General features: G+C 38.4%; 13 protein-coding genes and 2 long non-coding RNA genes across 22 annotated transcripts; 8 read left to right on the top strand and 7 right to left on the bottom strand.

Annotated features, from left to right (window-relative positions):
• The first annotated feature begins 13,186 nt into the window (after positions 1-13,186).
• LOC112184446 (transcription factor MYB106) lies at positions 13,187-15,639 on the top strand. The gene is made up of 3 exons (XM_024322708.2): positions 13,187-13,525; positions 13,608-13,737; positions 14,472-15,639. Exons 1-3 carry the CDS (start codon positions 13,393-13,395, stop codon positions 15,334-15,336), a joined length of 1,128 nt encoding a protein of 375 aa, XP_024178476.1. The 5' UTR covers positions 13,187-13,392; the 3' UTR covers positions 15,337-15,639.
• Positions 15,640-24,900: 9,261 nt separating this feature from the next.
• LOC112184813 lies at positions 24,901-26,942 on the bottom strand. The gene is made up of 2 exons (XR_002930097.2): positions 26,690-26,942; positions 24,901-25,418 (listed from the first exon to the last, which is right to left on the bottom strand). It is a non-coding gene; the product is annotated as an uncharacterized LOC112184813 (long non-coding RNA).
• A 15,166-nt stretch (positions 26,943-42,108) lies between these two features.
• On the top strand, positions 42,109-45,950 carry LOC112187617 (cystathionine gamma-synthase 1, chloroplastic). The gene is made up of 11 exons (XM_024326492.2): positions 42,109-42,760; positions 42,904-43,007; positions 43,169-43,242; positions 43,354-43,522; positions 43,656-43,715; positions 43,807-44,010; positions 44,112-44,198; positions 44,445-44,552; positions 44,771-44,866; positions 44,951-45,069; positions 45,524-45,950. Exons 1-11 carry the CDS (start codon positions 42,235-42,237, stop codon positions 45,645-45,647), a joined length of 1,671 nt encoding a protein of 556 aa, XP_024182260.1. The 5' UTR covers positions 42,109-42,234; the 3' UTR covers positions 45,648-45,950.
• A 4,985-nt stretch (positions 45,951-50,935) lies between these two features.
• Positions 50,936-52,318, bottom strand: LOC121051353. Its single transcript, XM_040513628.1, has 3 exons — positions 52,312-52,318; positions 51,564-52,043; positions 50,936-51,449 (listed from the first exon to the last, which is right to left on the bottom strand). Exons 2-3 carry the CDS (start codon positions 52,040-52,042, stop codon positions 50,936-50,938), a joined length of 993 nt encoding a protein of 330 aa, XP_040369562.1. The 5' UTR covers position 52,043; positions 52,312-52,318.
• Positions 52,319-53,774: 1,456 nt separating this feature from the next.
• Positions 53,775-56,063, top strand: LOC112186597 (SPX domain-containing protein 4). Its single transcript, XM_024325063.2, has 3 exons — positions 53,775-54,257; positions 55,022-55,187; positions 55,327-56,063. Exons 1-3 carry the CDS (start codon positions 53,961-53,963, stop codon positions 55,806-55,808), a joined length of 945 nt encoding a protein of 314 aa, XP_024180831.1. The 5' UTR covers positions 53,775-53,960; the 3' UTR covers positions 55,809-56,063.
• A 720-nt stretch (positions 56,064-56,783) lies between these two features.
• Positions 56,784-57,769, top strand: LOC112186598 (putative F-box/LRR-repeat protein 23). Its single transcript, XM_024325064.2, has one exon. The coding sequence runs from the start codon at positions 56,843-56,845 to the stop codon at positions 57,767-57,769; it is 927 nt and encodes a 308-aa protein (XP_024180832.1). The 5' UTR covers positions 56,784-56,842.
• Positions 57,770-57,842: 73 nt separating this feature from the next.
• Positions 57,843-61,866, bottom strand: LOC112186596 (phosphate transporter PHO1 homolog 9). 2 transcript variants are annotated; one of them, XM_024325061.2, is made up of 13 exons: positions 61,124-61,864; positions 60,664-60,979; positions 60,523-60,571; positions 60,358-60,429; positions 60,123-60,252; positions 59,850-59,970; positions 59,483-59,741; positions 59,301-59,405; positions 59,164-59,208; positions 58,910-59,059; positions 58,521-58,799; positions 58,297-58,436; positions 57,843-58,181 (listed from the first exon to the last, which is right to left on the bottom strand). In XM_024325061.2, exons 1-13 carry the CDS (start codon positions 61,650-61,652, stop codon positions 58,082-58,084), a joined length of 2,295 nt encoding a protein of 764 aa, XP_024180829.1. In that variant the 5' UTR covers positions 61,653-61,864; the 3' UTR covers positions 57,843-58,081. The 2 variants fall into 2 exon arrangements, with proteins under 2 accessions (XP_024180829.1, XP_024180828.1); XM_024325060.2 differs by having other exon boundaries at positions 60,123-60,429; positions 61,124-61,866.
• A 359-nt stretch (positions 61,867-62,225) lies between these two features.
• LOC112190372 (12-oxophytodienoate reductase 2) lies at positions 62,226-65,981 on the bottom strand. Of its 3 annotated transcripts, none has more exons than XM_040513764.1 (6): positions 65,693-65,981; positions 64,375-64,598; positions 64,149-64,279; positions 63,862-63,919; positions 63,531-63,709; positions 62,226-62,959 (listed from the first exon to the last, which is right to left on the bottom strand). In XM_040513764.1, exons 3-6 carry the CDS (start codon positions 64,267-64,269, stop codon positions 62,367-62,369), a joined length of 951 nt encoding a protein of 316 aa, XP_040369698.1. In that variant the 5' UTR covers positions 64,270-64,279; positions 64,375-64,598; positions 65,693-65,981; the 3' UTR covers positions 62,226-62,366. The 3 variants fall into 3 exon arrangements, with proteins under 3 accessions (XP_040369698.1, XP_040369697.1, XP_024185576.1); XM_040513763.1 differs by having other exon boundaries at positions 64,375-64,515; positions 65,693-65,977; XM_024329808.2 differs by lacking the exon at positions 63,862-63,919 and having other exon boundaries at positions 63,531-63,707; positions 64,375-64,515; positions 65,693-65,969.
• Positions 65,982-72,054: 6,073 nt separating this feature from the next.
• LOC112186050 lies at positions 72,055-77,282 on the bottom strand. Of its 5 annotated transcripts, XR_005805296.1 has the most exons (9): positions 77,131-77,281; positions 76,375-76,519; positions 76,151-76,224; positions 75,228-75,351; positions 74,543-74,625; positions 73,892-73,941; positions 73,672-73,757; positions 73,357-73,488; positions 72,055-72,251 (listed from the first exon to the last, which is right to left on the bottom strand). It is a non-coding gene; the product is annotated as an uncharacterized LOC112186050 (long non-coding RNA). The 5 variants fall into 5 exon arrangements; XR_002930607.2 differs by having other exon boundaries at positions 75,228-76,224; positions 77,131-77,282; XR_005805295.1 differs by having other exon boundaries at positions 76,151-76,519.
• Positions 77,283-77,825: 543 nt separating this feature from the next.
• LOC112189064 (transmembrane emp24 domain-containing protein p24delta9) lies at positions 77,826-80,102 on the top strand. Its single transcript, XM_024328333.2, has 4 exons — positions 77,826-78,220; positions 78,523-78,732; positions 79,123-79,199; positions 79,674-80,102. The coding sequence occupies exons 1-4, from the start codon at positions 77,834-77,836 to the stop codon at positions 79,816-79,818; spliced, it is 819 nt and encodes a 272-aa protein (XP_024184101.2). The 5' UTR covers positions 77,826-77,833; the 3' UTR covers positions 79,819-80,102.
• A 424-nt stretch (positions 80,103-80,526) lies between these two features.
• On the top strand, positions 80,527-82,633 carry LOC112186369 (pentatricopeptide repeat-containing protein At1g74630). The gene has a single exon (XM_024324755.2). It carries the CDS (start codon positions 80,604-80,606, stop codon positions 82,065-82,067), a length of 1,464 nt encoding a protein of 487 aa, XP_024180523.1. The 5' UTR covers positions 80,527-80,603; the 3' UTR covers positions 82,068-82,633.
• Positions 82,634-82,702: 69 nt separating this feature from the next.
• LOC112186370 (uncharacterized protein At5g39570) lies at positions 82,703-85,164 on the bottom strand. The gene is made up of 2 exons (XM_024324756.2): positions 83,863-85,164; positions 82,703-83,093 (listed from the first exon to the last, which is right to left on the bottom strand). Exons 1-2 carry the CDS (start codon positions 85,090-85,092, stop codon positions 83,013-83,015), a joined length of 1,311 nt encoding a protein of 436 aa, XP_024180524.1. The 5' UTR covers positions 85,093-85,164; the 3' UTR covers positions 82,703-83,012.
• A 4,191-nt stretch (positions 85,165-89,355) lies between these two features.
• Positions 89,356-90,247, bottom strand: LOC112186371 (uncharacterized protein At5g39570). Its single transcript, XM_024324757.2, has 2 exons — positions 89,727-90,247; positions 89,356-89,624 (listed from the first exon to the last, which is right to left on the bottom strand). The coding sequence occupies exons 1-2, from the start codon at positions 90,141-90,143 to the stop codon at positions 89,565-89,567; spliced, it is 477 nt and encodes a 158-aa protein (XP_024180525.1). The 5' UTR covers positions 90,144-90,247; the 3' UTR covers positions 89,356-89,564.
• Positions 90,248-90,765: 518 nt separating this feature from the next.
• Positions 90,766-94,054, top strand: LOC112189718 (pectinesterase 31). Its single transcript, XM_024329067.2, has 6 exons — positions 90,766-91,186; positions 91,268-91,372; positions 91,901-91,978; positions 92,326-92,513; positions 92,946-93,119; positions 93,636-94,054. Exons 1-6 carry the CDS (start codon positions 90,944-90,946, stop codon positions 93,796-93,798), a joined length of 951 nt encoding a protein of 316 aa, XP_024184835.1. The 5' UTR covers positions 90,766-90,943; the 3' UTR covers positions 93,799-94,054.
• A 6,211-nt stretch (positions 94,055-100,265) lies between these two features.
• On the top strand, positions 100,266-101,545 carry LOC112189595. Its single transcript, XM_040515542.1, has 4 exons — positions 100,266-100,483; positions 100,557-100,643; positions 100,786-100,935; positions 101,025-101,545. Exons 1-4 carry the CDS (start codon positions 100,286-100,288, stop codon positions 101,271-101,273), a joined length of 684 nt encoding a protein of 227 aa, XP_040371476.1. The 5' UTR covers positions 100,266-100,285; the 3' UTR covers positions 101,274-101,545.
• Positions 101,546-104,371: the final 2,826 nt, after the last annotated feature.

Below are 104,371 nucleotides of genomic sequence, written 5' to 3'. Positions count from 1 at the left end.
CATCAATGCAGAGACGGGGAAGGTAGAGAGAGTCTTCTAAATCAATATCACATCTATGATCTCTTTACCACAGAATTACATTAAGGATTTAATGCGAAGTGCTTCCGAGTTGTAGTCAAGAACTGACTTAAAATATGCCATCTCACTTCTAGGTCAGGAAGTAGGGAGTCACGGACGTAGCCAAATCTTTCTTCGAGTGAGACCTACAGCCTTCTGGGGTCTTCTTCATTCATACACTCGTACTGGAGCGAATCATCCATATGACGAGTCATTAGGATGATGGCTTTCGCCTTATTTGCCTATAAGGTTGCTCTATTTGCTTCCAAAGCTTGAACTTGCTCAACAGTTAGCTTATCTTGGCTAGGCTCAAGAATTGTATCTAGGATTCCATTAGCCTTGAGATGCTGGCGGACATCACGAACCCACCTGTGATATCCAAAGCCAATTGTTCCCAATGGAGCAAAGTCCAATTTATTCAAGTTACTCATCTTGAAAGAGAACAAGAAATTAGGGCTAATTTCGGAGCGAAAAAGGCTACCACGAAAACAAATAAAATTTCTGAGCGTATTCGCTTCCTAGAAATTCGATTCCAAGAGGGGTTGGATTAGATCGAAACAATGATGTAAATGGTGAGAAATTCTAGTGTAGCGGTGGGTATGTCATACTCACATTTACAAAAGTGAGAACGAATTTTGTTGTCAAAGTTGTAATTTGAGTCCTACTTTGTGTAATCTTAGTTCTAATAATGGTAATTACACCTCTTACGACATTTTACAAGTTTTTGAACAAATTCGTTGTCAATGTTGTAATCTTAGTTCTAATAATGATAATTACACCTCTTACAACATTTTTACAAGCTTTTGAACAAATTCGTTGTCAATGTTGTAATTTTTGTTTAACTATATGTAAATAGTGTAAATGAATATGGTAACTTTTGTTTTCAATGTTGTAATTTTGGTTCAAATACTTGTAAATGTTTGTTCAAATAGTTGTAAATGAGGGTATCTCATACCCACCAGTACACTAGCTTGTCTCGTAAGTGGTCGATCATAAATTCTCTACAAACTCTAAGTTTGGATATCTCAACAAGCTTCAAGCTTGGAGTGAGCACGAACCCCCACAGTTTGGCTTTTGGTCTCCCCTATGAATAAGAAAAGGGGGGGGGGATAGAAGAAGGAAAGTTGCAAGTCCCCGAGAAAAAGAAGAGAAAGGAATGAATGAAAAACTTCAAAAACGGAAACTTTAATCTAAAAAAATTACCTCTTAGGATTTCAGAACGTATTTTGTCCTTGTCGTAGGATTGGAGACTAGTTTCAGTCCTAGTGCAAGCAAGCAGACTTGTAGGATTGCAGCGTGGTAGCGGGTGTCGCTGAATCTCGAGGTCGCAGGGTCGCGAAGTCTCTAGGTCTCGGGGTAGCGAAGTCACGGAGTCGCGAGGTCTCTTTATCGCGGGATCACGGGCGAGCGAGCTTGAGAGCAGGCAAGCGTCGCCGGAGCTGCAGGGGCAGTGAGGCCGCTGTGGGGATGTTGCGGGGCCGCTGCGGGGATGTTGCAGAGCTGCTGCGGTGATGTTGTAGGGGGTAGACGCTAGAGTGGGCCAGCTGTGTGCGGTGGTTGCGGAGGCAGCAAGCGAGAGTAGGGCTGCGGGGCAACAGATGTACGGCACGCACGAGGGGAGCAGCGAGCGCAGGGGCGAGTAGAAGCTGCGGAGGCAGCGAGCACAGGGCTTGCGGCATATTAAGTGAGAAGAGTTTTAGGGTTTTGGATTTTAGGGCTAGGGTTAAGGCTCGTGCTGATAACGTGCTTAAGGAAAACTGAATTAGGAGAAAATTGAGTCGTACTTTCATTGATAATAGGGGACTCTTTATATAGAGGATTACAAGCATAGAGATAGAGTTGTACATGGAAACATAATCGTACATTGATTGGATATCTCCTAAAATTCTCGTAGAATATCTCTAATATAAATCTTATTTCAACTAGAGCAAGTAACCTCGAGTTTGGGCCAGACACATATTCTGGATTTACTTGAACAAAAATCTAATTATGTTAGCTCAATGGAATTATAAAATAAAATAAATCAGACTTGTGGGCCTTGAAATGCCCAGAAAATACACACGTACCAAATAATGAACACGAGTCGGAACAAGGCCTGCAAGCCCACATTCCCAGAGAGAGGGTCCGACGACTAACCTGCAGGCTGCAGGCTACATCAAATTAATGATTGACAAATTGTTATTGGCTAATCAACTATTAATTCCTTTTTTTTTTGAAAGCGGCACGGGTCTCCGGTTAGGTTGGAGTTATAGCACCATTCCCTACATTATTACACTCATAATATTTTGAGAGTACCTCTTTGTAGACATGCACTCACGATGTTCTTATCATCAACTATTAATTCTTAACAAATTTCTTCATAGACCAGGCCCCAATCATATCAAATGCTAATAGGATTGCTCTATCTCAACAACCTTGTGCTAATGATCATTGATAATCAAATTACGCTATATATCCGGTGCTTTAATTATGTTGTTTTAAGGTATTTTCCAACAACAAAGCCATTAATTGTTTTTGAGAGAAATGTCAACAAAAGCCATTATAATTCAGGTGATCCTCGAAAGTTGCTTCTTTTTTCTATTTTTTCCAAGAGGACTTCTATTCAAACTTCTCATATTGGCACTTAGATCTCCTCCCATTTTTTAACATCTTAAAATCCTATTATACCCTATTCTTCAAATGAAAGAAAGAAAAAAAAAGGTAATAACAAAAATAAGGAGAGTGAAATTTACACTCTCCATTTTTACAATCCACATTTCATGTAAAATTTCAACCAGAAAAGAAAAGAAAGGTATATTGCAAATTAAGAGTGTGAATTTCATTATGCTAAAAATAATATAGTCATCTCCCGCTTCTATCTCTCTATGAGAACCATCATCTTTGGCATTTTTTCTGCTTGCCATTGTTGATTATCTAATTGCTCTAACATCAAATTTATTAGGGCTGGATCGGGTTGAAAACTGACCAACAAATCCTTCAACCGGCTACCGACCGACGTTGGTCGATTTTCCAAAATCTAAAACCGCAGCCGTACCGCCGCAATCTGTTACCGAGAAATCGGTATACTGAGATTTCGGCTTGCTTTGGTTGGAGTTTCGGTTTAACGATGTCAGCGAGAATTCAGAGAAAATAACCTGGTTTGAGTCAAATGCAAATGTGATGAAAGAGGTTATGTAGATCTGATGATACAGATGAATGAGATGATGGATAACTGGAGAAAATGGAAGAAGATGAATGAAAGACAAGAAAGATGAGGGCGATGAAAACACTTGATGGAAGAGGAGGAGGAAGAAAGGCCTAGTTGATGAAAGAGGAGGAAGAGAAAAGAACTGAAGAAATTAAAAAATGGTTCTCCGATGAGGATGAACTGATTAGTCGAAGAAGACGGCTAGAAAAGGAAGAGAGAGAGAGAGGAAGATAAAAAGTAGAAGAGGGTTCTGTGGTGTTTTGTTTTAATTCTACAGCCTAACATATAAATATAAAACTTTGCATATAATATATTGAGTGCTGCTTGCAATCCAGTGGTTGGGAGCAAGGTTCTGGTGTAAGGGGTAAGGGGTTCGAACCCTCCCTCTTACCAAGTTCAATATGTTTTTGCATATTATGCTGTATGTACGTATATAAGGTCGGTACGGTATACCGACGGTATGAAAAAAGTCATACCGTAGCCGAGCCGGAGGCTTTAATCGGTATGGCTTAGCCAAGTCGAATATTAGTAAGCCGACAAAGTCGGCCCATCTCTGTATGGCCCGGTTCGAAATCCGGCTGGTTCGGCCCACTCGGCCTAAAATGCCAGCCCTAAAATTTATATTTTTATATTGTTTATGATTAAATTGAGAAACCATCTTCTTCTTTTTTTGAATAAAGGGCTGATGCGGCTGCCTTCAAGCCTTGATTAATGAAACCGTCGAATACATGGGGGGACATTGAGCCTAAACCCCTGATTACAATAGGCACCTAGAGTACATTCTGAAATAATAACATAAGTCTCTACTAAACAATGGTATTCAAATACGCACCAACTAGCAAAGAACGCGCTCCAGACGGTTCTATTTGCTTCCCAGCGGTGACACAATGGAAAGATAACTCAAATACAGCGTAGCATAATTTCTTTTCTCACAGCTTTCCCATCATGTTGCCACTGGAAAATACATCAAGTGACACTTAGTTTCACTCTGCCACTAGGAGGAAGCGACAATTTGACCAAGCAAGAAACTCGCCTCCTACCTAGAGTAGACACGTTACTTAGAGAAACCATATTTATCTCTCCTGATTTTAATTAAGAAAATATTATGTGCACGTATAAATTTCTTGAACTTGTATATTCAAATGGGGAAGACTTGCAACTGGGTTTTGTTGAGCAATATAGACAAAAGAAAATCCCATCAAGAATTTAGAAATGTCACTATGAATAACAATCGATCTAATTTGTCTTTTTTTTTTTTTTCTCAATTCAGGAGTGCCTTTTAATTTCTCATAATAAATATTGCAGAAGCAAGAAGGTATTTGTTTTTGGGCAATGATCAAATATTATTTCAGTTTGATCAATTGCTGAGACAACTCACCTTGGATCTAGAAACTAGGCTTGATCAAGGTGTAAAATTTGTTCTTTGCCTTTTAATATGAAGAATGCCCATTTGTGTTTTGTTTTTCTTTTCTAGTACGTGCCTTAAATATGTGATTATTGTGCTCGAAGGTAATAAATGGTGAATGACGATGGACATGCGTTCACTTTGTATTCATTGTTTTTTTTTTTTTGAATAGAAATTTGATATTATTAGAAATCAATCAAAGCCATAAACACAGGAAAGACTCTAACAGAACTTACATAAGCAAATCCAGAAATAAGACCGGATAACCTATCTAAGTCACACCTAAACTCATTGGAATCTAAATGGTCGCTCGCTGAACAGCAAACCAACAAACTAAATAAGAATAATCTCGCTTACTAAGGCAAAATCAATCATCTAGTCTAATCTGCCAGCACTCAATTGTGGTATACATATCAACTAGAAACATCTTAGATAAGCATAAAGAAATCACTCCCACTTGAGAAGGCTTGAAGTTCAGAATGTCTTGAATTTGAGTGTCTTAAGTATGTACCTGCTATCTCCCCTTAGGGTTAGAGCTAGTGCTTGTCCCAGGCTCATCAATAGCTAACAACCTCAGCATCAGGTTGGTCTTCTTGCTCTTTGCTTTTTCTGATTCTCCTTCTTTCTGTGCATTTTTTCATTTTCCAACTGTTCCATATGGTAGATTATTCACACTGCCAATGGGGCGTCCTCTCTTCCTCTTAGTTTGTTCCTTGTTGCTTGAATGTCCCTCCAACAACCCCATATTCACTGCATCCAAATTTTTCTTTCCAATAGCAAGACTCAAATGTAATTTTTTTGGAGAGATTGTTACCTCATCAGTTTTCCTAGCTCGACGTTGTCCTGTAAGTGGGTTTTCATCGAGCCTTGGTTCATTGAGTTCCCTGATTTACACTTGTCTTCGGAGACGACGCATGGTTACCACCGATGAAGGGAGGAGAGTTTTCGGTATGCTACTTGGTATATGGGCCTTAAAAATCAAGGTTTGATTGTTAATCACAGTCTTGTTAGCATTAGGGTTTGGTTCTGCATGACCCCGTAGCACCGTCAGAGCAGTGGGTTGTGCCACCACCCCCACCGGTGCGTCACTGTCTTCAACCAGTTCCGGCCCTGAGCAAGGAAGGCCGACATGAGTGACTAGTCCATAAGTTCCGCAACGACCAAAAAGTTTGTCATACCTGAATTGCACCAAGATCTGGACTTCGTCTTCGACCAAGAAACGCCTACGAAAGAGTAGAGGCTTCTCATAATCAATCTTAACTCTGATACGCAGGACTCGAGTCCGGAAAGCAGGTAAGTCTTATTCTTTGAACTCGCCCAGCGTACTTCCAATCAGACGCATGATGCACTTACACCGAAACACCAGCGGTACTTCTTGCAGCGTCATCCAGTAGGATGATTTCTTCAGGGGCACGTCTGTTGTCGAACTGACGCCATCATATGGGCGCTAGGGCTATCGGAGCTCTATTGTATCCCTATGGTCCTCTTTTCCACACTCTATCCACATCAGATGGGTCCGAGAAGGTGAACAAGACCCTGTCATCTTCTCCGATCTCTTCGACACTCAGTCTGCCTTTGATCCACTAGGAAGACCAGAACATTCCCAGAAAAGATAGAAGCGAATATTCCCGCGTCGTGAGCAGTTTTCCAACTGTGAAGGCTGCGGGTTGTCTCAACCCTTTGGATGGACACGGGTCCACAGGTTTCTTCCCATCAGCCAAAGCTAAGGAGGAGGCCAAGCAGGCTGCCATTGCATCAATTGTTGCCATTGACGTAGGAGAGAAAGCAATGCAGTCAAACCCTAACCCTAGTTTGGAGAGAGAGAGTGGCGGCGACTAGTCTTTTTTGTATTCATTATTGTGGAAGTACTGTGGAGGATAAGAAGTATAAAGAGAAATAACTAAGGAGTTAAATTGAAAGTTTAATGACAAAAGTATTGTAGGAGGTTCAAATGCTAATATGATAGATACGGATAGAACCACCCTTAATGCACCAGAATCATCATTTTGTTTTGTGGATCTTCATTAATGTCTCTATTATACAAATATGTAGCTTAATAAATAATTCTATTATTGTAGCTTATTATTATCTATACTATTATTAAGAGAAAATGTTTTGTTAGCCAAAATCAAGAATTTTGACAAAAATGACCCTAAAAGATTAAAATCCTATAAAAATTTAATTAAATCACTAAGGCAATTAAGACAATTAGAAATTATATTTTTATTAATAAGAATAAACAAAATAAATCTCACAGCCCACTTTTCTCTCCCACTAATTTCTCTCTGCAATAACCATTTTCTTCCAGTATCTTTTCCTTTTTATTTTCTAAAGAAAAAAAAGCGAAATTTTAAATACACACCCCTAATCACTTAATACACATCCCTATTATTTTATCTTTCAAATTAGATTTTGTAAGTAGGTTAAATGACCAAAACAGACATCTATGCATTAGAAGAAGAAAAAATAGTCATATTTTCCTTATATTATTCTATTTATGTATAAATAGTTAGATAAACTCAACAAATTTCTATACATGGCCCCCTAATTTAATACAAGAATAAAGTTAGATACTATCTAGTTTAATTTTTCCTTAAATAAAAATGAGGTTAGAAACCATAATATTTAGAATTTCAAAATAATGGCATTAAATATTTTTAAAACATATCACTTTACTCCCATTTTTTAGTTAATTTCCTGTTTTGTTCTAAGAGTTATGATTAATCAATTTATTTTCTAATATAAAACATCAAAGGTGAAAAAACTTTGTAATTGTTAATTTATTTGGCCCTCTGATGACAACTTTTTAGTTCCACCACTATGGAGAAATTACTGGTATAGTTTTGGTTTAATGTTCAACGCATAATTTTATAGTTGATTAACATGGTGTTTGGTGGATGAGAGCTCAAATAACACAAAACCTATTTATATGCATCTATTTAAAAGGAACAATAATAAATCTTTATGGATTTCTCAATAACTAACACAAGTAATCAATATGGTCATTTACAAAACATTAATATACTAGAATCTACCAATCATATTAAATAGTAACCTTAATATAGTCCAAAAGTTGGATATTTCATGATTTTTGAGATTAAAGGTATTTTAGGTACTTTGGGTTGTGTATTTAGTAAAATATTTGAATGAGAAATTAAATTGGTGGTGTATTAAGTATGGAGTGTGTATTAAGTAATTAGGGATGTGTATTTAAAACTTCTCGAAAAAAAATTACTTATACATGCAGAACATGTGTGAAGGAAAATTAGTTATTATTATTATTATAAAAAAAAAGATAATGGTATAGTGATTTTTTTTTTATCGATTATCATATCTTTGCTGACGGCATGATCGAATTGGCCAATGCGTAGCTAGTACTTGTACCAGTTGGTTATAAAAATCAACACTCCATTTAATGATTGAAAGTGACATCTTTGATTAAATTGCATATAAGTGATCAGAGTACTCATAACAACACATAAAATGTGATTGGGTGAGGCTATTTCCACCCTACCAAATGCTTTGTTCACCCTACAATTAATTTTTCATATTAAATTTTCAATTTCATCCTCAAATAATTTTAAAAAGAAAAAAAGATATTACCATTGAAAATGTGAAATCGAAAAGAAAAAAGAAAAATAAAATTAGCTACTCCATGCCTTCTAGTTTCTTTTTACTCTTTTTTTTTTTTCTCTCTTCTCTATTTTCTCCCTTCATCAACTATTATGACATAGAATCAAACATGAGTCACATGAACTAGAACAAAATAATATTAACCAACAATGCTTTTCACTTGTTGCTATAGCTTGAAAATTTCGTCTAATTATTTGTTTGGCCGGATAGCGATGAAGGAGCTAAGATGATATATATATATTTTAATAGAAAGCTGTTATGTTAATTCATAATTAGGATGTCTGTTGGGTAAAGTTTTAATTAAAACAAAATTGATTTCTTATTTTTATTGTTTTTTGTTAATAATTGTTGTTAAGGACAATTTTGAGATTTTAAAGAAATTTTTTTGTTATAGGGTGAAAAAAATATTTAGTAGGGTGAAAATAGACGCATCCAATGTGATTTTGTATAATCAAAAATTTTACGGAAGTTATTAGTTGTATATGATACATTTCTTAAGTTGTTTATCATTTCACTCCGTTAGTGTTCTATTACATACTTTATTCAAGATTACAGTTAATTAACCTTGTAGAAATTTATTTCGTATGAAATACACAAGTTGGAACGGACCAAAGATTAACATGAACAAAGATCATATATGCATGAGACGTTTTTGAGGTCATACGTGCGTACCCTAGCTTGTTGGAATGGACCATACATGTGTAATTTAATTATCTTCATTCTCAGTCTCTTGTATTTCACTTACGAACACATATAGCAACCACGTGGAGTTGCATTACTTGAACAAGTGTAATGCTACTCATTTAAGAGGGTCTTTAAGAGCTTGTTGGACCATAGACGAGACTCTAGAGCTGGCAGTGATCAAGTAGAATTTAAGATGGTGTCCCCATTAACATTGGCCAATATCTTCATCATCTTCTTCCGATCCTTCTTGGTTTATAAATTGCAGTGTCCACTCCACACACGCAAATGTGTTTCAGAGAGTTTTCAATGGGGGACCCCGCGGCCTCTTAAATTTTTTTTTTTGATGACTCGGCTTCTTTTAATTTGTCTTTTCAAGCTTCGAAATCATTCAAGTTCACCCCACAAAGCGTAGAGCCCATCTTCATAAATACTGTTCTTCATGCGCTTCAAGCTTAGTTACCAAACTAACCGCTCTGAATTCCGGTGATACTGCGATGCTTTATGCAGCTGTAGCAGCAGCGGCTAGGTCACAATCACCTTCATCAAGTGCCTATCTTCCTCTTTCGGTAGGGAACCTTTTGGACCTGGTTCAGTAATGGCTACGCAGACCCACCACAAAGATTAATAAGCTTCTACCTATGCAAGCAAGCAATGCCATCTTTTTTCTGATGATATGATCTGTACGAAGAAATTTCTGTACTGCTGTGGATGATAATACTTTACAACGAACTGATATCGGATTAGTCAAAGACTTAATTAATTTGATTTATTATATGGTCCGTTACTCCGTTTCTGATTTTGAGCTATATATGATAACCAATATATGGATCTCTATAACTAATTAAGCTGCTGCTAGAGCTCTATGCAGCATGCATGAACAGCATCCATTTTATAGGTATTTTTTCTATCTGTGTATTATATGGGCTACCTAACTCTTCATTATTTAATTGGATAACTTTATAGTAGGCCTGCCTTATGTAAGAGTAAGGCAAATAGATCGAATTATGGATCAAGCAGTCACTTATTAAGTGGTTAAAACTTGTAAAAGTTGGAATCCATGCATCTAACCCTAACCCTAGTGGACGTTTTGTCAGTATGAATTTCTATTCTAAACATGCTTTGCTTTCACATAATTGTGCTGAATTGAGCTTTATACATGAAAAAAATTACATTAAGAATAGATTAAGAGACTCAAAGTATTATATTATGTTATACAAGGTTATGAATTTTCAATATAATGTTCAATTATCTAGGGCAACATATAGCCAAATCACTTTGACATGTTGATGTTGTCGCACCTAGCTCTCATGTATAACAATTCTTACGGTATTGACATACGGTGTTGTTCACCTCAAATGTTGTTATGTGTTTTAAATTTATTTGAAAAAGTAAACTCCGACCTTTAAAATAGTATTATAATTACAAATTTCGTATTTTGAGTGTGGGACAATCCAGTAGACGAGAGTTTTCTTCACACTGGAAATCAGTTAAACGGATCGAAAGGTATGTAAAGGTGTTGTTGAAGTAAAACATGTTGTTATTCCAAGGGCAATAGCCTATAATCTCACCCAACTTTGCAAACTTTCATGCTACAGGCTGCTGCGACTTAAATGAGTTTGACGGGTTTGAATACGATCGACATTAACTGAGACTTCTTACAGTCAATTATTTCTGCAGCCAATAACTTCGACGAGCAGATAGAAATCATAGAACAGTAAATTTGATGTTTCTGGAGAAGATGAAAAAGAGAAAAAGGGTCATTGATCCTTTGCTTGCTAATATGAAAGTCTTGCAGAGACGACCATATATTAATGATCGATGATGCATCACACTATCTATAGGTCACTAAATCAGATGTGGACCACTGGGGCATCTGTTTGTGCTTACATTAAATCTTTACCTCTTTTTGTGTTTGAAACCCTAAAGCAGATATTGGGGGAGATCCTTTTGAATCAGCAGAGTGTTAATTTTGCATAGGAATAATTACAACCTAGAGGCGGCCAATGATCTTGTTGTGGAAGTTATTGTGGCTCTATATATATGTAGCTAGCTAGCAAAAGTTACTCAGATCGATCATCTCGATCTGAATTCGACTTTTATTAATGAACTGTTGCAGGGATAGTGTATATTGATAGAATAATTTCCATATATTGACGCATATACTTTCTTGTACAATCTGGGTTTGGTCCAATGGGAATTTTCATTGTTCCTTACAAAGTTAAGAGTAATAAAATTTGCTCATCTTTTGAAAAACAAAAGAAGTGGAAAAAGATGAGCCTGTTAAATAGAAATATACAACTGTCATTAATTTGATATATGGTCCACAGCTCCACATAGATTTAATTCATACTAAGTCTGGTTATTTCGATGGCAGTGCTGATAATCTTTTGGACATATTATTAGGAACAAATTCTTCCTAACTCTTCATTTATTTCTTATCTTGTCTACCTTTTTATACGAAGAAAAATATTTTATACTAACAATACATTACATATTTATACAATGATTTTTTCTATTAGGACCTCCGTATTTGCTCATTTGATCTCTCATATCTTTACACCTCCTATTTGCTTTTTAAAAAGTAAAATTTGCTAAGTAAACCTCTTTCATATACCTAACTTAACCTTACTCATAAAAGAAAATTTTTGGGAGCATTAAAGATGAGTTAGTGCTCCCATAATTATTTATTTACCACAAAATAAACTTGACATTGTTAAAAAAGAAGAAGAGATAATTATTGAAAAAGATAGTGTAACTAAGTAACTAACTAACATAAATTTATAATGGGTTTTTCGAGCCTACTATTTCATGCTTAATTATGGATTTTCAAAGCCTAGTTTTTATGGTTTATGGTTGCATCCTGGAATTTAGATAGGTTGCAATATTAAATTTGTTCACGCTCTTCCTTTATTATTTATTTTTGTCTTATATGCCGCTTCACAAACTTATTTGATTAGTTTACTTGAGGACTCTCTATCCCCCATTTCTTGATCCTCAAGAGAAAGACCTTTGTATCATAGTTTTATTTTAATATAATTTGCCAAGTAATTTTGAATGCATTTTCTCTTTATTTTTTCTTTTTAAAAAGCTTTTATAAACAAAGAAAATAAGAAATATGAAATGAGAACTAAAACGGAAATAAATAATTAAAGTACTGTAAATGTGTTTCCATTATTATAAATCTTTGCAGAGAAAAAAATATTTTCCTTATTAGTTTGTTGTCTTTAACAGTCTTTTTGTATAAGAATACATATGTCATTGACTAATTAAAAATTGAGGGAGGTCTATTGAATAAATTAAGAGGTCCCAATAGAAACTTTCTTACACAAGCGGTATTCTATTCATTCAAATGTTTTTTCCCATATTAAGATAAAAATACAAAAAAGTTTTCTAGATTATTTTTTTGAAAAAAGGGTGGTGCGGCTGCCCTCAAGCCTTCATTAATGAAACTGTCGAATATAAGGGGGAGGGGACAATGAACCAAAACCCCTGATTACAATATGCACCTAGAGAATATCCTGAAATACTGTCATGAGTCTCTATTAAACAACTGTATTCAACTAAGCACCAACTAGCAAAGAGCGCTCTACTGACGCATCTATTTGCTTTGACATAAGTCACACAGCGGTGACACGACGGAAAGATAGCTTATTATTTCAAATAAAATTTATTAATTTTTCATATAAGCATGTCAAATAATTCAGTAGAATCAAATTGTCAAAGCAATTATGTGCCCAATATACCACCAAATAATTACCATTTCATGATCCATCGATAATTTTGAGAAACACCAAGAGAAATAAATGAGTGAAGAGAATGAATATTTAAGTTTGAATTGAAGAGGGGGTTCAATAATGTAGGGGGGTGGAGTACTGCTATTCCCTTCTTAAATGATGAGTCTACTGCACACTGAAACTGCAGGAAATGAGAGTTTTCATTTCTAAATTTCAAAGATAATAATAAATATGAGGAGAAAGAAAGAGGAAAAACAAAAAACAAAAAACAAATATCTTGGAAACGAGGAGGGGTGATCCTATATATGCAATTATTCTTGGTAATGTCTGCCAAGAAATCCAGTCCTCTGTCCTCGACCTTTACGGGAAAAGACCATGAAAACCATAGAGTTTACAGAGAGTAAGAAGTGAAAGGGTAACTAGGGCAAGAACCGAGGGTAGTTCTGTCATTAGGACTTGTACATATAGACCCTCTCTCTGCCCAGAAATTAATTTGTTTATCCCATTCATGTCGCTGACCTTTCTTTCTCATCCCTCTGCCCATTTCTTTGGTTTAATTTGCAAACCATAGACATCATGATGCCTTCTCTTTCAACCTTCATATAAAGATCCACGAGCACTACCTGCTTCCCTCACTTAATTCTCACTCTGCTAAGTATTGATTCGAGTAATTGAATCTATCCGAAGTCAAAATGGGTCGGTCACCGTGCTGTGACAAAGTCGGGTTAAAGAAAGGTCCGTGGACTCCAGAAGAAGACCAGAAGCTCTTGGCTTATATCGAAGAACATGGCCATGGAAGTTGGAGAGCCCTCCCAATCAAAGCTGGTGATTTTCAGCACTACTACTAGTACTTGTTCTTATTTTTTACTTTAGTTCTGAGTATAACTTTATTAATTTCATTGTATAGGGCTTCAGAGATGTGGAAAGAGCTGTAGACTGAGATGGACTAATTATCTGAGACCAGACATCAAGAGGGGAAAATTTAGTTTGCAAGAAGAGCAGACCATTATTCAACTCCATGCCCTCTTAGGCAACAGGTAAATCCAAACTAATAAATCTCTAGTACACTTCTGAGTATTAGATAATCTTGTTTCATAATGTAGATCAGGCTTATTTTCTTCTTACTGATCAGTCTTAGTTTTCTCTGCATCATCAAAATAGAGATGGAAGAAATTTGACGACATTAATTCTTTGATTATTCCTTCAGATGCAGAAGTTGTGTATTTTGACAAGTACTTCATCATCTAGCTACCTATCTATTTTCTTCATTTTCAAAATCACTTCATTGTTTTGATCTGGAGGACTGCAAATTAAATACCATATATGATTTTCATGTAGCTACTATACAACAGGAAGAGAGCTTTGAATGTGTAATGACTTCTCGCATTTACTTTTCAACCACCCACTATCTAACCCTTCACCTGTGTACATTTGCAAAATTTTCATTTTGACCTATGACTTGACTTATCATTATTTACTGTTTTTCCTGACACATCTCCGAGTTTATTTATTGTTCATCTTTAAAAGAAGCCCCGGATCTTCAAAATGTATCTCTTCAACCTTTGAATTATTATGATAATTGTTACTGAAATTCCTAAAAAATCTTAACACACTCTAGTCGTATGAAACATAAACATGACATTTCCGGATTGCGAATAACTTGTTCTTACTTAATATATTCTTGTAGAGATCGATGATATATGCAGCTCGGTGTTTCCATTAGTTTTGTGGTCTCCAATTACTAAGACGTTTCTTGTCTTGTATAATTTAGGTGGTCGGCGATAGCAACTCACTTGCCGAAGAGAACAGACAATGAGATAAAGAACTACTGGAACACACATCTCAAGAAGCGCTTAGCCAAAATGGGAATCGATCCGGTTACCCACAAGCCGAAAAACGACGCCCTGCTCTCCACTCACGACGGTCAGTCCAAGAACGCCGCCAATCTCAGCCACATGGCTCAGTGGGAAAGCGCCAGGCTTGAAGCCGAAGCCCGGCTCGTTAGGGAATCAAAGCTCCGGTCGCACAACTCCCTCATCAATCAGCTGACCTCAGCAGCTGCGGCCGCTGCGGCGGCTGCTGCTTCAACTTCATCCTCATCAGCTCATCAGTTGCTTTTCATGAAGGGTCAAAGTCTTGAGTCTCCAACATCTACACTCACCACTTACAACTCTGAGAATGTGGTACCTGGGATTATGCCGTCGTCTATGATTGAGTTTGTGGGTTGTTCCGGTGCTTCTTCAGGTGATCATCAAGATCAGACGGCTGCAATTAACGCCAAAGAAGAAGGGGACGTACAAGTACAAGATTGGAAACTAGGGTTTGGGAACGTGCCGTCATCATCAACCCACTTTGGCCTTCATGATAATGTCACATGGACAAGTAATAATGAACAAGTTCATCATGATCGGGGAATTGGCAGCGTTGATGAGGTGGCGGATCAAGAAGGGTTTACCAACCTCTTGCTTAATAACTCCGTTGATCGTGATCAGAGTATGTCGGATGGAGGCGGTGGTGATTCAGAAAACGGTGGTAGTGCCGGGAGTGACTATTATGAAGATAACAAGAATTACTGGAACAGTATTCTGAATTTGGTGAATTCTTCTCCCTCTCATGATGATTCTCCAATCTTCTAAGAAAACTGCAATTGTCTTTAATTAGTAGAAGTTTTAATTTTCATGGTATAGGATTAATGCGCGGTATTGCCAAAGCAGATTTTGGTTGCTTATGCAATGATTTTCATAACCAGAACGAGTACTACCAGACCAAAATTGTAATAAGATGCTTGACATGCATATATGCATATGCTTAATTTGGGATTATTGTGAAAGCAAATAATTACAGTTTTGGCTGTATTAAGCTCTCACAAGAAATGTTAATACTACTACTTAATCCACCTGTCAACTTTTATATACATAATGTAATGCCTTTGGAATCTATGTCAAATTGTTAAAGTTTAACCATTCTGCTTTTGCTTACTTGTATTGCGCAAATTAATACAAACCTAATTCAGAGAACCAAATAAAGGACTCGTTGATCTAATGGCAAGTACACTGAAAATAAATCAACATAACATTTTGATAGAGGATCCTCTGAACTTTAAAAATGTACCAAAAACGTACATAAAGATCTTTATGCAACATTGTTGTCAATTTGTCATTTCTATTCTTCCTATTCCATCTAACATTGCAGCAACACTGAAATTTAATGAATGCTAGGGCAATGGCTATTGAATTTATTTCAAATTACAAAGGATTAACTATTATCATTTTCATCACATGAATACATATAAAAGTTGTTCACAAGCAAACAGTAAACTTGAGAACTTCAATCAGTTGAAATATAAGAACCGTTTAAACAATGAAATTATATGATTCGAATTGTATGACAATTATGCGACCTCAGGAAAGTTTGCTCCATAACCAATTAATATCTCTCTATATGTGCGTGTATATCATTTAGAATTCATTACATGATCTATTATAGTGTCAATGACATGCTAATTAAGCTCTATAGTCCAAATGTATTGAATTGACTGCATATCTACCTAATTAACACGCGCGCGCGCGCGTACACACACACACACATATATATATATATATATATATATATATGTATATATATAATCTTATCCAGAGCGGAGCTCCGCTTTGAAATTAAAGTGTGAAGTTCGAGTTTTTGGTCATTTTTCGGTCGCATATCCACATCTCAATCGTTCAGTTTTTAGGTACCAGTGTATACATCATCTCTGCAAATTTTCAACCAAATTGATGATTGTTAAGATATCTAACTCGCTTAAACCAATGGACAGACTAAATCTATCAACCTGAACCTTACTAGCTTTAAGGCAGTTATCAATGCCTTAATGATCATCATTTTGGCTGAAAATTTGCAGATATGATCTATACAATAGTACCTAAAAACTGAACAATCGAGATGTGGATATGCCACCAAAAAGTGACCAAAAACTCGAACTTCACTCATTAATTTCAAAGCAGAGCTCCGCACTGGATAGGATCTGTACACACACACACACACACACACACACAGATGTTATCCAGAGCGGAGCTCCGCTTTGAAATTAACGTGTGAAATTCAAGTTTTCGGTCGCACATTCACATCTCGACCGTTCAAGTTTTAAGTATTACTGTATAGATCATCTCTATAAATTTTCAGCCAAATTGATGATCGTTAAGGCATTGATAACTGCTTTAAAGCTAGTACGGTTCAGGTTGACAGATTCAGTCCGTCCATTGGTTTAAGCGAGTTAGATACCTTAACGATAATCAATTTGGCTGAAAATTTGCATAGATGATCTATACAGTACTACCTAAAAATTGAACGGTCAAGATGTGGATATGCGACCAAAAAGTGACCGTAAACTCGAACTTCACACGTTAATTTCAAAGCGGAGCAACCCTCTGGATAGGATCTGTATATATATATAGGGCCCTTCTAGTGAGGGAACTCTTTTTTTTGGTCTTTTTCAGGGATAGGGCATTAGACCAACTTTTCGTTCATATTTTGACATCTCAACCGTTCAGTTTTTAGGTCCTAATGTGTAGATCGCTTTTCGTCCATATTTTGACATCCCAACTTTTCGTTATATATATATATATATACATATCCTATCCAGAGCGAGGCATCGCTTTGAAATTTCAGAGCGAGGTTAGGCTTTAGGGTCACTTTTCGGTCGCATATCCACATCTCAACCGTTCAGTTTCTAGGTACTAATGTATAGATCATCTCTGCAAAATTTCAGCCAAATTGATGGTCGTTAAGGCATTAATAACTGCCTTAAAGCTAGTACGGTTCAGGTTGGACAGATTCAGTTCGTCCATTGGTTTAAGCGAGTTAGATACCTTAAAGACCATCAATTTCGTTGAAATTTTGCAGAGATGATCTATACATTAATACCTAAAAACTGAACGGTTGAGATGTGGATATGCGACCGAAAAGTGACCCTAAACCCTAACCTCGCTCTGAAATTTCAAAGCGATGCCTCGCTCTGGATAGAATCTGTATATATATATATATATTTGCACCATCATTAAGTAGTATAGCCAGAGCAGGATTGTAGTTGAGATTGCGTGTGGGCATTAAAAGGACACTAATTCCTCTAGCAAGTATGCTGACGATCATTAATAGAAACAAGGTTCCTTAATTCTTAATTTCTTTCTATAATCGATCTCCCTTTCATGGTTGTCCTTTTCTCAAATCTATTTAGGTTTTCTTGAGGACGCTATCATGCTTAAGCTAGCTTAGTAGAAATGTTTTCATCATCATTAACCAAAGTGTATTAGATATTGCAGAATGAAATGCATGACTCGTCTTCTATCACCACAAAAGGCAATGTCCTTTTTTATTAAGAGTCTGTTTAGAGAAACTGAAATTAAGAGAGAATTGAGGCGTGTTTTCATTGATAATAGGGGTCTCTTTATATAGAGGATTACAAACATAGAATCAGAGTTGTACATGAAAAGGTAATCGTACAATAATTGGAAATCTACGAACTTGCACAAATAACCTAGAGTTTGGGCCAGACACATATTCTGGATTTACTTGAACAGAGTACTATATGTGTGTTTATATATATATATATATATATATTTCATGCTATATACAATTATATGATATCTCTTGTAGCACATTTAATCCTTCTATTGCAAATCCAATACTGAATAGTTAATCAGACAATTCTTAAGTAAAGTGAAAAAATATATTGTCGAGGCGAACAAGCATATTCATTGATCTAATAAGCAAACTTAAGAATAATTTTCACAAAAAATATAAAAAAAATGTGATAAACAAAATTAATCATCATGAAGGTGTAAAATTTAGATTAAACAAACTCGATCAATTACAAAAAGAAAAAACTATAGGGTTTTTTAGCAGAGAGAACGGCAACGGCGGACTAGTCTTTTTCACCGGATCTAGCAGCAATGAGATTGTTGGGATTGGTAAAGGTGGTGCAAGGTTGAGCGGCTTGGAGTAGTGCTTGTTGAGGCCATCGATTGGGTTGTAGAGGAGGCATCAACGCGAGGATGTTGAGTCGAACAAAGATGTGTGCAACTACAAAATATCAGTGGTCGCGGGATATGGAGGACTACAGTTGTGTCGGGGTCGCGAGGTAGGTCGGAGACCTGATTCGACTCGTCGGTGTTGCCTGGTTGGACGCTAGACTTGCGTGGCATCGAGAAGGCATCATGGTCGAAGAACGAAAATAGGTAGGATTCCCAACCAGATTCGTCTGGTTATGCTGCCTCACTGATTGAAGAGAGATGGTGTGATGGAAAGGCCGGCCACCGGAAGACCTGATACTAGCGGTGGAGACGATGGCCTAGCAGTGTGATTGGGTTTCTGTTTCCTTAACTCGGGTTTGGGCTTGGGCTCAATTCAAGTAAGTTGATTTCAAAGAAGAGCAAGAAGACCTACCTGTTGTTGAGGTTTTAGTTTTTTGCTATTAGCAAGGTTCTAAAAAACGCTAGGCGCTAGTAGGGTTGTAGCTCAGGGCCTAGCGCCTAAAGGCCTAGGTGGGAGCCTAGGAGGGGACTAAGCGGTTTTTTATTATTACTTTATTTTTTTAAATTTTATAATATATAAATATATATATATATATATATATATAAACAAGTGTATGTATTTTTCCTTTTAAAGGATTTTTTTCTTTTCTTTTAGTTTTAATTATCTCCCACTCTTTCATCAGAGTGTTATGATTGTAATTATATTAATTAGTTTAAGGGTATAATTGTCATTTCAATTAAGTGAGATTAGAAGAAGAATCGTGATCTCTCATCTCTCCCATTTTCCTCTCTGCAGTCTCAAGTACAGAACCTCTCTAGTCATCCTTCTTCTTTCTCTCGCCAAAATTGACCATCAAACACCTAAGATCTTTGTTGTCTTCACCAAGGAAAGCTCCAGTCATCGATCAATTGATAAGATCATACTTAAGATTTGAATTTTGGTTCCTAGCTTTCTCTCTTATCGGGCTCATCGCCGGAACCACCTCCATCCAATCAAGTCGCCGGCGCTGGGTTGTCAATTTTGAATCAAGGGCTTAGTCGAGGACTGGGTTTTAGTTCACAGAGTAGTCTCTAAATGCTTTGGAGTTTTGAATCTTCTTCTTCATCCTTTTGATACATGACCAGAATCAAAAGGAAAAAAAAAAATTCAGCGCCCAGCAGTGCCACCCAGCTCCCAACTAGTCCTCCTATCCTTCGCCTAACCCGCCTAGGCGGCCGCTTGGAGGCCCGACGCCCAGGCCAAAATCGGAACGAGATGTCAATGCCTAGCGCCTAGGCGGCCGCCTAGGCCGTTTTTTAGAACCTTGGCTATTAGACATTTGGATGCAAGTCTTTTTTAGTAGGGCTGGCAAATTGGACCGAAGCAACCGAACCAGCCGGAATTCGAACCGGCCCGAAAACTCAGCCTGCCGACCTTCCGCTCTGCTGAGCCATACCGATGGCTCATATTCGGCTCGGCTACGGTATGAGATATTGCATACCTTCGGGTATACCGTACCGACCTTATACACGTATACATACCAAATTATATACAAAATATATATAATTTTGTAAGAGGTAGGCTTCGAACCCCTCACCTCCTATACACCAACCCAAATCCCGACCACTTGAGTTGAAGCTGCTTTTAATATATTATGTACAAACTTTCTATTTATAGTTTCTTAAATGATAGATTAAACAAAACAAAGCTTCTTTCCTTATTTCTCTCTCTCTCTCTCTAGTCTCTTCTATCTTCTTCTCCTTCGACGTTCTTCTTCTTCTTCTTCACAGACCTGTGGCTTTGCTCAAGTTATGCTTCATCTCCTCTCTTTTTTTTCTTCCTCCCCCACAATCCGCATCAAATCAACATAAGATCATCATCAGATCAACATTAGATAATCATCAGATTCATCCTCATCTAATTAGTAATTACCATATCTTCCATTATCAAATCAACATCATCTTATTATCCTCATCTCCAACATCATGAATCTCCGATGGAGGAGGAAGAAAAAAAAGTCTCAAAATCATCATATTTCAGACATGAATCTCCGGCTGCAAACCCACTCAAAACCGAGCTATGCCAACCGAAATCTCAGCTTGCCGACAGTCGGTATACCGACTACGTCTGATCGGCGGCAGTTTGAAAATCTTGATATCGACAGAGGTCGGTTCGACAGTGGTTTGGGGAAAAATGGATCAGTTTAGTACCGAATCCAACCCTATTTTTTAGGTAGGGGTAATCTCTATAAGCTCTTCTAAGATGTTTCTAGTTGTTATTTGTACCACAATTGCGTGCCGGAAAATTAGACTAGATAAATGATTTTTCCTTATGGAGCAAGGTTGTTCTTGCTTAGTTAGGTTTACTTCATGCGAGTGTCCCATTAGACTTTAATGAGTTTAGTATTAGCTTAGATAAGTTCTCTGGTTTTACTATATTACTTGTATAAGTGCATGTTTTTTTTCTTTCGATTAATGTGTAAGTGTATGTTAGACTCTAGTATGTTTATGATCTAATAATATCAATTTCTATTAAAAAAAAAAGACCCGATCAATTACACTTTGGATATATTACGGTTTATTCTCATGAAGATTTGGAGGAGCCACGGTCACCTCATGCGCAAATTTGGCTTCTATTGCCCAACAGTGCACTGGAGCGATGATCCTAGCTTTGTCCTTGAAAATAAGGGCACGCATATATCAACAATGGTCCAACAAAATCTGGTCCATTTAATCATAGCCACTTAGTGTGTGTGAGAAACAAATCGCAAATTCATATATGGACCCCCATTTTGGTACTGATATTTGGTCTGCTTATATTAGTAATCTGATGAGAAAAGAAAATGGAAATCGGCTAATCAAACTAAACGGTACATGATTGATACGTCTTCAATGCGTATGGTTCTATTTTGGGGGGATGGGGGACAATCACAAGTGAGACGAGGCTTTGATTGAATGGATGCCCCTATCTATTTAATTAAGTCAGAGATCTATTTCAACATCTTTTTTTTTTTTAGGGAAGCGGAATTAGGTTCCATTATATTAGCAACGTCTCTCCGTCAAGCTAGAAGGATTCGAGAATCCTTCATAATACATCTCAAAGTACAATTCAGTCTGCATAAAGCAGAGCCATAGAAAAACTAACCAAAAACTAAAAAATGCATAAAGTAAATAGCCTACACATATCCAACCCTAAATTAGAGCAACCGACATGACAAGCGTTGACGCCTAAGACCCTCCTGGTGTACATCGTCACTCATCAGCTAGCGTACAGCTACAACCAAGGGCAAAATAGGATGAGAGCACTTATTCAAAACGAAAGTAAAAAACAAATTAGGCTCACCCCTAAAAGGCCCAAACTGAGCCAAACCCAAAAGGAAAATAGGGCAAGGACCAACCCAAGGCCTAGCCCACCAGACTGAAGCTCAGGGAAGCTGAGGCCTAAGGTCAATCCTGCACCCCACCATTCTGCCCTAAAGATTCAGCTGGAAGGACTAACTGGAGAGCAGCACAACCTCATCGCTCTGGCGGCCTCCCTCTGGCCTCCACCATCATTAAAGATAAGAGAGGACCTCCTGACCTTCGACTTGGAATCAACAAGTGACGCTTAGAGGCGTCTCTTTAGATCCTCTGCTAAACTCCTCCGAGAATGCAAGTGTTGCCCACCACGAAACACACCGCCTATCGAACCCGAAGTCTTAATCCAATACTTTCACTGCCATAGCCTTTAGCCGTCGCAATAGGAGCATGTCACCCCTAGGAACAAAAACACCACACCGTCACCGCAACCACAGTCGAAAGCCTCCTCAACTCGGAGCTGTACCGCCTCAAAATGGGTCGTCGAACAAAATCCCAGAGCACCCGACGAAGCCAACCAAGGATGCCTCCGTCTTCTTGCTGTCACCCTGGTTTGGATTTGGATACCACACGGTCGCCACTGCCAACGAAACCCTAGGTTTTGTACTCTCGAAGTCGCTCCGTATTGCTCGATCTATTTCAACATCTGCTTTTACTGTGAACTAAAGAAAATAAAGCTTCATATGAATGTGACAACAAGATAATTGTTTCATATTTCTTAAGCTTGAGTGCTTCACTAAATAAAGTACTAGTGTACATACATGTATGTTTTTAGGGTTTTGAAAGAAGATTTGAGCTTGTTCTGAAGAATACTCCATTCCTAATTTTGAGAAAACTTATTACGAAGAGGGGATACAGGACTTCCGATTTCATTAAAACCGGATCAATTGAAAATCATGCCGAGAAAAAGAAAATTCAGGACGAGAGAAAATAGCTAGTTTCACATATTCAACTTTTCAATTTACTCAGTTGAACAATTATACTAAAATTCAAACCTCATCAACAAGTTAGAAAGCACTCTCACCAGTAAATTACAATGTATATTGCTAAATTTTTTCAAATGAACCTTTGAGGTTGAGTCAAGAGTAAGCATTACAAACCACCACAGGTGGTCGAGTTGGTAAGAGCCTCCGGGTGTGAAACCCCCACACCCAAGTTCGAATCCTGCCGATGCTGATTGGAGTTAAATCTCAATCTATTCTTGGTGGATAGGGGGGAGGAAGCATTCTGACTGATCCCCCGGCACGGATTAGTCTCTGAGCCTAGAAAACCTTTGAGGAATCGTGTGATCTCGATAAAAAAAAAAAATTAATTTAAAAAAAAAGAAAAAAAAAAGTAAGCGGTACAAAGAATATGGAGAAGAGGGTGGCAAATTTTAAATGCCATGGCATGCACTTTATTTTTCAAAGCTAGTTTCCCCAACGTTGTACATGCATGTAAAACTTTCCCCAGAAGACCTTTCTCTTGCTCTTTTGTCGGTGGATCTTACATTTGTAAATGCACCTACGTACTGCCACCACATATGTCAACGACCTCACAAAGATTGTGGAACTAAAGTTTTGTTCTTGTTCATTCAATACATATATATATAGATCATCATGTGTGTTAAAAAGAAAAAGTGTCTATCACATATAGGTTATATAAAAAAGCATAGGTTAATTAGCTCGATCACGTTGTTCGTAATTTAAGCAATGTAATCAACACTAGCTATCACACTTATCGATCACATTGTCTCGTTTAGGCTAAGAGATATATTCAACAACGTTTAAAACTTCTCATCGATCACAACATATATCACATTTATCAGCGATGTACGTGATTTGAAAGGTTGGCATACGTAGCACACCAAGCTGTCATGTCATTTCAAAGAAAGCAAGAAACTGAGAGTTAGCTAGTCTCTCATTGATTGAGAAGGAGGATGGTGGAGAAGCCAGTCTGGTGTTCGAAACTTGAAGGCTAGCTGTGGGAGTTGTGGATGAAGCAATGGTGATCTAATATCCTCCACAACTTGGATGACAGAGACAGATCTTCTTCTACATCCTATTGCAGCTCGTCTTTTTTTTTCTTTTCTGTTTCTCTCTTTTTCTTCATGCTTGGTGCAAATAAAAATTGCACATGAACTCATTTATTTCAGTGGTATAATGGCACTTCACCTTCACATGGGTCTTTAATCGCCTCGACTGCAACCACACACCAGAGCATAATAAATATTAACGAAGAGCCCCTGTCGCCATTTTTGTCCATGTGGGATCGATGCGTGGTTTAGCATCAACTGTATAAACTGATGAAATAGTTCGCTGCAGCTGTCACTTCGTGTGCTACTACCCTATTCTCTACCTTCAAGTTCGACATAGTAAATACGGCTTTCCATGGCCATGAAATTTCAGTCTGGACGACTGGACTTGATAAATGATGATGGTGCCACAGAAGTCTCACTGCTGTACTTGAATAACTGATCTGGGGATGAAATAAATGGTACAAGAATAGAGTGAAACCAATAATTAATAATACTACTCATTAAGGCATAGAGCTGAGCTCATGCATCCTAGCTCATGGTAGAACGATACAGGGTATCGAATTTTCGGTCTAAAGTGAGATAAGTGAGAAGGGTCCAGCATTGACCTGCCTAATAAATAGAGTTCCCAATGAAGCAGGCAGTGTTCATAAATCATAACTAACTATACTGTTCTTCTGTGAAGGTAAGATTGGAGGAGGGGAAAGCAACACATCCTCAAGTTGGAGGCACAATGCTGAATTGCTAATAATGCAAATCCAAGGGGATGTTGAAAATATACCCAAGAGCCCAACTTGTTGCATATTTGAACTTTACCACACAACAGATTTCAAGTAGCAAATACAGCCCCTTCTATTTCTCATCCATCACTTCAAAAAATACGCAGTCAATTGGTAACAACTTAGAATGTTCAGGCCTCTTGACAATATGAATACTTTTTTTTTTTAATGAGAAACAGTTTAATTCGAAATACATAAAGATTTTCTGCAAGAACTCTAGATACATGGGATGATGGGAGTGACCAGTGAAATCATCCACTCTCTTGACCATAAAAGTAGTGCCTTGATTGAGCTTCCAAATGCAATAGCTCCTTACAGTCTTTGTTGATTGATATGATTTCTTCATTGTGAGAATTGGTCCTTAGCTTCTTGAATGCAATAGCTGCTTAAAGTCTTTCTATAAGAAACGTGCACAGCCAAATCAATATAGATGAGCTTTCCTTAACTGCAAACTTATAAACAACTGCCTCCTCATTTTGGGCCTTCAACTGCTCCTCCACTGCTTTTGCTCAATGTCAAAACCCAAGTCACTCAGATGTAGCAATTCATTGAGATTCCTTGCATTCCTGTGATCCAATTAGAAAAACATTTAATAGAGACTATGCAACCAGCTTTTATATCTATAATAAACAAAGTCAGCATAGCCATTGCCGCCATGATAAAGACTTGTTGACTATGCAATTCGCCAATTCACTTGGGCAATCCTTAAACTCACCCTCAACCTGAACCCCAACTATAATATGGAATATGCAAACCAATCAAATGCAGTTTTTTCTCTCTTCAATAACACAAACATTTGCCCGGCATACAATATTTAAGGTCTCAGTAGCAAAATGAAGTTTCAACTCAAAATCGCTAAACAACAAGAATTATTGGACCATGTAAGGGCATTACTGGCAGCAATATCATTAGAAGTTTAAGCTGCAAAGCGGATCCCAACATTTATTTCTGCTCATTGAAATTAGGCAACCAATCATTTTTTTGTCATAGAGCCTAGGTAAAAGAGCAATAATATGACCTAATTCTAGCGGCAGCAGTGAAGAACTTTCACTAACTACTGAGTTAGATTGCAAATGACAGCTACATCTACGATTTGGTACATTCCCAGGCCTCTCTAAGTTGAAAAACTCAAGCAAGTCAGTATCTTGTTCTACTGAAGTTAATGTGACTTCACAAGTTTAGAATTACTGAAACATGTGTGGGGATTTATGGCAACAGAAACATTAGAAGTTTAAGCTGCAAAGTGAATCCCAACATCAATTTCTGCAATTCAGACCAGGCAACCAATAGCTTGATGCTCATAGAGCCTTTGGTCTAATGCAATACAATATCAAACGTAATACCACTTCACAAAATCTGAGAACTACTTCACATCTATCTCATTGCTCCAAAACTAGGCCTCTTTATGATAAAAATAAACCCAACTAGACCCTATTTCTGTTCAAGTAGGATATTTTATACCGTCTTTTATTCGCTGGAATTACAATGTAAGGGTCTTACTGGCAGCAGAACACTAGAAAATTTTAAGCTGCAAAGCGGCTCCCAACATGTATTTTTGCACATTAATAAAAGGCAACCAATAATTCCCCAAGTCATGGAGCCTTGGTAATAGTGCAACAATCAAACCTAGTACTGGTTCATAGATCAACTCCCACATACTACTCAGTAAGATTGGAAATGGCCACTAGATTACGGTAAACAAATTGAACGACATACACCCTTAAAATTGCAGCGAAAACCATACAAAAATATTCAAACTGAAAGAAAAATCATCAGAAAATACCATCTATGAAACAGAAAGAAAGTTGTGATTAAAAAATAAATCACATCAGCTCACATTGGAAGAGTGCTTGGAGCAGGAGGGTTCCTTCCTGTTGCTGCCCAGGGACAGGGAGAGACTGAACAGGGTATGTTAAAGTACTCTGATTGCCTTGCAGACATCCATCCTATTTGCAAAAAGACCTAATCACAGGGGCATTCAAAGCAAAAGAATTCCAATGAGCTAGAAACCAGTGGGTACCCATTTGGCCATTTGTATACCTTGAAACCTCCATGTGCCAGATTCATTTGACAAGCCTGGAGGTTTCGGCTGCTCTAGAAAGCTTTAGGATGTTTTGTATATATATATATATAGAGGTTTCTAAATTAGGGCATTTCATAAAGAGATGGGCTATTGGTTCTTCCGGTCTGATTAAAAGTTGGGTGGACTGAGAACTATGGGCCCAATTTACTTTTCTTTTTTTTTTTAGTGCGTAGGCCCAAACCACTCGATTCTTGTCATGGGAGCTCATTTTTTTAAGTTACATACATGTTTTTTTTAATTTCTAAAGTTCTGTTCATGTTTTTAATCGCCTTTCAGAAGAATTCGTCGGGTTCTAAATTGAAAACAAGGGGAAGTCCCCCGGGGCCTCCTTCCAAACACAAAAGCATGATTTTGGAGTCACAGCCGCACCGAAGAGTCACCGCAAGAGCTGAGAAAATATGAAAAGAAAAAAGAAAAAGCAAATCCACAATGGGATCACAAAGACAGCAACCAAAAGGTTATCAATCTTGTGTTGCACGATTGGGTAAAACATCGACTGCACTAGTGGGTAGTCTCTTAAAGCAACTCTTCAAGGAGCGATATCGATGGTGGCGCAAGCATTGTTAACGTCATACTAGAAATATAAGATGTAAAATGCGGGGGTGCTCGGGATCATATTTGAACTATGGAGAGAATTAAATTGGGAGGAATGAGAGGTTTGGCCATTCAAGTGGCTCGGGGAAAAAGAAAAAAAAACAGAGGAAATCAAAGCAAACATAAGTGAAATGAAAACAAAGCAAGGGAAATGAGGCTTAAAGCCTTAGATTGGGGTCAGAATTTGGGCAAAAGCGCTCGTGCAGAGCAAAGGATTAGAACATCACCAACTCTTAAAAGAGAGAAAATCTACGACTTTAGGTTTGATTTAATTTGTGAAACCAAAGGCGGTAGAGTGTACTTTATTTGCTACATAATATATACATAAGTCCCTCATTGTAATCACAAAATAAGTTTGTTTTGTGATGTGTAGTGAACTGCATCCTCTTAGTCTCTTACTATAGTTTGGGTTTTAGTCTTCAAATAGTTCCGAGCCAAATTCGCGTTCAACTTTTATTTTTAACTTTGTTCACAAGTTCAGACATATTTCTCTTAACGACAATTCAAACATATATATATATATATATATATATATATTGACTTTGTCAATGGGAACCCAAAGGCTTCATAGGCCCAAGATAAACCCCTTCGGCGCATGTGAAATGTTCCAACTGTGCATTACAACACAGTGCCTGGTCACTTTGACAGCTTCGGTGTTCGAACCTAAGTTGGAGAGCACACCCAACTAAGCAAGAATCACTAGGCAACTTGTTGTGGTTACAATTCAAACATATTTCTTTTAACTAAACCGTTTTCGGAATTCCCCTCATCTCCTAGAAGTTCACAATTTAAACAAAACACCATGGCCCGACTAGAAAGATGGTCGTTTGTGCCTCTGAGGATTCACTTGTACTTTGATCGATTAGGAGACATAAAAGTTTAACACAATCCCATTGAGGTGATTATGGCCAACATCAACAGAAAATGTACATTTTCTAATGGCCTTATTCATCATACACCAAAGCAAAAGGAAAAATATCTCATAATTAACCATCATGATCATTATTCAATTTCATAGTGCACCAATATGATTATATTTCCAAGGCGTACTACCAACCAAATCAAAGTTTTGATAAATAAACCATCTATAGGCTAACAGAGACAAACCGACTGTGTTGGTCACGACGAGATAAGATTTCACTGTCCCCTTATAAATGGCGGACTCTCTCAAGTGGCAAATTTTATTGCACTTAGAATACAAAAGTAACAAACATATGTGCCTTCTCGAGTTGTCACGTAAACTTGTTGTTTAATTCTTAGACAAAAAGAAAATACACCTCTTTTGGTTCATTTGTGTGTATAATGTATAGTATTTTAAATTTTAAACCCTATTTGAACAATACAATGGAGGTCAAGGCGGTCCAATAAATATATTTTACATGATATAGTATATATATCAATAAAATTGTACTCGATTGCAATGATTTAGAAAATAAGTGGGAAAATGTCCATTTATTTAAATTTAAGTTACATTAACCCTACTTACCCAAGTATCTTATGAGATTTACCCACTTATCCAATAAATTACATATTTTTTGCCCTAATACCCAATTAAGTATTTTTAATTATTTTTTATTTATTTTTAGGACAATTTTGCCCTCTTCCTCTTTGTCACTTAGAGAGAAGTCATTGGAGACTTTGCCGGATTTATGTTAACAGTAGCCGGATTCCTGTTGCCGGTCACCGATCACCTGACTACTGTGATCTGAGGCCTGTGACCGGAATTTTGCATCCGGTTTTATTGCCCCCTAATAATACCCAATAAACTCTTTATTTCTCCAATATTTTTTTTATTGAGGGTTAATAATCATTGAAAATAGGGAAAGATAATGGAGCACTCATTATAAGATTGAAAATGTTACAATAATGCCCAACCCTTCTACTTAAATATAGCAACTTTGCCCATACGTTTATAATCTTTGAAGAATCAATTATTAATTCCTCAGAATTCGCACTGGAGATGTCACAATCTACTTCAACTTGATGACATTTTCATACAGAAACATCCTCTCTAAACACCACTTTCACTGACATTGGAAACCGAATAATGGAGATCACCATTGAGAGGATTAAGAACCTCAATCTGTAAGACAATGACAATACACAACAAAATAATCAACCAACATTCAGTCTGCAACTAACAAACACGTACCAAACACCACAACTTGCTTCTTCATCATCCAAAAGAACTACTCACCATGCCATTCTTTCTCGCAACACCTATTAACTGCAACAATGCAAATTGATAAAGAAAAGTGTCACACAATTTTTAAAATCTAGAATTCAAGTAAAAACACAACTAGTAATACCCTTTTGAAAATCTAATCACATAGAAATCAGACATGTACCGGGTCGAACTTCCGGTTTTCTATGGAGGCCGCAAGCACACATGAACCAATCACGCTAATCATGTCGTCCACGTTGACGTCTTTGTTCGGTGGCAACATAGCTCCCATCCTCTCAGGTCAGGATGAGGTAGATCTCGGGCTTGTGTTCGATTGGGAACAGAGCAGATCTAACGGAGAGGATCGGAGCACCACCATCGGCTGCTTCAAGTTCGCAGGTGAGGATGAAGATCCAACCTTAGATCTCTTCGGCTTCGCCTTTGTCGTCGTTGCGGTTTTGATTTCTCTACTTCTCGACAATAAGACATGCATCTTTCTCCACCAGCTTCAGCTTCTTTGTGGCTGAAGAAGAAGTCGGAGATCGCTTTAACTTACGCTTGGTGGCTATTGAAGAGATGATAATCGAAGTGATTTAGAGATGAGAGGCAGAAGGAGAGGGGGGAAATGAATTAGCGCAGGTCTGGTCGGTCTAGAGCGAAACAGTGCGCCACCACTCAGAGATGGAGGGCGACGGTGCGGCAAGGAGAAGTCTATCTCATCGCCAAGACGCCAACGTCACCGGAGTGGAAGCGCTTAGGAATTCGGGTCAGACTGTATGACTCCACCTGGAGGAGAGATCAGAGAGAGAGAGAAAGAGAAGAGTGAGGGAGAATTTGGGATTTGGATAGGGCAATAGAGAGAGAGAGAGATAGAGCTGCTTGAGTAGTTACGCTTTCTATTGTTGCGACCAGACTAGCGCCCTTCTTGCGCAAGGTTGTGAACTTTGCTACCACGCTTACGGCATGCTAAGCAGCATGTTTCCTACTTGAGAAGAACTTCTGCATTTGCTGGAAGTGAGCATTCATCTGCTGGGAGCTGGCACTCAACGATGTGGTCAACTGTTGGTTAGTGAGCGTTAGCGTCTTGTTGAGGATCTCTATATGCTTTTCCATGTTGGTCTTTGTGATAGCGAATGTCTCTTCCAGCGTAGCACCCTTTGGCACGGGGATGGGGACAAACTGTTGTGAAATTTTAATTAAAACTCGCAAGTGCACGAATCGTCGTTAGTATAGTGTGCAAGTACGAGGTCGTTCCAACTGAGGATTGATAATCAATTTAAATCCTAACCTAATTAATCTAAACACAAAAACACATAAAAAAAATCAAGAGAAAGAAGATATTGTTTTTGGATTTTAAAATAAAGAAATAATTTGAAAATTAAAGAAACAAACAAATAATGATAAAACCTAGGGTTTCAGAATCAACCACTAACAATCCTATTTACGTTTCGATGCAATTAATAGATCCTTTTGTTTCTTTCAATGACAATTCTCTTATCTAAGTCTAGGTACTACCCTTAGACCATAGTTTTCCTTTAGTGTATGATTCTCTCCAGGTATGGCAGAGATTGTATATCCTAACATGCAGTTTATCTAGGTACGGCATAAATTTAACACATATGACTCATTACGTTCTAGAAAACAAGAGAATCATGCAAACCATACTTCAGGTACGACAATAATGTAATTCACAACTCCTAATCACAAGAAGCTAATTTGAATTATATTGCAGGTACGCCTCAAATTCATCTTCTAATTACTATATGCAAAGCCCAAAGGTGATCAATCAAAGAACTTAAACATAAAGCATCAATTCAAATAGTGACTAAGAATTCATCATAAAGAAACTATAAATCCATCAATATAAAATCAAAGTACATAAACAATCATGATAATGCATCATCTTAACCCTAGAAAAAGGTTTAACAAAATATAACTAAATATAACATAGAAAGAACATAAAAAGAATGGAAGGGAAAAGATGGGGAAGATGGATGAGTCGTCTGTGCTCATTAGGCGTCTACAGTGTGCTCCCAAGACTCCCTCTCATGTACAATTCGTGCTCCCTTATATAGGGAAGATTTGTGCTTATCTTTGGCTTCATGTTTCCTTGTAAAACTTGAGTTTAGATTCATTTCATAATGTGGAATGGGAAAACCTTGAAATATCTCTTGTAGAAGTAGCTAGGAATAAGTTCGTCATTTAATCCTCATCTGAATTAACTTCCTTGAAACATTAGGATTGATGATCTTGTGCCATGGAACTTGAGTTCTCCATGAATGGTTGTAAATTCCCGAGCAGATTTCCTGTCCAACCTATCTTCTCTCAAATTATCATAACTTTATCCAGAAGTATCGAAATTGAGATCCGTAAAATTCTACAGAAAATAGATATCCATACTTTCCATTGATATAAGGCTCATTGTCTGACTCGATCTAGGTAACTCCCAGTAATTTAGTGAAGTTGGGTGTTCTGCATAGATAGATTTTGGAACGTGGTATTGCAATCGCCTTTCAATCCTACTTAGCTCATTCTAGCTTGTTTTCTTCTTTCTACAAAACAAACATACAAAAATACTAAAACATGTAAATGAATCATAAATAAGAAGAACTAAACATAAAAACCAAGATTGAGATACATAATATAGGATAATATGAGCACATCACAAACCTACCAGGGAAGGTGGCATCGCCGGTGATATCGAGCCGCTGTTGAAGATCAAGCTGAGAGCCAGCAGCCTCAATTCCTTTGTCAGAATTGGCCATATTGTCCATCTGCGAATCTAGAGAAAATTTCATAGACACTTCTTCCTCATAAAGACCATGACAAGCAACACTTTTATGCGGCTTGTAACTGGAGGTCTTGTGTTTTGGGAAATTTAGGAATTTCTTTTGGTAAAGATTTTCCCTTGGCTTCCGAATGATGCCGAATACAAAAAGACTCTAGAGCTTTGATCCCACCGGGTGTGCCAAATGTTTGGCTTCGGCTTAGTTTGGGCTAGCAAACAGTCTCTTTTGCTATTGTGATTATGCGAGCGTGCCAACACCATGGGGTGTAGTCTTTGGGGCGTCTCTTGACCTGACTTCTTTTCAAACGTTGTGGATAAGGAGAGCACCAACCTCGTCACAAGGTTCTTTCTTCTGCCTTACGTATAAGGACTTTTGTTGTGATATCTTGCGTCACTGAATCAATACTCAACGTTGTAGGTTGAGCAGAGCAATCACCAGAAAGTAGGAGAAAACATAGGTTTTGCTAAAGCGTGATTTTAGCTTCGCTGGTTTGTTGGGGCGTTACCCTAGATTCGCTGGTTTCAATTAGATTGAAGGTAGGTTGCTCCAGAGAGACTTTGGATAATCTGAGAGATTAGTTGATTGAGATGTTGTATCTTTGTATTTCGCTTTAGGCTGTATATGTATATGTTACTCATTGTAGATTCACCTTCCTAATAGGAGTGAAATATCTTCAAAGATATACTATATTTTAGGCCATAGTTATTGGCCTTGAATACAAGTGATCAAAACGCTTATTAGTTTTGATAACTATCGTAGGCAATAAAATTGCCTCTGTGACGTAGCAATATTCTAGCTAGGCAACGTTAATTGCCTCTTGGGAAACAACTTCTGGATATGCACGTATTGCATATATATCTTCATGTAGCTTTCCTTAATTAATCCACTGTGCATGAGCAATTATATATGACAAGATGTCGAATATTATCCCTTGATGATCGCAAACAATTAAGGATGATTGCATCCTTCTCAAACTGTTCCACGTCCATCAACTTTGATTGCCAATGCAGCCTTGATAATTACCTTGCATATATGCAACCCACGTCCTTATCTCTTCAATGTGGACCAATTACTTCCAACAATTGCTGCTTGCACGTCAAGGTCTTCCCCTCTTGCACAATCTCGGTAAGCAAACCAACTTTTTAATTATCAAATATTTGATAATTAATAGTAAATCAATGAATATCCGGATTTATCTCAAAATTGCTTGATCTTCAAGTAGGCTTTATTTAGTCTCTAAATAATATATTCCGAAGCTTGAGCCATGGATATTGGCCCGTTTTCTCCGAGACACCCTTTATTAGGAAAAATGTTAATTTGGGTTCAAACATATTTGACCTTAAATCTTGGTTTACTATTTTCCTACTTGACTAGCAATAGCCAACTTTAGTTCTTACTTTGGCTATTTGAGTTTTTGCTTATGAGATGAGGAAGTGCTTATGAAACTCCCTCGAGACACATTCCATTTATATTATATTATTTTTTTGTAAATTAAAAGCATTTTCAATCTTTAAAAATTCTAGACCTACCCTATTTTTATTCAAAACAAAAATAAAGAACTTCAGTTCTTATGTTCATTTCGCTAGATTTGTATATAGGGAAAAAATGGTGAGCTCAAGTCATAATTTTTCTCGCCCATTCTGACATAGTGAATATTTGAAATTTAGGTGAATAAAAGAGACGAGGAATGCTAGCAACTTTCCCCATCCACCTCATTTTCTACCTTTCCCACTTATTGACTGGCATGTGTCATCTTATTTTACTCAAAACTATAACATTTAATATTTTACGAACTGAGTATTATATTTTCCGAATATACCCTTAATTATATGAATAATTTTATTATTTTTCTTCTTTCTAAAATTCTTTTCTCCTCACTTTGTCTGTCTCCCCCCCCCCCCCTACGGGAGAAGAATTTCTTCCTCATTCTCTAGGTTCAATACAAAAACCCAATTCAGATGATCATATTAATTAACAAATGATTGAAGAAGATTAATTACCAATTATTCAAACCCTGATTCAATTTTGATTAAAACCCTAGAAGAGATTGATGATCTATTATTCAAACCTCGATTCAATTTTGATTAAAACCTAGAATTAAACTACATGATCTGAGAACAAGGAATGCATACAACAATTTCTATGTTGAGAGTGTGGAAAATTTCTTTGATCTGGGCTATATAATTGAACCCAGAAGTTTATAATTGGTATTTTGTTTTGGTATTTGATTATGTTGTGGGTATAAGTTTTGTTTGATCTGGCGTTGGAAACTTGCTTTTGTCTGGGTATTAAATTATTGAAATTCTTTTTTCTTCTCTGAGCTATGCAATTGTTCCTAGCTAGAAGGTTTGTCTTGAATCAAAGAATTGGTACTGAACCAAAGAAGAATTATACAAACAAAAAGGAAAAGGAGGAAGACGAAGATGAAGAAGACAATGGCGGGAAGAAGAATTGTTCGCAGAGAGAGAGAGAGAGAGGAAGAGAGAAGAAGAAGAAGAATTTTTTTTTTGATTAGGAAGAAGAAGAATGATTTAATGACACGTTTACTTACTTGGAATGGGAATGAAAATAGAGGGAATGATTACGGGGTAAATTTATTCCTGCGTTTACTAACACATAAAGGAATCGGAATGATTCCGGGCAAAAGTATTTATGCGTTTACTAACACATGAAGGAATCGGAATGGGTGTAGGTCTCACCTCTTTATAAGGAATTGATTCCTGAATACTCAGGAATTTGATTACGAAGGGGGGAGATGGGTTTAGGAATCAACTCTTCCGGAATCAATACCGATTCCTTTCTTCTCCCATTCCAGTTGTCTCCGATTCATGATTATTTTCCATTCCAAGTAAGTAAACGTGCCATAAATGAAGATATAAGAATGGAAACCCATATAAGAAAGAGTTGATTGGTGCAATAATTAGGGATATATCTGGAAAATATAATACTCAGTTTGTAAAATATTAAATGTTATATTTTTTAGTGAAATAAGATTATACATGTTAGTTAATAAGTGGGAAATGTTAGTGTGAGTCATCGTTTCTATTAGAAATAGACTACAAGAGAATATATTGTTGTAACTACTTACCTTGTATATGTTGTGTAGTACAGTAGTACACAATAGTTGTAGTACGTTGTAGTACGATTGTAATCTGTTTATATACACCACAGAATGGGTGTAATAAGATATCAGAAAATTCATTCTCAATCTTGTTCTATTTGACTTGGTATCAGAGCAAAGATCCGAAAGGATTTTGTCTCCTTAGTTATCCAATTTCTTTTTCTCAATCCGAGGAATTAATACAGAATCAAACCCCTTTGTTAGGGTTGTTTTTGTCGTTCTCTGCCTTTTATCCAAGACTGGTCTTCGTCTCTTAGAGACCGACCTTTGTCAGTTCCAGATCAAATCAGATCAGGTCCACCGCGTCAAACCAAATCGTTCAGACCGCCATAGCTCTCCTCTACCCAGATCGACTTCGATCTGTTTCTGTCCAGAGCCACCGTCGCTTGCCCAGATTGACGCTGTACCTGTTTCTGTCCGGCGCGCATCCGAGAACGACCTGCAGCGTCGTTGCCCAGTCTTCTGCACCCAATTCAATCGCTCCTTTCAATCTCTGGCGTTGTTTCTTGTTTCCGGCTTCATCCCTTGATCAATTACCAGACCGGCATCGGCTCTCTCTGTCCTACCGGTGTCAGCTTCCTCTGTCCAGATCGGCGTCTGCAATCAAAGTCTCTGCAGTCAAGTCGAACCCGTGCAAAAGGTTTCAAAAAAAAAAAAAGGAGAAAGGGTTGCTGCATGATTTTGTTATTATTATTGGAGTTTTTTCTTTTATTATTTCCGCTGCATACTATGTGATTCTGTGCTTTTACTATTATATTGTTGTGATGGGTAGTGATGAAATTGAAAGCCAGAGTTCCAGGATCAATGAGGTCCAAAAGGTTGAGGTGTCTGTCCGAAGTTCAGATGGTGGTTCTTTTGGGGGTACGAAACTCAATGGGACCAACTTTCGGACATGGAAGAAGATTATGTCTGTCCACCTTTGTGGCATACTCAAGATGAGGCATGTGACAGGAACAACCAAAGCACCTAGTGAGGAAGATGTGGATGCCTATACTAAGTGGGAAGATGATGATGGATCTGTGATGGCAATTTTATTCAAAGCCATGTCTGAAGATGTGCTACGATTGGTGGAAGAGTGTGAGACTGCTGAAGCTATATGGAAGACATTGGGGGACCTATATACAAATGAGTCTGATTTTATCCAGGTTCATGAATTGATGTGTAAAGCTGCCAGTATGCAACAGAATGGGCAACCAGTAGCTGTGTATTTCACCAAGCTGAAGAATGTATGGGCTGAAATTGATCAGAAGCATCCTTGCAAGATCAAGAATCAGGAAGATCTTGTGTGGTACCAGAAGGAGAAGGAGCTAGAAAGGGTTCATGTATTCCTGAGAGGACTTGATGAGAAGCATAGTAGTGCCAAAGGAGAATTGTTCAGAATGACAGACCCTCCTAGTTTGAACACAGTTTTTACATACATCTGCAAGAATGAGTCTCTGCAAGAAAGTGTCAAACATGCGCAGGTTGAAGTATCTAGCCTAGCCATTCAGGCCAAGTCACCGACACTTTTCCTTCAGCAGCAGAGTTCAGCCCTACTTCATCAGTAAGGTTTCCCACAAGGCTTCACCAACCGCCCTCGTCCTCAATGTTCTTATTGCAACGACCTTGGGCATGTTCGGGAAACTTGTTAGAAGTTGAACCCACACCTTAAACCTAAAAGGCAAGGTTATCGTCCTAAGGCGAAAGCAGCTGCTGTTCAATTGGTCCAAGAACCAGATTTCTATGGAGTGGCTGGCCAAGATCATCATACAGCAGGTGGAGCTACTCCTACAGCCTCTATAGTTGGTCGAGGTAAAATTGGTATGGCTTTAAATGTTTCTAACTTTGTTGGTTCTGATACATGGATTATTGATTCTGGTGCCTCCGATCATATGACTTATGACAAATCATATTTTTCTGAATTGTCTTCTCCACCAGTGTCCTATGTAACCAATGCTAATGGTGAGGCTTTTCCTGTGTTAGGGTCAGGGTCAGTGCGTATTACTCCCACTTTAGAAATTCATAATGTGTTATACGTGCCTGACTTATCTCATCACTTGATATTTGTCCCGCAGTTGAACACTTAGTCTAAATGCTTTGTAACCTTTTATCCTATGTATGTGATTTTTCAGGATATTCTCACCAGGGAGATAGTCGGTCGGGGGTATATGAGGGCTAGGTTGTTCCATCTGGATCAAACATACGCAGGAGAGAAACCAGGAGCACAGTCCCGAGCAGCTTTGACTTCGAATTCTGATAAGTTAAGTGAAATTTGGTTATGGCATCACCGTTTAGGGCATCCATTTTTTAGTCATATGAAAAAATCCATGCCTACTCTGTTTATTGGTGTGGATGAGTTAGTTTTACATTGTGAAACATGTGTTTTGGCCAAGAGTCATCGTGGTACTTATTCTCCTAGTGTTTCTAATAAAAGTGTTATTCATTTTGAGTTGATTCATTCTGATGTTTGGGGACCTTCTAGAGAGCCCACTATATCGGGTATGCGATATTTTGTGTTGTTTATTGATGATAATACGAGATTGTCATGGGTTGCTCTTCTTAAAACCAAAGATGAAGTCTTCCCTGCTTTTCAAACATTTCATAATTTTGTTCAAACACAATATCATAGCACCATTAAAGTCTTTCGTTCTGACAATGGGGGGGGGGGGGAGTATGTCAACCATGTGTTCCAAGAGTTTTTTAAAACCCATGGGATTGTTCACCAAACCACGTGTCCGCAAATACTAGAACAAGATGGAGTGTCCGAAAGGAAAAACTATCATTTACTTGATATGTCTCGTGCCCTTCTTTTTAGTGCTCATATGCCTAAGTATCTTTGGGGCCATGCTATACATGCTTCCTCTCATCTTATCAATCGTCTTCCATCCAGTGTCCTTCAGGGAAAAATTCCATTTGAGGTTCTCGCCTCTCATGTTTCCTTACCATCATTTCATAATCTTCTAACTCGTGTTTTTGGTTGTGTTGCTTTTGTCCATGTACCAAAACATCAGAGTTCTAAGTTGGATGCCCGGGCCTTTAAGTGTGTGTTTGTTGGCTACAGAGGCTATCAAAAGGGGTACAAGTGCTATCATCCACCAACCAGAAAGTATTATGTCACTATGGATGTTACTTTCTTTGAAGAAATGAGTTATTTCTCCTCTTCCGATACAGCTCTTCAGGGGGAGAATTCATATTTTGAAGAGCTATAACATGGAGAGGGATAGGAATTAGAAGGAGAAGGAGAAGCCACACAACCAGGAGGTATTTTGACGGATCCGGTTGAGACTATTAGCTCGCAGCCTCCAGCAGCAGAAGCACCAGTTTCCATCACTCAGAATGAGGTTGAAGACACAACTGCCCCTCCTGCCATCACTTCTACCCCTGACCCACAACTTTCTAGTACTGAAAATCACCCATTTGAGGTATGTTCATCCATTGATACTAGTAGTAGTGAGTCTAATGTTGAGCAATATGTGTTACCATATAGGACCACTCGAGGTCAATCAGCCAAAAGATATGAACCTACTCTTACTGCCAAATCAAAATACCCAGTAGCCAACTATATGTCCACTAGGGGGTTGTCTAAGTCCTATGAATCATTTGTGAATCAAATATATGCCGTATCAGTACCTAACAAAGTGCAGGATGCATTGGGGGATCCAAAGTGGAGGAAGGCTATGGATGAAGAGATGGAGGCGTTGTAGAAGAACAATACTTGGCAACTTGTGCCTCCACCACAAGGCAAGAAGGCTGTAGGTTGTTGTTGGGTGTTTACCGTGAAGCATAATGCAGATGGATCAGTGAATCGATACAAAGCACGTCTTGTAGCAAAGGGATTTACTCAGACGTATGGTATAGACTATGATGAAACTTTTGCTCATGTTGCCAAGATGAATACTATTCTAGTTTTGCTCTCGTTCGCTGCTAGTTTAAACTGGCCACTCTGACAGTTTGATGTTAAGAATGCATTTCTTCATGGAGAGTTAACCGAGGAAGTGTACATGAGCCTTCCACCAAGGTATGTAGTTGCTTCTCTTGGTGAGTTTGTATGCAAATTGAGAAAATCTCTGTATGGTCTCAAACAGCCACCTCGTGCTTGGTTTGGAAGATTTTCACAGTTCATGCGGAAGGTTGGTCACAAGCAGAGCAACTCAGACCATACCTTGTTTCTCAAACATCAACAAGGGAAGGTAACAACTCTAATTATTTATGTGGATGATATGGTAATCACTGGTAATGATACTGTTGAGATGGATAGACTACAGAGACAGCTAGCCTCTGAGTTTGAGATGAAGGACTTGGGTAAGTTTAAGTACTTCTTAGGAATTGAGGTAGCCAGGGGGAGAGAAGGAATCTATATGTGCCAAAGGATGTATGTTCTTGACTTGCTGACAGAGACAGGTTTCTTGGATTGCAAACCTATTGACACTCCTATTGAGCAGAACCATTGTTTAGCTGAGTATCCAAATCAAGTACCTACTGATCGAGCTCGCTATCAGAGGTTAGTTGGGCGCTTGATTTATTTGGCTCATACTAGACCAGACGTTGCATATGCAGTGAGTGTGGTGAGTTAGTTCATGCATAATCCGAGTGAGAGTCACATGGACGTTGTTATGTGAATTCTGAAGTACTTGAAGTCAGCTCCAGGAAGGGGAGTACTATTTTCTAAACACAACAACATTCTTGAGGTTTCACAGATGTAGATTGGGCTAGAAATATCACAGACAGGAGGTAGACATCAGGTTACTTTACCTTTGTGGGAGGTAATTTGGTTACATGGAAAAGTAAGAAACATAAAGTTGTGGCACGTTCTAGTGCTGAGGCCGAGTATAGAGGTATGGCTCACGGAGTGTGTGAATTGTTGTGGCTGAGAAATCTGTTGCGTGATCTGGGTTTCAAACTCAAAAATTCCATGCGGTTGTATTGTGACAACAAGGCAGCTATTGACATATCACAGAATCCAGTACAGCATGATCGTACTAAGCATGTGGAGGTTGATCGTCACTTTATAAAGGAGAAGCTAGATGCCAAAATTATTAGCTTTCCTTTTGTTCCAACTGAAGAGCAACTTGCAGATGTACTTACCAAAAGAGTTTCCAGGAAGGCGTTTTATGACTCACTAAGCCAGTTGGGCATGGTTGATGTATATGCGCCAACTTAAGGGGAGTGTTAGTGTGAGTCATCGTTCCCTATTAGGAATAGACTACAAGGGAATATATTGTTGTAACTACTTACCTTGTATATGTTGTGTAGTACAGTAGTACAGTAGTTGTAGTACGATTGTAATATGTTTATATACACTACAGAATGAGTGTAATAAGATATCAGAAAATTCATTCTCAATCTTGTTCTATTTGACTGGAAATGTAGAAATGGAAGGTGGATGAGGAATATTGCTAGCATTAGAGACACTACGTATAAGACAAAAGTCAAAGAAAGAAGAAAATGACACATATTTTTAATGCGAGGATGATTTGTCAAATGTTGCGGCCTATAAGGAGTACTGGAGTAGTAATATTATTCAAAGAACCTAGTTCTTAGTTGTTGGAAAGTGGAGCCCGTTTTATGTTCGAGTTATCTATGAGCCAACTTTATTTTTTTATGACAACTTTAGTTCTTACTTGGGTTATTTGGGAATTGGGATTTTGCTTAAGAAACGAGGAAGTGCTCATGAAACTCACTCAAGACACATTTTATTGCTGTTATAATATATATATTTTTTAAAATTATTTATATTTATTTTTAAATGAATTTCAATCTCCAAAAATCAAATATCAAACATTCCCTATATCTTTTCAAAACAAAAATATCTAGTTCTTATGATCATATCGCTAGATTTGTATATAGGGGAAGAATGGTGAGCTAGAGTCACAATTTGTCAAAATTTGCAACCTATAAGGAGTAGTAATTAGTCGAAGACCTTAAAATCAAAATTAAACTCATATAAAGAGAAATCATGATTCACTTAAATAAAGTTAAGAAATGTCTCATATTTGTGAGAGCATTAGAAACAAAAATTGTCCTCCCAATTGCAACAAGAAGATTAAGGCACACTGATTATTTCCTTGAACTCTTGATCATCCATAGGATACAACATCTACCTTTTAACACATAGATCGGACTTTTGTATATAAAGTTTTATCATTATTTCAAGATCGTAACAAGATTTTCATATGTAACCATACATTTTGCATGAAAAATATCAGAATCATTAAGACCCACTTGGATGTTCAAATGACTACAATCACAAACGTATAATCAAACAACACATATCTTCGTGGACTCAAACACAAATCATCATTCAACAAAAACCTTTTGTGATCGCTCTAATGCTCAACTTTTTGGAGAAATATTCTCCCAAAAATAGCAAATTCCTAATAAATCGGTAAATTTACATAACTTTATTCTCTTTATGTTGCCACTGTGGATCCACGTCGGCACTAATCCCACTGGACCTAGCTTGTATCTCTCTTTTTTTTGTTTTATAGTAGAGAAATAGTAAAGCCGCCCTCAAAAAAAAAAAAGGGCGGGGTATTAAAACCACCCGAACCCCCCTAACCTCTTTCGCGAAAACTTAGAAACTCAAAACAGCACCAAAACCGCTACGGGATCTCCATCATCGTTTTTCCACCGCTATCACTCATCCCCATCCATGGCCGTGTACACGTGTCCTAGGGTCTTCACCTCCTCTTCCTCCTCCTACTGCTGCCGCCACCATCCCGACCTCGCCACCCGACGCGCCGCTGCTGACAAGCCCGGCCCCCGCCCCCGCTTAGCCGCCGGAAGGGTCGATGCTACGGCGCCGTTTCACGGCCTATCGTCTCTCATTCTCCGCTTCCCGCCCAACTTCGTCCGCCAGCTCAGCACCAAGGCCCGCCGTAACTGCAGCAACATCGGCGTCGCGCAGATCGTTGCGGCCTCGTGGTCGAACAAAGACTCCGACCTTTCGGCGGTGCCGGCGGCTAGTGCCGTCGATGCCGCCGCCACCGCCGCCGATCTGGTCGTCCCGCCCCAGATCGGGGCCGAGGACGACCGGGCGGCTACTGCCGCCATTGCCGCTTCCTCCGCCGCCGTGGATGACGTGGCGGTGTTTGGAAATGGTGTACAGTTTGGAGGCTTGCCCGATTTGAAGGACGCCTCGTTTTTGAGCTCCGATGGGAGCATCGCAATTCATGCTGGTAATTGATTTGTATTCATCTTTTAATCGTTTTGTTTTTTTTCTCGATTATTTTCAATTCAATTGTTTTTTTTGCTTGGCTTAATTCATTTCTGAATGATTATGCTATGATTAGCGTGTCAACAATTGGATTTCTGTGTGTAGGTGAAAGATTGGGTCGTGGTATAGTAACTGATGCAATTACAACCCCTGTGGTTAATACTTCTGCTTACTTCTTTAAGAAAACTGCTGACCTCCTTGATTTCAAGGTATGTGATGATAATCGTTGCGATTGCGACATATTAGTAATACTATTTTCTGCATCATTTTTTAGCTCCTGTGCTTGGAGTGAGCAATACTTTGTATATATTGTTTGGTTGATGGTTCATGGTCAGTGATCATTTGGCTCATTATCCTTTCCTTGTTGCAGGAGAAACGCGCCACAAGTTTTGAATACGGGCGCTATGGAAACCCAACAACAGTGGTTCTTGAGGAGAAGATCAGGTTGGTATTTTGGTCATTTAGTATTCCAAAGCCTGCTTGTGGTTGTGGTATCTTGGTCATTTAGTATGGTGAATGTTTATTGAGGGGGAGCTGTGTTTTTGTATGATACAGTGCTCTTGAAGGAGCAGAATCAACACTGATGCTGGCATCCGGAATGTGTGCTAGCACTGTCTTGTTGATGGCATTGGTTCCAGCTGGTGGTCATATTGTGACAACAACAGATTGCTACAGGAAGACTCGGATATTCATTGAGACCATCCTTCCCAAAATGGGGATCACGGTATGGTTTGCTGTTATTACTTTTGGAATGATGAGTCATCCTGACTAGTAATAGACTAATAGGATTGTTGCTGCTACTTGTCAAATTAATGGTAATACTATGTTAGTGATTATACTTGTTACCCTATATGCAGGCCACAATTATCGACCCTGCTGATGTAGGAGCACTGGAAACTGCATTGGATAAGAATAAAGTTAGTAACAGAAAGTTTTTAGATTGGTTTCTAAATTTCTGTATGACTTAGAAGATCATGGGGATCTTTACATTATATTGTACCTCGGCAGGTTTCTCTTTACTTCACAGAGTCTCCTACAAACCCTTTCCTCAGGTGTGTGGACATTCAGTTGGTTTCAGATCTTTGCCATAGAAAAGGGGCATTAGTCTGTATTGATGGCACTTTTGCCACACCTATCAATCAGAAGGCCCTTGCCCTTGGGGCTGATCTTGTTGTGCACTCTGCAACGAAATATCTTGCTGGTCACAATGATGTAAGTCAGTTGATATCAATGCAAGTTATTTGGAGTGCAAAATATACTTGGTCAGTTATTGTTAAATGAGGCATTAAGCAAGTACATGTATCCTATTTCAGGTCCTCGCTGGTTGTATTAGCGGTTCAATGAAATTGGTTTCTGAAATCCGTATATTGCATCATATTTTGGGTGGTGCTCTTAACCCGGTGAGTTATGTTCAGCAAGAAGTATTGTGGGTTACATTTTTTTCTACACTAATTATTCTCATACATCATTATGAGGAGATAATGATCATAACTTCCATCCCCACAAAAATGCTGGGGCTTTCAAGTATAGATGATTGTAGATTTTCCACTTTTGCGTAATGAATTTCAGCTCTATTTTTTATGGAATGCCCCCATGAAACTTTAGATTGCATAATAATAACTGATATATGTTTGTCCTGTCAACAGAATGCTGCATACCTGATCATTCGAGGCATGAAGACTTTGCATATTCGTGTACAGCAACAGAATTCTACAGCATTGGGGATGGCCAAAATTTTAGAGGCACATCCTAAGGTATTTTTTTCTTTCTCATTTGGGTAGTGTAGGCATTAAAATGTCATCAATTAGGGGCCTAACTGAGAATAAAAAATTCAAATAGACCCACTTTTTCCAATATTGGTGACTGGTATTTGTTTGGGATAGATAACCTTGTATTTACAAACTGTATAATGATCTGTTTGGGTTAAATAACCTTGTATTTACAAACTGATATAATGTAAAATGCTATGCAGGTGGCGCATGTCTATTACCCTGGCCTGCCAAATCATCCTGAACATGAGCTTGCCAAGAGACAGATGACTGGTTTCGGTGGTGTTGTCAGTTTTGAGGTGATTATAATTCGCAGAATCGTATCTTCTGTGTCCTCATATTATTGTCATTGGGTTAACATAGTGTCTTACTTAACTTTGCAGATTGATGGGGACTTAAAGAGAACGATTAAGTTCATTGATGCCCTGAAAATCCCATATATTGCCCCCTCCTTTGGTGGTTGTGAGAGCATTGTGGATCAGCCAGCCATAATGTCTTATTGGTATTCCCTTTTTTCAAATCTTATGGTGGCTAATGAATTAAGTTTTTTTACTGTCTTATTGAAATAGAGATCCAAATTTCTTATGTGCTAAATTCTATTTGGTTGAGCTGTCAACATTACAATGTTAAAATCTCTCCATCCGAGTCGGAGAAGTTAGGTAGATTGTGACCTATTTGACTAAGATCAGGGTTTTACTGAAAATTCATTTCTGAACCACGTATTACTGGTGCCTGGAGGCTGGAGGTGCTTTGGCAGTGCATAACCAATTAATGCTGCCTTAAGTTACTAAAGTTACTGCTTACAATAAAATGATAATTTTATTGATTCAATTGCCTAGGCATCTTATACAACTGATATTGTTGAGAAATTTTTTTGTGCATGTGGTATTTGCAACAGTGAGCAAAAGAATCTCTTCGTTTCCTGACTGCTTTTTGTTATCACGCTTTTGAAACAGGGATCTCAGTCAGTCAGATAGGCTCAAGTACGGAATCAAGGATAACCTGGTCCGTTTCAGCTTCGGTCTTGAAGACTTCAAAGATCTCAAGGATGATATTCTGCAGGCCCTGGAGAAAATATAGAGCAAAGCCAACCACCTAATATGCGGTTTCTGTTTAATTTATTCCGTCAGTTCTTTTGGTGCTTCAATTGATGTTTGATCACCAAAAGCGGTCGTTATGATTCCCTTAGGACCCAAAACCTGTCTAATTTTCTTTGTGACCTGCTCATTCCAATTCCTTATCATTACTCTGCTTTTTGATTAGTCTTAATATGATTCGAGTTGAATGAGGAATCTAGGACAAAAAAACATCAAATAAAAAGCTTTGCTTTTTGTCCGGAGGCCCCAAATTTAGGTGACTGATTTGGACATTCCATTTCTTCCATTTCAAGTTTTCTTGGTGACGGATGTATCAAGTGAGTATGAATGCAGGCTCAAGTCAGCCATTGCACATTCTGGGTAGTGAGAATATGCTCATGTCATTGGAAACCAGGTGTTGATTGGGTTGCACACCAATAAACAAAGATTAGAGTTAATCAGATGGTGGATTACCAGTGTCCGTAGAATATCCACACCCACACAAACAACATAAAAATCAAGATATGCGCCAAAATAGGAAAGAGCCAAAATGATGAGAGAAATGCACTTGGTAGACACATTACACCCTGCGGCTTTCTATTTCCTAAATAGAGTAGAATTTTTAAAATGGTATCTGTTTGAGGACAAGTATGAAATGATAAACAGAGAGAGAGAGTAAGATTTCTGTGAGAATAGAGTTTCAAGTATCTTTATTCATCTCACACAAAGAGGTATTTATAGGAGTATTTTACAAGTGTGAATGCTCAAAGAGTAACTCAATTTGATAACCTCTACATTTACAGCTGCAGCTCCACATGGTGGCTGTGATGATGATAAATTGCCATGCTTGTTGCCCTTTGGCATAAAGCTTGTCACACAAGTCACAATACCTATATTATACACTCAAGTACCTATTTGTATACATGATATAGACATTTATACTATGACTCATGTTTATACATGTGAATCATATATACTACAACACTCCCCCTTGGATATTTCATGTCAAATAGTATTGTCTAGGTCGTGCGCTTCGAAATTGCCTCGTTAAAAACCTTGCCAAGTAATAAAACCCTGTGGGAAAAAACAACCTTGGTCGAAGGAGAAAAAGAGCACAACGCGCGTTGAGTGTGGAATATGTATCTGGATACTCCCCCTGATTTAGACTCCCCCTGGAGATCGTGGGAGTTCGGATAACCTTCTCAATCCGATACTCTTCACATGTTTCTCGAAAGGGGATTTTGGTAACGACTTAGTAAATAAGTCCGCTACATTTTCCTCTGATCGGATTTGATTTACTTCAATTTTTAGAAGTGTTTGTTGTTGCTGATTGTAGAAGAATTTTGGCGATATATGCTTGGTATTGTCCCCCTTGATGAAACCTAATTTCATTTGCTCAATACAAGCTGCATTATCTTCGTAAATGCATGTAGGTTCTTCTGTGGTAGACTTCAAACCACAGGTTCCTCGAATGTGTCTATTTACAGACCTTAGCCATATGCATTCACGCACAGCTTCATGTAGAGCAATAATCTCTGCATGATTCGAGGAAGTAGCAACAAGGGTCTGTTTTGTGGATCTCCAAGATATCGCGGTGCTTCCCATGGTAAAGACATAACCTGTTTGGGAGCGACCTTTGTGAGGGTCAGAGAGATACCCTGCATCAGCAAAACACATCAAAACATCATTATCATTTTGATGGAGGGGAGTAGGAGAACGTCGGCCACCATGGAAGGTGTCGCCGGCGTTCATATTGCGGAAGGTGGCTTTTTGCCATGTGGGATCTAATCCCATACTTCCGTCCTTTCTTTTCTCCCTGTAGGGATAAAACAAGCCCATATCAATCGTACCTTTTAAGTATCGAAAGATTGTCTTTATACCAATCCAATGGCGGCGTGTTGGCGAGGAACTATGTCGAGCCAACAAGTTCACTGCGAATGAGATATCCGGTCTTGTGCATTGAGCTAAGTACAATAATGCACCTATTGCACTTAGATATGGCACTTCAGCCTCTAATAAGCCTTCGTCCTCATCCTTTGGACGAAATGGATCTTTTCTGGGCTCAAGACTACGGCTGATCATGGGAGTACTCACAGGCTTTGCTTTATCTTCATTAAAGCGCCTTAGTAATTTTTGAGTATATGCTGACTGATGGATCATAATCCCATCACTACGGTGCTCGAGTTCTATTCCGAGACAAAACCGTGTTTTCCCAAGATCTTTCATCTCAAACTCGGATTTCAAATATTTAGCAGTTTCTTTTAACTCATTTAGAGTTCCAATTAGATTCATGTCATCGACATATACTGCTATAATTGCAAATCCGGAACTTGTTCTTTTAATGAACACGCATGGGCATATTTCATTGTTAATATATCCCTTCCTAATCAAGTAGTCACTTAGACGGTTATACCACATCCGTCCGGATTGTTTCAATCCATATAGTGAGCGTCTCAATCTTATTGAAAACGCGCTCCGTGGTTTAGAGCCATTTGATTTGGGTAATTGAAGTCCATCTGGAACCTTCATATATATCTCTGAATCTAGATCCCCATAGAGATATGCTGTAACCACATCCATAAGCTGCATGTCAAGTTTTTCGGAAACTACCAAACTGACAAGGTAGCGGAACGTTATAACGTCCATTACGGGAGAATATGTCTCCTCGTAGTCGATTCCAGGGCGTTGTGAGAAACCTTGTGCCACAAGGCGGGCTTTGTATCTAACAACCTCATTTTTCTCATTACGCTTTCTAACAAAGACCCATTTATGGCCAACAGGTTTTATATTTGGTGGTGTCAGCATTATAGACCCAAATACCTGTCTCTTTGTTAGTGAATCCAATTCAGTTTGGATCGCATCTTTCCATTTAGACCAATCTGCTCTTCGTTGACATTCTTCAACGGAGCGAGGTTCGATATCATCGTATTCTATAATTCCTTTTGCAATATGATATGCAAAAGCATCATCAATAGTCATAGAATTTCTATCCATCACCCCATGTATACTAGTGTAATTCATGGAGATCTCTCTATTCTCTGGAATTGGTTCTGTTATTGGAGCGTCCTCCAATGATGTCTCTTTGACATAACCATAGTCCGGAATATTTTCATGAGAGGGATTAATTGTATCGATGATTAATGGATTATTTTGTGCCAAACTCGCTTTCTTTCTTGGGCGAGAATCCATCGAACCAATGGGCCTCCCGCGCTTCCTGGCGGGAGCCATGGGTCTAGCCACTACGTCACCCATATAGGGGACGTTGGCGCCATTCTCATGTATTCTTGAGATGGCATCATGTCCTCTAGTGTTAGGGACATCAATCCTTGCAGGCACATTTGCAGCAGGTATATGTGATCTTGTCACTTTAGCGATATCAGAAAACGCATCAGGCATTGATTCTGCTACGTTCTGAAGATCGAGAATCCTCCGCACTTCTATTTCAGATTGTGCTGTTCGGGGATCAAGATGAGACAGAGTGGGGACAAACCACGACAATTCCTGTCTTTTCTGTTGAACATTATTGTTCATGTCTCCCCCTAATGATGGGAAGACTGTCTCATCAAAGTGACAATCCGCAAATCTAGCGGTAAATAGATCGCCTGTCAAGGGTTCTATATAGCGGATAATGGTGGGAGAGTCATATCCAGTATAAAGACCTAATCGTCTTTGAGGACCCATTTTGGTGCGCTGTGGCGGCGCAATTGGCACATAGACTGCACACCCGAATATTCGTAAGTGTGAGACATCGGGCTCATACCCAGTGACCATCTGGGAAGCAGAAAATGGTTGGGTGGCAGTGGGCCTTAGACGAATAAGCACAGCTGCGTGCAATATTGCATATCCCCAAGCAGAAATAGGGAGATTGGTGCGCATAACCAATGCTCGAGCAACCATTTGAAGTCTTTTAATGGCAGCTTCTGCGAGACCATTTTGGGTGTGTACATGAGGTACAGGGTGTTCAACCTCGATCCCAATGGACATGCAATAATCATCAAAAGTTTTTGATGTAAACTCTCCAGCATTGTCAAGACGAATTGACTTAATAGGATGATCAGGGTGGTGAGCCCTTAATTTAATGATCTGTGCTAGGAGTTTAGCAAATGCAGCATTTCTCGTGGATAATAGCATGACATGTGACCAGCGTGTCGATGCATCAACCAACACCATAAAGTATCTAAATGGTCCGCAAGTTGGTTGAATAGGTCCACAAATATCACCTTGTATTCTTTGCAAGAATGGTATATTTTCTTTAGAGTCCTTTGCATAGGATGGTCTTGATCCTACCTTTGCTAAAGAGCAAGCCTTACAAAACGAATGATATGAAGTAGTTCTTTCGACCAATCTTTGGTTCGTACTTCTTTTTGTTTTGAAGAATGGATGTCCGTGTGAAGTTTTTAATATACGGAGCATCATATCACGACCTGGGTGACCCAAGCGGTCGTGCCAAAGTCTATATGTGTCAGAATCCCATAAATTTTCATTCATGACATGGTTGGATTCAACTACTCTGATAGTGGTTGCATATAATCCACTAGAGCGACACATAAGTTTCTCTAATACTCGTGTATTTCCGTAGTTATTAGAGGTAATGCAAAGGAACTCTTGTCCATTCTCACAATGTGTTTCCACATGAAGATCATTGGCTCTTATATCTTTAAAACTCAATAGGGTTCTTCCAGCCCTAGGAGCATATAGAGCTTCGATGATATTAATATTCGTGCCATTTGGCAACAAAAATTGAGCTGGTCCTCGACCATGAATCAATTGTGATGATCCTGCCATCGTAGTTATTGAAGATTGACTAGGCTTCATCCATAAAAATAATTGCCTGTGTCGTAATATAGTATGTGTGGTGCCACTATCAAGAAGGCATTCCATTTCTCCGGAAAACATACTGAAAAAGAATAAAGTTCGGAATATTAACATATGTCCATGACATTGAATGCGATACTTTATTGATAAGGAAAATAACCAATGATTACATCAAGGTTTCCAAAGTCTATTCCAAAATACAATCAAACTTTATACAAATTGTAATTGCTCATTCCGTTTGGTAATTCCAATGAAATATGACCAGGGAAGTAGAGAGATGTTGGTGGAGCGAGGCTCGCTTAAATACCATGATCTCAATTACTTTCCTAGACATCATATTTTATTGGGTACGCCACATGAGAAAAAGTCAATACAATTGTTATTGATTAAGGCACATTTGCCCTTGGAAAATAGAAAAAGGACTATTCTAATCAAAGTCTGCTGCATCCTCGTGCATTTGTTCAGCTTTGAAGTCCTCTATTGTGAGATTGACATCTTCACTATCTTCATTTCGGCAAGGTTGGATTCTTGCTCCCTGTTTTGCCTATACTCTTTGTAGCTTGCAGCTAGTTTAGTACTTGCACGGCATTGTTTGAGCCAATGCTCGATTGATCCACATCTATGACACACGTCATTATGGTTGCCTCCTTTCATTGGAGGTGCAGTTTCTCCATGTTGTGGATATTCCCTAGGAGGGTTACTGCTACTACCACGCCTTATGATGCGACCTCCATGGCCCATATTGTTATTATATTCACCTCTCCCACGTGTGGAGTTGCCACCACGTGTGAAGTTGCCACGTGTGGAGTTACCACCACGTGTGAAGTTGCCACCACGAGTGTCCACTTTAAAGTTGCGGTTTCTCTCTTTATTGGGGTGGTTATATGGGCCCGTACGCCTTTCTTGTCCCTTATTATTAGGGTATTGCTGTTTGCGCCCCTTTTTGGGTGCATTATAATTTGCCTCACGGACGCTCTTGGTTCCAATGGGCCTGGAATGATAATTCTTTACAAGGATATTGTCGTGCTTTTCAGATACCGACAAAATATTAATAAGCTCATTAAACCTTGTAATTCGTCCAGCATTGACTTCTGTGCGATATTGCTTTGATATCACAATTGCTGAGATGGGAATGGTGGAGAGAGTCTTCTCAAGTAGCTCATCTTCTGTGAGAGGCTTTCCACAGAACTTCAACATGGCTTGGAGTCGAAGAGCTTCCGAATTATATTCTGCAACAGACTTAAAGTCGGAGAAGCGTATATTATTCCACTGAACCTTCAAGTCAGGGAGGAGGGTATCTTGGATATTACCAAAACGCTCTTCTAGCGCTACCCATAAGTCTCGAGCATCTCTCATTGACATATACTCTAGTCTGAGAGCTTTATCCATATGGCGCCGCATCAAGATAATAGCTTGTGCATGCTTTGTAGGTGTTCTTTGGAACACAAGGCCTGGATTAGGAGCTTGAATTATGGGCAATATCCCTCTTGAAGTGAGGTGGTTCTCAACGTCGGTTACCCAACTATAGTATTCCGAACCCGTTGAGTCAAGCATTTGAAAGTCGAGTCTAGGTTCATTCGACATCCTGAAGATAAGAGAAGATATATTAGTTTCGGAGTTCAAAACTTCCACGAAATCTAAAATCAATAATCTTTAGATCAAAACAATGATGTTTTGTGGACACTCTTAGTCCAAATATTATGAACACTTTTAGTTCATAATTACGAACGCTCTTAGTTCGTTTAGCGTGAATTTCTTCGAATTCCGCTTTTGATTGTAAGTTCCCGAGAAAAATAAAGAGAAGAAGAATAGAGTAAAAACTCAAAAAAACGGGAACTTTTAGTAAATATTACCTTGGAATAATATTGCCGGAAGTTGTCCAAAAATTGTCCGAAAAATTGCCGGAAAGTCGTCGGAAAAGTCACCGGAAAGTTGTCAGAAAGTCGCCGGAAAAGTTGTCGGAAAGTCGTCGACAGATCTGTCGACAGATGTGTCGACAGCTGCTCGGCAGATGCTCGGCAGGTGGCTCGGCAGCTGCTGCGCAGGGCCTCGGCAGGTGCTCGGCAGGTGGCTCGGCAGCTGCTGCGCAGGACTCGGCAGGAGCTTTCGGCAGGTATCGGCAGGGGCTTTCGGCAGGACTCGGCAGCACTCGGCAGGAGCTTTCGGCAGGTCTCGGCAGCACTCGGCAGCACTTCGACAGCGGTTCAGCAGCGGTTCGATTTTTCCGGTGGCCGGTTCAGGCTGTTTCCGGCCGGTTCTGGGGGTTCTGAAACCGGTTCTGAGCTTCTTGAATCAAGGGCTTTGATATGAGCTAGGGTTTGGAGGTTTTTTGCAAGTTTGAAAAAATGACTTCGATCGGATTATGAACTACCTCTCCTCTTTTCAATTTCGATTATAATTCTAGAGCAATTTCGTGCTGATAACGTGTTTGAGGACAAGTATGAAATGATAAACAGAGAGAGAGAGTAAGATTTCTGTGAGAATAGAGTTTCAAGTATCTTTATTCATCTCACACAAAGAGGTATTTATAGGAGTATTTTACAAGTGTGAATGCTCAAAGAGTAACTCAATTTGATAACCTCTACATTTACAGCTGCAGCTCCACATGGTGGCTGTGATGATGATAAATTGCCATGCTTGTTGCCCTTTGGCATAAAGCTTGTCACACAAGTCACAATACCTATATTATACACTCAAGTACCTATTTGTATACATGATATAGACATTTATACTATGACTCATGTTTATACATGTGAATCATATATACTACAACAGTACCTATATTATTACGCCTTGTAATTTTCGGTGTTTCCATTCTGAAGAAGAATTTAATCGAATAGTATTACCACCGCGCGGCTAGTCCTCTGGAGACTTCCCGAAATTACACCTGCATTTTTAAGTAATAAAGAGCCTCATCATACAAATACTTTGGAAATTACAACGTACTTAGAGCAACTCCAACAGCTTCCCTATAATTTGATTTTTCTCTACTTTAGGGAAAAATAAGCCTCTTTTGCTCCAACAGATTCCCTATAATTATCTCTATTTTAGAGAAAGTGAGGAGAGAGAAAACTAAATTCCCTATATTTACAGCAAACTCCAAAATTTTAAAGAAGAATATGGAGATTTTATAGATTACTGTAAACTAGGGAATCTGTTGGAGTTGGAGAAGAAAAATAGGCTAAATGTTTGACTTTTGCTTCTCTATAATACAAAAATTATAGGGAACCTGTTGGAGTTGCTCTTAGTTGTTACTCCGATCATACTGACGTAGAGTGGTTGGGCCTATAAATACCCCGGAAATACACTCGCCTCTTGAAACATTCCAAATTCCACTCATTCATTTCACCCTATATATTGGATTCTCTCTATATCATTATCCCCATGATTACCACCATTGATTACCACACATAAACACAAGGCCCCGCTCTGAGTGCTTCTCTTATAAGCACAGGACAAAAGCACTTTGGTTTTTGAAGTTGAAGGCTTGAAGAGAAGGGCAATGAAATTCGGGAAGGAGTTCACGAGCCACTTGGAGGAGACGATCCCGGAGTGGAGGGACAAGTTCCTCTGCTACAAGCTTCTCAAGAAGCTCCTCAAGCGCTTGCCCGCCGCAGCCGTCGATGCCCTGCCTCACCCCTTCAATTTTCATCGACGGCTCTCAGATGCCGACAACGGTGCCACCAGCCGGCCCTTGGCGGACCTCCAGGATTGGTTCGTCGGGATTCTCAATGACGAGCTCGAGAAGCTCAACGATTTCTACGTTGATAAAGAGGAGGACTTCATTATTCGCTTCCAGGTTTTTTTTTTTTAACTTTTGACTTTTTTTGGTTTGATTTGGATGCATATGAACACTAATAAGATTGAATTTAATTGAATGGTTAACGGATTTGGTTTTGCATGTTATGGAATTTGAGAAAGTATCAATCTTTTTTTTTTTCTTTTTTTGTTAAAATTTGAAGGGAATTGGAGTGGTATATAGTGGATGAACATGTTGTTTTAGGATTCGGATCAGATTTCTGTGAATATGCAAATTTAGGTAATCTACCAAAAATTGAAGGAATGAGAATATTCATGTGGGGGCAGAGACCTGAAAGTGAGTATCTTTAATATCTGATGCTGTAGCGAAATTACAGGGTACTGATTTAACTGTTAGTTCTGGCTTGTTCTTGTTATTGTTAAGATTATTATTAGGAGTGAGATTACAGTTGGGACTAATACCATCTCACCGAAACAATATGGCCCGATAAGTGTTGTGTCCGGAATATTGTTGTTGTGGGTTGTGGCAATAAAGCAGAAAAGAGTTCTAGAAATGATTGGATATTTAGTGAGAGATTTTCTCATGAATTAGTGGGTAGAGTTTCGAGTTCAATAGGTCTGTAATTGTGTTGTGTGGTCCTTTTTCTTCTTTCTTTTTCTGGATTATCTGCTTACGTTTGGTTGAATCCTGCGTATTAAATGTAGTGCACTTTTAAGGCACTGGTTGGAACATTTTCTTGATGGGAGCCATTTGGCAATGTCGTATTCCACTTCTTTTTCATCTGCAAACTGCAATAATGACAGGAGTTAAAAGGAAGAATTGAGGAAGTTAAAGAAAAGAGCAGCAGAGGTGGAGTTTTTACGTCAGAGTGTGAGTTTAGTGACGAAGTGATGGACATTCGTAAGGACTTTGTCACCATTCATGGGGAGATGGTGCTTCTAAAAAATTATAGCTCGCTAAACTTTGCAGGTACTATTTTTCTTTCTGCTCCTATATTTAACTTGGATAGGGGAGATGGTGTTTCACTGTGTTCCTTTATTGCAAGACTATTATTTGGTGAGGTATAATTTTTAGCTATTGCTAAAACGAGTTCTGTCTCTTTCAATAGGGCTAGTCAAAATTCTAAAGAAGTATGATAAACGAACTGGAGGATTGTTGCGTCTACCTTTCACACAACTTGCCCTTCGTGCACCTTTCTTTACAATACAACCTCTCACGATGCTAGTGCGTGAATGCGAGGCAAATCTTGAGCTTCTCTTCCCATTGGAAGCAGAAGTCATTGAATCTACCCCAACCACGCAAGACAAGTCCAACCCCCAATTGAACAGTTCGGCTAATGTGGCATCTGACACACCTTCAAACCAGGAGGCAAATATGGATATATACCGTGGAACAATTGCTGCAATGAGGGCCATACAAGGCCTTCAAAAAGCAAGCTCGACTTGGAATCCGTGGTCATTTTCAAATCACTTTAGAAATCAGGATGATGAGAGTACTGGTGCTGTCACAGCCGAGAACTCTGATTCAAACTCTGCAGCAACCTTGCACAGCAAAGAGGAGGATGATCAAGAGGATAACCAGTCTCTGTAATAGTGTTCATCTTATTTGTTGATGTTGTACATTCTATTCACTTTCTCTCGAGTCTTAACACACTGGATTTGTTTTGGCGGGCTCTGAATTGTATATTCAACAGATCTAATAAGGTGCGAGCCATAGAAGAAACTTATCATAGGCATTTATTAGAAAGTCTCCTGTTAGAAGATTTCATTATTGCATTTGATGTTGTAATAATCTAAATCTTGCTTTTCATAGTTTATAGAAAAGAACGTCATTCTATTCTTTTTAGTGATAGTTGTCAAACCCTGTAAAATTTCCTTCACGCCTTCCCCTTTAATTGCAAAGATGAACAAGCTTTGGAAAACAAAAAAAGATCTCAAGAAGAGCATCTGCAGAGAGGTAGTTTAGTGAAACTAGCTTCTATAACTTGAGTATAAGTCTAAACGAACTTGGCGGCAAAGGTGTCTAAACCTCATATTTTCCCCGCCGGTCAGCAGAAAATTGCCAACCATTTTGTCATAGAAATCCCGGCTAGCTGATAAGAGTGGTCACAATAGGCCTAAAACAATTGACGAAAACCTTTTTCCCTACAAAAACATGCAGCATGCACCCTTCTTCCTTACAAACTTAGCGTCTTAGCCCAAAAACACAGCACAAAGTTGAATTCAAATTATTCAATGGACCGAAACCAAAAGAAATCCTGCCGGAACTGGACTGAACTTCCAGACGACCTCACCGCTTTGATATTATCCCGGTTCCCATCCTGGAGACAGCTCAGAAGGTGTGCATGATGTGGCATTGAATCTGCAAGGACCCGATGATGTGGCCCATGGACCATTCTTTCTTGTTAGCGTGAGTCATGCTACTTGCCTTGTATATTTAGAATATTCTTGTATATTCTGTAATCTAGGTTAAAGTAGAGTTTTATTAAGATTTAGGGTACAAGATTGTATCTGTATATAATTTGTCCTCTTTGTGATATCAGAAAATCTCTCTCAAATATATTTTCATAATCTTTTGACTTTCTACAAAATTTGCCTAAGAAACTCCACACAAAGTCGAATTCAATGGACCGAAACCAAGAACAAAACTGCCGGAACTGGATTGACCTTCCACACGACCTGACCGCTTCGATATTATCACGGCTGGGAGTGATCGAGATTCTGGAGACAGCTCAGAAGGTGTGCATGACGTGGCGCCGAATCTGCAAGGACCCGATGATGTGGCGCACCATCGACATGTGCGGTGTTTGGGTTTGGAGCAACTCCAAATCATGGAAGAAGAATGCACGGAAGATGGCAGCGATGTGCCGCCACGCCGTTGATCTTGGCCGTGGCAATGTCGTCGATATAAGTCTCCAAAACTTCGGCACCGATCTCCTCCTTGTGGATATCACTAATAGTTGCAAGGGAATCAGACGCCTCAGTCTGGTGTTACCTAATATAACACATGATGGACTCATTGGAGTGGCTTCCAAACTTCCGTTGTTGGAGGACCTTGAAATTTCTTACAGTGCATACACAACTGCAGGTCTTGAAGCCATCGGCAGTTGCTGCCCTCTTTTGAAGTCACTGAAACTGAACAAGCGCCACGATATCCGATATAACTGGGACGGCCTTTTACTTGCTGGACTTCGCCACCATTATCAGGTTTTCGGACGTAATAGTAGTGGCGGGGTAATACACGATGATGGCGATGCACTTGCTATAGCGGGAACAATGCATGGTTTACAACAGCTCCAGATATTTGGAAATAGGGTGACTAACAGGGGCTTGCAAGCCATTCTTGATGGTTGTCCATGTCTTGAGTCACTTGATCTGCGTCGTTGTTTCAATCTTAAGGTGGAAGGAGATTTGAAAAGAAGGTGCTTTCAAGGAATTAAACAGTTGCGGCTTCCCGATGATTCTACAGATGACTATGAACTTGTTGCCACAGATAAAATTGTTTACCAACTGTACCGGTCTTTTGAGAGTACATTAAATTTAATATATTAGCTAGGACGTCAAAGACTAGATCTAATTGGGTTAAACACATTGGAGTTTGGATGGACTAATTTCTCAAACCATGTAAGCTCAGAAAACAGAGATCGAATATTGCTGCACTGGTGCCAAAATGAGCATTGTTAGAATTTAGATGCCAGAAACAGCAATGGATCTACAGTGTACACCCTCCATGCCAAAAGCAAAAAAATGCCAAATCATAGTTTGTTGAAATAATGTGGGGCATGAAAACAAAATTTCGCTGATTCCCCTATACATCTACTTTGCTACTTTTCTCCTGTCATCTCTGTTCTATGGTATAAATGTTTATATGCTCTTGCCTTCATCATGGTAATAGTTGAAAGGTAGGGGTACAGACTTGAATGCTCGGTACTTCCCAACATTATTCAAGTGCTCATTCTCCAACCTGTTCGGTAATACAACACAAATTCTTTGCATTAGTTCAAGTTAGTTTTAGCTTCGACCCTCCTAAGCTGGTGAGAGAATTGAAGACTTAAGGTTGAAGGGGAAGTAAAATATACCGGAAGAAGTTCCAAATGCCACGGCGAATTATTTCTAGACAGGCAACTATTGCAACTAAGGCTGTTCTATGGATGAAGGGTGCTTCTCGAAATCCTAGTACTGACTGCATCCAAGCAAGTCTCAGTAGAACATTTAACACCTGCAGTTCACGAAAATTAGTGTCAAATGAGAAGAGTGAAAGAAATGACTGCACTAGAACAATTTTAGAGCATATAATCCCTACCATGGCTACGAAATAAACACTTTTGTTTGGTATAAGGAGTTTGTCTCTGAGCCAACGGTTTTCAGAATTCCGTCTCAAAAGACCCCAATCTATGACAATATCCCAGTAAGTACTGACAACTGTTGCAACAATTGAGCTAGTCATAGCTAGGATCTTCCATTTCATCCCCTTTTTCATATCAAAACTTGTTCTCATAGCAACTGCGACAATTGTTGAGAAGTATTTCAGCCCATTTAACCCTTGCATTCCATCTTTCTCCTCCACCAAGCGTCGCAGACACTGCAACAAGAGAATGTGCGCAGTTAAAACCATAGAATAGACAAAGAAGCCTAAACAATAGTGTGATCATGTCATTGCTGCATAAAAGATGAGTTTTGACCCGTGAATACCTGAAGGGAACGAATCCAATATGGGATAATTGCTACAATGAAGTAGAAAGTTTTGTATACATGGCTGTCTAGGCAGTTGTGTGATCTCTTCTTGAAGTCCCCCCAACCATAATAGCAAACATAGAATTCCAAACTCCTGAAGGCCTGAACCTGATTGTTAAGTGGCATTGAGTTGATTGTTGTGAGCAAACTACATCATGTTCATCAATAGAAGTATATATTATATATCATCAGGAAATTCGAATATTCTCTACCTGGCTAGTAAGCTGATCTGCCAAGAAAAAATCCGGGAGGGTAACCTACCAAAAAGAACATAAAAAAAAAATTCAGTAGCTACACTTGAGTATATTTGGCTACTATGTCTAAGTTGAAGAAATTTAACTTCAATTACCTTGTACAGAGGAGCACAAACGCAATGTACTACAGCTTGGATGAGGAAAAATCGGGAGGAACGATATACTATGTTGAAAGGACATAACATTATACCAACCAGAACCTGCAAAAGTGATATTAAAGAAGAATGATCATAAAGCAAGTTATCAAGATGTTAATGATTTTTGTCTGAATTCTTACAATGACTAGACCCAGAGGGACTAATTCTGTCAATGCTCTGAAGCTTTGTGTACTTGGGTCCATCTCCATATCCAAATTTGAGAGGACACCAGCCAATGCCAGAACTGCAAGGCCGGAACTCATGAGGAAAGACTGTCTGTACCCCAGTTCTGTGCCCTTCTTAAAGCCAAAGATAAATGAATAATTTACTCGGTATCGCCTCCAGTAATATATATTTGCTGAGAAGATGACCATATGAAGGACTATGAATCCAAACAAGCTGCAACAGGTACAGAAAAGTTTTACTTTGAACTTAAAACTCAACTATAAATGCTACTGATTACTGAGGTCTAACTTTCTTCATAGGTACACATATGTAAACTCTAACCTGTAAAGAGGAAATATGTTTTCCATGTACAGGCTACGCCCCTCGCTTTCAAGGAGACCTCTTGCATGTATAAGCACTATAATGGCCACTACAAGTGCAATTGAACACCCAGAGAACAGTCCTGTAGACCGAGAACAGTATAGTGATCATTAACATCTAGTTTAAGTTCCTCCTCAACATTGAAACCTCAAAAAATTTGTACAATATTCCACACTGACTAGTCCCAAAAGGAAAAAAGTACATTTGATTCTATAAGGACAAATATGTTCTTACCCAAGACAAATGTACTTCTATGCTTTTCCCTTCTGGCTGTTGGTCTTAATGTCTTCATTCCTTTTCTGTGATTACCATTTGCGAAGTGTTTTATGAAGGTAGCCTCCACCCTTTCTATAAGCCTACTAACCTGCGAAGGCAAAAACAGATGGTTCACAATGCAAAGTTTCAGATGGAGTTCATATATATATATCCCTTGAATTGATAGTAGACAAAAAGTTGAAGAATAACTAACATCATCACAGGTCCCGAGATAAGAGGTTTCCAACATGTTCAAGTGAACCTTTGATGCATTCCTTGAAGTGATCTGCAATAACACAGTTGCAAGTCATTATTAATAGGCCTTGGAACATATAGCATCTGGTTCAGATTGATGAAAATGGAAAGAACGTGATCCAACCTTGTCATGTTTCTTCATGATCTTTGAGAAAGCCAATTGGTTCAAGAAACTGTTTCATCCATAAAGTATTTGGCAAATGTTAGTCAGTACACTACTGCATAAATGAAAAGGACTGAAATCTAGTTTTTGTTCAAGCAATACCAGTAACTTTTCAAAAGCCGAAGCTTTTGGTAAAACTCATTGAAAGCCTGTTTCATTTGCTCTTCTGCTTTCCTCAATTCTTTCTTGCTGAATGACAGCTCTTGATTTTCACTGTTGAGGATGATCCCTTTCAGAGTTGAGACCGGAGTTTCTGGTGCGACATTGATCTTTACATGTTCCAAAATCTCTAATTGAGGAGGTTTAAAGCCCTCTATACCTCCATTTGCCTTCTGGGTTCTAGTTTTTGGTTCATTGTCTCCTCTGTCTTCATCTTCCATCATCTCCACTTCCTCAATCACATCCATGTGCTGCCCTCCTTCAGAACCAAACCCACATTTGAAATTTCTCTCAAGAATCATAATCCATATGAATCCATGACAAAAAAAATTAAACAAACAATCAAAATCCAATACACTATACATACCAATTCATATGAAAAATCAGATCATCAAATCATTACCTGCACTTCTGCCATTTATGGGATGAACAGCTGACTGTGGACCATCCCCAAAATCCACCATAGGATTATCAACCTTGAGCCTCAGAGCAATCAAAGCATCCATCTGTCTACTCAACTCATCTGCCTCCTCGACCACTTCTTTAACTTTCTTCTTGTAGAACCCAACCACTTTGTTGAACTCATGATCAAGCTCATTGAAAAACTTAACCTCATACCCTCTTTCCTCATCCGAGACCGTCACAAACGTCTGGTACCTCCCATCCTCCCCATCTTCAGTGACCAGAATCTCTTCATCCTCTTTCGCCCTCGGAGAGTCCCTGTGCCGGCATGTTAGCCCACTAAAGGCTCTGTAGAGGGATGCCCTCCTGTTCAAAACTGAACCATTTGGAGTTGAAGCCATTGCTGTTGGTGTTCTGGTCTGTAAAAAACGCAACAGGTCTTTCAACAGAGCCTTGAGTGATTTGTAGTCCAAGTACGCTTCTTGCCATTCCGGCACCATTTGGGACACAAATTCCTTCCCAAACTTCATCTTCGATCTCCCAGAAACAAAACGTCTCTGAAGATCGATCACCAGTAGTGAAGCTAGCTCACAATGACAATGACAATGACAGAAACACGATCTGGTGAAAGCAAAGACGTGCTAGCATGGAATGTTGGTCACACACGTATTGTGCCATTGGAAGCTTCTGTATAAAGATTCTCACCATTTGTTTCCTTCTTTCTCTGTTATATTCATGTATTTAGAGGTTGTATAAACAATGTAAGGTTGGTAAGAAAATCAATGACCTCAAATCACGGCTTTTGTTCGTCAATACCACATTAATATTATACAAAGATTTGCATAAGACAAAAGATGGTGTAACAGCTTTAACTTTTTGTGATAGAGAATTATTTTCAGATTAATTAGCTGGAGTTGATCCATGTGCCAGATAGGAGCTCATTTCCAATTTTCCATTAATTTGGTGAGGTCTGCATTACGGGACAGTTTGACACCAATTATTAGGGTTGTTCAACTGTCTTTTTATTGAGGCCACGACGACAACCAACTGGTATAAAATGAACGTACTTTTGGAAGAAAAAAATTGAATGTACACGGTTTCAATAGGTCATAAAGAAAAATATATATATGGAAATTAATATTTAATCATATGAATGGATCCTAATATGTGAACAAGGTGATCAACGATGTCAAACCAACCTGAAATTTGATGTGAACAAATGGAAGCCATTGAACACAACAAATTTAAGCAGTGGTTTCAAGAAATGGATAATCAGTGTAACCAACAACTGGATCAGAAGTATAGAAAGTACTTCTGTCATACTTGTTTAGAGGAGCATTAAGCTCAAATCTCTTTGGCAAATCTGGATTAGACAAGAACCAACGGCCGTAAGCAATAACATCTACACGACCCTCAGCCACTGCATTGTTCCCATCTTCCCTGTCAAAACCACCATTAGCCATGAAGGTACCACTAAAAGCTTCTCTCATGGGTAGAAGACTGCCAGCACTTTCACTCTTTACTCCAGCTTCCTTCATTCTTGGCTCAATCACATGGCAGTACAGAATCCCATATTTGTTTAAGGATTGAACCATATAAAGGCCTAATGCTTCAGGGTTTGAATCCCCTGATTCCATATAGTCGGCAAATGGAGATAATCTAATTCCAACTTTGTCTGCTCCTATTTCATTAACAACTGCTTCAATGATTTCCAGAGCAAATCGGCGGCGATTCTCTAGAGATCCACCATATTGGTCTGTTCGATCATTCACTTGGTCTTTCATAAACTGATCAATAAGGTAACCCTTAGCTCCATGAATTTCAACCCCATCAAAGCCTATATCAGACAAAGTACAAATAATATTAGCTACTCAAGGTTTTATGATTAGCAAAAGTCAGAGACCTTCTATATGCAAAAGGCAAAACTTGTCAGTAAAACTTATTCTACTATAGCTCTAACATTGAGTTCTTTTCTGAAATCCCCACTCTTAAGAGGGTCACATTTGGACACCAAGGAGTGATTTAGATAACTAAAATCAAATCTGCAATTTGGAAGATATAAACCATTTTTTATTACACAAGCAAAGAGGTAGACTCCCTTTTTCCATTTTCAGCGGCCAAAACTACTAAAATTATTCTTGATCTGGAGGGTCAAGAATAACTCTGTTTTTTTTTTTTCCTTTTCCTAACAGGGGAAGTTGAACTCAATTCATGCCATTATGTGTTTATGTAGTTTCTGCCTATATCAACTAAACCTCATAGAATGCGTATGGAACTAATCTGCATGTATCTATTTGAGTAATTCTATTCCCTTTTACTATGTTTGATCAGTTAATCACAGTATATTTTACTTGAGCTCAAAATCAATCTTCCAAGTTTATTTCATAATCAAGTTGAAGGAAAATTACCAGCTTCGATTGCATTCCTTGCAGCAAGTCTAAAGTCATTGACAATTTGTGGGATTTCATCTGTCCTTAATTGCCTTGGAGGTGTGAATTCAGCAACATCAACACCATTAGATAGTACTTGAGGGGTTAGTGGCTTGTCAGTACAAGAGATCGGAGCTTGTCCATTTGGTTGAAAAGCTGAAAGTATAAGAGATAAGAATCACAATCTGAACACAAGAGACCTTGTCTGAGGATTATCAAATCCACTGGTGAGTGATCAATAGCCAGCCACAACAACAGAAGCATCACCAATATTGATAATATTGATGACAAAAATTACTATTACTTGACATCAAGCTTACTACATGGTTCAGCAATCAGCATATCATGGTTCTGTTTATCACACCAACCTGGGATCTTGGCAAGTCATAAATGCATGTATGGCAGATTGAGCAAAAATATCAACAGTCAAATCCATTTACTTCTACACTTCCGCTGAATTCTGAGTTATTTTATATAGCTGAATTCTGAGTTATTTTATATATCAAACTTCTTTCATTGCAACTGAGTTTTTCCTGAAAATGCTGTTCAAAATTGTTTCTATGATGAAACTATGAAAGTGAAGTCTGAAGAACGCACCACTATTTGAAACTCTTCCCGCATGCCAGATCTGACAGAAGAATACACCACCTTTAGCATGAACTGCATCAACGATGGGTTTCCATGCTTCAACTTGTTCCTTTGTCCATAAACCAGGCATATCCGGGTACCTTCGCACATGAAAAACACTAAACACTCAAGGGGATGTTTGTCATTAGATATGAAATCATCAATGAAACTAGAAAGCCACTCTAACTAAATTTACCCTTGAGCTGTGTCAGAAACTCCACTGGCTTCAGCTATTAAAAGACCCCCATTGGTTGTTCGCTGAGAGTAATATAAGATGGCATGCGGTTGAGGAAGATTGTTGTATGATCTCTGTCTAGTCAAGGGTGCTAAAACAACTCTGGAGAAGAGAAAGCAACTCTATGATTTATAACTACGAGCATCTTATGAACATTCTAGTTAGGGTACTGAAGCAGTATACACCTACGTGGCCCATGATAGGTTTCAAAGGAAAATGGATTATTAGCCTTCAAGCCCCTAATCCTTATGGAATCTTGCTTAGCAAGAAAATTTTAAGAAGTGTAACCACACAATAAAGAAATCATATATTAAACAATCGAGACTGAAAAGACACATCCTTTACTAGTTGTTAAATCACAATTAATATCAAAATTTAACATCTTTCACAATCCCTGAAGAGATAATTCACTAATAAACCAAGGGACAAGTAATCGACTCATTCACATCCAGACCATCAATGTTTGGAATCCATATTATGCAAGGAGGCATTGCTTTTGCTAATTCGAATTGAAGGGTGATATAAAATTGGTCTATTTCCTGGCATCATATACCTTCATGAACTCAAGCTAGGTTCGTACAAGGGAAGTACTGATTCAGGTGTATAATCCTTCATGTGATTCAAACCCCATGACTGTATATCCAGGTCAAGGGAAAAACAAACCATGTATTAGTCCTAGCTAGGCAACATTATGCAGATCTTGCATTTATGTTTTGGTGCTTCTTGATGATGCTAATGTCTGTTCTTTCCAAATTATATTATTTGGTACCTTCATAATATTTGTGTATTAAATCTTATTAAAAAAGATGTAGCTACACCAGCAGGCCCAGTTTTGAAAAATCCCAAATACATAGGAATTCTTTATGAGCAAGAAGGCTAGAAACCCGACTATTAAAAGGACTCGGTACGCCCAAACTTGTAAAGAATGCAGCATTTGAATTGATACTATAAGAGGCTTTTTTCCAAGAGAAGTACACAGAGCACGTAGCATGCAGAAGTAAGAGCATCAAATACCAAATTATCTGGCAATGCATAAAGAGCAATATAAACTGATGACTATGCTTCACACTTATTTGAGAAAACAGAAGCAGAAACACCTTCATTTTTCTTGTTAGCCAACTGGGACATAACAAACGCCTATTAATTACTATGTGAAGAAGAACCACTTTAAAGCAGAACATAAGGCCCCTGCTATATAGGAAAAAAAAAAAATTGTTGGGCTTTTAGCCATCTTGATCGATGAAATTATATAATACTGAAGCAAAGATTAGGCAAGTACCGATGAGATAGATTGAACTTTCCCATTTTGTAAGGAGTGAGGAGAGGAATGGTGGGAGCTTGAGCAGACATACTAGAGCTATAGCTACTCTCTTCTGGCCTTCTGGGTTGTGTTTTTTGATGGTGTTGCAGTAGATGAGAATGGAGGAAGAAACAAAACACTGAGGTAGGAACAAGGGAGGAGGATGCCGTGGGTTGAAGGAGCGGCTAATGGGAGTGATTGACGCGTCACCCTGACTGAGATCTTTGATGACATTTGTAATTTAAGTGGCGCAAAATTGACCTCATTGATGACATCTGTAAATTCAGTGGCATCTTCTACGTTAAGGGTGATTCTGGTTCTGGTTGGAGTGTTGGTACTCCAACTGTTTTTTAATTATTAATAGAGTTTATTAAGTTATATGAAAAGATAAATAAAGATAAAGAGAGAAAAATAAATAAATAAATAAATACTCTTCTTACCTCCTTTAATGCTCCAATTAAATGTAACATTCAATTAAATTGTTTTTTTTTTTCAAAATTTTCTTATATTGCCTATGTAGTTTTACAATTTACCTAAAATAATTAAGTAAAAATAATAATTTTTATACATGGTCTATTATTTAATACAAAAATAAATTCAAAATAATCTGATTTAGAATTTTTAAAACTAAATTAATCGATATAGTTATTACTCGATCTTCTAATCCAAAAACCTGTGAAATCTTTCTTTTAGCAAATTCAAAGAGATTCTAACAACATATCAAGATTGAGAACCAACTCTCTAATTAATTTTTGTGGATGAGAGACTTACTCATAAGAGAGCAATATAATGTGATTTTGATTCATTTTTCTTTTCGTGGTTGAAGAGAGATAAAAAATATAGTAACAAATTGTTATATCTCATGTTTAAGGGCGTTTTGGTAAAAAAAAAAAAGGAGATCTACTTAGGTTTTCAAGTATTCTAAAAAGTAAATTAGAGGTGTATTAAGTATGTGAGGTCTAACTAGAACCACCCTAACGTTAATCTTTTTATTATTATTTTTTAAAGTTGGGATTTAAAATCCAACCTAGCCGGAAGGCCTAATCTCACATCCGTTATTATTTATTGTAGATTTGTAGTAATAATTTGACTTGGACGGGATATAAAATCTGAACTTTGAGTCACATAATACATACTAGCAGTTAGGGTTGGGCTCAGTGCGGTTCGGGCCGATTTGGGCTTGAAACGGCAACCACACCACATTATTCGGTAGGCCCATTTTACGAACAGCAACTGCTTTAAAATTGTTTGGACTGCATTTTCAGTTGCACCGTTTTATCGGTGCAGTGCGGTGCGGTTTGGGTGCAAACCGCATACTAAAACATGCAACCAAAACCTGGAAATTTGAAAACCTGTAGACTTGAAAAAAAAAAAAAATCAACTAAAACCTGAAATTGAAACTTCTACTTTCAGCAGACCAAATTCCCAACAACTAATCAATCAAATCTGAAATAAACATACAGACCAATTAATCAACCACATCTGGAGAAAAAAAAAAACATAAGCAACCACTAGAAGAAAGTCAAGAAACAATTCAAACATACATACCAAGTACCAACTACAGAACTACTAATACAATGATTACAATTGGTCTGAATATATTCAAATTACACTAATACAAAGCATTTGTTAAACTTCAAATTAACCAAATGCATAAAGTCAGAAACTGAGAATGGGAGTTCATAATGGTGCCAAATTACAGACCAAAATAAAATGGTAGTCCAACAAGCAAACAAATGCCAAAGTGCCAAACTCAGCGTTGCCGAGTGCGGAGTGCCGACTTCAAGCTTCCTCCAAGCAATCCAGCTCCTTCACTTCATTCCTCAATGTCACTAACAGCAGATTCCCCTCCATCTGTCCATCAATCGAGAGAGACAGAGAAGTGAGAGAAATGAGAAGAGAAGGGAACTCGATCCTTACCGGTAATGGGGTTCTAGCCATGAGAGAAGCTGAGAATGGACACGCGAGAGAGGCACCGGCGGCGGTGGTAGTCATGTGAGAGATGAGGGAGAGATCGAGAGATCAGAGATGGGGGGAAAATGAAGGAAATGGCGAGATACTCTCGAAGCTATGTGTGTGTGTGTGTGTATATATATATATATATATATATAGGGGAAATTACTGGTCACACCTTGTACTTTGGGTGCGTCGACAGTTCAGTCCCTGCTATTCCAATTTTAACAGATTACTCCTCGCACATTCAAATTTCGCCCAATTTGGTCCAAAGTGACTATTTTACCCCTCACTTTTTTTTTTCCTGCTTCTCTCTCACTCTCTCTCTCTCCCCTCTCCTAAAAACAAAGAGAGTAGCCAATTTGGGACCAGTTCAGTCGCAAGACCAAAACTGACCATAACCACCACCACCAAGCTCTATCTCTCTCTCTGCAATCTTTTCTTCCTCTTGTTCCTTTACCCAAAACTTAGCTCATCAAAAGCCTTTTCTTCTCTTTTTCAGGCCACCATAAATACGTACCACCCATTCATTCTCTTCCCTAAAATCCTTCGGCGATTAGATTGCGAAAGTCTCAGGAAACCCAAAAACCAGAGTCTCCTTGCCGATGGTTCAGTGATCCAGGAAGTCCACGCAGACAGCCTCGATCCCCGTCGCCGCGGGGATATCGGCGCACAACGTTAATGGGGCTGTTAGTTCGCGATCGAAAAGCCATTGCTGGAGGCGACGACGGAGGACTTTTTGGACCGGCAGGTGGTCGGCGAGGGGGAGTTGGTGATGGAGGCCGGCAAGCCGATGCTGAGGATTGGGATTGGTTTATTAATCTTAGTGCTTCGGATTGATTGTTTTAGGGTAATTTTGGGTTTTAGAGAAAGAATTGGGGTTTTGTGAAATGTGGAATCGCTGTTTTGGGTGTTGGGATTTGTGAGCATTTTGGTGGTGGTGAAGGTAGGGATCTGGGGGATGTGCAGGTGGTGTTTGCGGCAATGGTGACGATATAGTTGGTGACCGGGAACTCACCTTAATCCCACCACCATCTCCAGAATTGGGATTTGTGTTGTGTTACTGGTGATAACAATTCGAAAAGCAACAAGGCTTTGGATTCAGGCCCTCCGACAAGCCTCCGCGGTTTCTTACTCCAATTTATGGTTTGTGAGTGTAGATCATGTAGTTCAAATGAGTCAATTATGGTTTTGAAGGATTCAATTCAAGAAAGAGATGCTCATTCTTTTACCAAACCAATGTTTGTATATTGTTGCGGTTCTGCTTCATCTTGGCATCCTGTATTTACGAAACTTGTGGGAAATATTGTTGCCATATCAAGCCTGAAAAAGAAGAGGATGAGGAGATTAGAGAGAGACCGAGAGAGAGAGGAGAGGGGAAAAAAAAAAAGGAAGTGAGGGGTAAAATAGTCATTTTGGACCAAATTGGGTGAAATTTGAATGTGTGAGGAGTAATCTGTTAAAATTGGAATAGCAGGGACTGAACTGTCGACACACCCAAAGTACAGGGAGTGACCAGTAATTTCCCTATATATATATATATAAATTATTAAAAATAATTATATATATATATATATATAAATAAAAATTCTGTCCGATTCGGTTCAATGTGGGCGGTTCGAAGCCATGAACAACGTCGGTTTGCTCACAATTCGATTACCGAACTGGAAAAACCTGTTCGGTTCAGTCGGTTACCAATTTTTCACCAGTTTATGACCAGACCTACTAGCTAGGGCTGGGTTCGGTTCGGTACAGGAGTCTATGGGCCAATACCATGTACCGTACCAACTTATATTGGTATGCAAAAAATCATACCACTACCGGCCACAAAATCCGGTATACCAAGAAGTCGGTATACCGATTTAATTGGTTGGTTCGGTATGGTTGGGCCTGTAACCAAGTGATGGAAGAGTGATTGTGGCGAAGGAAGAAGCAGCCTCAGATCTGCAACCTCTTTGTTGTTAGTGGCTCAAACTGGTTTGATCTCCTACCCTTTCTTGTTTCTTTGCCCACAGATCCTTAATGATCCTTTGATACCCACAACCCAAAAATAAAGAGAGAGTGAGACGCCCATGGCTGCCCTATGCGGTCGAGTCCCTCTTTCACCAACCCAAGTTTTCAATCTCACTAAATCAGGTACTTTTCATTTCTGGGTCTTTCAATTTCAATCAAAGTTTTGATCTTTAGCTATTTGGGTATTTGAATCTGTCAACCGAGCTCTATAATCTGCAAAAATATATTACATAAAATGATGATTATATGAAATTCTGATGATTGCATGTTAATTGCCTAAGATAGAGATGCCAGAAGAATAGGAACGTAAGAAAGTGTTTGACTATGATCGAAACCCTCGAATAAAGGAAGCTGAAGAAAGCAAAGGATCGAATGGTTTGATTCTTTGAAGGAACAGATGAAAGAAGCAGTCGACTTTTAGATGAAATGCGTGATCTGGGTGCTAACCAAGTGTTCTGGTTTACACAAGCTTAATCACAGGGTTCGGAAATTAGAACAAGATGGATATGGTTCATGGATTGCTGAGAGAGTTTGAGAGAGGCTGGGCTCGGTTTGAGAGAGACTGAGGGAAATGAAATCAATTTCGATTGTCTCTCTGATTCCTTTAGGGTTTGTTAATCTAACGGTTCTGAGTTAATCTCACATAAAACAATTGATAATCAATGGCTGAGATTGATAAATATAAGAAAAATTTAGTTAAATATATATAATATCAAATATATTGTACGGTACGGTACGGTATACCGTATTTCTCTAAAAATCAATACCAATACCGTACCGTGTACTCCTTCTCGGTTCGGTACTACCGTACCAATACTTCGGTTACCGAAAATGTCGGCTACCAACAAACTTGGTTCGGGACGGATACGGTTGGTTGGTTTGTCTCGGTTGGATTTGCCAGCCCTACTACTAGCAGTGGCCTACACAGCGTGTGCAGGATTTATTTATTTATTTTTTTCAAAGTGTGTGGTGTAGGTAGTTAAAAATTGTGGAAACTCCCACCACGTCTCCACTACATATAATTGAATTAATTTTTTTATTTTTTATTTTGTTAATTGATTTTACTATAACAAATTACATATAAGTTATTGACAAAAGATGACTTAACAAATACATCCATTAAAGATTGAATTAAACATATAAGGACTAAATCTTACAAATAAGGACAATGTGCTCTCCACTTGACACATGTCATGAATTAATTTACTTTTTTACCCTTAACTACTTCTTTTGACTTCTAATCCCTTTATAATGATTAAATATTATAAATAAGGACAATCTGTTATCCACTTGCCACATGTCATGAGTTAATTTACTTTTTATCCTTAACTACTTCTTTTGACTTCTAATCCTTTTATGTTTTTTTTTTTTGAAAATAATCCCTTTGTGTTACTTTTTTTTTCCTTGAGAATAATCCCTTTATGTTACTTCACAAGACCTCACTCTCCTACTACTCTCATCTCATCGCCTAATCCTACTATTGCACTCGTCCAATTATGCTACTGCACTTGCTGCACTCATACTCGTTAAGTTCTGCTACTGCCCTCGTACTCATATTTTGCTACTGCACTCGTCATCGCCTAGTCCTGCTACTGCACTCGTCCAATCTTGCTACTGCACTCGTTGCACTTATACTCGTCCAGTTCTGCTACTGTCCTTGTACTCGTGTTCTGCTACTGCACTCATCATCGCCTAATCCTACAACTGCACTCGTCCAATCCTGCTACTGCACTCATACTCATCCGGGTTTGCTACTGCACTTGTACTCGTGTTCAGTTCTGCTACTCGTGTTCTGCTACTGTACTTGTCATCGCCTAATCCTGCTATTGCACTCGTCTAATCCTGCTACTGCACTCACTGCACTCATACTCGTCCAGTTCTGCTACTGCGCTTGTACTCGTGTCCAGTTTTGCTACTCATGTTCTGCTATTGCACTCGTCATTGCCTAAGACTTAATTGTACCCATATCAGAGACACAAGGTCTGCTACCCGACTTTCTTAACTGCGGACTATTGGAAGGAACTGTCTCATGACCTCCAAACATAGATAAACCCAGCAATTAGGAAATTTATCTACACTAACTACCCAGCTAAGAACCTGCATCAAAATCACAAGAAAATTAATACATCATTATAAAGCACTTAACTTTTTCGACTAAACCATTGCCTTAAAATTTGGGACGGTGGTGCATCAAATAGACTACTTTTCTAAATAATGATGATGCATAGAGACAACTAGCAATATTGCCCGCGCTTTGCTGCGGGGTTTGGAGCTAATTCTCCCGTGCGATGGTGTGGTTTTTTTTTTTTTTTAGGATGATAATTTTGAGCAAACATATAATTCAAGATTAAACTAAAATCAACCACTACATAATGAAACAATTAGTTGCTTGGACCTAAAACTGAGAGCATAGCTTGTATACATAAAAATATGATGTAGATCATATTACAATTGAGCAAGTAGAGAGAGATTTCATGGATTGCAGCTTTACGAAAATCAATGAAGCCCATCATATTTGTCAGTGTTCAACCCCTTCTGTCTCCATATCCTTGCAAGTTATTGCTGTGTCCATCTACAATAAAAGAGTAAATATGAGTATCAGATTCAATATATTAACTTGAATGGTAACTTTTCTTAACATTTTCAATTATACTTATGTCTTTGTTAGATAAATACTTGCCATGATTACAAAGGCCAAAATCAAAATTTAGCTTTAACAAAGATAAACAACATTCTTGATGGGTCATTAATCCTAGAAGCAGAATTCACAACTTCTGTATCTACAGTTATGAATGAGAGGTGCACATAAGATGCAGTAAATTTATAGTTGTGCTTTGTGTATCTGACTCACACAGTCGCACATATAACATAGCACATCATAATTAAAGGAAAAAAAGTTTTGCTTAACAACATATAAAAATTTCATAAAATCTAAGTTCACAAAAAAAAAAAAAACATATATAAACTCTCAGGTCAGATGAACAAAAGAACAGATATTCATTCCTTCCCTTGGATGAACAAAGGACTTTAATGAAATTATGAAGTAAAACAATTCCAATATAGGTTCCACTTTTCAGATCACAAATTCGGAAATTCCTCACTGTCATCTATCCGAGTAAACAGTTAGTAAATCAATGTTCAACTGGAGTTCACGTATGAGAACAGGTAATTGAACTGGTCATTACTATAACCATCAGCATCATCATCAGATTTTGATTTATAAAAAATAAAAAATAAAGTAAAAAAAATAGTTCCAAGAATTGAAAATTTTTGTGGAGAATAAGAATTTGATTTAAATACAACTTTTTTTGTTGAATTTTTTAATATGAAAAGTGGAATTAATAACTATTCACTAAGCAGATGAAATATATGCTTATAAGCAGATCAACTGTAACATACCTTTGTAATATTGTATCTAACTGTTTTTCATATTTTTTGTTTAACTAACATTATTAATGAGTATGTTCTTGTGTGAAAGCATGAATTAATCAGAATTTTTTTTTGTGTTGGAACAATCTGTTTATCATTGTAAATAGTTTTAAACACCTAGATAAGGTCATTAATGTTGAAAACTGACTGAAAATTCTGAATAATTTAGATAAATAAATAGACAGATGTATGTAGCTACATGTTTAGGGAGATATATATGTGTCTTGGTTTTTAAAATGGGAATTTACCTCAGAGGGGGAGTCTTTAGCTTGGGGAGACTGAAGCAATGGAAATGGAGAGGTCTCGGTGGCTGCTTTGGCTTTAATATTTATATATAAAGCAAGACTTCCATTGCCTGCAAAATTCATATCTTACATTGCCTGCAAAAACAAAAATATGAAAACCCTTTCAATGACCTATCGAAATCAATAAATTAAAATCTCAATCTTGATCAAAATGAAAATCAATTGTGTTCAAAATTTGAAGTTCACAAAAGTGAAAATTTAAGGGTTTTAAGTTCTAACAACATATAGATCAGATGCCAATGGAAAAAATATTCCTACCTCAAAGGGCAGTGTCAATCACTTTAATAGCAGTTGTCATAAGCGGCCAGCATTCCAGGCACACATCAGCTCCTGAGCAACAGCATCTAAGATCATCGTAAAAAATAGTTTGTCAAACATTTGGTAAAGCATTCATGTCAAAAGTTCAGTTAGACTCTGACTATTTACAATCTTCATAATTCAAATGGTTGATTTCCTTTCTATATCAAAAATCAATTACCTCTCCTCAAGGTAGCAACCGTTTTAAGCATAAGAATGCATCTTTGCAGGCTGAAACATAAGAAAGATTAGAACTGAAACCAAAGACATGGCCTTGTCATAAACACAACCATACACACAACAGTTAAAACCAACCATTTGAAAAAAGAAGGGAAAAACAAAAACACCATGCATAGTAATTGTTTTGATATATTGGTGTGCATTTTTTTAAACTTCAAATAATTCTTGTTTCTATATGCATTCCAAGATCTACATGATTCACCTATCTACAGTAAGGGTCTTGTCTTGCTCATTAATGCTTAGTTTTGAATAAGCACATTTAGGCTTTTGTAATAGAATATTGAGTTAACAATCTTACTCAACATGATAACAATCAGGTCCAAAATCAAACCCATCTAAATTTCTATGTGGGACCTGAAAAGGACTATGACCCGCATGATTCCAATACTATCGTGAACTGAAGAAAGCAACGCAGATTTGCTCGAAATAGTGATAGCATATCTACCTCTATATCCTAAACTTCAACTATACAATTATTCAACTACACACCCAAAAATTCCCCTTACTAACGAATTTCCAAACCTTTCAAATTTAACCATGCAAGAAAACCAATCACAGATCTGAAAAAAAAAATGAAGAGAAATTAACTCACAAAATCAGCTGTACAATTAGGTAATTTGATTTGAGTGCTGCAGGGTCAGCTACTGAGTCATGACACGTGAGAACAATGGAGACCTAAAAGAAACAGAATCCTCAGAGACAATATTCAACCAGGATTGGAAAAAAAAAAGAAGGAACAAAAGCCAGCTTGAGATTGGATTTATATATTCATTCATTTCAACCCCAACTAAGTTTCACACACTATTCAAATAAAATCAATATCTCCCATTCAAAAGGCCATGAATCATTATGGGGAAAAAAGAAGGAAAAAAAGAAGAAGAGGTTTTCTGCATTGAAAAACATATTCATGCAATCGAGAAACAAAGTGAGAATAATGCACCACCAAAACTGATTCCATCTCTCTTTTCTTTCTAACTTTTGATTCATTCATTGATGACTTGTATGCAATAGCAAAATATCACAGATCCCACAAACCAAAAATAGGAGCAATTACTTTATGAACCCAGGAAGCAAGCAAGATAAATAAAAAAATTGAGGAATTTGAGCAGTGATCTGAAAATCGAAATGAAAAGTAGCAAGATTGAGAACTTAGTTCCCATAATTGCATGAATTGTTACTCAAAGTTAACAATACAGTTCAATCTAAAGTAACTTGCAATTACTGTGAAACAAAGAAATGCACAAAAAAATAAAAATAAATAAATAATATGTAGATACCTTAAGTAATGGCCATATCAATGAGTGAGATCCCCAGTCAGTGTGATCAGGGTGCTTGCTTGCTTGCTCTGTCTTAAACCCCTAATTTTGGTAAGCCCCCTCTCTTCTTTTCAATCTCGTCTTTCTGATTCAATTTTTTGAAATTTGACCCACTCAATATTAGTTTCCCTATGAACCCATCATGTTCAATTTTGTATGTCAACATTGATACTCTCTATGCACTGGTACTTCTGCTCCTCTGGTTATTTTGATTTAACAATCTAAACTTTTTTCTCAAATTTCACTTGTTATGAACTAAGGAAACTTGGTCATTGTTGCATCTTGTGTATAATTCTTTGGAAACATATATGGTCCTTCAACTGAATTCATAGTAAGTTTCAATTATAGCATGTTCTCTTATTTAACCTTTATTCCTTAAGTACGGGATAAAAAAAAAATCCCTGTGTTCATTCCTTTGATGTTAGACTCGAAAATTAAAATAGTCAATTAAACAGAAGCAATCCCTTCTATCATTTTGATACCAACAATGTAATATGAAAAGTGTGAATTATCATTTGGCAAATCATAAGCAAAGTGATAAAAGAAAGGAACAAACTTGAAGCAAAAACAGTAAAACCAAAAGAAGCATGAAATCAAAGTTAAAAAGCAATAATAATGCAATTACTAAAGCATTCACACCCAGTAATCTAAATAATCAGTAAAAGCTTGAAACAGAAGGAAGCAACAAAAGCTAAGCACACTGCAAAAATATCAATACATATCGTTTAGGAAAATTTAGAGAAAGAAAAAGCCAAAGAACCAAATATCTATTCACCAAAACATAAACCCAAATCCAATCCTTCACCGAAAAATTTTAATCAGCAAAGCTGAGAAGGATCCAAATCTACACAAATACCAGAAATTCATAGCATTTAGCAAAAGACCTTTCTTGGCCAATAAAACACCTTGGTGTCCACGATTAAGCCTGCAATGCCAAACTCCACCCTAACGATGGACACTGAAAACCCAATTCCCAATCAATCAATCCATCAAAAAAAAAAGAATTCTTCGCAGAGGAATTAAGGAACCCAATCAATCAATCAATCCAGAAAAAAAAATGATTGATTTGCAGTGAAATTAAGTTTTGGGGAGTGAGGGTTCCGCTTACTTTTGAAGGGATGGCCTCTTCTTCTCTCCTTTCTTCCTCAGTTTACTTCGCTCCATCTCTCTCTGTGTCGAGCAAATAACCAAAACCCAAAAGATGAGGCTCTCTCGGTCTGTGTTGATAGAGTGTAGGTGAAGGCTCAGTAAACCTACAGGTGGCAGGGGATAGGAACGTTACAGAAGAATGGCAAATTGTAATTGAAGGAAAAATCAAGGGTAAAAGCGTCACTTCAAATCGTGGGCCTTAGGAACAGTGCTTATGAACAGTAACTGACGTTTGGTATATAGTAAATTAGGTACTTTCGTGAGTCACTAGTAAATATAAATGGGGCTAAACAAAGTGGAGAATATGAATATAAAGAAAGAACAATTTCAACAATGCATAGCTCTAACGCCTTACCACAAGTGATTCAGCTTCTTGGAAAAAAAAACGTTTCTTTATGAAAAAACAAGCACCCAATTCGACATTTGATTAGATGCAACAACAAAGAATACTATAACCCGAATGTGATTTATGAAAACCACCTCAAATGTCTGCCAAATTATCCAAATCACTTCCTTATTACAACATCAAAAGTTTCAAAACCCAATTCCAATCAGAACCCAGAAACACCAGTCGATTCCAATTCACAAGAATTCAAGACAAAGCAATGCAATAAAAGCAGAATAGAGCAATATGAACAATTACAGGGATACTTGGATCAGATCCAAACATAATTAAAGCTGAAATAAATAATGGGTTTTCCTTAGTTGAATGTACCTCGCAATGCGAACCTTTGCAGGCTTCGCTGGATCTCTTTGATCTGGTGCAAAAGGTTTGGATTAGGATGAGAATGGGTAAAACGGCGGGGAGAGAGAGAGAGAGAGAGAGAGAGAGAGAGAGAGAGAGAGAGAGAGAGAGAGAGAGAGAGAGAGAGAGAGAGAGAGAGAGAGAGAGATTTTGGTCAGTGGCATACGTATAAATATTTTATCAAACTGAGCATTTTGGTCATTTTTCATTAAAATTGCCCATCATTTAGCTTTTGGGCTTGGGCTCATGTCCTTATTTGTATAAATTTGTTTGAAAGTGAGTTTTATGTGTTTACATCTTTAGTCATGTGCTACTATGTAATTTTCTAATTTTACTATCCCTATTGCTTATTTATGATTCAAAGTATTTTAATACATAAGGGGCAAATTGATAAAAAAAAATTAGCTATGGAGAGCAAACTTTCTTCTCTTAATAATATCCTTATAGAAAACATTTCGAATAATAATACAAGTACAAGTGTACAACTCACAATAAATTAATTATTATATATAAGTTCTTTATCTAATGGAATTTAAAAAAAAAAAAATTAATATTATGAGCTGGCATAAGTTTTGAGAAAAGCTGGCATAAGTTAACTTATGGTAATTTCATTTTGGGTCTAAATACATGAGCTGACATGTCAAAACATGATTTGTTCCCGGTTAATGTCGTTATGCTTAGAAACCTAGTCTGTTTAACAAACACAAACAGATCTCCTCCGTTTGGAGTCTCTCTCTTCCGAGAAGCTCAAACTCCGATCAACACTGTCTCCCAACGCCTCGGTTCTCCAAATTGGTCTCCCCACCAACTCAAAACCCTCATTGTTTTCTCATTGGAACCATCACTTTCTGACACAATGTCGCCAATATTGATCTGTACATTTCTGATATTGTGCTTAATGTCAACGATGGCGGTTTCGATGCGGTTCGACCTTCAATCTGGCGCCACTAAATGCATCTCAGACGAAATAAAGAGCAATTCCATGACTGTGGGCAAGTACTCCACCGTCAATCCCAATGAGGGCTTTCCTCTTCCTGATACGCACAAAGTCACTGTCAGGGTAAGTAAACCCTCCTCTTTCGTTTCTAGGTCTGTTTCCATACCTGCATTCATATCAGAATGTGAGTTGGGTTGTCTTTTTAGACCATTTTTGTTATTGGGTTTTCTCTTTAATCTTGTTTTGGGTGATTGCTGTGATAAAGGTTTGATTTTTATTGAGGCAATGCTAATGAATGTCAAAAGTCATTCAAATGGAAGTAGTTTTATGTGTTGTGGATGTGTGTGGAATTGGGTTTGTTGTTGATTTTGTAAAGTTGGCTTCTTTGGGATTGTTTTGGAGATTTGATGTGGTGTTTGTTACAGGTGACCTCACCTAATGGCAATAATTATCACCATGGGGATCTTGTGGATACGGGTAATTTTGCCTTCACTGCGGCGGAGACCGGTGATTATTCAGTATGCTTTTGGGTAGTTGATCATAAGCCTCCGACCACGGTCACGATTGATTTTGACTGGAAAACTGGAGTTGAGGCCAAGGACTGGTCCAAGGTTGCCAAGAAAGGGCAGATTGAAGTAAGAAATTTTTGGCATGCACTTGCATTCTTGTTCTTAGTGTTCTTCCTTTTAATTCTGAATTGTATTATGAATGAAAACTAGGTTCTTCCACACAAAATAGGAATATGAGGACACAATCGACTTTAGTACTTGTTGACCATCAACTGAGAGTGCAAAGAACAAGTGTTTCATGTATCCAAATCTGATACGTTTACAAAACATTCCAAGTAATTGTCTTTGTGAGCAAGTGCGCAACATAGAGTCTTAGTCATAGAGTTAGAATTTTTAAGCATTGAAGTATGAGAATCACACAAAGTCCACAATGTACCAAAATCATGTGCTAACTTCAGTGATGAAAATTCATGGTTCTATGTGTTTAGCTGATATTATTTTCATTCCTTGTGCTAGATGATGGAACTCGAGCTGAAAAAGCTGTTTGATACTGTGACGTCCATTCATGATGAGATGTTTTATCTTCGTGAAAGGTATAGAATCAATGAAACCTACTAGATTCTATATTTCTCCCTTTTGTTTTTGCTTTTGCCATTAGACTGATGCTTATAGTTTGGTTTCACTATGACTACCAGATTTGATGCCTATTGTAGTTTTGTTTTGGGTAAAAGATCTTAGTTCTTTGATTTAAACATCTCCTTTCAGAATGGTACCCTTTGACTTCAGAGAAAGGCAAGACTTTAGTTGTTTTCCTTTGGGGTTATCTTGAGATGGAGCGAAAATTGATTAGAACTTGTAGTCTGTTTTGGGGTTTGTTAGTAATATAGTAGAAAAGCACCGACATTTTTCAACTTTAGAAGCTTTTGCTTATTAAATGACTAAGTTGAAATATTTGTCCCCATTTCTTTTGATATTCCTTGGATTGAGAAGAATCAGTATGCCTTTGCTATATCTGATTGCCGTCTGTTTTTTCTTTTCTCTGTCCTCTTTCGGTCTCGGTTTTTCAGGGAGGAAGAAATGCAACAACTTAATAGAGCAACTAACTCCAAGATGGCGACGTTTAGCTTCCTTTCTCTTGTAGTTTGCTTGTCTGTGGCCGGTTTGCAATTATGGCATCTCAAGATGTTCTTTGAGAGGAAGAAGCTCCTCTAGCTAGTTCCACCATTTTGCCACTTGTTTATCTCTTCGTTCTGCAGTTAAATACATCCTTTTTTTTTTTTCTTTTTTCTTTTTGGTATTATGAGGCCAAACTTTGAAAGTTCGGCAGTGGTTGGTTCTACTGAGAGAGGTTAGCTGCTAGAAAGGATTTTGGATCGTAATACACTTGTACTTCGTTTTGTTGAAACTAGCTTTGTACTTTTCCACTCTTACAACAGAGTTACAGAGCAAGGAAACTAACTTAATCAGAAAATCTGTAGTCTCTTATTGTTATTCAAGCTGCTGACTTTTCTATATTTCCATGCACTTTCAATATTGTCAACACCTAATGTGGATGGTTTCATTTTCTCTTTAAACCAAGCAGTCATATTGTTCAACCAAAAGAAAAAGAAGGGGAAGGAGAAAGAGCTAGTGAGTGTCAGAGACTCAGAATATACCCTCTTCCAAAGTTCAATAGGTAAACTTCCATCGCAAGCATCCAATACCGGAGCGATTATGAACCTTTAACATCAAAACATGATGGAAATGCATAAATTTCATTAGTCCGTCAAATCATATCAACATTTCCGGCAATCCCTCACAAAAATAATACTAGAATCATTCTAATTTTCAATTGAAAATGTAATTTTGTTGTGTTTAAATTTCATTAGTAACGTCGCATTTTAATCACTAAAAAAAGGCGACTAGTACCATTGAGACATTACTCCCTAGTTCTCTAGTCTACATATAGTTCACAATTCAAGTAACGTTACAAGAGCGTGAGCCAGTGATCACAACCGATGCAACAGCAATGGCAAGCAAGCCTGAGCTCCAGGCTCGCTTCCATGGCCCAGACCTGCCTCTCCATGAAACAACTCAAGCAAATCCACGCCCGCGCAATCCTTTCAAATCTCCACAACCACGCCATCGTTCTCGGCAAGATGTTCCGCTTCGCCGCGGTCTCACCCTCCGGTGACTTAAACTATGCCCACCAACTGTTCGATCAAATGCCCCAACCAACTACTTTCTTCTACAACCTCCTCATCCGGGGTCACTCCAAAAGCTCGTCGCCTTGGCATTCGGTGCTTCTATTCAACCAGATGAGACTAAACTCAATCGACCCAGATGAGTTTACCTTCACATTTTTGCTGAAATCTCGTTCGAGGATGAAGATGAATATCGAAAATGATGAGATACATGGGGCTGTGTTGAAGTCTGGGTTTTCCTTGCATTTGTTTGTGCAGAATTCGTTGATTCATTTGTATGCTGGAAGAGGGATTCCAAGTGCGGCTAGGAGAGTGTTCGATGAGGCTGTGGCTGCTGATGTTGTGTCGTGGTCGGGTTTGGTTATTGCTCATGTGAGAGCCAATGAATTGGATTTTGCACGGCGGGTCTTTGATGAAATGCCTGAGAGGGATGTTGTTTCGTGGACCGCTATGATATCTGGGTATTCACAAGCCAAGTATTCGAGGGAAGCGCTTGGGTTGTTTTGGGAGATGAATCGTGAGGGAGTGAGCCCCGACGAGGTCACCATGGTGAGTGTAATCTCAGCATGCACGGATTTAGGAGATGTTCAAACCGGGATAAGCATCCACCGGTTTATTGAGGAGAATGGGTTTGCGTGGATGGTTTCGCTTTGCAATGCACTGATTGATATGTATGCAAAGTGTGGATGCATGGACCGAGCGTGGCAACTGTTTGATAGCATGGACCGAAAGAGCTTGATTACGTGGAATTCTATGATTTCAGCATGTGCAAACCATGGCAATGCTGATGATGCATTTGGGTTGTTTGAGTGTATGCTTAGTGCTGGTGTTCCACCTGATGGGGTCACATTCTTGGCCCTTTTAGTTGCTTATACACACAAGGGATTGGTAGATGAAGGGCTCAGACTATTTGAGAGAATGCAACGGGAGTACAGAATCGAGGCTCGCATTGAGCATTATGGGTGCATGGCAGATATGTTAGGCAAGGCAGGGCGATTGGAGGAAGCATACAGATTAATTAGTAGTATGCCGATTCCAGGCAATGATGTTGTTTGGGGAACACTGCTTGCAGCTTGCAGAACTTATGGCGATGTTGATATGGGCGAGAGGGTTGTAAAGAGGCTAATAAAGCTGAAACCGGATGAAGGTGGGTACTATATTCTCCTTCGTGATATTTATGTTGCAGCAGGAAGGACGGCAGAAGCAAACGATATGAGGCAAACGATGATGGATAATGGTGCTAGTAAGACTCCTGGACGCAGTTGGGTTGGAGCATAAGGCTTACATCCAATGATTCCACAGAACCGCCCATATATACATCGCTCCTCTATTGATGGTTATGTGGCTTAAAGACTAAGATGGAAATTGGACGTACTCGGCAGCTAGAATATGTGGAAAACGGAAGACCAAGGATATCCGGATATTAAACCAAGATTCAGGACTTCACTATCAAACAGGAGAAGCAGATTCAGATTCAATGCAGAGCTGGATGAAATGCAGCCGAGTCGGAGTCTAGCCAAAGGAACAACTGCCAGGTAGAGACGTTCATCAGGATGGAAAAGCACATTGAAGTGTCATATGGTGTTTGTTAATCTTCAGAGGTCTGCCATTCCAAATGGAGATTAAGAGCTAGTTCTCTGTATAAAGTATGACAATTGAACCATACTTGGGAAATGGGAATAAAGTGGGCATAAGGATAGCGGGCAAACTTTGCACTACGGTCTATGCATTTTCAATTACGGCACATTGGCACCTCAAAATCTTTATTTTTTGAATCAAAATCTCCAGATACCCTCAAAAGTTTGGCAACGTAGCAGAAAATTGAATGGATAGCCCCTTCTATATCTTCTGTGTACTTCATAAATTGAAATGTCTTAAAAGTCCATATAAAAGAAATGAAAAACTTGGGACCCTTACGATTGGAACCATAGGGATATTCTTGATCATCATCTAAAATAAATGCATATAAGAAAGCACTCTAATCCAGAAGTCTGGATTTTTATTTCAAAACAACACACATACTTAAGAGTTTGAACAGGCAAATGCCTCTTTAGATTTTAGAAACTCACACATGAAACATAAAGCCACTCAAAGGAATCCAAACATGTAATATAAAGCCACTAAAGGAATGCAAACTTGTAATATAATCCAAACATGCATCAACCCTTAATTTAGGAGCTCAATATGGCATGAATCCCATCAACAAGCTGATCAGTATTCTGATCATTCATCATCGTAGCTCTTGCGATGGTGGTGGTGGCGACGCTGCTTTTTCTCCTCATCATCATCTGAGTCATCATTTCCCTGCCATAAACATATATGAGATCAAAATAAGAGAAAAACTGATAATGAAGGGAAAAATAGGTGTAGATCTACATTTTCCTACTTGTTACCAGAAATCAACCAAACACACTGCCTGTATCTGTGTGTACATCTACTAGATTCCATCAACAAGAGAACTTACAACACAATAGACTGTTATCAATAATAATTTACCCAAATAGTTATTACAGAGCTTCAAGCTTGTTGAGACAAAATTGAGAATCAAGTTCAACTAGTCAAAAAACCAGATAAAAGAGAAACCTCAAGCAAAAGAAAATACGTCCGACAGAAACTCTCATCAGTCGATGACCAAGCGATGTTATTCATTATTTTTTTTCAGGTGCATTGATAATATGTGTAAGCTCTCCAAGGTATAATTCATTTGCAAAGTTGTGTACAATATTCTATTGTATCACACAAGCTGACATGTTATGTATGTAGACTGAAGAATAAAGATAGTACCGTGCATTAGTCTACTCTTCAAACAAGCTAATCAAATAAATTCCTCTATCCTAAACTGAATGAGTGATGTTGCAGGAGTACTGTATATAATCCACTGTTAACATGCACGAGCAATAACAGTGATCTCCCTGATTAGCTAACTTTGTATGCCTAAACTAGACTGAAGAAATTGGCTAAAGAAACTCATTATAACTAAGAACAACAAATGCTGACTTGAATGCACAAGTAACAACACAATCATTATGAATGCACAAAAACTCTAAAGCGCATTTCAAGTTGAGGTTCTCACATATTTCTTGCGGCCATAGCCCTCTTCACCATATCCCCGACGAGGCTGAGAATCCTCATCATCACTACCACGCCTCTGACGACGCTCAGAATCCTCATCATCACTACCCCTCCCATAGCTAGGCTTCGGCTTGCGGTACTCCTGCTCCTCAGACCGCCCATAACTGGGCTTCCCATACTCCTCAGTCTCCGGGGTCTCATAGCTTGGCCTGCCATAGCTGGGTTTCCCATACTCCTCAGTTTCCGGGGTCTCATAGCTTGGCCTGCCATAGCTGGGCTTCCCATACTCCTCAGTCCCCGGGGTCTCATAGCTTGGCCTGCCATAGCTGGGCTTCCCATACTCGTCAGTTTCCGGGGTCTCATAACTAGTCCTACCACCATAGCTGGGCTTCCTCGGCGGCTCATCACCATAACCAGGCTCCTGAAACTCACTCCTCCCATAACTGGGCCTCTCTTCACTCTCCTCCCCACCATAACCACCAGGCCTTCCAAACCCAGGTCTCCTCGGTGGTTCATCCCCATAACCCGAACCCTCAAACTCGGGTTTCTCCTCACCATAGCTCGGCTTCCGCCTCGGCGGCTCATCGCCGTATCCACCACTCTCATCCTCACCATAACTTGGCTTCCGGCCATAACCCGACCCGACCGGCGCTTCGTAATCGGGTTTCCTGCCATAGCCCGCCCCGACAGGCGCTTCGTACTCGGGTTTCCGACCATACTCCGATTCCGGCGCCTCGTACTCGGGTTTGCGCCCGTAACCCGATCCATACTCCGATTCAGGCGCTTTGTACTCCGGCTTCCGACCGTAACCCGACCCGTACTCGGAACTGGGCTGATCGGCCTCGGGTTTCCGCCCGTAACCGGATCCATACTCCGATCCGGGCTCCTCGGATCCATACTGAGGCCTACTGGGCCTGGATCCATACTCTCCTCCACCTTCCGCAGCCTCGTAATGATCAGGTCGTCCACCAAATCCGGGTCGGGGCTTGGGACGCTGGTAGCTGCTGTACTCGTTATTGAGGGCCTCATCGGCGTAGGCGGAGGGCTCGCTGTAGGAGGAGAGATCGGGGCGTTCGTAGTCGTCCTGATCGGAGGAGCTGGGGTAGCAGGTCTCCTCGGAAGGCTCGAGGGGGCGGCCGTAGGTGAGAAACAGGTCGTATCCGCCGCCGTAGGGGGTCGGATCGTACTCGTCGAAGTCGTGGACTTCGTCGACGTGCGAGTAGTACGGCATCGTTTTGGAGATCGGAGAAAATGTGATTGGCGAAATGAAAAGAGATCAGTGTGGTGTGGACTGAGACTTGGAGAGTATTTACAGTGAGGATTTTGTTTTGCCGCGCCACTCTGGACCTCTGGTTAGGCGACAGGTGGAGGTTTGTGATTTGCAGATCCAGATCTAAGAGCAAGTCCACCGGGCTTGATTATGCCCGGGCTCCACGTCAGATGGTGACCCAAGTCACCAAAATATCACTATTGCTCATTTCAAATCGTGGAGCAATAGTGATATTTTGGTGATCCAATCCATGACCCGGTAATTGACCCAGGCATCTTGCTGGGTCAAGTTGGTGACCCAAGCCTCCACCGTGGCCCAAAAAGAAAAGATGAGGAGAGACGCGCCGTATGGGTGGAGTGAGCTGCAGTCGCTTGTCCTTTAGCGGAGACAACACTGCAGGCGCATGGGAGGCGACATTTTGTCAGGCAGTGGCTAGTAGCCTTTGGGCTGTTTCAAAATTTGAAGGCAATTGTCCACAGATCTGGACCGTTGGTTTTGATTGTGAAAGGGATCTGATGGTGAATAATTAAGGAGCTGTATAAGGTGAAAAAAAAAATTAAAATTATCAACAGTTAGATTACAACTGTAAGAAAAAAATATATACAAAAAATTTCCTATAAATACTTTACCTCCTATTTTACCTCTCACAAAAAAAAAAATCATCTTTCTTACTTCCTCAAATTTTTTTGTTCCTCCTCCTCATAGCTTTCATCTTCCAAAATTTTTTGATTACAATATGAGCGTACGAGCTAATACGAGCGTACAACATGTAGCAGATCCAATTATTGACACGACACATTGGCAGCCTATGGAAGACATTCAATTGTGCAAGTCTTGAAGATATGTTAGCCAAAATCCGGCAAAGGGTACGGAGCGAAAAAAATATGATCTATGGATAGAAGTTCGCAAACACTATGCCGAACATTGGAATGAATATATTCGATCATTGCAAGCTTTTCAAGGGAGGTGGAAAATTTTGAAAATTGAACTTTATGCTTGGCATTGTTCGTTAAGGCAAGCAAAAAATTGGTACAAGAGTGGTGCGAATATGATTGATGAGGTATGAATTTGTAGTGTAACACGAATATTAATTTTTATGATTCTTTTAGTTTGTATTAAAATTTAATTACTTGATACATTTTACTTTAAATTATTAGTTGATATATTTTGTTGATAATTATACTTTAAATTATAAAAAATTACACTCAAGTGATCTTTTGAAACTTTAATTAGTGATAAGGCCACTTAATTTTTTTTATACACATAAGGCCACTTGTTTCTACAAATTAATTCATTCCTGACAATTTTACCCTCCCACTTAAGAAACCCAATTAATTCCCATCGGTCTACGCCCTTACCCCCCCTATCTCTCTCTCTCTCTCTCTCTCTCTCTCTCTCTCTCTCTCTCTCTCTCTCTCTCTCTCTCTCTCTCTCTCTCTCTCTCTCTCTCTCTCTCTCTCTCTCTCTCTCTCTCTCTCTCTCTCTCTCTCTCTCTCTCTCTCTCTCTCTCCCTCCCTCCCTCCCTCCCTCCCTCCTCGACCACATAATTTCACGCCTTTGGTCTCCGCTTCCGATTCCGGCGACCACCGGCATGACGCTCCTCCCTCTGATTCTGGCGACCACCGCTTCCGATCTGGTGAGATTCCAATCGATCCAAGCTTGCAAAACCTCGAAACGGCGCCGCCCTACCTGTGTCTGACTTGTGACTAGAAGATCCATGGTGCCAACAAGCTCGTGTCGCTCCACCAGTGCGTGTAGATGTTCAAGGTTTGCAAGCAAGTTTCAGTCGCCGTCACTAGCAAGGCCGATGTCGTTGTCATCTAAATTTGGTGTTGGAGTGCTTTCGGATCTCATTCTCGATGTAGATCCGAGCACTGTAGGCGTTTCTTGGTGTTCGGCCATCAACGTTCCTAGCGTTCTCGTGCTCCCATGCCTCACCGTCATTGCTCTCGCCTCGATTCAGACACCTGTAATTTCAGCTCGCCTCCGACTGCGGCCACTGAACCGGTCTCAATCCACAGCTTCGATTGCTTTTTTTCTAGAAGCTCTGACAATAGGAGCTGCCGTGGAGGCTAGGGTTTCGGCAGGGAAGGCTCGATTGAGTCGTTGATGTTGCGCATGGAGAGGATGACTGTCGATCAGGCGAAGGCGGGCCCACTCGAAAGGGACATTCACTTGGTAAAGTTTCCTTCTCTCTCGAGCTCAATTTCACTTTTCGAGTTGAAATTGGTGGTGATTGTTGACTGAGAAGCTTCAGATACCATCGTTTTTTAGTCTTACTTCGTCTTATAGCTTTGGTAGTTTTCCAGTGTTGCTTAGTTTTGTTTGAGTTTGGACTAGAGCTGTATTGATGAAATATGTGAGTAGTAGATTTCAAAAATCATGTGAATTTGGATTTTGAAGCCTCCATTGACCAATAGATGATTAAGCCAACCAAGAAGTGTTGAAATGAAGTCTCGTGTTGAAGGTGGCAGAATTATGTCTATGAGTTTAGAGCGTCACCATTGAAAAATGACAGTAGCTTTATGTAACTATTGTACTAGATTTTCACAGCTATGATAGTGGCTTTTTACAACTATGGAAGTAGCTTTTTACATAGTTATATCATTGTTGAATCCTGCATATTTTGTGTATCATTGAATATGTTTTATGTTCTCTTTTATAGTAGCATTTTTATTTTGGTTGTATCCTTTAAATTTCCATAGCTTTGTAGTTTTTTAGAATAGCTTTTTCAGTTTCTGGGAGTAGCTTTTGTTATGCTTAATAGTAGATTTTGTTCTGTTTGGTTATTGTTTTTATTACTGGTGAGAGTAGATTTCTAGTGTTAGTAACAGTAGTGTTTGTTGCTGGTGATAGTAGTTTACTGACAGTAGTGTTTGTTTCAACAAGGTTGAGGGTTTGCTCCGGGGAGGCTTTGTAATCGCTGAGATTGATTGCTGAAAGAGCGGTCCTTTTCTGTATCGTGTTTAGCCTCTATATATAGGCTCATTGTAGATTCACTTCCCTAATGGGAATGGAATACTATATCTTGGACCACAGTTATTGGCCTTGAATTAAATCACAACTCTTGATAGCATTGACACTGTTATGGGTGATAACTACCCTCTTTTATCGCTGCTAGAATATAGGCAAGGATTAATTGCCTCTGTGAAAATCCTCGATACGATCGCTGGATGCGAGCATTAGGATACTCACGTATTAATTGCGAATATATCTTTACGCTCCCACAAGCGCTCAATTAAGGACGATACTTTCTTACGAAACACAGGATGAGCAACACCACATCCCAAATCCGTATAGTCCCATTTTTGGGCCGCAGGTATCGGCCCACTAGCTCAAACCCTACTAAAGGATTTTGCCAAAATTACTTCTGGGCTCAAACACAATTTTCAAACATAAAATAATAAATACTTTTGAGACTTAGAAAAATATGAACTTCTTTCTCGTGATAAATTACATTTTTAGTTTTAGAATCAGAACTATCATTAAATTTGTAAGGCTAAAACGACACATATATCAACTTTTCAGACTCAACCCAAATATCTAGAGGCCAAGCATACAACCAATCTTGACAAAACAATGTTCATTGAGCTTTGTCGACCAAAACACTAGATCTTAGCTAGCTAAGAGATGTCACAACACTACTGGAACACGGAGCTATTGGGATAATGCGAAGTATTGACATAGAAAGAACACCATTGGATCATGAGATCGAGGAAAACGTCGTTTGATAAAGACGCGCAGCACCGCTGGTTGAGATCCACGATAAGCGTCTTTGGAAGCAAACGGCTCGAGTTGGCTTATGCCGTTGGATTGACATTCACCTCCAAAGTTGACTTACACCGTTGGATTAGCATTTGCGCTATATAACGTGATAGATTACATTATTTTTAGTCATGATTTTTTACATAATAATGATTAAATTTTGGTCGTTATTATTCCTGGTACAGAAATATGTAAATCAAACATCGATAATAAGACATAGGATAACAGTATAGTGTAACTTTAATTATATATTTGTGACATGTTAAAGTTCTTGGAGGAAATAGAAAACAAAAGTTGTCAAGGATAGAAACGCCAAGCTCGCTAGTATTCAACAATTTTAGAGGAGCTGGTTTCCTAGCTTGGATACATTCAGAAGACAAATTAGTCAATTCTTAATTAAGCCGATCAAGATTTTGAACACATAAGAACTAATTAAACAACCAAGAAGGGATGAGGGGCTATGCAAACAATTCACCGGAATCTTTCTTGACAATAACCTCACCAGCTACAATTCCTAGGCTAAACTAGGAGAGATATGATGCCTTGAAACAATGAGTTTAACAAAAAATAAAACTAGTGTATATGGAATATGAACTTGTAATGAACAAAACGAATTGAAGAAGTGTCGTCAATGAAGACCGATGCAAAGACATTCCAGCAGACGTCCGTCATTGAATTGCGCCGTTGCTGCTACAACACGACCCTGACCGCCACCATCTTTTGTTTGTCTAGTAATTGTTTCAGATTAATCAGTTAAATCCATTCAATTCATGTATATATGTTTCTTAATTGCAAGTAATTAAGGTAATGTTTTGGTTCTCAATTCTTACTTTATTGCGACCACCGTAGCCTCCTTCACCGGCCAGAGTAGGCTCTTCCTCCCTGGAAGATTCACTAGACCTCTGTCGTTGCTCTTCTTGTGGTTTTGGTTGCTGTTGATTTTGTTTCAAATCTGGATTTTCATTGTTTTCCTTATGTGACGACTGTCGTATGTAACTGCTGTATTCGGATTCCAACTTCTTCTCGTCATACGCATTTGGCTCAGATGATTTGAACTCCGGCGAGTCGTAGTTGTTACCCTTTGCCGGAGACGACGAGCGGCGATAACATATCTCCTCCGATGGCGGCAGAGGACGTCCGTAAATCAATCCTATGTCGTATCCACCTTCATACGGTGCTGGATCGTACTCATTGAAGTCGTCCGCCCCATTCTGGTTGTTTGTATAGTATGTGTAGTAACGTGTCATCAATTTACAGTTACAAAAGATGATGATGATACAAAAAATTCACAGGTTTTGACAAGAAGAATAAAATGTGAGATCTGTTCTCAAGTTCTTAATTTCCCATGGATGCTGGTAGTGGTGACAAAAACAACACTGCGGAAAGTGCGTCTGGTCATTACTTCTTTTCTTGCCTAAATTCAGTAAATTGTACAATTTCGAAACTCACAGGTGGAGTTAGTGTATGTAAACGTTACTATTTATAGAAAAAGCCTTCAATTGAGCGACGTTATCACATAAAAAAATAACTCTAAATTCTCATCTTTTACACGTAAATATTATGATACTTTCTATGCATTAACTAATATGGTAATTGCTTATTAGATGATTAGACAAATTTGATCATACTGTCGCATAAAGAGGCTCCGGTTTATACAGTAAAATTACAAAAATTTCAGACGGACAGATAATATCAATTGCACTTTTTGATAATTTGATAAAAAAAAAAGAACATAAATATCAACGGCTGACATCGCAAGCTACGTACTGAGTCACTTACACGGTTACACCGCTTTACACCGCCGTAAGAATTTTTGACGAAACGTGAAAATGGAGTGATATAAAACATTCCAAGGAACATGATGAGCATTATTTATCTGGATGTTGTGTCTCTGTCAGGTCTATCTCTGCGTTTTATCTCCGCTATCGATCCCATCGCCCCAAACTCCACATGCAAGTCAAGACAGTCTCCCAAGTCCAACTCCTATTTTTAGAAACTAGCTTATAAACAACAAACCCATCATCACATTCACATTAACCTCCTCGAAATGTCGGCCTATGTGATAACCGTGTCACAGGACGGCTCCGGTAACCACCGCACCGTTCAGGAGGCCATCGACGCCGTGCCTCTCTGCAACACGTGTCGCACTGTGATTCGTATAGCTCCCGGCATCTACCGGCAGCCGGTGTATGTCCCCAAGACCAAGAACCTCATCACACTCGCGGGTCTGCGACCGGAGGGTACTGTGCTGACGTGGAACAACACCGCCACCAAAATCGAGCACCACCAGGTGAGGCAAGGAGTTTTCGGTGCTACCCCAGTTGGGTTTGTGACACGTGTGGCGCTGAGGGGTTTTGGGTTTTTGTTGCAGGCTTCTAGGGTGATTGGGACTGGGACTTTTGGATGTGGGAGTACAATTGTGGAAGGAGAGGACTTCATTGCTGAGAATATCACTTTTGAGAACTCTTCTCCTGAGGTAAAGCTCATTTTTTAGTTTCATTTTGATTCAAGAATGCATCTTTTGATTGCTTTTGTTAATTTTAGTGGTGTGTTTCAGCATTTTGGGATTTTGAAATTTGTAAGTTTATGGTTATGATTTTTTGGGTTTGATTCTATTGGTAGTTGTTCATTTGGTATAAGTGTGTTTTGGGAATTTTAGTTAGGAGAGAAAGATAGAGAAATGGTATGAAATTATGAACATGATTGAGAAGAAAATAGCTTTTTCATTTGTTTTATACTGGTTGGATGTGTAGGCAGAAAAGGCTTTATAACGTGTTTGAAATCTTCACAATCTAACAACATGCGAATTGATTCTGTCTGAATGGAGAGAAGTTGGAAGCGTGAGAAATGAGTCTGTAAAAGTCTCTTATGTTATGTCCCATATTTAACCACCTAAACTGGAGTAATATTAGAACCTTCCATTTGCCCCCTTTTATATTCAAGCTTTGAACTTTTTAATTTTTTCTGCTTTGCATATGACTTTTTCTCTGTTTCCATTTGGTAGGGTTCGGGCCAAGCTGTGGCAATTAGAGTAACGGCTGATCGGTGCGCCTTCTATAACTGCAGATTCCTTGGATGGCAGGTATACTCATTGTTTCATAGTGACTTATAGATCATAGAGTTCATGGAACACCTTTATAACAAACTGTAGGCGACCCTGTGATTCATTGTAGGTAGTTTGTTTTATTTAATTTACTGGTTTATCGCTAGTTGAGTGTTTCTTTATGGGAGTGGGAGGAGATTTATTATTTGAGAGGTATTCTATAAGAAATTTGCCTGCTGGATCTTTGCATATGAGATTTCTGGTTATGATGGCAACCTAGATGTTTGCATCTGTAGTCTACTTGCTTGCAATGGTCTCTTTCATTTTATGATGAGTGAGAGGAGTAATCACTCTAATTGATGATTCCTTTTTCAACTTTGACACAGGATACCCTGTACTTGCATTATGGAAAGCAGTATTTGAAAGATTGTTATATTGAAGGAAGTGTAGACTTCATTTTCGGTAATAGCACAGCTCTTTTGGAGCATTGTCATATCCACTGCAAGTCAGCAGGTTTCATAACTGCGCAAAGCAGGAAATCATCCCAGGAGACTACAGGATATGTGTTCCTAAGGTATGCGATCACTAGTCTTTTAGTTTCTTGTTCCTTTCCCAAGTGATTGAATCCTTGACTATTTTGATACAACAATGAGAGTCATTTAGAGTTGTCGTCTTAAGATGTGTGTTCCTAGTCATTTGTTCCTAAGATATATGTAAATGCAACAATGATCACTAGTCATTTGTTCCTAAGATATATGTAAATGCAAAGACCACTTTTAGTTTAGATTTTTCTACTGTTTCATTTGGAGTTGTCATCTTACGATTTTTCTATTGAATCCTTGTACTATAACGTGAGAGGCGAATGCATAGTAATTACAAAGAAAAATAGCAAAATTCCAGATCTCAGTAGCTTGTCTAGTCTTTGCTCTTTCATCCTTGATTTTTCGTTAAATCGTTAGTTATTTTTTTGTTCTTTATTGATGAACTATCTGTTGAATTGGTGCAGGTGTGTAATAACTGGAAATGGAGGTGCTCCATACGCATTTCTGGGACGACCATGGGGACCTTTTGGAAGAGTGGTCTTTGCATTTACATATATGGATGCATGCATCAAACATGTAGGTTGGAATAATTGGGGTAAAACAGAGAATGAAAGAAGCGCTTGCTTTTACGAATACAGGTATAGCATGTTTTTCCATCTGCATAGTACTTCAACTCTAGAGAGCCTTCCCTTAAGTAAATGTCTTATTATTTCCCTCCATCCCATCTGGGTCTGAGCCAAATTCTGAAGTGACGTCATCAAACATGTGGTCAAAATATTTATCCAACTGAAGAACTTTGTACACTAGCTTGCTTAGTAATGGACTAGAGTAGTGCGGGAGAGACCATATAAATTATCACCATAGTAGACTTGGGAGTAGTAGCAATGCATAACACAAAACAAAGCTTAGAATATATATTTTTGGTCTAAATATTTGAGTTCATTCTTTTACGGTACATTAAGTGAAATATTTGTTCTTTTCTTTTTGGTGGAAGATAAATAAGATGCCCTCAGGTTTGTACTTTCTTTATCTGATCTTGGATGCAGAAAAACATCTGGAAGCACCGCTTATTGTTTTTGTAGAAACATTTCTTTCTACGCGAGTGACTAGAAGTTGAATTTGATAAAGCTTGCATTATTGAATCAAAATTGCAGGTGTTTTGGACCGGGTAGTTGCCCATCAAAACGAGTGACATGGGCTAGAGAACTGGTAGATGAGGAAGCAGACCAGTTCCTCAAGCATGGTTACATCGACCCAGACCCCCAAAGACCTTGGCTTGCTCAGAGAATGGCCCTAAGAATACCATATTCTGCATAGACGTTCAAATAGGAACTACATGGGGAAGACCCCCAACAAATGATAGAGAATATTTAGATATCATTCTAGGGTGAGTGAATAAAGGAGCACACAATTACTGTTTCAAATTTTCTTTGCGAAGATATGGAAGGTGTTTCATGGTGTCTTTTAATGTAAGCTCCCTAGCAGATGTAAGTGCATGTGTGTTACAGAATTTCAGTTTTGGTTTGGCTAAACCAGATTAATGATGCAGCAAGATTGGTTTTCGGTTTTATGAGTTGGTATAGAAAACGGCCCGCCGCAATGTGATTTCTATTCTTATGGACTAATCCAACTGATGAAACTCGTGCTAGTCAGTTAGTTCTTGGTACAATCGAATTGATTCAGATATTATATGCAGATTTCATTCATTTTTGGCGCATATTTTGTTCAGTAACAAAGACGGTAATTTCGGGCCCTTTGAGTTGGTCTAACTGTCCAAGTGGTGAGAGAGGGTGGGAAACCAAGTAATTTTAGGCTAGATCACAGGTTCGAACGTTGTAAACGTAACCAAAAAGAATAACAGGAAAAAAAATGGGACATGACTTTGTTCCAGTCTTTACCAGTCGGCAATCACCACCATCCTTTCAGCTAGGAAGTAGTAGCTTTTGGAAAGGAAACATGTTTTAGAGTTCAACACGCTCATGGATATGGTTAGTAGTACTTGCGTTTGGAATGCTCATTTTGAGTACACAGGTTCCATATGGTTAAAGATGCGTAGGAGACCTTGCAACTTATACTTGCGTCTTGGTTACCACCAGATAATGACAGCTGATATGAATGAGATTGCAATAAACAAACCTAATCAAAAGTAAAAAAAAAGTAGTATTCCCAAAGTAACACCAATTGCCTTCTCTGTCCTGCAAGGTATGAAGATAGAACGCATTTATTTTGTAAGTGCCCTACTGCGCAAGCAATTCTGTCAGCACCTCCCTTCAATTTTCAACAGTCTATTGAGCATCACATGGACTTCAAGATCTGGATGTTGGACAATGCTCTAACCCTTCAACAAGAAGTGTTCGATAAGCTTCTCATGGGAATCTGGGCAATGTAGAAAAATCGAAATAACATGTTTTGCAATGGAACATCTCAACCAACTAAGGAGATCATGTTTGCTGCTTTATCATGGCATGATGAATTCTGCAAGGCAAGGCAACCTGTGCCTGTAGCTACAGCCTTCCAGCGAGGACGTACATGGTCACCTGATGATGAAGGTCACTGGAAAATCAATGTGGATGGGAGCAATCAATGTGGATGGGAGCTTTGTACCGCAGCAAATTTGAGGTGGCCTAGGAGGAATACTAAGGAATACTCAAGGCAACTTCAAGGCTGCCTTCACTTGTCCAGTTCAATATGTGCAGCACGCCAAACAGGTAGAACTTCTCGCTATTAAGGAGGGGTTGAAACTACTATCTACTTATCCTGGGCAATCTGCAATGGTTGAGACAGATTGTCTCGAAGCTACAATGGACATTCAAAACCCCAGATATGATCTTTTACCTTATGTAGCTATAATTGAAGACATTCGGGCTCTTTTGAATACTAGGCCAGATATCAAAATCTATTTTGCTCCAAGATCGTGCAACAAGGTTGCACACAGGCCGACTAGTTTAGCTTTTGATGATCATTGTAATGCTGTTTGGACTAACGATCCACCAGCTTGTATTCTTGATGTACTAGCCAAAGACCATGTTGGCTAACTTCAGTTGCAATAAAGATCATTCTCTTATTCAAAAAAAAAAAAAAAAGTAATCTGGGGTTCATATCCAAAACCAATTGACAATGGATGAAGTGACTCAAACCGTTATAAATCCATATATTAGGTACTTGAACTAATTCAAAGGAAAAGACAGATTAATTGAAATGCATTTCATTCATTGGTGACTTTCAAAAGAGCTGTTTGATACAATATAAGGAGTCTTCTACATTTGGGGTCCTGACATAATGACAAGGACAATAGAATAGAAGGACAAAAAGGTCTTATCCCAACAACATATAAGACAAAGGTGACAGTCTGAATCACAAAATATAGCAGGTTTGACTCCGAATAAGTCTGTTTAGCTGTACTGCTTGGAGACTCGGTTTGCTGAAAGGAACAAGAGGATCAACTGTAATTGAGCCTGGTGATTAGGAGGAGGGTTTGAGTATGACCTTAATACCATAGGCAATGTCCCATTTTTCCCATGTGGGATCTATATATTCTCAATATGCCTCCACACGTGTGGGAATTTTCAAACCATACATGTGGACAACTTTGGGTGACGTGGAGCCCATGTGGCTGTTAGACATGTACACGTGGGATAATCCGCTCTGAAACTATGATAAAGTAATATGAGGTTCACATCCAAAACCAATTGCCAATGAATGGAGTGACCCAATAGACAAGGTCCCATTTTTTCCATGTAGGATCTATATATTCTCAACACTATGAATCAAAATGTAAACTTTATCATCTTTGAAAAAAAATTTAGCATCATCTATCTTTGATTAATTCGACACTTCCATAACATTTCAACTTCAAATGTATGAATATATACTATTGAGGAAAGGAATCTTATATGATCAGGAGTCTTCGTTTTTGGGATCTTCTGTATCATCACAAGTTAATTAAGAGATTTGTATTACTATAGTTAGTCCTATAATTATGGATAGAATTATCATCTTTGTTGTATAAAACGTTGTAAACCATTCTGAATGAATTGAAGTTATTACATATTATTCACACTATCAAATCTCTTTATGGTATCAGAGCAATCTCTTTATTCCTGCCCACTGGGTTGTGCCTGGGAGGGAGGTAGGGCCCACTGGGTTCCGTGCCCCCCTCAGCTTTTTAGAAAGAAAAAAAATACATATATATATATATATAGTATTAATATATATATATACTATTATTAAGAGAAAAGAGTTATACACACAGAGAGACATCAACTAAACTTAGAAAGCAACCCAAACCCGAGGGTTTGAGCAGACGGCGGCGACACAGAGTCAGACCATGTTCAAGCAGACGGCGGAGAACCCAATCCGTTGTTCTGGGCCAGGCTGTAGGATTTCCCTGCTGGGTTTCTTCTCAGGCTTAGGGATCGGTGAGAAAAGTCGAACTCGACGCAGATTCATTTCGATCCCAGCGTGAATTGATCGGCGGGTCTTGAAGGTGGTAGGCGAGGTCCACGGGAGAGACAGGTTGGGGTTTACCGGATTCTAGAGGGTATTGAGTGCAGGGGATCAGATCCTCTTGTGCTAATTTAGACTGGCGGGGTCTGATCGCTGGATTGGATTCTTATGCGTATCAACAAGGCAGCAGACACAGAGGACGGTGATGCAGTACTGGAGAGGCCGGCCGCCAAAAAACCTGGGGACGACGGTGCTAGGGCAGCAGTAGAGTCGGGCTGTTGCTCACCTTACTCAGTTTTAGGCTTGGGCCTGGGCTCAAATTTGAGTTGTTGGGCTCTATGATATGGGCCAGTAGGGATGATGTCTTGCCACCCTCATTCATCACTTAGTGATGAAGGTGGGCCTGGCTTGAGAATGTGGACTTTCTTGGGCTCTCAGGTCGGCTCATGGTCCTAGACCAATCGTTTCGGATCATAACTTCTGCAGGAGTTGGTAATTATCTGGAATGAGATTGGCGTTCAAGCGCCTTATGGATAAGGAGTTGCTTCTATCTGTTAGCTAGGAAGTGACTTTCCATTAGTACCACAATTGTGTGATTGGCAAATGAGAGGTTATAATATGATTTTGCCCTAGAAGACTTTGGAGTTTCTTTGTCTATAAGTTCGCTAATTAAAGCGAGCTTATCAATGACGTGTAATGAGTTTGCTTTGCTTAGATTAGGGTTCCGGATTTTCTTGCCGGCTATCTTTTTGTAAGTGTAGCTAGACTCTAGCCATTGGCTGAATGCCGGGCTATTGATTCTAATTATATCAATTTCTATTCAAAAAAAAAAAAAAAAGAAGAGAGTGTCCGCCAAAACAGAAAAATTTTACTAAAATATCCCTCAAATATTAAAAAACATTTGAACTGAAATATTTAAAAAAGATAAATGGTCAATTCACAAAAAAAGAAAAACAAAAAAATATTTAACAAAAAAAAAATCAAAAATCAAAAACAAAATATGTGCAGCAATTTTCTCCACATTCTGTGGAACAACTTCCCAAGTAATTATCCATACCCATAGGGCGTGTTTAGAGTCTGGTTATATTAATATCAAGTTTATATTATCAGTATTAATTAAGCAAATAGTGCTTATGGTTAAATTTTCAAAAACCTTGCAATTACCCTTGATTTAGTAAGGTTCTAAAAATAACTAATTTCATATATAAAGAATAACTTCGTAATTTAAAAAATAAAGAAAATGTTATTGAACATGGGAGAATTTCTCTCTAACTACTTTTTCCGTTCTTCCTTTTTTCTTTTCTTTTTTCTTATTTATTTTGATTTACAGTTTGAGGTATTGAAAGATAAGAACAAAAGTTATCAACCAAAAAAAAAAACTCTTAACAATATTTTTCCACACACAAAAATAGAACAAAAGATGAAATAAAATAAAATACAAATTGACACACGCGTAAGCGTGGTGTTAAAAGACTAGTATATTTTTATAGTATTTTCTCAACCTAATGAATGTACTTTTTCGGTCTTTCCATCATCTTCACGTGCTACTTTTTTTCTTCTTTTTTTCTTCTTTTTGATGGGCTTTGATGGGATGGTTTGAGGTCCCACGTTTGACCTTCTATTAATATCATATAATATAATTTTTATATGAATCGTATAATGTTTTTATTTCCTAAATCTTTTTGACATCAGGATATAATAGAACTTGTTACAATTAATGATTTCTATTTCCTTATTAGTTACAGATTTTCAAGTCTAATAGAAAAACGATTAAAATACACACACACACACACACATATCATCAATTAATGATTCTCAATCAATTTTTGTGAAGCGTATCGTTGTTAGAGGTGGCAAATGGGCTGCTAAGCACGAGCACGGCACGGGCCCGGCACTGCCCAAGACCGTTAGTGACCCGGCAAGACCCGAGCACGTTAGAATAACGGGCCGGGTTGGGCCTAGGAATATTGGTCCATTGGCCCGGCCCGACCCTAGCCCATAATGGGCTCGGCACGGCCCGAGCACAACATATTGTGGGTCGGCCCGTTACAACCACACAATTTTATTTAAAAAAAAAATATATTTAAAAACCACAATGATGAGATTTGAATATTAGACATCTTTATTTAAAATCTCATGACAATTCCACCAATGCTATTTTTTTATATTGTCAAAATAGTGAAATAAAATATTATATCCTTGTTTTGACATAAAATATTTTTTCTAATCTCATAATAATACAACTATAGAATGAAGGAAACAATAATATGATACTAAATCTTCATTATATTAATAAAGATTAATCTCACAATAATTTACTACAAGCAATATATTTTGAGTTATTTTTTTCTTTCTTTCTTTCTTGTAGTGGAATATAAAAAATATTAGAAAGCTAATATTAAAAAGCTAAGATTAAGAAAAAAATTGTAGAACTTAATTTATTTTAATTTTCTAAATAGTTAAATAAAATTAATTTTTATTTATTCAAATTAAGATTTTAAAATAGTGCTTTATAGTGGGTAGGCACGAGCACGGCCTGTTTATTGATCCGGCAAGAGCACGGCCCGGCACGATATGGACTCGGGCCATGGGCCGAACCAGGCTTAATGTTTAAGTAAATGGGCCGACACGAGCCCGACACGATAGTAAATGGGCCGGCCCAAGCAAGGCACGAAGCACGACTAGGCCCGCTCAACATGGGCCGGGCCGGCCCGTTTGCCACCTCTAATCGTTGTATTCGCTTCTTTTGGTTCTCACTACTCCTCTATTTTTCATTCAAATATGTTAAGACACTTTAAAAGAAAATAAAATCCTAGCGCAGAGGAGTCGTCGTGTATAAATACTAGTAAAGATGATGAGACTATCATGCAATAATTTAAAAATATGAAATCTCGTCAAGAAAAATTACCATTGTAATAGATAGAAGTTACATTTAAAGATTTTGTATGTTTTTATAGTTATATATATATTTTTTTGCCTCAGTAAACCTAAATTATTGGCTCTGCCACTGAGTTGATTACGTGATTGCAGGAAGTTATGACAATTTTCCTTCAATCTCTCTATCTCTTCGTACAAAGCAAAGAAACACACGTCTCTCTCTCTCTCTCTCTCTCTGCATTGTGCTGGCAGCAATCGAATGAGAAGATCATAAAAGAATGGCAGCCCGTAATGAGGAGAAAAAAGAAGGGCAAAACTGTCACCTCATTTTGAAAAGTGATGAACAGTGCAAACAACTTTAGTATATGTAGAATTGGGGTTTTTTATTTCTTAGCTGCAACTCTGCAAAAAAAAAACTGTGATATAAACATTAGTACTCAAGGTAGAAGAACTCCACAAGTCCACATTCCACAAAAGCTAAATGGTTGGGGCAGTTGCTTTATGCCAACCCTTGTTTATTCTTGGTACTAGTCTGCCTTTTCCAGAAAAATTGAAGGTGAAGCTCAAGAAGGGCAGACAGCGCCACTATGCGAAAGCGGTATGGAACTCAGATCATAAGAAGCCTTTTACCGTGAACCTCAGTTCCACTATTGATGCACCTCTGTATGAGTCCCCTGAGGTAATAATATTCACATTTATCTGTCTTTTATTGAAGCACTAAATGGTGAGTGATATGCTACTTTAGCTTGCAGGTTTCATTTGATCAATATTTGGAGGATGATGAACAAAGGGTTATTAAAGCACTTTTTCCAGACATGGAGGACCAGCAAATTAGCAAGGTGCTTAATGGTCTATTTATCCCATCCTAGAGTTTGATGGTTACATTTCAAGTTCTTTTGTTTATCGTATGCTTATACTCGATCTGTTTTTAATAGTATTACGATTGAAAAACAGTCGTACTAATCAAATTGATGTATGCAGGAAGAGTGGAGGATTCAAATCCCAACCATGCAAGTCTTGTTCCTGTCTATCTACTTTGCAATGTACATCAAGTTAAGATTCAAATCCATGGGGAAAGACTACCCTCCTCATGTTCCTCAGCACATCGCCAAAATCACTGAGCTTGAAATTGTAAGAAAATTGTCAAATATTTTTCGTAGACAATTTGATGTATTCTGTATATCAGTCGCATGTTTTCCTTATTTTCAACTTTTTCCTAGACAAGATGGGAACTTGGGGGGATCCCTGAGGAGTACCAGCCGCGTGACTTGAGCCTCTTCCTCAACGGAACCATCTATCCTGATAGAAAGCAAGGAACAAAAAGCAGACTTAGAGGTCAGTTTGACATAAACATGAGCTTTATTGTATCACCTCTGCTTGGTTGGATTCCTCATACTGTCGCGCAGAGCCTTGTAGAAGCGGTTAGTGATTCCATTTCCCGAAAACTGCATATGTACTTGATGATTTGATGTAGAAAGGCCAAGTAATCATTTCAAGCGGATTGACATCGACTTTCTATTGTTTTTCTATGGTCAGATGGTTAAGAAAGCGATGACGGCTTCGACCTCAAATTCCAGATTGGTAGAAGACTATGATGAATTCAAGATGGAGAAACTCAAGAAAGTTGTTTAGTTAATTAAGCCTTTGACAGGGTGAATATGTCTTGTTACCAATATATCTCTCGAAGTTTAGAATAAGCAGTTAACAATTTCCTAATCAATTAGGAATGAACATAGCCAAAGTACCATGATAAACTGATGCAGAGCATACGTGGCAATATAAAATTATGCATTTGATATTTAATTATGGATATGTAATCGTCAATAATTATTGTCTAGACAATTTTACGGCATCTTTTTTGCATCTAATTTGGGATTTACTTTTAATTTTCTTTCCAATTCAGTTTTAATATACTTATTATCTAAGAATTGTGAACCCTATAAATATGGGTAGAGTTTTTCTATTTGAACCTCCAAATTTGCTCACTTGACCTCTATGCTTTTTACACCTCTTATCAAATTTTCAAATACTAAATTTACTCATTAAACCTCACTAAACTTCCTCAAATAACCTCACTCATATAATTTGCAAACAAATTATTAATTATCTTTAAAATAAAAAATTTAGTCATTTCAATGATTTAATCACTCTATAAATCTTAACTAAATATACATTTCTTAATCAAACTTGAGTTTCAAAAATTAATGTGTAATCAATAAGAAAATGCCATGAACTATTATGTTTTTTTTTTCTTCTATTTTAGCTGTGCAAAAAAAAAAATGAAGAAATCATTTTGTTTTTATTCTAAAAAAAATAATTTGTTTTTTAATGTTTATTTTTTTTTCTGTATTTTTTGTACCACATGATTAATTATTTATTGAATTTTTTTTCCCAGAATATAATGGATTGACTTAGATTTAGGTTATAAATCATAAGAGGATTTATTTTGTTTTCCCTCACCAATATGCGTTCAACATATATATCATACTTTTTTATGTCACATGATCTTAATCATATTTTTAATTCTTATTAAATTTATATGAATGCTTTAATAAGTATGTAGTGAAATTGGAAAATGAAAATATATAAGGAAAATAATAAGGAATACAATCTAATATTATTGAATTGGAAAGTTTACAAAAAATAAATATAATATTTTTTGGTATAATTATTGTCCTTAATAGTCATTTTATAGTAGGTTATATATGTCATTTAATAATTCATAATAGAGTGAGGTCAAGTGAGCAGATATGAGGGTCCCAATAGAAACTCTCTTCCATTGTAATTGTTGTAAGACAGCTTTTATTATCAGTTTATTTGCGGCATGGATTTGCCATACTCTACGAGTTTGCTACTCCTTATTTCTGGTGTCTGTTGAGTGATTATTGGAGGTCTGTGTTCGATACCATTTCCCCATCAATAATTGATGGGGGACAGGTTCTAAAACATAGGCCTAAAACTAATAGCACACGTCACCAGAAATAAGAAGAACACAACTCATTATAGACAGCTGAAAAGCGGCTATATTTTCATTATAATGTCAGAAAAAACTCCCCTACAAAGATGACAAACTCTTGCTTAAATAGCATAAGAGTCAAATCAAAATAAGAAAAAGTAATAAATAGAAAGTTACAAAATGAATATCACATCTATCCAATTAATAATAAAAATACCGCTAAATCTATGCAATTACAAATAAATATATTAGAAAGAAATCAATACTAATTTGCTGCCACATTTATTGTTGCCTTGATTTTGGCTGATATTAAAGTCACTCAGTTGATCCCTATATGCTCCTGCATCAAACTCCCCTGGTTGGAAAGTTCAAGCCACAAATTAGAGAGAATCCTAGCAAAATCATCCATTGCATCCAAATCATGGTCAATCGTTTAGCCTGCAATTGGAATCGTCCATTCCAAATAAATAAATATTTAGAATACCATCCTAATCTTGACTTGAGAGATTTGGTTTTTGCCAACTCAAAACTTTTACCACCATTTTTTTATCTGATTGACAATATCAACTAATATCTTGGGAATGTGGAAATTGAAAACATTAAACCCAACAAAATCGATGGATCTGTGAACATTTATTTTGTAGGTAATGCCTCCAAAACTCACACTTGTAGTACTCTCATCCAAGATTGAATCCGGCTCATGCCTAGTTCTTGGAAGTCTAATACTGAAACCCACGTTGGCATCACCAATATGACCATGGTTTGAGTTCATATCATCAATCCTCTCACCCACATCAATTTTGTCAATACCTATATATGGGTATAGGTCTTCCACTTCAATTGATGGTACAGTAGCTTCATCGACTTGTATAATTGGATCAATTCCTTGCATGTGCATAGTAATATTTCCTACTGCTAGCTCAGACCCTTTATCAATAGTATTGCTACCATGTTCATCAATATTACCTTCAACCTCCAAACAATTTCCATCACAAATCTAATCTTCACAATTGCCACTGCAAGCCTCACAAAAACAATTATAAATTGGTGGCAAACTAAAATCCACAACTCCATCTTTATTTTCTTTTTCCAAACTTTTATCAACTGAAAAATTAAAGATAGTATTTGAACCTTCATAGTCGAAACTAAACGGTTCCACCTTTTCGTCCGACTCACACAACAGAGCACTGTGATGAAAAGGGCCAACGTCTCCCTCCCCGTCAAACCCACACCGTCTTGGCAAGAGGTTTCGATGCAAGTGACACGCTGATAAACGTCTCTCTCCCCGTCGTAACTCTTACCTCCTAGGCGTCGAGTTTCGATGTGATTGATACGTTCTGCAAGTTGTTGAATCATCACCTTGATTTCCTCCATGTCGTTGCTATAATGACCCTCCATTCAAGAACCTCCCCAATCAAGTTTGCTTCGAGTCATGGAATCCACCATGCTCTCACCAGAGCTCTGATACCAAATTGATGGGGGACGGGTCCTAAAACATAGGCCTAAAACTAATAGCACACGTCACCAGAAATAAGAAGAACACAACTCATTATAGCCAGCTGAAAAGCGGCTATATTTTCATTATAATTTCAGAAAAAACTCCCCTACAAA

The sequence above is a fragment of the Rosa chinensis genome, chromosome 2 (assembly GCF_002994745.2).
Source record: "Rosa chinensis cultivar Old Blush chromosome 2, RchiOBHm-V2, whole genome shotgun sequence".
Lineage (NCBI taxonomy): Eukaryota > Viridiplantae > Streptophyta > Magnoliopsida > Rosales > Rosaceae > Rosa > Rosa chinensis.
Note: the sequence above shows the minus strand (reverse complement) of the source record. Positions and strands in the feature narration are given on the sequence as shown.

Coding starts and splice junctions, on each gene's coding strand:
- LOC112184446 (XM_024322708.2), top strand. CDS start 13,393: ATGGGTCGGTCACCGTGCTGTGACAAAGTCGGGTTAAAGAAAGGTCCG. Junction 13,526..13,607: donor AGCCCTCCCAATCAAAGCTG/GTGATTTTCAGC, acceptor TTCATTGTATAG/GGCTTCAGAGATGTGGAAAG. Junction 13,738..14,471: donor CATGCCCTCTTAGGCAACAG/GTAAATCCAAAC, acceptor TGTATAATTTAG/GTGGTCGGCGATAGCAACTC.
- LOC112187617 (XM_024326492.2), top strand. CDS start 42,235: ATGGCCGTGTACACGTGTCCTAGGGTCTTCACCTCCTCTTCCTCCTCC. Junction 44,011..44,111: donor ATCTTGCTGGTCACAATGAT/GTAAGTCAGTTG, acceptor ATCCTATTTCAG/GTCCTCGCTGGTTGTATTAG. Junction 45,070..45,523: donor CCAGCCATAATGTCTTATTG/GTATTCCCTTTT, acceptor CTTTTGAAACAG/GGATCTCAGTCAGTCAGATA.
- LOC121051353 (XM_040513628.1), bottom strand. CDS start 52,042: ATGTCGAATGAACCTAGACTCGACTTTCAAATGCTTGACTCAACGGGT. Junction 51,450..51,563: donor TCAGCAATTGTGATATCAAA/GCAATATCGCAC, acceptor TTATCATTCCAG/GCCCATTGGAACCAAGAGCG.
- LOC112186597 (XM_024325063.2), top strand. CDS start 53,961: ATGAAATTCGGGAAGGAGTTCACGAGCCACTTGGAGGAGACGATCCCG. Junction 54,258..55,021: donor ACTTCATTATTCGCTTCCAG/GTTTTTTTTTTT, acceptor CAATAATGACAG/GAGTTAAAAGGAAGAATTGA. Junction 55,188..55,326: donor TAGCTCGCTAAACTTTGCAG/GTACTATTTTTC, acceptor CTCTTTCAATAG/GGCTAGTCAAAATTCTAAAG.
- LOC112186598 (XM_024325064.2), top strand. CDS start 56,843: ATGGACCGAAACCAAGAACAAAACTGCCGGAACTGGATTGACCTTCCA.
- LOC112186596 (XM_024325060.2), bottom strand. CDS start 61,652: ATGAAGTTTGGGAAGGAATTTGTGTCCCAAATGGTGCCGGAATGGCAA. Junction 59,406..59,482: donor TCCCTCTGGGTCTAGTCATT/GTAAGAATTCAG, acceptor TCACTTTTGCAG/GTTCTGGTTGGTATAATGTT. Junction 59,060..59,163: donor CAGATCAGCTTACTAGCCAG/GTAGAGAATATT, acceptor CTTAACAATCAG/GTTCAGGCCTTCAGGAGTTT.
- LOC112190372 (XM_040513763.1), bottom strand. CDS start 65,763: ATGTCTGCTCAAGCTCCCACCATTCCTCTCCTCACTCCTTACAAAATG. Junction 63,920..64,148: donor GGGAAGAGTTTCAAATAGTG/GTGCGTTCTTCA, acceptor CCAAGATCCCAG/GTTGGTGTGATAAACAGAAC. Junction 62,960..63,530: donor AAGGAATGCAATCGAAGCTG/GTAATTTTCCTT, acceptor TGTCTGATATAG/GCTTTGATGGGGTTGAAATT.
- LOC112189064 (XM_024328333.2), top strand. CDS start 77,834: ATGCTTAGAAACCTAGTCTGTTTAACAAACACAAACAGATCTCCTCCG. Junction 78,221..78,522: donor CGCACAAAGTCACTGTCAGG/GTAAGTAAACCC, acceptor TGTTTGTTACAG/GTGACCTCACCTAATGGCAA. Junction 78,733..79,122: donor CCAAGAAAGGGCAGATTGAA/GTAAGAAATTTT, acceptor TCCTTGTGCTAG/ATGATGGAACTCGAGCTGAA.
- LOC112186369 (XM_024324755.2), top strand. CDS start 80,604: ATGCAACAGCAATGGCAAGCAAGCCTGAGCTCCAGGCTCGCTTCCATG.
- LOC112186370 (XM_024324756.2), bottom strand. CDS start 85,092: ATGCCGTACTACTCGCACGTCGACGAAGTCCACGACTTCGACGAGTAC. Junction 83,094..83,862: donor GCTATGGCCGCAAGAAATAT/GTGAGAACCTCA, acceptor TGTTTATGGCAG/GGAAATGATGACTCAGATGA.
- LOC112186371 (XM_024324757.2), bottom strand. CDS start 90,143: ATGACACGTTACTACACATACTATACAAACAACCAGAATGGGGCGGAC. Junction 89,625..89,726: donor GCTACGGTGGTCGCAATAAA/GTAAGAATTGAG, acceptor AACAATTACTAG/ACAAACAAAAGATGGTGGCG.
- LOC112189718 (XM_024329067.2), top strand. CDS start 90,944: ATGTCGGCCTATGTGATAACCGTGTCACAGGACGGCTCCGGTAACCAC. Junction 91,187..91,267: donor CCAAAATCGAGCACCACCAG/GTGAGGCAAGGA, acceptor TTTTTGTTGCAG/GCTTCTAGGGTGATTGGGAC. Junction 91,979..92,325: donor GCAGATTCCTTGGATGGCAG/GTATACTCATTG, acceptor ACTTTGACACAG/GATACCCTGTACTTGCATTA.
- LOC112189595 (XM_040515542.1), top strand. CDS start 100,286: ATGGTTGGGGCAGTTGCTTTATGCCAACCCTTGTTTATTCTTGGTACT. Junction 100,484..100,556: donor CTCTGTATGAGTCCCCTGAG/GTAATAATATTC, acceptor TTTAGCTTGCAG/GTTTCATTTGATCAATATTT. Junction 100,644..100,785: donor AGGACCAGCAAATTAGCAAG/GTGCTTAATGGT, acceptor TGATGTATGCAG/GAAGAGTGGAGGATTCAAAT.